The sequence below is a fragment of the Lactuca serriola genome, chromosome 3, assembly GCF_051521515.1.
Source record: "Lactuca serriola cultivar US96UC23 chromosome 3, Lser_US96UC23_V15, whole genome shotgun sequence".
NCBI classification, from domain to species: domain Eukaryota; kingdom Viridiplantae; phylum Streptophyta; class Magnoliopsida; order Asterales; family Asteraceae; genus Lactuca; species Lactuca serriola.
The window spans coordinates 58,212,841-58,357,019 of record NC_136410.1 but is presented as its reverse complement, the minus strand read 5'-3'; positions in this window follow the sequence as shown (position 1 = coordinate 58,357,019).

Sequence of the window (144,179 nt, the reverse complement as noted above, 5' to 3'; positions counted from 1 at the left end):
GCAGTCCGAGGTGAGTTTCCTCACCATGTATAGCGGGTTGAAGGCACCAATGCCGACCCATGATCTGTTATGTTAGAATACTCATTGTCTGTGTGATACTAGTATGTGTATGTGCTTGTATGTTTATTGGGCGGGGCCCGATGATTATTCTGTATGCTATTACTTGTTGTATAGTACGAATTATATGTGGGCGGGGCCCGTTATGTGAATTAGGGCAGGGCCCGTTATGCGAGTTAGGGTGGTGCCCATTATGCGAGTTAGGGCGGGGACCGTTATACTCTTTGGGTGGGGCCCGTTATGTGTTATATGTTTTTGTATGCGGTATCTTGGGGAACTCACTAAGCTTCATGTTTACGGTTTTCAATTTATGTTTTAGGTACTTCCAGTTCTAAGGGGAAGGGCTCAGGATGATTTCAGAGCACACACCAGCCCGTTCCACTTTTTGTGATTCACTCTGATTGATATGTTAGTTTACATATTCATTTTATTTGGTTTGTACCGATGATGTTTTGGCAATATTCATTTTGCTAAATTAAAATTGAAAATTTGGGTCTTATTTTTGGGACGTTTCAAGTTGGTATCAGCGCCTTAGTTTGAGGGATTCGGACATACTATCGGGTATGTCTGAACTCAAACTGAGGATTTGGTAAAGCTTTTCTAAAACAAAATATTGTTTTAAGAAAAGAGTTTTTCTAAGATAAGAAAGGGTGTAGTGCATGCAATCAGCCGAGCTCAAGTAAGATTTCCCAAAATACCCATACATGATATCTGATATGATTTGAGTTGTGAATATGTGAATCACATGATAGTTAGGGCTAAGGATCTGCTCAGTTTTTGCATGATAGAATGCTAGGAGATATGCCTTTGTATGCCTATTATATGAGCTTGTAGACTTGCATGCTAGTACTGTTCAGTCAGTGATAGGGTGACATGATTAGGTGATACTTAATTCTGGTTACTTGATGCCCGAATGCTGCTTGATTTGTGCGTTATAGGAGTTCTAACTAGCTTTAGCTAACTAGTAAGCAAATATGCTAAGTTACATATTATGCGAACTAAATAATTTTAGAAGGTTATGTTTTAACTCTATTGTGCAACTCTTGTATGAGTCCAATCGTTGTAGTGTGAGACATCTCATGCGAAGAATTATCTGGTTTTAGTAATATGTAATTGTATTTGTGAGCTAGTTAGAGGAAGTTAGCGGGAGTTCCTTCTGTAGCTGTTGGCGGAGAGCCGGGTAGAGTTGCCCTAGGAAAACCTAGGATGAGATCTAGTGTTGGGAGCCTTATCTATGAGGCGAAATTGTATGGATATAAAGTGACTTGGTGGAGTCAAGGCAATCCTTGAGGAAAGTACGGATAGATGTGGAAGGTAGTATGAGCCTGTACTACTAGAAGTAGAGGATCCGTAATCGATTCAGGGTGAGATGCGATGAAACTAGGAAGCTTGCGAGTTTGTGATCCCTCGATGTGTATATTTGATGCGTATTCTGATGGTTTATATGATCTATTTTCAGTGTGGTGACATTGAGAGACAAACCTATTGGCAGTTTTGGTGCTGCAGAGGGCTCGGGATCGGGATCTAGAGTCGGGCTGCTAGATGACCAGACAAAAGAGTGCATCTCGTCTGAGATTACGCGTAACATCCTTGACCAGACTCCTGTGATCTTTGGCACGGTCAAGGAGTGTATTCTAGAGATTCTGGATAAGTGCCTTTCGCGCACAGATGGTGCCCTTGGTTGGGGCACGTTCTTTAACCTTTAGGGAGTTCTGGGCATGTAGAGGTCTGAATTATCATGGGGCGAAGGACCTGATAGCAAGCATGAGGTGGTTAGCGTATGTTACTAATGCCTTCCGCATCTTCCGTTTCCCCGAGGGGGACAAGGTCAGACTAGCTTCTTGTCTTTTGAAAGACAGGGCAGGAGACTGGTGGGAGAAGGTAGGACGTGCAATGGGTGATGATGTTGTTGATGTGATGACATGGGATGATTTCTCGACCAGGTTTCGGGTTAAGTTTGCACCAGTAATTGAGGTGCAGCAGTTGGCACGAGAGTTTCAGGATCTCCGCCAGAATATGAAAACGGTGGTTGAGATCACCGCAATGTTCTGGGAGAGGGCACTTTTGGTTCCGCAGTATGTGGTGGACGAGGAGATGAAGAAGTCCAGGTATCATGAGATGTTGAGGAGTAACATACGACAATTTGTGAGCCGATCCATCTGCAAGATGTTGAAGGATATGATATCGAGCGGTAGAGAGCTAGAGATTGATATTGAGATAGAGAGGAAGAGGAAGTCGGATGAAGTTCATGTATCAGGGGGTTCGGGAAAGAGGCCCAAGTTTGTTGATACGAGAGAGAAGGGCCAGCAGGGACGAGGCCACTGTGGCAAGTGTGGCAGGTCGCACGAGGGGACATGTAGGGTGGATGGTTCTGGCTGCTTCAAGTGCTGTCAGACTGGTCAAATTAGCAGGGATTGAACTGCTACCACCATCACCACCCCGGTATCTGATCTGATTTGCTTTCCTTGCAATCAGAGGGGCCTTAAGAAGGCCCATTTTCCGAGTCTGGTTACAGCAGGACCGGTGTCAGCACCCACTCGTGTAAATCTTCGAATTACTGACGGTCGCCAGGGCTGAGCAGATGCACCTGTGGTGAAGATCAATGCTTTCCAATTGACGGCCGAGGAGGTGCGTGCAACTCCCGATGTGGTGATGGGTATGTATCTTCAGCTTATCTCTTTATTTATATTGAATGCTTATGCTCATGTGTTTTATTTTAGGATCGTTCCTTGAGAACAATATTTCTGCAATGACACTGTTTGATTCGAGGGCTACCCGATCCTTTGTATCGCTTGCGATGAGTAACAAATTTGCTGGAGCACCGGGGGAGATGGATTTTCCTCTAGATGTCGAGATTGTTGATGATAGGTCTATTCAAGTTGTGAGGGTTCATCGGGGTTGTACTCTCCAGTTATTTAGTGAGCAGTATCCGGTTGAGTTGGTTCCCATTCCTCTGCTTGGGAACAAGGTTATCGTGGGCTTGGATTGGTTGAGCCCTAATGGGGCAATGATCGATTGTGAGCAATAGGTGGTTTGAGTTCGGAACCCTAATGAGGGAGAGATAGTATTTAATGGGGAGATATCTTAGCGTGGACCAATTTTGTGCTCAACAGCGAGGGCCAGACGCTATCTTCAGCAGAGTTATTCCGATTATGTCGCCTATGTTATGGATACCTGGGATAAGGGTAATGCGACCGTGGATGATGTGCCGATTGTGCGGGATTACCCAGATGTATTCTTGGAGGATTTTCCTGGGGTGCCTTCGGAGAGGCAGGTTGAGTTTAGGATTGATCTGGTTCCAGGTGCAGCTTCGATAGCCAAAACACCGTATCGATTGGGTCCTCCCGAGATGCAGGAGTTGTCTACACAGCTGCAGGAGCTGTTAGATAAGGCATTTATTTGACAGAGCAGTTCTCCTTGGGCAACACTGATTCTGTTTGTGAAGAAGAAAGATGGGTCTCACCGTATGTGTATCGACTACCGGGAGCTGAATAAGGTAACAATGAAGAACCGTTATCTACTCCAGAGGTTTGATGATATTTTTGACCAGCTTCAGGGTGGATCTTGGTTCTCCAAGATTGATTTACGATCGGGTTATCATCAGATGTGGGTCAGGGATAAGGATGTACATAAGACCGATTTCTGGACTCGTTATGGTCGTTACGAGTTCGTGGCGATGCCTTTTGGGCTCACCGATGCTCCAGTCGCATTCATAGACCTCATGAACTGCATGTGCAAATCGATGTTGGATTGGTTTCTCATAGTATTCATTGATGATATCTTGGTTTATTCCAAGACTCAAGAGCAGCACGAGGAGCAGTTGAGGGAGGTGCTAGAGACGTTGAGGATAGAGAGACTTTTTACAAAGTTCTCCAAGTGTGAGTTTTGGTTGTCAGAGGTACAGTTTCTGGGGTACCTTGTCAACCAGAATGGTATCCTGGTCGATTCGGCCGAGGTTGAGGCCGTGATGTAATGGGAGGTTCCGAGGTCTCCATATGAGATTCGGAGTTTTCTTGGTTTGGCGGGTTACTATCGAAGATCCATCCAAGATTTCTCTAAGATAGTTGTTCTTTTGACCCGACTAACAAAGAAGCGGTTACGTGAGGCACCGATTTTGACCCTTCCAGAGGGTGTTGATGATTTTGTGGTATGTTGTGATGCTTCGATCACATGATTGGGGGGCAGTGCTGATGCAGAGGGGTCGTGTGATCGCTTACGCTTTGAGGCAGCTGAAGCCTCATGAGGCGAATTATTCGATGAATGATTTGGAGTTGGGGGCCATGGTTTTCATCCTCAAGATTTTGTGGCATTATCTCTATGGGGTTCGTTGTACTATTTACATGGATCACAAGAGCTTCAGGTATTCGATGGATAAGCCGAATCTAAATATGATGGAACGTCGATGGTTGGATGTGGTGAAGGATTATGATTGCAAAATCCTTTATCACCTGGGGAAGGCCAATGTGGTGGCCAATTCTCTTAGCCGCAAGGCGGTCGTGGCTCCAATCAGAGACATATGTTTGAGGATAACCGTGATTACTCCGTTGTTGGAGCGGATTCGTGGGCCACATGTTTAGGCAATGAATGAAGAGCACCGAAAGAGCGAGTGTATTGTGGGTCAGGTGGCTTCCTTTGATTATGATAGCCGTGGATTGTTGACTTTGCACCGGAGAGTTTGGGTTTCGTATTGGGGAGGTGTACGCCAGATTCTAATAGAGGAGGCCCACAAGTGTAGGTTCTCTATGCATCCTAGGTCGAAGAAGATGTATAGGGATCTTTGTCCTGATTATTGGTGGCCTTGCATTAAGCGGGATGTGGCTTGGTACGTGGAGCGTTGCTTGACATGTAGGAAAGTCAAGGCCGAACATCAGCATCCTCACAGAAAGATGCAACCGTTGGAGATTCCCATATGGAAATGGGAGGATATCACCATGAATTTTATCACAAAGCTTCCCATGGCTACGCGCAGAGTGGATTCGATTTGGGTCATCACGGATCGTTCGACCAAGAGCGTGCATTTCATTTCGATTGAGGAGAGGATTTCCATAGAGAAGTTGGCTGAGATTTATATCCGGGATAGAACGTCATGGGTGTCGGTATTAGTAATTTCTGACAGAAATGTCTGGTTCACTTCATGGTTTTGGAAGAGGTTCCATGACGAGTTGGGTACTCGTCTCCATTTCAACATGTCTTTTCATTCGTAGACCGATGGTCAGAGTGAGCGGACTATTCAGAACCTCAAGGATATGATGCGGGCGTGTGTTCTCGATTTCGGTGGGAGTTGGGATGCGTATCTCCCGTTAGCAGAATTTTCGTATAACAACAGTTATCACACGAGCATGAATTGACCTCCTTTCAATGTGCTCTATAGGAAGTGCAGGACCGCAATACTTGGCCATCCACATATGAACCTCTATCTCTCTCTCTCTCTCTCTATATATATATATATATATATATATATATATATATATATATATATATATATATATAGAGAGAGAGAGAGAGAGAGAGAGAGAAGGATTGGAATTTGCTATTCCTTGTAGGTAAATAGCAAAAAAAAAAAAAATTCAGATTACACCAAAATTCTAATGTTATAGTACGTTTTTTTGTCTTAAATTTGACACTGTGTTCTTCAATTTGTTATAATTCTGATCACTTGACCGGTTAACCAAGTTACATACTGACGTGACATGATAACGTGTTAGTTTTGATGACGTGACATGCTGACATAATATGCTGACATGTTAAATTGATTTTTTTCCCACAGAAAACACTAAGTTTTCACTTTATTTCGATTTTGACATTAAGTTTATTTTTTTTTTCAATTTTGACATTATGTATTTTTATTCCAAATCAAAAATCATTTTTTTCAATTTTGTTCAATGTTGACAATTTTCTATTTGAAACCGTATGAATATTTTATTAATACATTTAAACCGTATAAATAAGTTTTTTTTTCAATTAAAAACCATAGTTTTGTATAAATACAAGGTTTTTTTTACATTCAAACCATAATTTTATGTAAAAATATGTATTAGTATATAAAAATTGTATTTTATATTAAATACGTAACTTCAAAATGAGTTTGAAGGTTTGGAGGCGCGTAATCGATCAAAACCCGGATGTCAAGTTTGCAACCCGTGAAAGTTTTATATCTTATTAGAAGCTTATGGTTAGTTTGATTCTCATGATATAACTAATGTATATTTATACATTATGCTTAGAATGTAAAATAAATAAATAAAAACTTGTATATAAACAAAAATGTGGTTTTTAAATGAAAAAAATAAATACGTTTAAAATGTAATAAAAAATATATTTATATGGTTTTAAATGGAAAATAGTCCAAATTGAACAAAATTTGATAAATGATGTTCGATTTGGAACAAAAAAACATAATGTCAAAATTGAAAGAAAAATTAAATTTAGTGTCAAAATCGAAAAAAAAAGTGCAAACTTAGTGTTTTTTCTGGAAAAAAAATTCTATTTTGCAATATTGTAAAAATCCCGACTAGGTCCCGATTAATTTCCGATTAATCCCTAGGCGCTACTCGACCGATTAGAGAGCGTCTAACGATTAATCCTTGCTTACACAATGAGTGAAGCAGTAGAATTCGATGAAATTTTAACACTTTGAAGAAGTTATATCTCAATAGAAAAAATATTTATGGTATGATTAGTCTTTTATTAATCAAAATAACCTATTTTGTTATGATATTAGTGGTATTTATGAACTTTTATATGATATTAGTCATATTTATTTTTTTAAAATTCAACAAATTAGCAATTAATGGTCCCTAATTAATCTCCGCCTAGTCAATTAATCCTTTAACCCTAGTCCACCGACTAGCTAACGTCAAACGATTTTTACAACCTTGCTATTTTGACATGTCAGCATATTATGTCATCATGCCACGTTATCAAGCCTGGCACGTTATCATGCCATGTCAGCATGTAACCTGGTTGACCAGTCAACTGGTCAGAATTATAACAAATTCGAAAACACACTGTCAAATTTGAGAAAAAAAAAACGTAGTGTCAAATTAGAATTTTGGTGTAAGCAGAGTGTCTTTTGTGCTATTTACCGATTCGTTGTTTTCTGCGTTCGTTCCTTCTAGACTGAATTGGGGGAAGAAGATAACTGAATTTTCACAATTGGTTCATGCAGTTTCAGAAAAATGACACTATGTACCCATAAACCTAATTTTTTCCAAAATTTGGAGACTTTGTTGGGGGGATTTGGAAGAGTGTTATTTTTGCAAAACATTTTATAGAAACATGAAAATTTGTGTTCATTTTCAGGTAAAAAGTTGTCTGGGAAGTCAAGTTTCAAAATTTGACATATTTTTTCAATTTTTTTCGGATTCGATGTTTCATTTTTGTCTCATATCGAGGGAGAGGATTGAGTTGCCAAATCCATATTGAGCACTTTCTCATTCCCATTTGTAGTTTTACAATCATGTTTCGTTTATTAAAAGGAGGAGACATTATGATATGGATATTCGAAATCCCAAGTTTTTGGATATTCATATTTGGTGAATGATCATTTATGATTAAAGACGGATGTGACCTTGAGGGGGAGTTGATTATGAAGTGATTTGAATTCGATTGTCTAAAATGGTTCGGTTTTATGAAGGGTTTGCTCTTAATGAAGATTTTTGGGATGTGCTTTTAAGCTCAAGGATGGGTAGTTTGCCATGGGTTTTGGATACTTATGGACCTTAAATTGCCTGTTTATTTGTGTTCCTTTGGATTGTAATGTATTACGTTCTAGAAGCATAGTATATCATTAAAGAGTTGAATATTTGTAGGTTTCTTCTACATTTGTCATGCTTGACGTATTGTTTGTAAAGTTGCTCTTATTGGAAACTAAAGTCGGGTCATCCATTCCAAGATTTGAGGGAGGGGGGGGGGGGGAGAATGTTAGGGTGAAAAGCTCTTCATTGGATGGTGTCTCAGGCTTACCCTTTTTGACATGGTTTTTTGAATAGAGCTTACCTATATATACTTGTATAGTTTTCATGTATAGGGTTGAGAGAGTTCCCATTGTAGAGATTTCTAGTGTAGTTCTAGAGAGAGAGAGAGAGAGAGAGAGAGAGAAAGAGAGAGTAGTGTAGTAAGCAAGCACATTCTTTTACATTTTTTGTACTTTCTCCCATCATCTATACAAATTTGTTCTTAAACTTTTGATCCAGACTTATCGAATATGCATTGATTCTTCAATTCCACATTTGTCATCTTCATTAGGATCTTATAAGATCTTCGAGGTGGGCAAGAAAGTTATGTCGAAAGTCTCACCTTGGAATGTGATTATTTGCTTCTGAAAGCAAGGCAAGTTAGGACCTTGTTACACCGGTCCAATTGTTGTGTTGGAGCGTGTCAGCGATTAGGCATACATATTGGAGTTACCACCAGAGTTAGAGAAGAGCCATGATTTGTTCTGTATATGTTACTTGCAGAATTACTTAGCTGAGGAACCGAGCATTCTACCACTGGATGAGTTGTGAGATGACGAGTCAAAACAAATAGTAGAGGAAAGCAAATGTGGAGCATGAAACCAACCAGTTACAGAAGAAGTGGATAAACTTTGTTAAGGTCTTGTGGAAGAACAAGCATGGGGGTTATATGACTTGGGAGTTTGAGGATCACATGAGGGCTCGTTATCCCCACCTGTTCATTCCAATTCTTGATTCTAGTACGAAATCTTCTTAAGGGTGGGAGGATTGTAACGACCCAAACTTTTACATTTTGTTATCGATGTTAGTTTTTCATCATGTAATGTTGCTAAGTTAATTTTTCCATGCTTAAAGTTAACTTTGACAGGCTAGAATGGAAGAAAATGATACTTGATCATATACATGGGTCATGAGGTTATTTTGTCTCACTTAAGGGGCCTAAATTGAAAGTTATAAAGTATTTAAGCATCCCTAACCCTAGAATCCCGGATTAAACCCTACTTGGCACCCTCTTCTCTAATTTGAAGTATGTTATTGGATTCCTTTCCTTCTTTGAAGTGTTGGTGTGAAGAAAATGAAGAAGAAGTGGAGTTTTTGGTGTTTTGGTGGATTCTTCGTCGTCTTCATGAAGCTCCTCTCCTAGCAATTATCTTATTGATATCATTTCTGGATTTTCCGAAAGGTAAGAGTCTTTTCCTCTAGTTTATTTTTATGTCATTTAAACCTCACACAAGAGGAAGCTTTTGATGGTGCAAAACCCATGGTTTAAGTGTGTTGGTAGGTCTCATTCTTGTCTTAATCATTCTAGACATTTAGATATGGTCTTGAGGGGTTAAGATAATATTAATTGAGGTTTTGATCAGACCCAAATCAATCCGAAGAGGATAATCAATCGGTTTTCAATTTTTTAACTAAGCAGTCCCCACGGCTTGGGCATCCAGTTACCACGTCGTGGCGAAGAGAAGTTGATCGACCCAAATTGTGACTGATGCTTCACCCATGATGTGGACATCTAAGTGCCACGACGTGGTGATGAGATTTGACCAGGCCACGATCGTGACTGACCAGTCCCCACGGCGTGGACATCCAGTTGCCACGTCGTGGTGACGATAAGATGATCGACCCAAATCGTGATTGATGCTTGGTTCATGCCGTGGACATCTAAGTGTCACGATGTGGTAATGAGATTTGACCAGGCCACGATCGCGACGGACGCTCAGCGCACAACGTGGCATCCTCTTGGTCATAGGGTGGATCATTTTTGGACATATTATATGTTCTATTTTTGATCAGCTCTTTGTGTAATCTTTTAGGGGTGTTATATTTTTTTTTCTTGAAGGTGTGTTTCCTTTATTCATAGCTCATGATAACTTGGACTAGATGTGAGTCAATTTCTTGTTGTTTTTAAGCACTTGTTTCAGAAATTACAGGCTCTTGTACAAATGTTAGGTCTTTATGATTTTATGTGATGCAATAATCTGGAAGTATGAGATGTATGCAACACGAGTTTGTGAAGTATTATCAGTAACAGTTGATTTTAAAAAACCTTTGGTATGCTATAATCCTTAAATTTTTTATTTGATTCAAAAAGAGAGTTTAGGGTCTTGCTAGTTGTGAGGTTACTCATGTTGCTAAAATGTGATGATTGGCATGTTATTTTTCAATTTTGTTATACTTGAATGGAACTAGGGAATACATGCTATAAGTTGGTTGTTAAAAGGTGTACATTTTTATATGCTACAAATTTATGCTATGTGGTGATTTTGTGAATATACCTTTATTGGATGATGTAATATGTCTACGATTAATAATAATAACAATAATAATAACAATAACAACAACAACAACAACAACAACAACAACAATAATAATAATAATAATAATAATAATAATAATAATAAATAAATAAATAAATAAATAAATAAATAAATATATAAGCATGATTACATAATGATATTGACGAGGTGTGTGTGTGTCCCATGTGAGTGATGTAAGTAATTAAAATAAAAGGGGAATACATATAGTGAGGATAAAAGGATAGTAACCTTAAATAGGTACATGCCCTATGGGATATCGCAGTGGAAGGATATCTTTGGAGGAAAAGAGATTAAGTCAAGTCGATGTCGAATGGTTTTCTTGGTAACTATTTTGAAACATGGTTCTTGTGCACATGGTGTACAGGAACTGGAGTGATGTTGGCTACTCGGAGACGTCAGATCAAGCATCATGTTTGGGTGTAGGTATTCATTTGGAAGTAGTGTTTGACCACCCTCGAACAACAATGCATTGTGTGCGTACATGCAAAATCGGAGTAGTGAACATGGAGACCCAGGGACAGTGTTATGGGTAGAAGTCGCACCCCATTTGCTACATTGGGTTGCCAGGTCATGTTAGAAATATTTAAGACCCATATTGTAAGGGATATTAAAAGTAATTATATAAATGAACATAACAAATAATGACTACTACGATGAAAAGAATGTCTAGATTAATATATACATTATATATTAATAATAATCTATGCATATTGAATTGATTTTATGAATAAACATCTCGTATGAAGTATGTTTATTTTCCTACACATGTGCTTGGGATTGACTCACTGTGTTGATGCTAACACTTGTTTCTTGCTTGTTGTTGTGGGTTGCGTTGGTACATGTAGCTTGATATTGATGGCTTGGTGAGGTTGAGTCTTTTGGGGTAGTTTTGTTTATGTTTTTTTAAAGATGATATCGGCTAAGACTTTTCGTGATGTTTCATATACACTTGGTTTTGTGAACTAGTTATGGATTGGTTTTTGAACTTTAATTTTGATGCATGATGTTTTTGGTAATAAAAGTAACATTGGCGATGTTTTCATACCATTCCAAATAAGACTTACACTAAGATATTTTGTTAAATAAATGTTTTAACAATAAAAAAAGGTGGGTGAAAAATCAAGGGGTTACATCCAGATTTGGTGGTTTTCTATAGATACTAAATGTTTGGATGCTACAATGACGTTATTCGACTTTTTCGATGTGACCATGGGTCTACATAGAGTTCAGTTTGGGATGTCATGTTTATGCGATTGGATATTACGGATGATCTGATTAGGGTTCCAGAAGCATTTTGAGTGATTTTGGAAATTTTCTCCGAGATTGGATGTTTTATTGGGTTAGTTGTGCATCGGAGGGATCTTTTTAGTTTATTTAAGGTTGGGATTTTGTTTTAGTTGTCAGGAGAAGGTTTTTGTTAACGGTTAAGGTTCGCCAATTAGTTGGATTCAATTATAATTCACCTTTTGGTTAAGGTTGTGATGAAGAATGAGTATAGCCGACCTGAGGAGCGATGTGTGTTCACATAGGGAGTGTGAAATCTTGGAAGTCCAAAAAATGTTGTCATGAAGAATGTATGTGGACTGAGTAAGATAGTCTCAGAACACTTGGTCCAGCTATATGGCATGGTTTGCATTGGATTTATTCCTTTCGAGTTGGAACAAGCGATTGATTGTCCCTCTTATTTTCTGGTTGCATACGATCATGTTTTCATGTGATGTCGCGTCGGTGGCAACCTTGATGTGGAAGGGTTGTCTACTGTTAATGGTATGGCTCGTGTTGTGTTCGGTAAGTATTGAGAGGGATGTTGACTAGGTTCTTGCAGGTTGATGGGATGATGTTTGTGTGCTTATAGGCCCACTAATGTGTTGGTCGTGAGTCTCCAGGCCCATGGTTGGATAATGGCATGAACGGTGTGGAACCGTGAGATTATCATTCCAATAAGTGGATGGGATCACGGCGTATCTTGAACAAGTATGGATAAGGCTTAGGTGGATGAGACCTTTAGGTCCTGGTTCGTTGGTCTTTTGGCATAGTTGAGAGTTAGAGCAGTATGGTATTGTCTCTGGAGGCTCAATGGTCGGCAGGTATTGGTCGAGCATCTGTATGATGCACACTTGTTTGAAAAGTCATTGTTGTTGATCGAAAGTTCCTTGTTGAGCTTCTTCTTAGTGGATCCTTTTTCAAATTTTCAAGAATAGTTTAGTGTGAGTTAATTTACCTATGATAGAGTTCGTAGTTAGTCTCTTGGATGATTTGTTAGATGGTTGTGCACCTATGTTGTTATGGGATTTTGAATGCCACGTGAGATTTTGGATTGACCATTGTTACACTTGTTGGAGTGGTAGGTTAATGGTGGCTTGTCAGGAAGTCAAGTGTGTATTTGAGGTCTTTTGGGCATGATTTCTGGATTTGGGATTGGTTAAAGTTCACTAGTGGATTGGATTGGGTGTTCATTATGCGTGGTTTGGTGGTGTTCCTAGCCAGGGACTAAGGGTAGATGCGATGAATGGTTTCTAAAGTTTAGACTGATAGATTCCCGATCTTGTGAAGTATGTTGATAAAGTTGTCTTATAGTCACAGTCTCGAGAGTTTTCTCGGTTTGTGTGATTTTCTCTATATGTGGAGTTGTACCGTTTGGGAAAAAAGGGATTGGCAATGAATTGTTTTCATGGGAATGGTTTGTTTATTGGAAGTGGATGGGTTCCGAGTGGTTTCTAAATTTTTTTACTATGGATGTTTTCGTTTTTATGATGTGGTTGGAGGAAGCATATGGATTGTGTTGGTGCTATTACCAGAAATTCTAACCGAGTCGGATTTCGTGGATGAAATCTAGTTTAAGTGAGGGAGAATTGTAACATCCAGTTTCTGGATGTTTTTGATTTCAGGTTAATGAGCTGTAATGGAATCGAATAAAGGTCTTAGGCTTCAAGGGAATAGATTTTAGACCCTATTAGATGTTGATAATATTGGTTAACTGATTGAAGCCCTTGAATTGTGTTTTGGAGCTGAAGTGTAAATGGGAAAAGTGATATTTCAGATTTATTGCTTGAATTAATGAGTTTCATTCGGTATGTTTTAATTCAAAAGTAATTAAATAGAATTATGAGGTATGTCAATACCTTCGCGTTCATATAAATATCACTAAAAACGGTTTTCAAACGAAGAAGTTATGACTGTTTGAAGTTGAAGTTGAAAACTGAAAAATCATGAATTTATCTGAGACGCATAAAGTGCCCTTTAATGAGCCCCCTCCCCGACCCAGTGGGTTATGCGTTTTTTTAGGTTTTTTGGGGTATTTAAAGGCCATTAACCTTATGATTTTGTCATTTTCAGCCACCACCCTCTCTACAACACTTCTAGTGAAGCCCTAGCATCCATTAAAGTGTTTGGAGCTCATTCTCTCCCCCAAATCCGTTTTGGTACTCTCTTAATGACCATTTGGCTCTCTCTTTTGGTGGTATTTTTGTCTAGAAAGAAGAATGTAACGTCCGTGTTTCGGGGCTAAGCATTAATAGATGATGTGATAGTCTAGATCAACAATTGTAACTCTTTTTGAAGTAATAAAGATTAATTATTTCAATATTATGTGAATTTATGTGCTTTATACTTAATTATAAAGATATAATTAGTAAAGAATAAAAATAAGCATCAAAATTAAATTGTGAGATAATTCGGTTATATTAAAATAAAGTTGTAGTGGTCGAAACAAGGATTCCGGAGATATAAAGAACGCCGAAATTCGAGTTATAACGAAGAAGTTATGAGCCGTCGAAGTTTCTCGACGGAACCGGCATGACACCGGGAAGCGTAAATAGTGAATTTATGATAGAGTGGATTTTGTCCTTAGTGATCTAAACAAAGTTTTAGTAAACCGAGAACATACAAAAAAAGATCGCCAAAATCTGACTTCGTATGAGGAAGTTATGATTTTTCTAAGATTTGGCTTAATAGTGCACGACCCGAAACTCGAATTTTAGTTCGAGCAGTTTTTGGCTTATGTGACCTAAATGAGAGTTGAAGATCTCATTAATAGGAACTCAACGGTAAAAAGACAGATGAAAACGGAGTCTGTATGAAGGAGTTACGATTTTTTTGCGATCATTTAACAGTCTAATCTCCTCCTACTGTTAAATTTAAGATCGGCCAAGAATTAGCTGACGGAGTCTAAAAGAAAGTTGTACATTATGATCCTACCTACGCGTGGATATAAATAAAATCTAAAATGGAGCTCGTATACGAGAGTTATGATTTTTATAACTCGGGAGGGTGTTGTGCGAGTTTGGGTGACGTGGCGCAATCACAGTCGTTGCTTCCTCTCCAAGGCTAGCCACCAGATGGTGACACGTGCCACATTATGCCCAAATTAATTTTGAGTAGGCTCAGCGTAACCCTTAAAAATCCATTTCGCTCAACATAATTTTTGAGTACGCTCAGCGTAGTCGGTGCTGACAGCCTATAAATAGAGGCGCAAATCTCCCATTTTCTTCACAACTCTGCACTTCTTTCCTCCCAAATACCCCCAAACCTTCAATGTTTTTCCCTAGAACCTCCAAGGTGTTAGAATCAAGTCCCGAAGCACCGGGAAGCTCCAAGAAGAAGAGCTTTCGGCTCAGAACCGCTGTTCCAAGTGAAGCTCGGTAATCTATAAAACCAATTGTAAGTGAGCTACGCCTACGCTATTTTTAATATAGATTTTGTTTCAGTATAGTATAGTTATTAGGAACTTATAATAAGTAGTTGGTCTATTATTATGAGTTATATAAGTTTCGTTATAATATCTTTTTAACCACACGCAGTACGGGGAATCTGCTTTAAAGGGCCGCATAGGGTTGTTGGATTTCAGAAGTGCTATATGCCAAAATGGTCCTGCCCTCTGGTGTTTTATGTCTGGCCCCTGTCTGTACATAGTGGGTGAAGAGTATTGTTTAACGCTTATATAATAGTAATAATAGCTATACTATTAATTAGTGTCGGTGAATATTAGACTAAACCATAGTGGTAATGATACTCGGTTTTGTCGAAGGAAATTGTTTTAAGAGTAACGAAGCGTTGTCTGAGTTCGGAATCACCACCTTAACAGCTGAGTGCATAGTTACTTTAATCTTACACATAGATATGAAGTATTTTATATAAATTACGTGATATGTGTGCATATTGATTGAATACTTGTTGTTTATGCTGGATGAAAGATTTTATACATGTTTTAAATGATTTAAATTGTAGAGTAAATTACACGAATGGTCCCTATGGTTTGGGGTAAATTTCATGCTTGGTCCCTAACTTATTTTTTTAACTCGGAAGGTCCCTATTGTTTGTTTTTGTTACACGCTTGGTTCCTAATGTTTGTCTTTGTTACGCGTTTGGTCACTGTGTTACCTAAAAAGACTATTATTTAAATAGGGAAAAATGATGTGATAGGTCAGGTAAGGTGATAGAGATGGGGTTGGGGTTGTGTTTATTTAAATAAAGTAAAAAATCAATGGAAAATAGTCTTTTTAGGTAAGACAGAGACCAAACGCATAACAAAAACAAACAATAGGGACCTTCAGAGTTAAAAAAAATAAGTTAGGGATGAAACACGCAAATTACCATAAACCATAGGGACCATTCGTGTAATTTACTCTAAATTGTATATGTATTTTATATCAACAAAATGTGTTGGGTAAAACATGGATAGATATAATAGTTGGGTGTGATGAAATAAAATGATGATAGGCCTCGATGTTGACGATGTTTCCAGTCATCTAGCGGAGTATAAATGACGACCACGAACTCTTCTAGACAATCCAGTGGAACGTTAGCAGACTCGCAACCTGTACGTGTTTGTGAACGATGTGTTCACCGGTGTACTCCATCCCCCTCATGGTTGCCTTAAGGATATTTATTATTGAGGAATCCCCTTAGCAGTAGTCTCCATCCCGATGATGATCCTTAGGCTAGGTCCCTGATGATAAGTGTATTAGGGACGTAAAGTGAAGATAATGGGAACAGGTAATCGATTTATTGTTCGTTCATGAAATTAATAAACTTATTTATTATGGGTTGAAAACTCTATGTGCTCACCAGGATCCCAAGCCTGACCCACTCAGTTTCTTGTATTACAGGTAGTGGCACTCGAGCATAGATGTGATGTTTGGATGAGGGGTTACAGATTATAGGCCTGTAGATATGGATAAACGTTGTAAGGCTTATATTGTACTGTTTATGCTTTTGATCTGCATCGAACATGACATCCCGAGGTTTTAATGAAATACATCTCTTCGGAAATGCTTTGATAAATCTTTATCACGTTTTATTTTGGGAACAAATTCCGCAACTATTTAAAATGTTACTCTGATTTTCAAATAAAGCATAAACAAAATCGGTCTATCCTGGCCGTGAAAATGGGGATGTCACAAAGAAGAACAATAAATATTGGTCTTTAAAGCTATGCATTTGAAGTATTCAACCTCCATTCATCTTCAAAACCTTGGTAATCCCTAAAGATCCGAGGTTTATTGCAGTTTATCTATAGATCTAAGAGTTTGTTGGGTTTTTGGTCCATTTTAGCAAGTTTTTGTCTCCTTGTGGCTTATTCCGTTGAGTTGGAAGATCTCCCGAGCTTTTGGCTAATGTTTAGGATGTTGTTTGTGTTGGGTTTTAAGCACTATAACACTCCTATGGTGACCATGCAACCCTAGATGCTTTGGATCTATGTTTTCCTTAATTATACATGCATTTTCAATTTTCCAAAGCATACATCCTAACTAGCATACATCGAGGATATACAATATAAAACTCATAGTTAGATGAATACCTCTTTGATGTTAATGTAGTTCTTGGCCTTTGAAAGCTTTAGCACCTCAAGTGTGATGCCTCTAATGTGTCACAAACACCAAATACAAGTGGAGGCTTGAGAGAATAAGTTAATTAGCACAAAATCAATATCAAACTCTTAGAATGATAGGTGTAGCTGATTTTGGCTCTAGGGGTGACCTTTTAAAGTGTTGCAAATGCTAGGGTTACATATTTGCAAACCCTAATGCACCATGACCTTTCATATTACTTAGGCTTCATGGGTTAAACCTCCATGGACTATCACATTGGTTTAGCCCATCCTAATTAACCACGGATCATGGGCCCAGACTATAAAAATCATTGATTTACTTAATCAGTCCCCGTATATTTAATTAGCCACTTTTGATCACTAAATTAATTCCAAATTAATTCTTGATCAATACTAATTAAACAACATGATTTCTCAAATGAATATATTATACTTAAAATATATTAATAAATCACAAATAGCCTTATTCTCAAAAGTCCATCCTATCAAATTGCACTAGTGAAGGCAACCCAAAAGAACCATGCTACAATCGGGTCAAGTACATCTCAGTTATACTTATGGGCTATCCAACAATTTGGTCATTTGGTGGAGTAGAGAGTGCATGCAAGAGATCTCTACGCCATGCATAAAGAAATATAGGTTTTTTTTCTCATTTCTCAAAATAGGGTTTTAAATCTTAAAGGTTTGTGGCCTTATAATGGATAAATTTGGAAAGTTTATCCATGTAGACATGATGTTGATTCGGATCTGGAAAGTATGAGTCATGGACTTGTTGGATTAAGTAATTAATGGAATAAGTGGTTCATAAGCGGGACCACGGAACGACATAGGTTTGGCTGAGGTGCGGTAGCAAAGAAGCCATCACGTTCTAATGTTGAGACCACGACCTGGTGAAGGGCTTGGCCGCGACATGGTGGTCAATGTTGGTTGACCAATTGACTTTGTCTGTTGATTGTTGACAATTTGACAAGTGTGAGTTTTTGGTTAGACTTTGATAGAATTGAGTGTTTAGATAAGGAGTGGTTCTAGTTTAGCTCTATGTAGCTTTACTTAGATGTTTCCAATGCTGAGTGATGTGCTAAACTATATTTACTAGTTTTAAATTTATAAACATAACTAATTAATCGCACTTAGGCAGTGTACCTAGTCGTATTATAGAATAGTAAATTAAGTCGAGTGTCCATTACAGGGAACAATATTTCGTTTAATAAAATAACTAGTAAAGTTAAATTAAGAAAAACAACAAAAGTAGGGGGTTTATCTGATTTTGTAATTACAAATTAACTTAAATACTCAAACAAATAAAAACTAAAGCAAACAATTAACTAAAGACGATTGTAAATCGTGATAATTAAAAAACTTTCGTTTAGTTTTGAATCACCCTTTTTCTTATGGTTAGTTTTAAGACATGGTTTATCTTTGGTTGGTCACCAATATAAATATTATCAGAAGTCTTTTTCCAATCTCCTAATGTTTTCACCAGTTTTATGAGCTACTATGCAATGGTCTTACACTAGTGGACACAAAATTGATTATGAAGTTTATTGGGCTATATATGATAATTCTAAGATTAATTATCTATGATCTAGATCAAAAACCAAACCACAAATTATGATCTAATTATGTTCTCTAGCACAATTAAAGAAACTATCTTTATTACTTAATCTAGGATTTGACTAATCACTAACTCTAGCAATTTAAGATTCAAAACAACTAGGTAAACAACTTTATGAAATTAAAGTGATCATTCAACTACACAAAACTTGGAATCTAAGTAACAAAGATTGAAACTTTTAACATACTAGGCATTGATATATCAAACACAAGCTATACCAATTTAATAAAATCCATGAAAATAGAAACTAACACATAGTATTATGGTTCATCATTACTAAACAAAATTCTAAGGATTTAGCTCATGATTATAGCAGAAAAACACACAATCATATAGAAAACTACGCTAGACATGATTAAATCTAATTAAACTGAATGAATAATGTTAATTCTTGCTTCAATCTCTTAATCTCTTGATTTCCAATATTCTTCTACCTTTAAAGGGTTCTTAGAAGGTTACTTTTCACTTTTCAATTGCAACTTTCTTATCAAAGTCTGTTGATTTCGATATATATATATATATATATATATACACATACACACTTTCCAAAATTTGGTCACCACGACATGAAAAAAAGGTGTCACGTTGTGGGAATCATGTATATCCCGTATGCACTAATATACACTAGCTTTGTCGCAGAAGATTCTAGACTTGACATGTGGTCACGTCATGACAGGTATTGTGTCATGTCATGAGAATGGTTTTTGTAGGGACTAAGAAGATTATTTATGCCACACTATGGGAATCATATGTCCACATCGTGGGAAATTCCTTTTGCTTGATTTCTTCTTCCTTCTTCTCCTAAATTTAGCTCCAGTCCTCAAAGTGTCCAACTCTCGTCAATTTCAACTCCTTTTCCTTGAGAATGTCCTTTTTGGATGCAAAATACAACTCAAACATTATAAGTACCAAATATATTTGCATTTCACTATAATACAGCTTAAATGTATTAAAATAAAGCTTAAATAAGTATATAAATATGAGAATATCATTGAACGTCTGTTGTTTAGTTCATGTGAGTTTTCTCATTGTATTACCTATATCATATGATCTGTGTGAGCTGTTGATAAATCATGGTTGCTGGCAATCCAATTTAATTCATGTAAGTTGCTGATAGATCAGGGTTGTTGATAACTCATGGCTACTAATACCCTATAAGGTTGTTGATAACCCATAATTATTATATATGTTTTTTGTGTTGTGTTGTATGTGATACTTGTTGGAATAGTGTCTAAGGCTGCAACTATATTAGGCAAGTATTTGACCCGGTTGTGCATGGTCCTTTTGGGTTGCCTTCACCATAGCAACTTGATAGGATGATTTATGAAGAGAGAGTGAATATTATTAATATATTATGGGAATAATATAAAGAATAATATATTGTTATTTGATTAATATAAGTCATAAAATTAATTGGAATTAATTTGGTGACTTAAAGAGGTTAATGAAATAAAGGGGTATAAACTGTCAATTGTTTGATAGTTAAGCTTTAGACTATAAATCCTTATAGATATATAGTGGACGGATTCTAGAAGCTAGGATAGCTTCAAAATCGTCCAATGAGTTATCTAAGGAAAGGATTTGGATAGCCTTAAGAGAAGATTATCCAATTAGGGTTTAGGTTGTAACCCTTAAGGAATCTACAAGTGTAATAGACCTCATGGGCAAGGGAAATCGGAACCTCACTTAAAGTAAGAGAACCCTGGCCGATTTCCTTCCCGCTACTCTCTCCTAAATCATCTTCCTTGCTATTGGTGTTTGTAAGCCATTAGAGGAGTCACAATTGTGACTCTAGAAGCTCCAAGACAACAAGATCAACAAGGAATTCAAAGGTATGGTTCTAGATCTGTTTCAATGTTGTTATTTAACCTAATTAGCCATTAGAAGTCTTGGATTCAAAGCATGTTTAATTAGAAAGCCTAGATCCAAGCACTAGGGTTTTGCATGCACACATAGGAAAGTTCTTATGGCTAAAACCCATCAGTGGTATCAGAGCCTAGCTTGGTTTTCTTTAAATTGTTGCTTGATTAACTGACACAAACCTGCAAAATTCGATTTTTTTGGTTTCTGAGTCATGGACTCGGCGAGTTCCAAAGTGGACTCAGCGAGTAGGCCTGACTCGGCGAGTCACTTTGTGAACTCGGCGAGTCCAGGCGTCAGGAATGGCCAGATTCGGGATTTTTTCATAATTATCTTATGGAAACTTACCTTAATCATAATAGATCAACCTAAATCCGATTTTTTGATATATATATGACTATTATCTTGATCTAGTTAAAGGTATTTATCAACTAATAAAATATTTAATTTCCTTATATGATAATTAATTAATTAATTTAATTATTTTGGTAATTATCTTTCAAAAAAATCTTGAATAAAATCAAATACAGATAATTAGGATATTAATTGTTAATTGGAATTATTTGTTATTTGATCCTCTATGTTTTAAATGTTTAAAACTTTCCCTCAAGTTTTGAAATTTATAATTGGTGATCAAAAGTTTAATTTAGACAACTTAAATTTCAAAACCCTAGATTTTAAAAGGTTTAAAATACAACCCTATACTAATATGATATTACTAGAATAATATATATATATATATATATATATATATATATATATGTATAACTAAATGCTAGTCTTACCGTTAGTAGGCCTCATTCACGAAGCCGATCTATAAGGTGGGTATAAAGTTGCGGCCTATAAAATGGCGCTTAGTGGGTGTACATTTACACCCACCGCTTGCTTGATTGGTAGAGGGTCGTTAGCCGAACGGGTAGGATAGGGCAACCTCATCATCTCATTAAAAGTATAATAAGTAATAAAAAGTAACTACACATTTTTTTAAAAAATTTCCCAATCTTAGTTACTTTAGGAAAAGTGAATTGATGCAATCCAATGAAATTACACTTTGCACCCTTGCTAAGAAGTTAGTGGAGCGTGTGTGGTTTACCGGCACACTAATTGGTTCTAAGAAAAGGTGGAAAAGGGTGATTCATTGTTTATCATAGTTCGATGGAGCGTGTGTGGTTTACCGGCACATCGAATGGGTGATCGTTACAATGAACGCGCCATGTGAATTTGCATGGTAATTCACACCCGCTTTTTGATCCTCGGCATCCCAGTCACAAACAAGAGGGGCATATCGAGATTTAAACATGCCATTGAATAGTTTCAATGAATCTCATCCGAACCTAGGAATTCTCAATACACTTAGGACTAATAGTTTAAGTTTTTTGATGGAGAATTAGTGAATCGTCATTCACTTACCTTCAATTTATTTGCATGTTAGATTACGGCATCCCTTTTCTAGTATGTAAATGTTATTGTTGGATCCTAGCCCTAATTTTCTTATTGGGTGATAATTAGGGATTCTTATTCTAATCTATCTTTGTCCTTTTCTTTTGTAGATGTCGAACGCAAACAACGTTGCTGCTAGTTCTTTCACGTTGATGAGCCTTTGCCAAAAGGTCACCTTCGATGGAACGAACTTTAGCGAATGGATAAGGTACATTCGCACCATTGCTCGCTATGAGGATATGGAGTATGTCCTTGATGAGAAGCTCGAGAAAATCAACCCAGAAATCGCTACTCCGTCCGAAATCATCGCTTTTGAGACTCATGAGCGAGATGCAACGAAGGTACATTGCATCATGATTGCCACCATGAACTCCGAATTCCAAAAGTCCTACGAGGACATGTACCCGTACGAGATGCACCAAGACTTATTGGAGATATACCACCAGAACACGAGACAAGAGCGTTATGAGATTTTCACCAAGATGATTTCCGCTAAGATGGGTCATGGAGAATCTCTTACTGTGCACTTGCAAAAGATGCAAAGGTATGTCGACCGCCTTCGCAAGTTAAATGTTGACTTTGGAGAAGACTTGGTGATCAACATGGTGCTTCACTCTTTGCCTCCGATGTACAGCCAATTTATGATGACCTACCACATGAACAAAGAAGAGGTCACCCTAAGAAAACTCCAAGGTCTCTTGAGGGTTGCTGAGAGCAACTTCAAAGACAAGTCTGTTGCACCGACTCCCAATCCACCTGCTGCTCCTGTCTTGGCTATTGGTCAAGGAAAGGGAAAGAAGAGGAAGGCTTCGTCAAAGAACTATCGCAAGGTCAAAGCCCGAGATGGTGCCTCTTCTAGTGGGACCAAAGTTGATCCCGCTAAGCCATGTCCTAACCTGAAGGAGGCAGAGTGCCACCATTGCCACAAGATAGGACATTGGAAGAGAAGCTGCCCAGGGTACCTGCAAGCAATCAAAGAAGGAAAGATCAAGCCATCTTTTACAGGTATATACACAATTAAATCCAACGATTCTAATCATGCTATTTCGTGGGTTCTTAATACCGGTTGTGGTTACCACATTTGTTCTAATGTGCAGGGACTAAGAAGAAGTAGGGATGTGGAGCAAGGAAGGATCAATCTAATCATGGGGAACAGAAGATCGTCGCCTGTGACCAAGATTGGAGTGTATTCTTTAGTGCTTAGGAATAATTTGTGTTTAGATTTGAACAATTGTTGCTATTCGCAAGAAATGGCTAGATACATCATTTCATTTCATGGTTTATATAGACAAGGATTTAGATTTTCTTTTAATAATGAGAATGGTTCTATTTTGGCTTATCTAAATGGTGTCTTTTACTTTGAAGCTATACCATGTAATGGAATATATGAAACTGTTATGATTGTTGATAACTTAGAAAATGATGTTTTGAATATAGATTCTTCCACTAGTATGGATACAGCATCCTTGTGGCATTGTCGTCTTGGACATGTCAACAAGAAACGCATAGCCCAACTCCAAAAGGATGGAGTGTTGGAGTCATTCGACCTTAGGGAAGATGACACATGCGAGTCTTGTTTACTTGGAAAAATGACTAAGTCACCCTTCACAAGTACATGTGAAAGGGGTGAAGGTCTATTGGACCTAATACATACCGATGTTGGTGGAATGTTTAGATCAACCATGAAGGATGGAAACCGCTTCTACGTGACCTTTACCGATGATTATAGTAGATATGGGTATATCTATTTAATCAAGCAAAAGTCAGAAACCTTTGAAAGGTTCAAAGAGTTCAAGAATGAAGTGGAGAATCAATTAAGCAGGAAAATCAAGATGCTTCAATCCGATCAAGGAGGAGAGTACCTAAGTCTTGAATTCCACGAATATCTCAAGGAGTGTGGAATAGTTTCACAATTGACGCCTCCTAGGACACCGCAGTTGAATGGTGTGGCAGAAAGGCGTAATCGAACCTTATTGGATATGGTTCGCTCTATGATGAGTCGTGCTTCACTACCTATCTCTTTTTGGGGGTATGCCTTAGAGACTGCCACCCATATCCTTAACCGAGTCCCTACTAAGAAGGTTGCCAAAACACCTCATGAGATGTGGACAGGGAAAGCTCCCTCGTTGGCACATATCAAGGTTTGGGGTTGCGAGCTTTTCGTAAGACGAGATACTCATGACAAGCTCGAACCTCGAAGTGAGCGATGTATTTTCATCGGCTACCTGCAGACATCCTTTGGATATCTCTTCTATAGACCGAAGGACAATGTTGTCTTCGTTGCGAGGAGAGGAGTTTTCCGAGAGCGAGAACTCATAAGCCAAGGAGACAGTGGGAGGCAAATCGAACTTGAAGAGATTCAAGAGTCGATAGATGAAGGAACCTCTTCCGCTGGCACTCAACCCGAGGAGGAAACTCCGGTTGAACTGATTGACGAATCCTTACCTCTTAGACGTTCCGATAGAGTTAGAGTTCATCCCCAGTTTTATGGTTTTCATATTACTACCGAAGGGGACACGTATATTAGTGATGGTACACTAATAAATCTTGATAAACCTAATAGCTATAAGGAAGCCATGGCAGGCCCGGAGTCTGCGAAATGGAAAGAGGCAATGGATAGCGAGATCCAATCCATGTATGACAACCAAGTTTGGAATTTGGTTGATTATGTGCCCGGACGTAAGACCGTTGGGTGCAAATGGATCTTCAAAAATAAGACCGACGTGGATGGAAAGGTACACACATATAAAGCACGATTAGTTGTGAAGGGCTTTACTCAAACTCCCGGAGTTGACTATGATGAGACCTTCTCACTAGTTGCGAAGATTAAATCTATTAGAGTGATGCTAGCAATTGCCGCATTTCATGATTATGAGATTTGGCAAATGGATGTCAAAACCGCTTTCCTTAACGGAAAGTTGGCTGAGGATGTTTACATGGCTCAGCCAGAGGGGTTTGTGGATCCGAAGCATCCGAATAGAGTGTGTAAGCTTGAGAAGTCCATTTATGGACTTAAGCAAGCGTCTCGCAGATGGAATCTTTGCTTCGATGAGAAAGTCAAAGAGTTTGGATTTGTACGAAGCGAAGATGAATCTTGTGTATATGTCAAAGCCAGTGGGAGTATAATAAGCTTCCTCGTTCTATATGTCGATGACATATTACTCATAGGAAACGACATCCCGACTCTGCAGGAAGTTAAGTCCTGGCTCGGGAAGTGCTTCGCTATGAAGGACCTCGGAGAGGCTTCTTACATTTTGGGAATAAGGATAGTAAGAGAAAGAAGTAAGAGACTAATTGGACTTAGTCAGAATACTTAGTTGGATAAAGTACTAAAACGATTTAGTATGGAAAACTCGAAGAAGGGAGAATTACCGATACAAAGTAATGCCAAGTTGAGTAAGACTCAAAGTCCGAGTACCGAAGCTGAGATTGCAGAAATGAGCCGAGTACCATACGCTTCCGCAGTTGGCTCAATCATGTACGCTATGACTTGTACTCGCCCTGATGTAGCCTTCGCTTTGAGCATGGTTAGCAGATAACAGGGGAATCCTGGTAGAGCACATTGGATTACGGTGAAGAATATCCTTAAGTACCTTCGGAGGACGAAGTAATGGTTCTTAGTCCTCGGAGGGAGTGATGACTTGAAGGTGCGAGGGTATAGTGACGCCAGTTTTCAGACCGACAAGGATAACTACCGTTCGCAGTCGGGCTGGGTCTTTACCTTAAATGGAGGAGCAGTGACATGGAAGAGTTCCAAGCAGGAGACCGTAGCTGATTCAACGTGCGAATCAGAGTACATTGCAGCGAGCGATGGCTAAAGAACTTCATCGGTGATCTTGGAGTTGTACCTGCCATAAAGGAGCCCATGGAGATTTTCTGTGATAACGAAGGAGCGGTTGCCTTGACCAAGGAACCGAGGGATCATGGTAGATCAAGACATATCGACAGAAAATATCATTTCATTAGACATCGTGTAGAAGAAGGACAACTCGTAGTGAAGAGGATATCATCAGAAGATAACCCAGCAGATCCGCTTACGAAGGGACTGAGTAGGGTTAAGCACTTGCAGCATGCTAGGAGTATTGGGCTGAAGAATGATATTAGCATAGATTAGATAGTATTAGAAACGAGTAATAGATAAATGTAATTAACATTTGATGATTAAATAAAGGAGTTTTATTTATGAGTAATGTTACTATCTTATGTTAATTGTTTAACTATTGTTTCACTTTGCATGTTTTGACTTCCAGAATAATTGAGTTTATTAGGAATAATCGAATTGTTCAAATTGTCCACAATCGTTCATATGTTGGAACTAGATATGAATGAAGATTGTCATGAATTGGTGTGTAGATTGTCTAAATGGTTTTAGACATAGCAAAGGATTGTTGCATCGTTCATGAGTGCTTATGAACTAGTTTTGAGCATTGGAACAAACCCGCGCTTGCTGGAATCACCTTATAGAATATGATATAAAAAGGTGATCGCAAGACGATAATATCATATAGTCTTAAAACCTAGATATATGGTTTGTTATTTGTTAATTGATTGTACATTGATAATGCGAAAACGCATTAGTAACTCGGTGTTATAAAACGCATTGTTATGTATAGTTGATTAATGAATAAGTAAATGCATATAAGTCGAAGTTTATCTGTAACTTTTGTCTAAGAAGGTAAAAGTGATATCTCGGCCGCTCGATGATTTGATTTGACTTATGTGTCGGGCCTCGTCAGAACTGAATTGATGTGTTCGATTAAGTTCTATGTCGAATAAATCAGAGATCGAGAAACCTAAATGCTTGACTAAACATTCCATAGGATTGTCAGCATGATATCTAACAGAGGACTGTACGATCCCTTATCTAAAGGACAAGATTGATTAGATCAGAGTTTGACAGCGTCTTGGAGAGCTTCGATTGCAAACCGAATTGTACTAGTGCATATAGTTACTAGACTTATCCAAGTGGGAGACTGTTGGAATAGTGTCTAAGGCTGCAACTATATTAGGCAAGTATTTGACCCGGTTGTGCATGGTCCTTTTGGGTTGCCTTCACCATAGCAACTTGATAGGATGATTTATGAAGAGAGAGTGAATATTATTAATATATTATGGGAATAATATAAAGAATAATATATTGTTATTTGATTAATATAAGTCATAGAATTAATTGGAATTAATTTGGTGACTTAAAGAGGTTAATTAAATAAAGGGGTATAAACTGTCAATTGTTTGATAGTTAAGCTTTAGACTATAAATCCTTATAGATATATAGTGGACGGATTCTAGAAGCTAGGATAGCTTCAAAATCGTCCAATGAGTTATCTAAGGAAAGGATTTGGATAGCCTTAAGAGAAGATTATCCAATTAGGGTTTAGGTTGTAACCCTTAAGGAATCTACAAGTATAAATAGACCTCATGGGCAAGGGAAATCGGAACCTCACTCAAAGTAAGAGAACCCTGGCCGATTTCCTTCCCGCTACTCTCTCCTAAATCATCTTCCTTGCTATTGGTGTTTGTAAGCCATTAGAGGAGTCACAATTGTGACTCTAGAAGCTCCAAGACAACAAGATCAACAAGGAATTCAAAGGTATGGTTCTAGATCTGTTTCAATGTTGTTATTTAACTTAATTAGCCATTAGAAGTCTTGGATTCAAAGCATGTTTAATTAGAAAGCCTAGATCCAAGCATTAGGGTTTTGCATGCGCACATAGGAAAGTTCTTATGGCTAAAACCCATCAATACTTTGGGGAACTCACTAAACTGTGTATTTATAAATGCATATTAAATGTTTTTCGGGTACTTTATCAGTTTGTGGGGATGTGAATGCGTGACTGTTAATAGTTTTATGATAGGATATTCCCCAATACTTTCTTACAACTCTGATTTATGGATTTTAATTTATGAACAAATGGTTTTGTTTTGAATGTACCTTTATAAAAAAAGAGTGTACGCAAGTTTTAAAATGAAAATTTTATTCTGAAAATTGGGACGTTACAGTGACTTTCCTTGATTCAAATACAGATCCTATGATTCCGGTTGTACAAGCTCATATTATCTTCCATACCTTTCCGTACTTACCCTAAGAATTATCCCAAAGCTCCTAAGTTGCTTCTCTATGGTAGCTATCATACATCTTATCATAACAGTGTACTCACACAATAAGATACTTCCTAGCCATTTCTAGGATTTCCCACTCTACTCGTGTGCCGAAAAGGTTTCTGCTAACGTTGATAAATCATCTCATGAATGTAGGTTTGTACATAACTAAGATCTGAAAACCCTGAAGTCAATAATGATGCTTTGTAGATCCAAGGTTACCATGACATTGTGTTCCGAACTACAATCGCCTAGCGCTTTGTAGGGTTCCGACGATGTTCTCTCTCATTTCTTGTTGGAAAACCCTAACTAATTTTGGATTAGATATTTCCAGCAAAGGAGGTGGTTCGACCTAGTGGATTTGATCTACGATAGTGGTTGCCTCTCCAATGGTGGTTTTTCATAGAGAGGGGAGGGGGGGGAGGGAGAGAGAGATGGAGAAAATGGTGGAAAAGTTGGTCTTGGTTTGTGTGAGACATTTCGCTACTAATGAGATAGTGGGGTGGATGGGTAGGTGTGGTTTTTTTAAATAGTTTTAATAAAGTAAAATGTAAAAGAAAATAAAAAGGGTATAAAATTATTTTTATATATGTGAGAGCCAACCATGATAGAAATTAAAACCATATGAATTTTCTGTGAGACCAAAAAATACTAGGACTAAACTTAATACACTGAGAAACCACAAAGAACATTCATGAAGATTTTTTCTTTATTTATTTGAAACTTCATGAATGGTCTCTTTGTTTGTAAAAGATGATTTTTCCCTTACATGTCTTGCACTTGTTCTGGCTTAACGGGCCAACATAAAAGGTGTTAGGCATAAGGACTATCTATGAAAAAAATTTAAACCACGATGATCATCCTTGAAGACCAAAAAATTTAGGAACCAAACTTGATATTCTGAGATTGATATACCATAGGGACTATTTATGGTTGTCTTAAAATTATGATCTTTAGCGATGTACCCAACACCCTTATCCTAGAAACCAGAATAGTTTTTTTATTACCGTTTTAATCCCCGATCAACAGTTTGTTGAAACCATGGAGTTGGTCAACAGACATAGTCGTAGCCTAGACTCTTGAACTATATATATATATATATATATATATATATATATATATATATATATATATATAAAGAGAGAGAGAGAGGTTATAAACCTTTAAGTGGTTAAACTATTATTAAAATGACTTTTGAGTGATACTAGTTAAAAGATAGATTTTCAAATGAATATATATATATATATATATATATATATATATATATATATATATATATATATATATATATATATATATATTCATTTGAAAATCTATCTTTTAACTAGTATCACTCAAAAGTCATTTTAATAATAGTTTAACCACTTAAAGGTTTATAACCTATATATTATATTTAATAAATACTTAATGGAAAATTTATTGTAAAAAGTCAATATTTTGACTATACACATGCAATGACATACACACCTCACACAGAAAACAAGCTTAAATATTTTCTTGTTTGTTTGAGGTATTTTGACTACTTTTTGAGACATGTTATTATGTTAGAACTTTTAATTTGTAAGTTTGTTATATATATATATATATATATATATATATATATATATATATATATATATATATATATATATATATATATATATATATATATATAGGTTTTACTATTTTTTTAATACAATCGTTGTACGTTTGTACGTTTGTGATTGAATAACTAATGTAAAATTAGAATAGATATATAGTATCGATAATATGTTATATACGATTATATTGATAGTATTTAATTAAATAGTTTGTTTTGTGTTGTTTAATGAAACAATTATTTAAATTTTATGATTATGTCATATTTCTCATATAAGTCTTTTTTAAAAAGTAAATTGTCTATCTTATTAATTGTATTAATCATGTGCAACGCATGAATATACACTTAGTTATCACTTATAATGATGTATTCAATATTTTGATTCACCAATGAAGAAAACCACCGTCTTAAACATCCATAATATCATAAAAGAATTTTACTATATACAATTATAGTGGTGCAGTTCGGTTTCTATGGTAAAACTACGCTGCACTGACTTTCGTCGGTTTTTGTTAAATTAAAAACTACTCTGTCAGTTTTTGTATGAGTTTTAGTTTTTTAAGTTTTAATTTGTTGTGGTTTTTTCTAGATTGATTCGATTTTTGTCCACGCTTAGTTTAACCATATAAAGCTTAAGAAGATTTTCTGATTAAATCATACGTAATTACTATATGCTTCTTGTATATGGCCCCATTTGTTTTCTAAAAGATTTAAAGATAAAAGGAGTGTAATTTATATGAAGATGAATTGTATTGGTAAAGAAGGTCATGAATGTTTGGTACTACTCAACTACTACCCGTAGTACCCAAAAGTATGGGGTGAACCTGGTCAAGTGAAATAATGGGACTGCATCTTTTAAATTGGGATTAACGATGTGTTAATATAACTGTTATATACATTTTTGTTAAATTATATTAGGAAATGCATCTTTTTAGTAATTTATCTACTTATATAGTAATTCTTCGCCAAAACTAAACCAACTTATAAATGTACATTTTGGTACAGATGTTTAATTCTTTATAAATTGGCAGATAAATATTATTAAATAAAATGTTGATAAAATCATTTGATTATAACAACACATAAAAACAATATAACTTTGTTACAAAAGCAAGTCATTCAGTTTTCAAATTATTACAAAACATGGTGCACCATAATGGAGAGTGAAGTACATGATGTTAAAAGAATGAGCCTTTGTAAGTAAAATAGGAAACACAAAAAGCTGAAAACTTCACCTTTATTCTGTTTGTATTATTATACGTATTAATATCCACTCTAATAAGCTTTTTTTTTTTTTTTTTTTGCCATATCACATTCTTATTTAATTTTTTCAATATCATTTTCTAGTTATTTTTAATTAATTTTCTTCACATGTCATTTTAATGTCATTTTATAAGTTCTTCTATTTTAATAAATTTCGTTTAATACTTTAATATAATAATTATAATAAAGATAGTAATAAATGAATATTAATTTCATTAATGAACTTATCTTCTTATTTTAAAATTCTCAAATTAAAGTTTATTAATTTATTTTGTTTATTTATTTAAATTTAAAAGATAAAAAAAAATCAATTTTAATAATCATTATTTTTTTTATTTTCTTATAAGTCCAAAATTCATAAATATTTAGATATTTATATTCAATTTTTTTAATTAAACCATGTAATACATAAGTTTTACACCTAGTTAATTTATAAAGAGGCTCAGGAAAGTGAATAGTTTCTAGCCTGACTCCGAAGGGCTATTTTATGGGTTACCGTTTTTGTTTTCCTCCAATGGTTTTGTTGTTGGCTTTCTCTTTTGTTCCAGTCAATTTATTTTATTTTTTTATTTTTTTTATTTTTTAAGGGGTTTTGTTTTCCTTTGTAGATATGTGACGTTTCGATTTTCAGAATAAATTTTTTATTTTTAAAATAAAATAAACATTCATTTTCATAAAAATACATCCAAGGTAAAACCATTTATTTATAAATCATAATTCTAAATTAGAGTTATGAAGGAAGAAAAATGGAATCTTGAATCATTAAACTGCTGATGTGTGTATGTATGTACAATCACGTCTTCACTTTCTCACAAACTGATAAAATAGGTAAAAAAACATTTAATCTACAATTGTAAAACCAAAACTTAATGAGTTCACCAAAATACTTCACACAAAAATACACATACAATGCATTCACACAATGGCCTCCAACACAAGGCCCGTCCGCCCCTTTGGCCTTCACCATAAAGTTTGTCCAACCTTTTGGCCTTCAACATTAAGTTGTTCCACCCGAGTAACCTATTCTTCAGCACATAGCTGGTTCGCCCTCAACTCACCCATAATATGTCAACATATATATATATATATATATATATATATATATATATATATATATATATATATATATATATATATATATATATATATATATATATATATATAATAGACTACTACCAAACAAGCAGACACATGTAACTATTAACGAATTCTACTTACCTAACAGTTCACTACAATATACCAACATTCTATCATACATATGATCTATACTGTAGTACAAGGTATAGTGAGAAAACTTGTCTCAGCTAAACGACAGAAGCTCAAAAGCAACCTAGGAACGACAATAACTATCACAAGTTACTTCAAGCCAAACCAAAGACCATTCCTTAGCTAAATTCTCAATTTTACCCAATTATGAACAAAGGCCAAACTGGTCAACTTTTAACCATCACCGACCGGGACCAAACCTTTTGACCAAGTCATGGTTAGAAAATGATAAAACAGTCGGATAATATCACTAACAGGTGAATATCAGTAATCAGGAACCACACCGTGACACCTAAACAACTGCATCGCGACTTCCCTATTCCTTGTAACTTCCCAAAAAGCATGGTAATTTTTTTTTGATAAGGATTGAAAGTCATTTTCATAAAATCAAAAGTCATCAAAATATATGTTTTCTAACTATAGAATCAAAATCAGAGTAACGAAATGTAACATCTCCTAAAATCTTGAAATCTACTTGATAGTATGTACAATCACACCTTCACTTGGCCCCAATCATCTAAAGTACCTAAAACATTCAAATCCTCAATTGTAAGCCAAAGCTTAGTGAGTTCCCCAAAGTATCACATACATTAGAAATAGCCATTCGTTACAACAATGGGTCCGTAAAAACCCTGAGTCCATATCGAGTACGAGTCTACATCGACTCAATGGTATATATCAACCGGACGGTTCTGCATGAACCTCGAGTCCTTGTCGACACAACAGAACATACATACATACAAGTATTATCTAAGACTCAGCTAGTATATCATACTGTCATAGCACAACCACTATGACATACATAACATAGTAAGCAAGCTCACATCAAAGAAAAAGTAGAAACCTCCACAGCTCACATCACAGGAAGGCATACCCAACGTCTACAAAGTTCCAGAAGATTCACACGATGTTGGACATCTTCAATAATCACTTTGCAAGCTCCAAGGGATTATTTTTTTTCTTTCAAGAATGATACTAAACACACCAAAAAGGCTTACAGAAGAGAAATGAGGCTATGGTTTTGGAAGAACACTTTTAGAAGGATGGAGGTTGGGGTTGAAGGAAACCATAACCCCATTATTCCTTAAATAGGGATCAAAAACTGAGCCCTAAGGTTTTAGGATCTTGACGGAGTCACGTTGTGGCACAAATGAACACCATGATATGGTGACAAGGCAATCACCACGTCGTGGTTGGGGCTAAAGGACGAAATCCAACTCTTTGACTTAATACTCAATATATAAATTCATAACAGGATTCAAGAGTTACAATTCTCCCCAACTTGAATAAGATTTTATCGTTCAAAGCCACAGTCGTAAACAGCTCTTGGTAATGGTCTTGCATCTGCTCCGTGGGCTCCCAAGTCTACTTTGATCCCTTCCGGTGTTACCACTGCACCTTAACCAAAGCCACCACCTTGTTGGGCAAGGCCTTTGTCGTCCTATCTAAAATGGTTATCGGTCTCTCCATGTAATCCAGATGCTCGTCAACCTGTATGTTGTCTAAAGGCATGACCGCTGAATCTTCCACTAAATTTTTTTGAAGCTGAGAGACATGAAAAGCGTTGTGGATCTGACTGATCTCCTCTCATAAGTCTAATCATTAGGGCACCTTTCTTATCCTGACAATTACCCATAATGTTCTGATGAATCTGGGGCATAGCTTAACCCACTTTCTTAAACGAATAACACCTTTACATGGTGACACCTTCAAGAGAACTATATCCCTGACTAGGAACTCTAACTCAAAATGACATTTGCCAGCATAACTCTTCTAGTCCCTTTGTATTGTTTGTAACCCCTGCCTGACCTGTTGTATGTGCTCTGTCATCTTGAGCACCACCTCAGTTCCCCCATGACTCTTTGTCCCACCTCTCCCTAACAAACTGGGTTCCGAAACTTCCTTCCATAAAGAAGCTCATAAGAAGGAGCACCAATGATGGAATGATAATTGTTGTTATATGAAAACTCAGCCAAGGGAATGTGGGAATCTTAACTCCCACAAAAATTGATGATACAAGCTCTCAACATATCCTTGAGCATCTGAATGGTCCACTCACTCTAAATATCTATCTCCAGATGATATGAAGTGCTAAAATGCAGCCAAGTACCCAAATCCTCATGGAATCTCTTCCATAACCTAGAAGTAAACTGGGCATCTGATGGGTTTTAGTATATTACAACATCCTATGGTGCACATACAACCCCAAATACAGTGGATCTATGTTTTCACTAATTATACATGCAAATGGTTTCCAAGGTATTAAACCTATAACTAGCATACAATTGACATAAACAATACAAGATACTAGTTAGGATAACATACCTTTTGATGGAGCTTGAAGTCTTGAACCTTTAAGAACTTAGTGTCCCAAGTGTTGCACCTCAAATGGTTTACACAACACCAAAAACCCTTGGAATAACTTGAGAAGAAGAATACTTAAGTTCACTCGTAAGAAATCGGATTTGTCCACTTGTATACTATACACTAGTACCCATTTCATGAACTAGTGACCTCTTTATATAGTGTGGAGGATTAGGGTTATATTCATGTAAACCCTAATACCCATGGCCTTTCATTTCCATAGGATCCATGGTTTAAAAACTCCATGGACTATCCATGAAAGCTTAGCCCAACCTAGATGAACTTGGCCCATCCTATATATATATATATATATATATATATATATATATATATATATATATATATAAGAGTCCATATTTGATTAGTTCCTTTTTTATCACTAAATTAATTCTTGATCAATACTAATTAAATAATATGATTTCATATTAATATATTAAAACTTATAATATATTAATATAAATAATAAGTATCCTTTTTCTCATTTTGTATATCTAATTGTTCTGATGCCATGCAACCCAAATGGACCATGCTACTCTCGGGTTGAATACATACCAATAATAGTTATGGGCTTAGACATCTAATCCAACAACATCTTGGTCTAAAACTATAGAAATAGGCACAAGTGACAAGCAACAATCTCTCGAACATAGATATCAATCAATTTTGCACCCGGGGAACTCTCTTGAATGGCAAGGAAGCGGGCACTCTTGGTCAGACGGTCAACAATCACCCAAATAGCATCAAACCCTTTAGTCATTCTCGGTAACTTTGTGATAAAATCCATGATGAAATCTACCCATTTCCATACAGGAATCTCTAAAGGTTGCAACTTGTCGTGAGGACTCTGGTTTTTGGCCTAGACATTCTGACAAGTCAAATATGGACCTGACCTCAAATCAATCTTTGAAAACCAAGATGCATCCTGTAGTTGATAAAAAAAGGGGAACAATCCTTGGGAGTGAATAACGGTTCTTCACTATCAACTTATTAAGCTCCCGATAGTCGGTGAGAACTATCCTTATTCTTCACAAACAAAATTGGTGTTCCCTAGGGAAAACTACTCGTCCGAATAAACTCTTTCCCCAATAGCTCCTGAAGATGAGAGGATAACTCATGCATCTCACACGGTGCAGTACGATATGCAGACTTTGCAATAAGGGCTGCCCTAGCGATCAGATCGATCCGGAACTCGACATGCCTCTCCGGAGGTACACCATGTAAATCCTCGGGGAAAGCATCTGGGAAGTGTTGGACCATTGGCATGTTGGAGATCGATCACTCCTTCTCCTATTGAGTATCAACCACATAAGCAAGGTATCCAATACAACCCTTCTAAATATATTTTCTAGCCCTCATGATAGTAAAAATGTTCGAGTCAACTCTAGTTCCCTCGCCATGAATGACCAATTCTCCCATACTTCAGGTACGCATCACCACTAATTGTCACTCACAGTTTATTAGAGCCCCAAATGGGTAAGCAAATTCATGCCCATAATAGCACAAACATCCCCCATCGGGAAAGGAAAAGGCGCCCCGAATATCACCAGGACACAACTTCAGAATACACTAGTAGTGGAAACCTTGTGTTCATCTACAACGGAAACTTGAAACGAACACTTAGTTATTTTGAAAATAATTTGGAACTATTTGAGTTCCAAATTGGGGCTTCGAAAAGTCTCACAAAGTCTCTGTCGAAGGGTCTCAAATGTTGACTGCTGCTTAGGGCCCCACCGTAAATCCACGCCTTTCCTTGTCAAATGAGTGAGGAGTACTGTAATCTTGGAGAAATCCTAAATAAATCTCTGGTAGTACCCTTCCAAACCCAGAAAACTCCTAATATCCAAGGGAGATTTTGGAACCTCTCGCTGCATCACCGCCTCGATTATGGCTGGATCGACCAAAATCCCATATTGGTTAACAAGGTGTCCAAGGAATTGAACTTCTCGCAACCAAAACTCGCACTTCAAGAACTTCGCATAAAGTCGTTCTTGCCTCAAAACCCCTATAATCTCACGAAGATGCTCCTCATGTTGCTTCGTGGTCTTGGAATACACCAGGATATCATCAATGAACACAATAAATAAGCGATCGACCATCGGCATGCATACTCGATTCATCAAATCCATAAATACTGTTGGCACATTGGTGAGCCTAAACAGCATCACCATGAAATCGTAATCCTCATAACGAGTCCGTAACACGGTCTTCTCCACGTCCTCCTCCCCCACCCTGACCTAATGGTACCCATACCTGAGGTCTATCTTGGAGAACCAAGATGGTCCATGCAGTTGATCAAAGAGATCATCAATACGCGAAAGGGAATAACAGTTCTTCACCGCCAGCTTGTTCATATCCCTATAATCGATGCAAATCCGATGCAAACCATCCTTCTTCTTGACAAAAAGAATCGGTGCTCCCTACGAAGAACTTCCCAGATGGATGAACTGCTTGCCTAGCAGCTCTTGCAGCTGAGATGACAGCTTCTGCATCTCAGGCGGTGCCAATCGGTACGACGCCTTGGAAATAGGGGTCGCACCTGGAACAAGTTCGCTCCTAAACTCGACCTGCTTCTCAGGAGGTACACCGGGTAACTCCTATGGGAATACATCACCGAACTCCCAGACAATCAAAACATCAGCAACTGACACCTGATCCCCAACCCTCGTATCCACCACATAAGCCAAATAACTTGCACACGCGTGCTGAATATACAGCTGAGTCGTGGCTGCCAAAAAAACCCTGAACCCAACCTGGCGCCCTCTCCATAAATAACCAGTTATCCCCCACTTGGGGTTCGAACTACCACCTGCTGGCCCTCGCAGTCGATCATGGCACCGAAACGGCTAAGCCAGTCCATACCCACGATCACACAGACATCCCCCACTGGAATCAGAATCAAATCGATCGGAAAGGACACCCCGAAGATCTCTAAAACGCAGCCCTGTGTTCGTTGGCGATAGAAACTTGCAACAGACACTCTAACTCCCCCATGGGAAAAACAAACTCCCTACTGAAGGATCGAGAAAAAAAATGAACAAATCGTACATGAGTCAAACAACACTAAAGCAGGCAACGAGTTCACTAGGAACGTACCTAACAGAGGTACAAACATATGAGCATAAAACCCATATAATCAATAAGATAAGGGATAGAAACATACCAGTCACAACATCTGGTGGTATCCTGGCCTCCTCGACAGTGAGCTGGAAAGCGCGACCTCGAGCCCTCGGGGGCTCCGCCCTGCCCTGAATCTTAGCAGTGATCCTCAAAGTAGTTGGCACAGGCTTAGCGGTGAGAAACAGATAATTGAACTTCACATGGCCAACCTGATCACAATTATAGAAAATCCTCATACTTGGAATCGGGGCGGAATGGCAGAAGACCCTCGCATAATGCACCTCTTTGCCACATTTGTGGCACCCACTACTAGATAGACATGCTCCAACATGAACCTTCCCTCACTTCCCACAAGTGCGACCATGCTGACCTCCAGACCTAGAATTGGTGGCGTTGAATCGCTTTGGCGCTGGCTGCGACTGTGTCGGGGCATACCTCTGCTCTCTTAGCTAAAACTTTATCTCAAGCTCACGCCGCTTGGCGGCCTCTTGTAACTCCAACAAGGTATTACATCGCTGAGTAGAAACAAACTGTTTGATGTCAGTCTTAAGCATGCTCAGATAACAGGTCATCTAAGCCTGCTCTGAAGCAAACTCAGGGAAAAACATCACCCTCTTGTTAAATATCCGAGTGATCTCCATCACCGACTCCAATCCCTGCCTCAGGTCGAAAAACTCCCGAGCCAACCTCTCCCGCTCGACCCGAGGAATCTAGCGAGCATGAAACATATATCTGAACAGATCCCAAGATATCACAGCCCTCTGCTCATCAGAGTACGATCCCGTAACAAGTCTCCACCAATCCTTCGCTCCAGACCTTAGAAGGTTCAAAGTGAACATGACCTTCTAGTTAGCAGGGCATGAACGCGTGAAGAAACACCCCTCCACATCAGATAGCCACCTCATGGCCACAATCGGGTCGTAAACTCCATTTAAAGTCAGGGGCTTCGTATTACCAAAGTCCCGATACTGAAAGGCCCGCCCTGTCCCAACACATGCATTCGCCACGGCTATGGAGGCTGCAGTAGCAACAGTTTCGGCAATGGTTGTGTAGCGATCATCAAAGAAGGGGCACGTTCAACTTCAAAGACCGGTGTCGCATAATCAGACTGAATAAAAGTTAGAAACTCCATCATCGCGGTCTTGATAGACCCGAACATCTCTGGAATTTGATCCATGATGATGGCCACAACCTCCTCATGGAGGATCCTCCTGATCCTGACATCCAACTCATCTTATCTCATCTGACTGTTAGTCCCTAATCTCGACCCGGATCCAATCTCAACTCGCCTCGTAGTCACCATACTGAAAATACACCTGAAAGATATCAGATAATTCACATAAATAATAGGTAACCAACTCCCAACGAATCCCTAGGGGTTGTGACTTCCTTGCTGCATATACAGGTCCTGTGCTTTCAGTAGTACGAGCCCATACTACCTTCCACACCTACCCGCGATTGTCTCAAGGATCATCACAACGTCCTAACAATACTCATAAACATAGACGAACACTCAATTATCACTCCAAGAGGAAAGGCTAAACATCTCACTAGTGGCCTACTGACCCCTCACGACTCATCCATGAAACTTCCACCAACCCTGTAGCACTTGTGTATGCTAGCCATACATAACACTGGATCTTATAGACATTCGAATATCTGATCCTACCCTAAGTCTATCATCAAACAAGAATAGGAAATAATGCCAAACCAAACATTCTCAGGCTATAAGATCTTAGTTATATATATCCATGACGCATACACTAAGCAACTACAGTAATGATGTCAATTTCATAAAAGAAAAGGCCCTATGCTATAAGGCATCATAAAATCAGGCAATTCTATCGTGCAATTCCTGAAGATCTCTATCTTATCACTAGCATGTTGTTCTAACATATCACAATATCAAATAATAGCATGGTTTTCTAGGGTCTACTTACTGGCTCCGGTTGATCGTACACATCGCATCCTCTATTAGTATTTTGAAAACCGTTTGAAAACTATTTTGAAAATCTTTTCCTTAGTTTGAGATTGGATTCTCATGAGTATTCCTCCAATTCACTTAAATCAAGGCTCTGATACCAACTTGTAACACCCATGAAATTTTGAAAATTTTAAAACTTTCAGATAAATCCAAAAACCATCATTTATTACATATTGTTTTCAAAATAGGTTTCACATTAGATTTTTTCCTAGAAATCATAATACAAAATACGAGCAGGTGAACGATCAAGCCTTTTCCTTTCCGTGATCATCTGAGGTACCTAAAACATAACCAAAAACTGTAAGCCCAGAGCTTAGTGAATCTTCCCCCAAAATACCACCACGTAACATAACATACAAGATCAACCATAAATGAGCCTTCAGCTTAACTGGACCGCCTCGCAGGTCCTACAGCCTATCTCGACCGCCTCGCAGGGCCTACAGCCTATCCGGACTGCCCTGGGTTTGTTGGCCTACATCACAAAGCAGGACCACCTCAACCCAACCACACACACATGTCGACATATACATAACTCTTAACTACATAGTCAGTTAACAAGCAAGCACATATCATACAAATCAATAAGCATAACATCATCCTATCTACCAGGATACAGATCTAATAGATCATAACAGCATAGCAACATCATATCTACCAGGATAACCATCAAAAAAGGGCCGACATTGGTGCCTTCGAACCATAAGTACAGTTAGGAGAACTCACCTCACAAGTAGTGCTGAACCGGTAAAATCTAACTCCAAAACTCACATCCGGACTCAAAAGCCTACAACGACCATGTGACCATTTCTATCAAAACCCCCAAAATACCCAAAATTCCCTCAAAGTCAAACTTGGTCAACCATGGTCAAAGTCAAAGTTAACAGTCAAGGTCAATAGTCCATGTTGACCCAACTCGTCAAGTGCATATATCAACGCGTCGATTTACTACAGTACTCAAAGAAGCGGGAAAACTCGAGCCAACTCACCGAGTTGTAAGGAAAACTCCTTGAGTTTTCCCAACTTAACTCATTTAGCCCTTTTTCATCCATTCTAATGCCTCAAACTATAGATCTGTTTCCCAAGAGTTGAAATACCACGTAAAGTTGCTAACTTTACGTCCATGCATGCCACAAAGAGGCTCCAAGACTCAAGAAAGGCTTAATAAGGGACCTAAAGCATGAACGAGGCCTAGAACTTGATAAATCTTGCAACTTTAAGTCCAATGAGGCCATAGAACGTCCAGATCTGAAGTAATAACTTCATGAAATGCCCAAACCCAAGAATGATCCCAAAAAGAGCAAAAAATGACAATAAACTTTCAAGGAAGAGATCTAAGTAATGGATGAGCAAGTTTTTGACTTTTTACCTCAAAAGAGTAGCCAAACTCAAGGAGATTCTGGACCTAAAGCTTCCCCCTTCAAGCTAGGCACCACCAACTTCAAGCTCTTCAAAAGAACACCAAGAAAACACTCTTCAAGCTCTCACACACTAAAAAATAAGAGAAAAAGCATCAGACTAAGGTTTCTAGACAGGGGAGACGGGTAAGGAGGCCACCCAAAGGGTATAAGGCCTTTAAATAGGGTGAAACACCCTAAAAATTAGGGTTTTGTTAATCAACCACCTTCTCGTCGAGTTTTCCCTCACCAACTCGACGAGTTGGTCCAAAAATATACGCGGCCCAAAAGTCTTCAACACGTCAAGTTGAGATCATCAACTCGACAAGTTCCAAGGAGAATTTGACTTTTAAGGAATAAATTTCATACCTGGAATTTGGGATGTTACAGTCAGCACTACAACCACAAACCAATCTCGCCACTATACTTTCCAAAATTGGGAACCCATCATTCTGTTTCTCATAAACCTTACCTTAAGACTGATGATCATCCATTCATTGAACCTATCCCTAGTCCCTGACTAGGGACACCACCAAAACATACTAAAAAAGATACTCAAAACATTTCAATAGTGAATTCTGCCCAAAAACTTTAAATATACTCTTAACTTCCTGACATGTTATCACCAACCCGTTGCCCCTACAGGCATAAGAATGGTCAGTCTAAGAATTCTCACATTGCATCGAAATCCCTCATCAACTCAGGTGTACCTCCACCTGACAAATCACTCGAGATTTTAGAACCAACTCTCATACTGGGAACCAAACTCCTAATAGACAGCCCACAAGAAGAGGGGTACACCATAGCAACCTTCGTTAAGCGATTCCGGTGCACAAATAATATAACATTCTAAATAAATTTTACTGACCACATGATCCAAACCAGTTGGTCACTGAGTCTCCCGACTCCGAAGAACAACACACTACATCTAACCATGCCAGTAAGACAAACGACATGAGACCTAAGAGACTCAAACAAATGACTACCGAGTCTAAAGATACTCAACCATCAACCCACTGTCTTGATGTAAACCATTCAACATTCCTTTAGATGCTAACCAAACACAACCCAATTAGGAATCATACCAATGAATTTAGACCATGTGTTCTCATGCTATCTTACTCAGTTCATATACATTTCCTCATGACCAGATTTGATGAGCTACTATAATATACATCCCCTAAGGTACGCACATAACCATATCTAGATCTACTGCATTCCTTCTTCCTCACAACCCTTACCCAAAGGTTGAAGTGTCAGTAGATCTAATGAAATGATGATCCTCAACCATTATTAGAAGCATCATTATGAACGACTAAACAAAATCGCACACCTTGGTTGAAACTAAACTGATTCCACCAATACGTAACTAGATCAAGAAGGCTTCCAAGGTGACCTAGAAATTCTGCAAAAACTTTAGTCGGATCACCCCCCCCCCCTACGAATCCTACCACCATAACATGCTAAAAACTAGATTCTATGTAGGTCAAAGTCACACCAGGGAAACTAAACAATGTTGCCCCAACATCCGAACTTCCAATAACGAAGGTCAACTGCCAAACTTGAGCCTTCTATGAACCAAAATTCCACACCACAATGGAGGGTGAACATGATGGGAATTACGCAAAACATATAAATCCTATGTGTGCATGCAACCATAAAATTAATCTATGTTTTCTCTAATTGAACATCCAACTCTGAACAACAAAATAGAAACCCTAAAACACTAGTATATAATCAAAATTACACAATTAGGGTTATAAGAATCATACCTTGACTGTTATATAGTAATAAGAATAAAATCCTTGTGTTGTTGAAGCCTGAAGAGCAAGTATCATGAATGTCACGCCGCTAATGGTTCACACTCAACACTAGAAAACAAGGAGCTTGAAGAGAGAGAATGGAATGAAGGAAAATTTGGCATAATCCTATGATAAATGGCATGGCCGAAAATCCTTAGTATAAGGGTTCTTATATAGTGTTACAAGGAAACCCTAGATAACCATAAAAGGAATAAATTAATATTATTTCCTTTTGGTAATTATCCAACTTCCTAATTATCCTCCAAGGATAATTCTAGATCTTATAGAACCCTATCAAAACCGTCCAACATGTAGGATGGTTTTAGAATGCCTCTTGTTCAACTATTGAACAATTACACTTTAACCCTGTACTTTTATCTAATTCATTTAATCCAAAAATTAATTCCAATTAATTTCTTATTAAATATTAATTAAATATTACTATTTCTAGTTAATATATTAACAATTCATTCATTTGATTTCTAATTACTTTATTAAATAGGTAATAAATTAATAAAACAATCTCTCTCTAAATTTTATCTTATTTAATTGCTAGGTTTGAGGTCAACCCAAAAGGGTTGTGCTACTATCAATTTAAGTATATACCAGTTATAGTTATGGGCTTAGAAAGTAGAAACCTAATCCATTGGGCTGCCACTTGGATAAGTCTAATAACTATATTTGCCAGTATAAGTTCTAAAACTAATTAGCAAATTGCAGCTCTCAAAAGCCGATGTCGAACTCTGACCTAGTCAATTACGTGTCCTAAGATAAGTGATCAAATTTTCATCCGTTCTACAAGATATCGTATAGACATGAGACATGGATTATGATCAATCTCATTGTCCAGGATTTGTTTCCTGATTTCTGATTTATGACGACCAAAATCAGACTACCAATTGAACTCATCAATTCAGTCCAGGATTGACCAAGCACTTTAAATGTCATCATCAAATCATCGAGGACCCAAAGATATTTCTTTTCCCGTTAGGGAAAAAGGATCAGATAAACTTTGACTTATATGCTTGTACTATTTACTCATCAAATCATGCACAACAAGATGTTTTATAACATCAAGTTACGGATGCGTTTATGTATTATAAATGCGCAACAAACTTGTAAACAACAACTCATATATCTCCGTTTCAAGAATATAAGATATTATATTCTCAAAATTACTCGTGATAAAATCCATCAAGTAATTCTCTGAGCATGGGTTTATCCAATACTCAAAATCCCCATTTTCTAAGTACTCATGAACATTGCAGCAAAACTGTTGCTATGTCCAAAACTCTTCAGACAATCTACAATCCAGTTCATGACAGTCTTAATTCACTACTTACTTCCAAAAGTATGAGCGACTGTGGATGTTTGAATAATCTAATTATTCAGGAAGTAAAACATGCAAAGTGAAACACAATAATAACCTAATTAATTATGGTCCCAAAATTATTGAATATAAATAAAACTCTTATTATTTAATCACCATATTAATTACACCTTATTCATTGTATAATGTTTCGAGTAATCAACTAAACACTTGAATTAAACATCGGTCATTCCACGTTATAAACATCCATACTATGTCTCTCTATGGTCCTTCCTTTGTGAACCGATCGATTGGACACTATTCCAATGATGCTCATTTCATAGTTCTAAATTCTTCTCACTACTAAATGTGTCAGATTTCCAACCATACATGCCTCGATCTTTTGTAATGTCGAGACTTCAAAGTCATAGAGACTTATCCAACGATATTACAAAATGTTCCTTTGGAACTTTGTTACTAAAAACAATTCTAAAGTAATGAAGTTTCAAAATCAAGGCACACTTCTTGAACACCTTCCTTGCATTAAAGTTTTTGACTCACATGTAGATTTTCTTAATCAACTCTCAATATGGAAACTATGACAACTAGCAGTTATGGGCCAGTTAAAGTTAACAACTCAACAAAACTTAAACCAGTCAACGAAAGTCAACTGATCAGGACATGAATTTTGGGGTTTATACCTTGGTGTTAGAGTTTTTGGTTTAGGGCCGAAAACTCTATGATTTTTCTTTTAGAGTTTTCGGTTTGGGGCCAAAAACTCTATGATCACGGTGACACTAGACCGAAATCACCAGGTGATTTCAGTGGACTAGTGGAGTTTTCGGTGGGAAAGATAAGAAGAAAAGAGTTGCCTTAGTGACATAAGGGTTTCATCATCTCCAACACAAAATATTATCCAGCAGGTATCAAGGCTAATGTCCATCAAATAATAATGCAAACATCATTTCACCTGTCACAACTAGAAATTTTGGTGCCTTGTAACTACAACACTTATAACAACTATGAATCAATAACATGAAAGCATGCATGATGCTCATTCTATAACAACAAAACTTCATCAAATACTTCATTCTAGCCCTACAAATGGTCAACAAAGAATTGGAAACCTATGAAATCCCAATTTGAGTTCATTTTGGACTAGGATTTCCTTATTGGGCCTAATGGACTAATAAACTTTCAAATTATCCATCTTGAATCTAGAACTCTCTAATGGGCCCTAAATGGACCCATATACATGAAACATAATATTTTGGGCCTTAATGGGTCACAACCAAATTAATTTAGCCCTATTAGGTCTTAAAAATTATACTTTGATTTATTTGGGTCAAGCATCATCTAACTTAACTATAATATGGGCTTAAGGGAAAAAAGCCCAAAATCTTCTCTTTTCCTCTCCATTCTCGGCCCAAGCCCACAAAGAGGAAGAGTTGACTTTGTGTGTGTGCCACCTCATTTTTACATAAAGGTTTTCCATGAAACTCTCATATTTCCATGCAACCATCCTTTCACTCATCTCTCTTTCTTCCTCTCGGCCGAACCCAAACACACACATACTGTAACATCCCCCTCTGGAACGTATCACAATATTATCTGCTTTGGGCCACTCGGCACGAGGACTTCCCAGGGGGCCATCCATCCTGGTACTACTCCCGCCCGAGCACGCTTAACTGCAGAGTTCTTATGGGATCTGCTGCCCTCACGGCTTTAAAACGCGTTGTGATAGGGAAGGTTTCCACACCCCTTATAAGGAATGCTTAGTTCTCCTTCCCAGCTGATGTGGGATCAGATCTAACCCACTTTCACCCCCCATTATAGGGTTCGACGTCCCCGTCGAACACATCGACCTGTGCCCTGGCTCTGATACCATTTGTAACATCCCCTCTAGCACGTATCATAATATTGTCCGCTTTGGGTCACTCGCCACGAGGACTTCCCAGGGGTCACCCATCCTGGTACTACTCCCGCCCGAGCACGCTTAACTGCAGAGTTGTTATGGGATCTGCTGCCTTCATGACTTTAAAACGCGTTGTGATAGGAAAGGTTTCCACACCCCTTATAAGGAATGCTTAGTTCTCCTTCCCAGCCGATGTGGGAACAGATCTAACCCACTTTGACATCCCCAAAATCACGGCCAGAAAAGACCAATTTTTGTTTATGCATTATAAAAACCAGAGTACTTCATTTTATAAAAATGTTGCGAACCTTGTTCCCAAAAAAACATGGTAAATACGTTATTAAAACATTTTCGAAGAAACGTATTTATTTCATTTTAAAACGTTTGGGATGTCATCGTTAATACAGAAACATAAGTATAAACAGAACTTACATTTGTTTACACTAGTGATCTACATCTCTTTAAATCTCTCAGTGTAAAGTGACTTCATATCAACACCTGTGATATAAATAAACTGAGTGGGTCAGGTTGGGAAACCTGGTGAGTACATAGGGTTTTCAACCCACAATAATATAAATATTATGTTAAACAATCAAACAATCCACCCAATTACCCATCCCCATTATCTTCTTTACTCTTAAGGATTTAACCTAAGAGTCATCTATCCTGCATTCGTTTATTCCGAAGTCCCTTACTTCTAGGGTTATAGGACTGGCACTAAATCCATAGCTGCCGATGTTCGTTCGTAAAGCACTAAATCCATAGCTGCTATATCCTACTCATCGGGTACTAAATCCATAGCTACCAGTGTTTAATAGGTACTAAGTCCATAGCTACCAATTCCTAACAGGTACTAAATCCATAGCTACCAGCGTCTAACTAATAGGTACTAAGTCCATAGCTACCAATTCCTAACAGGTACTAAATCCATAGCTACCAGCGTCTAACAGGTACTAAGTCCATAGCTACCGGTGTTCGTCCCATAGGCACTAAGTCTATTGTTGCCAATGTATACTCACATCATCTTCTATCTCTCATCATTCATCTACCCATCTCATACCCAACATATTTGTATATATAAAATACGTATACAATTTAAATCCTTTAAAACATGTATAAAACGTTCATCCAGCATAGACAACAAGTATTCAGATAATATGCACACATAGCACGTAGCTTATATAAAATACTTCATATCTATGTGTAAGATGAAAGGGACTATGCACTCACTTGAAAGGTGGTGACTCAGCACTCAGACAGCGCTTTGATACTCTCACACTACTAGAAAAACAGCCTTATACGATGCTCATTGCGCGTCGTAAAGGGCTCAGACGACGCGCAAATGCACGTCAAGGAAGGTCCTGTCATAAAGAGAGACGACGCGCATTTACGACGCGCAATTACGTCGCCCGTTTACGACATGCAATGCGTATCAAGAAAGGCCTTGTCATAAAGGAATACGACATGCATTCGCGTTTCGTAACCTTACGATGCGCGTGTTAATGACACGCAATGCGTATCAAGAAAGCCCATGTCAAGAAAGGCCATGTCATAAATGAAGATGACACACATTTTTGCGTATCATAATTTTAAATGTTAAAAAAATATTATTTATAGATTTACTAATTTTCAAATTAAATTTGCATTTCATGTCTCATAATAGAAATTAAAATACCATATACAAAAAATATAATACATTGCACAAAAGTTAATGTCATACAAAAATACAATACATTGTAATACATTGGTATAAAGGGGACCTAATTATACATTGCTATTAAGAGGTTTTCCCTAACTATATAACCTATTTGTATAACCAAGTCCAAATGAAAGTATCCACAACCTTCTTCCAGCTGTGTTAGATTCCGAACGAATTAACCTATATATTAATAAAAAAAATAACATTAACATATAGCAATAAATAATAATAATAGCCATATTAATAAGTGCATTAAATCAAAAAGAAAACACCACTACGTATTTGTCTATTTTCTTGACTAGATGAACTATATGAATGTGAGTAAATGACCCTATTACCCTTATGTACATATGAAGTCAAAAAGAAACACCCCTACGTCCCATTCTTAGGCAAAATGAACTGTATGAATGTGCATAAATCAAATGACTATCTTACCCCTTTGTATGTACTATGTCAAAAAGCATCACCCCTAATGAACTATCTGAATGCAAGTAAATAACCATTCTACCCCTTTGTATGTGTTAGGTCCATAAGAAAAACACCTATATATCTGTCCCTTTTTTTTGACTAAATGAATGAACTGTTTGAATGCAAGTAAATGACCATTTTACCCTTCTATATCTATACCCATCAAACTAAAAGATGTTGAATGATAAATGATACATTAGTGGATGATATGTCACATAACACATACCTAAAAAAAGCAAGAAATGGTTTGATTAACTTTCTTTTTAGTAGAACCCCATGATGATTGAAGATGTGCTTGTGAAAGAAGACAACAAGTAAGAAGGTGAAGAAGTGTGCACCATTCGTTGTTTACACCCTGCATACCACTAGATGTTTTCTCCTTGAGTATATTTTGGTTCACCATAGTAAGAAGATGCTTAAAAAAAACAAATATACAAATGAAAGAGGTGGGATTTGGAAGGTGTTTTGAATCAACACAATTTTGATGTTTGAAAAAACTTTGATGATCAAGTAATAGAATAAAAGCCAATGTAAGGTCACATTTTCCAATCTTGTCATTCCATAATCTTCTATCAATGTTGTTATCTGATGGAGCACATGAAATGTGAAAACTAAAAAACACAGACTACAAATATGATTAGATGAAGACTGAAGAGATTATAAATTATGGTTACCAAATTTAAATAAGGAGAATTAAGAACTGAAATCTTCAATGGAAGATGATCTAGATGGTGTGGTTGAGAAGAAATGTATTATATGCCACTCAGTAATAATTTCTTGGATCAATGGAAATAATTTGAGTTGCACCATGGAAACATCATTAGGTGACATATTTATCAGCATATGTAATTTTAAAGAATAAGCTTCTAGCTTTGTTTTGACGTTTTTATTGTATGTATTTATGTATGTATGTATGTATGTATGTATATATGCATAAACATTTTTTTTCTAGAATAGAACATCAAGTGCTGACCTGGCCACCCAACTTCACCATGTAGCTCAGCAGCAATAATATTCCCACTACAAGAACATTATATTTATTACTTGTCCTAACAAAACAAATTGGATGCATGCATGTTAATTAGTGACCTTGTGAAACTGACCAAATTAGTTTGATTGTTTGTGCCATAACACACCTGTTGAAACAAGAATCACAAAATAAATGGCACTAACAGAGATTGTCAAACTTTGAGTAATGAAACAAGGGCTTCTTATAAGAGGTGTTCCATATAGGTTGGTATGATCTATAATTTTTTGCTCAGGTAGACTCTCTTCTTTGAGAGTTGCTGTATATGATCTATAAATTTTTGATAGATCTTTTGAACAAGAATATGATAGAAAGATTGTGTACCTTATCATAAAAATAACCATATAGTCGAAGGATATTAGGATGCCTAAGGTGACTTTGTATTTCAACTTCACCGCAAAGTTGGTGCTCCACCTAGGACTGTTTGAGTTGGCTTTGAACAACACCTTTAATGCAACAATATGGCTGCTCTATTTCATAAAACACAAATATGATCAACAACATAGAATTGCTCATTGTTCACACCAGACTGCTTAATTTCCTTCTCTGGCAAAACAGCACAGGTGGGCAAAATCATGATTTTTTTTTCATCTTCTCAAGTTCAATTCGATACATGTTATGACATTTTTGGAACTATACCTCCTCTATGTCCATGATTTTGGTAGCTACTTATAATCCCATCACCAGCAAGATCATTAAGTAACTGTGCAGAAAAAGGTCAATGAAACGATGACGTGCAAGCTGAGATGCATAGAATCCTACCAACTCTTCATGTTGTTTTGAAAAAAGAAACATAGCATACCTGAAAATTACATATTTTCCCCTATTAAGTTCAAACAAGTTAAAAGAAATAAAGTAAATGACGAAGAATAAGATCACCAAGATTTTTTGTCTTCTCCTTGAAAGCATCTTTCATTTCATCAGCAAGTAAATGACGAAGCACAAGAACTAAATGTGCCCCAAAACGGATCATCTGTGGGTCACCATGTGGCCTTCCAAAAAGAAAAAACAATTTCAAGAAAATCTAAAAATGAAAAAACTTTAAAAAAAATGAAATGGAAGAGTGATGATTTGTTTACCTGAAAATATCTTCATCGCCTCCTGATGGAGACATCCATGACCATATAAGGTCAAGTAAACGAGGAATATCCCCTAACATTAAACTCATCTGTTTACAAAATTAATAAAAAAATCATGTTATTTGACTTATTTCTATTCAAATAAAAAAATGTAATAAGGAAAAGAAAAAAGTGATAACCTCAATCTGGCGATGTTGCTCCTTACAACCTCGAGTTACAGCTTTATGTACAGACTCACTAAATCATAAAAAAAAAAAGAACCACAAATCTTTGTTGAACTAAAAATATAAATCCTAGATTTATACTTTTACCTTGAATGAAGCTTTTGAATAAGGGCAAAAAGGTCACGTGGTTGTTGGTTTAATACTTGAAGTGGCCAATTTTCAGGTCCAAGAAGTGATTCAGAATTAATATCTTCACTTCTTTCACTTTCACCAGATAACTCCAAATCAACTTGAACATCAAGCCATGACTTGGTCAACGCCCAACATGTAGACTGAAATTGGTGAAACCTCAATACAAAGTCATTAATATCTTTCACTTCTTTCACTTCCACCAGATAACTCCAGATCTTCTTCTTAGCTATGTAGATATGACCAAACTTTCCTCTCCCTAGTGGCCTCCCAATGTCAAAGTCATTAAGCGTTCACCTACTGTTTTCTGTTGTTGCATCTTTATGCACATGTAATCCGGCACAACCAATTAATGTCCATAAAATCAACATTAGAACCAATATGCCTTTTACCAGGTTTCTAGCAATTTTAGTTTAACTTCAGATAAACCATATTCAATTCCACATTAAAAAAAAAGCAACATTGTATTGATGGGTTCACCTCCCGAACAACAACAGTAGATGGGTTCACAATTGGGATTCCTGCCACATGTAAAGCTCCTGAATCTGTCACGATTGCATGAGCTGTCAAAATCCCACTAGGCCCAACTCCCAAGAGGCCTTTGCTTGTGCAATATCATTCAGATGTGCCACTTTGATTTAGTGGCCATTCAGACAAGTGGAGCTGAATTAATCCATATGAGAAAACAGAACATACACACAGAAAATTTGGCCATCCAGTTGGAGCTTGAGGTTGTTGTGAGATAAATTTTTCTTCAAATAGTGACTTTGTAGAGCTACCTGATCTTGAGGAAAGCCACGTATACTAGTTTTCACAAAAAGAAAGGAAGGTCAAGGATGATTCACAGTTTGAATATAGATAACCAGAGGGTACAAGCATAATACACGAGACACCTTCTTTTTTGAACGAGACTAAATTACCATTTTACCCTTACGTTTCAAAAAACAAAATTTCATAATGTTCATATCATTTTTAACAAAATTTCACAATGTTCATATCATTTTTAACAAATCATACAAAAAAATATTGTTTTTCGATGAAACCAAGCGATACAACCAAATACTGTTTTTTTTTTTTTTTTTTTTTCTTCAGGTTAATTAGGTGTTAGATCGAGTATAGCAGCAGATTATTTTTTTTTTCAAAATCAAGTACCACAAAAATGTAATCTGTTACCTTTGATTTTCCTGCTCTTGCTGCAGCAACTAGGAATGAGAGCCAAACGGGGGAAAATACAAGTTTATATTGGCTGATCTCTGCTGCTGGAAGATCTGTATTGTCAAGGCAATAATGTTATTATTCCAAAAGAGCACAAGATCCACCCCTCAATAAGTGTTTCTAATACTTCATATCATTGTTATGTGACTATCTACATGCACTTTCAAATTGATAGCTCATCTATTCTTCCCCTCGATTAACTCTTCCAACCCCTAACAATATGCACAACTCCTACCTAGTCTAATCTACACAATGAATTTTAAAGTAAGATTACTAAAATCAAATCCACCATCAAAGAAATATCTATCACTATCCAGTTGAAAAGGCTATAGAAATATTAATTGAAGTTGTCTGTTTGTTCATAAACATCTTTTTATAGCCATTATTAACAAATCAATACACATAGATACACACAGATAAATAGATAAATGTACACACATGTAATCCTATGAAAGCTCATGAAATCCAGTGAAATATGATAAATCTAGTTAAAAAAAGCTTATAACACAATAAAAATATAGTGAATGTTCCTCTAAAACAGAAAAATGGGGAAATTAAACCCAAAATATTGAATTTCATGTACTAAAACCTAAAAGTAGTCAAAACCCAGGTACCAATTAACATACTTTGTGTAAAAAAAAACTTAAGACAGAAGGTGAATGCTCTTATGGAAACAATATAATGAGGAAACGAAACCTGATCAGAGGTGGGAGGCACGTTTAGGTTGAGGTTGGTTGGAGATGAGAGAGTTGATAGTGGAAGAGGAAACATCGACAATATCCACAACAACCAAAGCTCTTAAATCTGTAAAGTGACAACTGATTGCGACTTTTTAGGGTTTGTTGAAAGACCTGTGGTGGTGTAGTGGTGGTTTTGGGATGTTGCGAAGGCAGTGTGGTGGTGGCTCAAGGCTGGTGTTGTGGTGCGATGTTGGAACGGTGGAGTTCGAGAGAAAACACAAATTGTGATGGGTAGCTATCGTTATTGGTGATGTTTGATTCTTCAAAAGCCCTAGTTCTTCGGCCAATCGTCTATTTTGTGAAACAAGATGAAAGATGGAAACCTAGGAGAAATTGATAAATTGTTTGATGTTTTGAGAGAGAGAGAGAGAGAGAGAGAGAGAGAGCAATGGAGAAATTGATCTCGAACCAGATGTGTGCTTGGCTCCACAAACGATTTTAGAGAGACGTATATGAAATTGAGAGAAAAAAGTGAATTTGTGTCTAATCTGAACCCCTCCTTTTGCCTTCTCGATTTCATCTTCAGCTACTGATCCCTTTCCTTCTATATTTGTCACTTTATCTCTTTTCTTTATCTTCCAACTCTCTCTCCTCTTCTCTTTCTCTCTTCTAGAACTCCTTTCGGTGCTCCAACGGTATCGATGCCTCCAGTTGCTTTTGTGACGCCTCGTGGTAGATTCATCGTCGCTGCTTTTAAGAAGAAATCAATGCTGAAGACGATGGAGATAAAGAGGCAGAATCTTAGGCATGCCTTATTTCACAAGGTGAATCATGACCTAGAGGAGAGAGCAGAGAAGTAGAGGAAGGAGGGTACTTCAAAATTTTGGGAAATTTGGTTTTCCCCCTTACCTATATCAAAGAGGAGGGACGCGCGTATTAAAAATTATAAAATGGCATTTCTACACGACGCCCATTTAATTTAGGTGCCTTCCGTGTTTTTAATTTTCTTTTTTTCGGGCACTAATTTTAGGGCACGTAAAAATGCGCGACCTAAATTCTTCAAATTTCTAAAGATCTGACATTATTTTTAGGGCATGCTCTTTTGCGTATCATTAATCATTGCGTGTCGTAAAAAGCATATCATTAAAGGTCTGTTTTCTAGTAGTGTCAAAACAATTATCCCTTGACGACACCTAGTATCAATACCACTAGGGTGTAGTCTAACGATAATCGCGACAAATTAATAGTCTAGCTATTATTATTATTATATAAGCGTTAAATAACACTCAATATAACTCATAATAATAGCCCAAAAACTCATGATAAGTTCCTAATAACGTTACTATATTAAAACATAAGCTATACTAAAGATAGGGTAGGTACAGCTCACTTACAACGGGTTTTTCGCAAAACTGGGCTTCGCTGGAGCAGCGTTCCAGAGCCGAAAGGCTCTTTTCTCGAGGCTTGGGAGCCTCGGGGCTTCCTTCGGGTGCTAGGGGGTTTACCCTAGGCTTTAGGGGGTTAGGGAGGCTTAGAGAGAGAGAGTTTAGAGAGAGAAAGAAGAGGGTTGAGGGGTGAGGAAGTTGGAATGCCCGACACCTCTATTAATAGGGGTGCTGACTGAACTACTCGCCGAGTAGGAGAACCTACTCGCCGAGTTGGTACATGTGGTGGCCTTCTGGTGGTGCCACGTGTCCAATTCTGGTGGTGCCACGTCACCCCCTATCGCGTATCAGCCTTCAAACTTAGAAAAATCATAACTTTCGCGTACGAGCTCCGTTTTCGACGTTCTTTATATCCACGCGTAGGTAAAATCAAGATCTACAACTTTTGTTTAGACTCCGTCAGCTAATTCTCGACCGATCTCAAATTTAACAGTAGGAGGCGTTTAGACTGTTAAATGACCGCAAAGAATTCGTAACTCCTTTATACGAACTCCGTTTTCGTCCATCTTTTTACCGTTGAGTTCCTATTAATGAGATCTTAAACTTTCATTTAGGTCGCATAAGCCAAAAACCGCTCGAACTAAAATTCGAGTTTCGGGCTGTACACTGTTAAATCGAATCTTAGAAAAATCATAACTTCTTCATACGAAGTCAGATTTGGGCGTTCTTTTTATGGATTTTATCGGTTTAACATATTCTATGACTTTCGTTTAGATCACTAAGGCTAAAAAGTCCTCCATCGTAAATTCACTATTTACGTCTCCCGGTGCCGCGCCGGTTTTGCCGTAAAACATCGGCGGGTCATAACTTCTTCGTTATAACTCGGAATTCGGCGTTCTTTATATGTACGGAAACCTTGTAACATATACTACAACTTGGTTAAGATTATTTATTCTAAATAATCATTTGTCGAAAAGTTGTTTTCGACACTTATTGCCTTTAAATTGACTAGCCCAGATCTGCGAGCATTACAATTATCTCCCCTTTAGGATGATTACGTCCCGGAATCATCAACGAAACAGGGCTCATATAATGACTCCATACGTCATCTCCTCATCCTAGGTAATCATTATAACTTCTATATTCCTTCAAGTCTATCTCTTAGACTCATTGACTGTAAGCAGTACTCGATCGTGCACCTGCTCTCTACCTCAGGCTAGACTCCAAATTATGACCTTCAAGTCACAACCTCGATCCTCACTGGATACGAACTTGAGATAATTTCTTTTATTACTACTATGGATCGATGTGTCATATTCTAATGACCTATCATCGTATGTTGCAACACTTAGACTTAGGTCTCTTAGAGTTAAATTCTAAAACAGATTATGCCTACCTTCATGTTCTAATGTGATATAATCACACTTTAACATTAGGCATTTCTAGCTACCAACTTTTTTAACAACGAGCGCGATATTTCTATTGATCGCTTTGATTTCAATCGTTTAGTTTAAGTTGGACGCTACATCGATCTTGATTTTCTAAACCACATATCATACTTAGCGTAGTCGGACTCAATTCGATATGATCACTAGGGTCGGAATATCAACAATCTTCTTAATCATTACCGAAACAATGGTAACGACATACTTGAATAAAACAAAATTAATTACTAGCTTCTCGGTGACCTTGTGACTTTCCCTGATCCAAGTGTGAGTCTTGTGCTTCCGGTAGTATAGGCCTCTAGTACCATTCACACCTACTCATACTCGTCCCAAGTATTGTCTCACAGTTTCTCAAGTCACCATGCAGCAAACCACACAATCATTCAACACATCAGATAACAAAACGAGGGTTTTATATTAATTCTTGAAACGATTACATAGGTGTTCAAGTTCACCCTAGACTATGCCTCTACTAAGCTACATCATACGAAACTATGACTACTGCATAATCCGATCTTCGAGTAAGAAGCCCTCATTCTTGATTCATCGCATGGTTCTCTGCTTCGTCGAGGATCATGTGAAATGCCCTTGGCCTTAGTGGCGTTTCTGGTCTTGCTGCTTTATTTTTCCTTGGGCAGTCTCTGGACATGTGCCCTTTGCCTCCACATCCGTAGCATACTTTATCATTATGTGTGCAGTCCTTGGAATAGTGACCAGTCCTCCCACACTTGTAAGAAGTCACTTCTTCGTTGCACTTCCCACCATGCTTCTTCTTGCATTTATCACACCATCTCGCTTCACCTCCATCTCCTCCTCCAAGCTTTGAGAATTTGCTTTCCTTGTTAGACCTTGAAGATCCTTCAAACTTCCACTTCTCTCCTGCCTTATCTTTTTCTAGACCGTTTTCTCTTATCTGGGCCTCTACGTTCTTAGCTGCCCTAACAACTGTTTTCAAGGTAGTTGCCAATTTGACCATTGGGCCAAAGTCAGTGGGCAGTCCGTTAGCAAACCTATCAATCTGGGAGAGTTTAGTAGGCACCAAGTAGGGGAATAGCTTCATCCTCTCGGTGAATGCGGTGGCATACTCATCAACACTCATCTTCCCTTTCTTTAGGTTCTGAAACTCGTTGTTTAGGTCTATCATATCTATCTCCGAGCAGTACTGCATTTTCAACTGTTCCAAGAACTCCTCCCATGACATCCTTATGGCTTCTCCTCGTGGCATCGTATCTGCCAATAGCTTCCACCAGATCAAGACTCCAGTTTTCAGTTGACTTACGGCGAAGACAGTCTTCTGTTTCTCACTACAGTCGCAGCTCTCAAACACCATTTCCATCTCAGAGATCCAATCCATAATCTCAACAGGCTTTGGGCTTCCTGAGAGACTTGGTGGTTTCGCACCCAAGAAATTCTTGTACATCCGCCCATCCTTGTTGTTTCTCCCTTCTGGGCCATCCCTTTGTTCACCTTGAGTCCCTACTTGACTCACTTGGCGGCTGTAGTTCCCTTCCTTAGATTGCTCAGGAACTAGCTCTGTCGGTTCAACACGTACGGTAGGTTCATCCCTATTTTCGTGGAGCATCTGTCTCATTTCTTCCCTTTGTTTAGCTAGCATAGCCCGAATCATGGCTTGAACTCCAGCCATGGTGACTGGCTCAGGCGCAACTTCTTCTACAACAGTTATTTGTTGAACCATTGGGGGTTGGTTTCTGTTCCCATTTGCGTTTACGTTTCCGCTACGGGTTCTTGCCATCTTGATCTATACACCGAATAAGGTGAATCTAGATCTTAATTTAGGATTGACGTCTTAAATCATCCTTATCACCCCGAAACGTTTATATGCTAGTTCTAATATCGTAGTTAAACGCTTAGAATCCTAAACACATAAGGTTTCCAGATCCGGTCGGCAACAGACCATAGATCCGAACAAATAACAACATATCATGCACAAAGCATTTACCACATAAAAGCAATTTAGGCATCATTCCTAAAATATGCTAGTTCTCACACCTCACAATCATCGCTTAGCATTCTAAGTTTAAGTCTAGAAATAAATCCATATTCCTAGTTCGCTTAAACTAATGCTCTGATACCAACCGTGACATCCCCAAAATCACGGCCAGAAAAGACCGATTTTTGTTTATGCTTTATAAAAATCAGAGTACTTCATTTTATAAAAATGTTGCGGAATTTGTTCCCAGAAAAACATGGTAAATACGTTATTAAAACATTTTCGAAGAAACGTATTTATTTCATTTTAAAACGTTTGGGATGTCATCGTTAATACAGAAACATAAGTATAAACAGAACTTACATTTGTTTACACTAGTGATCTACATCTCTTTAAATCTCTCAGTGTAAAGTGACTTCATATCAACACCTGTGATATAAATAAACTGAGTGGGTCAGGTTGGGAAACCTGGTGAGTACATAGGGTTTTCAACCCACAATAATATAAATATTATGTTAAACAATCAAACAATCCACCCAATTACCCATCCCCATTATCTTCTTTACTCTTAAGGATTTAACCTAAGAGTCATCTATCCTGCATTCGTTTATTCCGAAGTCCCTTACTTCTAGGGTTATAGGACTGGCACTAAATCCATAGCTGCCGATGTTCGTTCGTAAAGCACTAAATCCATAGCTGCTATATCCTACTCATCGGGTACTAAATCCATAGCTACCAATGTTTAATAGGTACTAAGTCCATAGCTACCAATTCCTAACAGGTACTAAATCCATAGCTACCAGCGTCTAACCAATAGGTACTAATTCCATAGCTACCAATTCCTAACAGGTACTAAATCCATAGCTACCAGCGTCTAACAGGTACTAAGTCCATAGCTACCGGTGTTCGTCCCATAGGCACTAAGTCTATAGCTGCCAATGTGTACTCACATCATCTTCTATCTCTCATCATTCATCTACCCATCTCATACCCAACATATTTGTATGTATAAAATACGTATACAGTTTAAATCCTTTAAAACATGTATAAAACGTTCATCCAGCATAGACAGCAAGTATTTAGATAATATGCACACATAGCACGTAGTTTATGTAAAATACTTAATATCTATGTGTAAGATGAAAGGGACTATGCACTCATTTGAAAGGTGGTGACTCAGCACTCGGACAGCGCTACGATACTCTCAAAACAATTATCCCTTGACGACACCTAGTATCAATACCACTAGGGTTTAGTCTAACGATAATCGCGACAAATTAATAGTCTAGTTATTATTATTATTATTATTATTATTATTATTATTATATAAGCGTTAAATAACACTCAATGTAACTCATAATAATAGCCCAAAAACTCATTATAAGTTCCTACTAACGTTACTATATTAAAACATAAGCTATACTAAAGATAGGGTAGGTACAGCTCACTTACAGCGGGTTTTTCGCAAAACCGGGCTTCGCTGGAGCAGCGTTCCAGAGCTGAAAGGCTCTTTTCTCAAGGCTCCAGGAGCCTCGGGGCTTCCTTCGGGTGCTAGGGGGTTTACCCTAGGCTTTAGGGGGTTAGGGAGGCTTAGAGAGAGAGTTTAGAGAGAGAAAGAAGAGGGTTGAAGGTGAGGAAGTTGGAATGCCCGGCACCTCTATTTATAGGGGTGCTGACTGACCTACTCACCGAGTAGGAGGACCTACTCGCCGATTTGGTACATGTGGTGGCCTTCTGGTGGTGCCACGTGTCCAATTCTGGTGGTGCCACGTCACCCCATATCGCGTATTAGCCTTCAAACTTTGAAAAATCATAACTCTCGCATACGAGCTCCGTTTTCGAGGTTCTTTATATCCACGCGTAGGTAAAATCAAGATCTACAACTTTCGTTTAGACTCCGTCAGTTAATTCTCGACCGATCTCAAATTTAACAGTAGGAGGCGTTTAGACTGTTAAATGACCGCAAAGAATTTGTAACTCCTTCATACGAACTCCGTTTTCGTCCATCTTTTTACCGTTGAGTTCCTATTAATGAGATCTTCAACTTACATTTAGGTCGCGTAAGCCAAAAACCGCTCAAACTAAAATTCGAGTTTTGAGCTGTATACTGCTAAGCCGAATCTTAGAAAAATCATAACTTCTTCATACGAAGTCAGATTTGGGCGTTCTTTTTATGGATTTTCTTGGGTTAACATATTCTATTAGTTTCTTTTAGATAACTACGGCTAAAAAGTCCTCCATCGTAAATTCACTATTTACGTCTCCCGGTGCCGTGCCGGTTTTGCCGTAAAACATCGGCGGGTCATAACTTCTTCGTTATAACTCGGATTTCGGCGTTCTTTATATGTACAGAAACCTTGTAACATATACTACAACTTGGTTAAGATTATTTATTCTAAATAATCATTTGTTGAAAAGTCATTTTCGACACTTATTGCCTTTAAATTGACTAGCCTGGATCTGCGAGCGTTACACATACACACTTCACTCAAACTCTCTCAAAGAAACACTCTCCACTCCTCTCCAAATTTTCGAGATCTAGGAAGCTTTCAAGGAGATTTTTTCCATAAACACGTCATCTAAGGTAAGTTGATGTTAAATCCATGATCTAGCTGCTTCATTTCATCCAAAAATCTCTTCTTAATCCATTCAACCTTGTGATCTTGCACCTTAGAAGCATCTAAGTTCGAGATCCTCTAAGAAGACTTGCTAGGATCGAAGTTTCTTCATCTTTTCCTTCAAAAACTGAAACTACAACTCAAGGCGAGCTTCATATCCCTCCAATAAAATGTGTAGATCTATGTGTATGTGTATGTTATGTGTGATTTTATGCATGTACGTGTGTGATTTTATGTGTTTTGTGGTAAATATGTAACAAAAAGGGGTGTTAATTCGAGATCTATGACTTGAGAAAGGAAACAAACATAATCTAAGTTATTTTACACTAAACAACTCAAGAAAAATAGCTTATAAGGTTATGAGGATAATATTCTAACATAAAACCCATTTTAGTGCTTAAATTGTCAAAAATTACAAAACTTGGGTAAAAACTATCAAGTCACGGTTTCTTGAGGGTCAAAGGAGTCAAAACAGTTTCTATAATCATTTTTCTGAATATTGGAATTTTCAAAGGACTTAAAATGCAAAAATTTAACTTAATGGGCTAAATTTGGGCTTTTCGGTCCAATAAGCCCAAAAATTGCGAAATTTGAAGTCTTAAGGGGGTGAATTGTGAGATTCTGCAAAAACAGTGGATAAGGAGTGAAATAAAACTATTTCAAAGGTCAAAAATGCTTTTCAATTCCAAAAAGGATAAAAAAATGTAAACTTTTTATATTTTGGGCCAAAACTGTAAAAGTTGCGAAATTTGGGGTTCTAACCGAGAAACTCCATTCTGGAAGGGCTAAAGTTGTTTACAAAATATATTTGGGGTTAAAAATGTCTTTTCAACAAGTTTATGATACAAAAGTGTCAAGAAAATGTTTTAAGGACTAAAAATGAAATTCTTTTATATAAAGGACTAAAAGTGTTATTTTTATAAAAGAAAGGTAGTGAAAAGGTCAAAGTCATACTTTTTAACAAATTAATTCATTAAAACAAAATACAAGATACCCGACTAGCGACAAAAGGGAAAACGAATACAACTTCAATACCAAATATCGTTATAAACGAATTGATTCGGTCTCGAATCAATACAAAACAACAGTCGTTAAATCAAAACTCTCCAATAGTTATGTGACGACTAAAATGAATAAACCTACAAACTTTGGGCTTGTGAGTTTCAAATCATGCTTTTTGGGCCTTGCAAGCCCACAAACATGATCTTTGGGTCCAAATGGATAACGCTTATATGTTATTGGGCCTTCAATGACCCAATATTTTATAAAAGGACTTTCAATAGCTTTTATGTGCTTGTGGGCCAAAGTGTCTCGTTAGAAAAGCTAGTAAGGTCACAGTAATCAAGTGTGAGTTGGACCATTATGTCTTTCGCAACCGCGACAGCCTAAGGTACTTACGATAGTGGTGGGACATAATGCTCCCCTTCTCTTCGTACGCTAAGGCTTACGAGAAATCAAAGTAGAGAAAATTAGGACGATATACAATGTGGATTAATCAATATTCATTCGTTAAGACAATACAAAAATCAGTAATCACGAATACATTTCAACATCGGAAAATGTCGGGTTTTCCTGGGAATTTAATACTACTCGTTCGAAATTTTATAACTATAATACAAAATACCCTTCATATATATATGCTTTTAAAATCATTCATGCATCAACTTATTGATCTAGTGTTTCTACACACTTTCTGTTGGAATAGTGTCTAAGGCTGGAACTATATTTGGCAAGTATTTGACCCGGTTGTGAATGGTCCTTTTGGGTTGCCTTCACCATAGCAACTTGACATGATAATTTATAATGAGAGAAGAAATATTATTTATATATTATGAGTATAATATAAGGAATAATAATATTGTTATTTGATTAATATAAGTCATAAATTAATTAGGAATTAATTTGGTGACTTAAAGAGATTAATTGAATAAAGGGGCATAAACTGTCAATTGTATGATAGATTGTATTTTGAGCAGTGATTCCTTATAGATAAGGGGTGGACGATTTTAGGGTTTGGAAGAGCCTAGAAATCGTCCAAGGCTTATCAATAAGGAGATTGGATTGCTTAGGGCCTAAGTTATCTAATTAGGGTTTAAGGGTGAAACCCTAGGAGGCTCACTAGTATAAATAGACCCTTAGGGTTAAGAAAATCGGCACCCCTTGGTATTGGAGAAACCCTGGCCGACTTTTCTCACCCTCCTCTCTCTCTCTCTGTAATCATCCTCTTGCTAAGTTGGTGTTTGTAAGCCATTAGAGGAGTGACATTTGTGACTCTAAGCTCCAAGGACAAGAAGATTCAAGCAAGCAATTCAAGGTAATCTTTCAGATCTGATTTCATGTGTTATGATATGAATGTTTTCATTAGATCTATCAATCAAAGTCTTGGATACATTGCATGTTCAATTAGAGAAACCTAGATCCAAGCATTAGGGTTTGTATGTGCACATAGGAATGTTCTTATGGCTCAAACCCATCACTTTCATGTTAGTTTCATCTCATTTACACACATTATCATGTGTTCAAATTCATAGGATAATACCATCTTCAAAGAGTTCTTCAACCACCTTCAAGGGTTCTAGGCTTAAAGATATTCCCCATCACCTCCTTATCGAACCACAAACACACTCATGGTGAGTTCATATCTCCCATATTTTTGAGTTTTCCATGTTTTTTTTTTTGGGGGGGGGGGGGAGGGGAATACAAGAAATATATGGATTATTTACATAAATGTGTGCATGTTTCATTCCTATATCGAATATAAATCATTATTTGCATGAAATATGGCTATCACTAGTTTTTAGAACATTTATTTGTGGTAAGTTAGTTTTGAGATGTAAAACTAAGAAAAACAAAACATAAACTATGTTATATATTCATAAGGAAAAATGATAATTACAAAACTACAAAGACTAAGATTTTCTTTGGACAAAATATGACATTTCTAGCAAAAATGGTTGTAACCTAGTTATTATAACATTTTGTGGGATAAAACCCAAAAATATGATGTTTTGGTCATGCATTTTGAAACTAGACAAAATATCAAGGAGTTAGTTTTACAAAAAGAAAACTCAAGAATATATCATTTTATGTAAAGATGGATTTTTAAACAAAAATGGACTTTTTTATATCAATTTCTCATACACGTGTTAGATGTAAGTTTTTATGATATAATCTTTTAAAAACATCTAGACAAGATAACTATTACGTATTTATATAAATGATTATATAAATGGATTTAACAAAACATGCATAATAAACTATAATTGGTTTAGTTTGGGAATCATAGATACTACACTATCATTTTGGACAAATTATATACTTACTAAAAGGTATCAATATTTTTACACTATACGGCTCCTTTGGAAGAGTAATACTTTCATTGAGGGTTTCATTACACTCGATGTAAACCAGTTAATACAAATTTGTGAGACAAGCCTTCACCGTACCTATCAGAGTACACACTATGGCTCCTATGGGTATAAGGTTACTGCCTATAAAATGGCGCTTAATGGGTGTACACTCACACCCACCGCTTGCTTGATCGGTGGAGGGTCGTTAGCCGAACGGGTAGGATAGGGCAACTCTATCTCCTCATTAAAAGTATAATATTAAATACAAAGTAACTACATTTTTTTTTTCAAATTCCCAATCCTAGTTACCTTAGGAAAAGTGAATTGATGCAATCCCATGAAATTGCACTTTGCACCCTTGCTAAGAAGTTAGTGGAGCGTGTGTGGTTTACCGGCACACTAATTGGTTCTAAGCATAGGTGGCAAAGGGTGATTCATTTTTTATCATAGTTCGGTGGAGCGTGTGTGGTTTACTGGCACATCGAATAGGTGATTGTTACAATGAAGGCACTGTGTAGATTTGCATGGTTATTCACACCCACTTTGTGATCCTCGGCATCCCAGTCACAAACAAGAGGGGCATATCGAGATTTAAACATGCCATTGAAAAGTTCAATGAATCTCATCAAAACCTAGGAATTCTCAATACATTTAGATCTTAAAGTTAGGTTTTCATGTGGAGAATTAGTGAATCGTCATTCACTTACCTTCAAATTGTTTGCATGTTGGATTACGGCATCCCTTTTCTAATATGTAAATAATGTTGTTGGATCCTAGCCCTAATTTTTCATATTGGGTGATAATTGGGGATTTTAAATTCTAATCAATCTTTTTCCTTTCTATTTGTAGATGTCGAATGCAAACAACGCTGCTACTAGCTTATTCACGTTGATGAGCCTTTGCCAAAAAGTGACGTTCGATGGAACAAACTTTAGCGAATGGATAAGATACATTCGCACGATGAGCCTTTGCCAGAAATCGCTACTCCGGCTGAAATGACTGCTTTTGAGACTCATGAATGTGATGCGACGAAGGTTCATTGCATCATGATAGCCACAATGAACGCCGAATTCCAAAAGTCCTATGAGGACATGTATCCGTACGAGATGCATCCAGACGTATTGGAGAGATACCATCAAAACACGAGGCAGGAACATTACGAGATCTTCACTAACATGATCTCTGCTAAAATGGGACATGGAGAATATAACCGTACACTTGCAAAAGATGAAAAGGTATGTCGATCGTCTTCGCAAGTTGAATGTCGACTTTGGGGAAGACTTGGCTATCGACATGGTACTTCATTCCTTGCCTCCGTGTTACAACCAATTTAGGATGACCTACCACATGAACAAGGAGGAGGCTACCCTAAGCAAGCTCCAAGGTCTCCTAAGGGTTGCTGAGAGCAACCTCAAGGACAAGTTTGTTGCACCAACTCCCAATCCACCCGATGCTTCTGTTTTGGCTATTGGGCAGGGAAGGGGAAAGAAGAGGAAGGCTCCATCTAAGAGCTACCGCAAGGGAAAGTCCCGAGATGGCTCCTCTTCTAGTGGGACCAAAGTTGATCTTGCTAAGCCTAATCCTAACCCAAAGGAGGCAGAGTGCCACCATTGCCACAAAATAGGGCATTGGAAGAGAAGCTGCCCACAATACCTGCAAGCCATCAGGGAAGGAAAGATCAAGCCGTCTTTCGTAGGTATTTACACAATTAAATCTAATGATTCATCTCATGCTATTTCTTGGGTCCTCGATACCGGGTGTGGTTACCACATTTGTTCTGAATTGCAGGGACTAAGAATAAATAGGGATGTGGAGCGTGGAAGAATAAATCTATTCATGGGGAATAGAAGATCGTCGCATGTGACCAAGATTGGAGTGTATTCTTTGGTGCTTAGTAATGGATTAAGTTTAGATTTAAATAATTGTTGCTACTCGCCAGATATGGTAAGAAACATCATTTCGTTTCATGGTTTGTTTAGACAAGGATTTAGATTTTCTTTTAATAATGAGAATGGTTCAATTTATGCTTATCAAATGGTGTCTCGTATTTTGAAGCAATGCCATGTAATGGAATTTATGAAACTGTTATGATTGTAGATAACCTAGGAAATGATGTTTTATGCATGGATTCTTCCAATAGTATGGATAGAGCATCCTTGTGGCATTGTCGTCTTGGACATGTCAACAAGAAGCGCATAGCCCAACTCCAAAAGGATGGAGTGTTGGAGTCATTCGACCTTAGGGAAGATGACACATGCGAATCTTGTTTACTTGGAAAGATGACCAAGTCACCCTTCACTAGCACATGTCAAAGGGGTGAGGGTTTATTGGACCTCATACATACCGATGTATGTGGACCCTTTAGATCAACCACAAAGGATGGAACCGCTTCTATGTGACTTTTACCGATGACTATAGTAGATATGGGTATATTTACTTAATCAACAAAAAGTCAGAAACGTTTGAAAAGTTCAAAGAATTCAAAAATGAAGTGGAGAATCAATTGGGCAGGAAAATCAAGATGCTTCGATCCGATCAAGGAGGAGAGTACCTAAGTCTTGAATTCCACGATTATCTCAAAGAATGTGGAATAGTTTCGCAATTGACGCCACCTAGGACACCGCAGTTGAATGGTGTGGTAGAAATGCGTAATCGAACCTTGTTAGACATGGTTCGTTCTATGATAAGTCGTGCTTCACTACCTATCTCATTCTGGGGGTATGCCTTAGAGACTGCCGCCCACATCCTTAACCGAGTCCCTACTAAGAAGGTTGCCAAAACCCCTCACGAGATGTGGATAAGGAAAGCTCTCTCGTTAGCACATATCAAGGTTTGGGGTTGCGAGGCTTTCGTAAGACGAGATACTCACGACAAGCTCGAACCTCATAGTGAGCGATGTATTTTCATCGGCTACCCGTAGAAATCCTTTGGATATCTCTTCTATAGACCGAATGACAATGTTGTCTTCGTTGCGAGGAGAGGGGTTTTCCGAGAGCGAGAACTCATAAGCCAAGGGGATAGTGGGAGGCAAATCGAGCTTGAAGAGATTCAAGAATCGATTGATGAAGGAACCTCTACCGCTGGCGCTCAACTCGAGGAGGAAACTCCGGTTGAACCAATTGACGAGTCCTTACCTCTGAGACGTTCCGAAAGAGTTAGAGTTCAACCATAGTTTTATGGTTTTCATATTACTACCGAAGGGGACACGTATATTAGTGATGGTACACTAATAAATCTAGATGAACCTAATAGCTATAAGGAAGCCATGGCAGGCCCGGAGTCTGCAAAATGGAAAGAGGCAATGGACAGCGAGATCCAATCCATGTATGACAACCAATTTTGGAATTTGGTTGATAATGTGCCCGGACGTAAGACTGTTGGGTGCAAATGGATCTTCAAAAAGAAGACCGACATGGATGGAAATGTACACACATATAAGGTGCGATTGGTTGCGACGGGCTTTACTTAAACTCCCGGAGTTGACTATGATGAGACCTTCTCACCAGTTGCGAAGATAAAGTCTATTAGAGTGATGCTAGCTATTGCCGCATTTCATGATTATGAGATTTGGCAAATGGATGTCAAGACTGCTTTCCTTAATGGGAAGTTGGCTGAGGATGTTTACATGGCTCAGCCAGAGGGTTTTGTTAATCCGAAGCATCCAAATAGAGTGTGTAAGCTTGAGAATTCCATTTATGGCCTTAAGCAAGCGTCTCGCAGATGGAATCTTTGCTTTGATGAGAAATTCAAAGAGTTTGGATTTGTATGAAGCGAAGATGAATCATGCATATATGTCAAAGCCAGTGGGAGTATAGTCAGCTTCCTCGTTCTGTATGTCGATGACATACTACTCATAGGAAACGACGTCCCGACATTACAGGAGGTTAAGTCCTGGCTCGGGAAGTGCTTCGCTATGAAGGACCTCGGAGAGGCTTCCTATATCTTGGGTATAAGGATAGTGAGAGAACGAAGTAAGAGACTAATAGGACTTAATCAGAACACTTACTTAGATAAAGTACTAAAACGTTTTAGTATGGAAAATTCGAAGAAGGGAGAATTACCGATACAAAGTAATGCCAAGTTGAGTAAGACTCAAAGTCCGAGTACCGAAGCCAAAATAGCAGAAATGAGCCGAGTACCATACGCTTCCGCAGTTGGCTCAATCATGTATGCTATGACTTGTACTCGCCCTGATGTAGCCTTTGCTTTGAGCATGGTTAGTAGATATCAAGGGAACCCTGGCAGAGCCCATTGGATTGCGGTCAAGAATATCCTTAAGTACCTTCGGAGGACCAAGTAATTTAGTCCTCGGGGGAGTGATGACTTGAAGGTGCGAGGGTATAGTGACGCCAGCTTTCAGACCGACAGGGAAAACTATCGTTCGCAGTCGGGCTAGGTATTTACCCTTAATGGAGGAGCAGTAACTTGGAAGAGTTCCAAGCAGGAAACCGTAGCTGATTCAACATGCGAATCAGAGTACATTGCAGCGAGCGAAGCGTCGAAGGAGGCAATATAGTTGAAGAACTTCATTGGTGATCTTGGAGTTGTGCCTACCATAAAGGAGCCTATGGAAATTTTCTGTGATAATGAAGGAGCAGTTGCCTTGACCAAGGAACCAAGGGATCATGGTAGATCTCGTCATATCGACAGAAAATATCATTTTATTAGACATCGAGTAGAAGAAGGACACCTCGTGGTTAGGAGGATATCATCAGAAGATAACCCAGCAGATCCGCTTACGAAGGGACTGAGTAGGGTTAAGCATTTGCAGCATGCTAGGAGTATTGGACTGAGAGATGATATTAGATTAGATTAAATAATTTTAGAAACTTGTAATAGATAAATGTAATTAACATTTGATGATTAAATAAAGGAGTATTATTTATAAGTAAAGCTACTGACTTATGTTAATTGTTTAACTATTGTCATGTTTTGACTTCCAGAATAATTGAGTTTATTTAGAATAATCGAATTATTCAAACAATACACAATCGTTCATATGTTGGAAGTAGGTATGAATGAAGATTGTCATGAATTGGTGTGTAGATTGTCTAAATGGTATTAGACACAGCAAAAGTTTGTTGCAACGTTCATGAGTGCTTATGAACTAGTTTTGAGCATTGGAACAAACCCGCACTTGCTGGAATCACCTTATGGAATGTGATAAAAAGGTTGATCACAAGACGATAATATCATATGGTCTTAAAACCTAGATATATGGTTTGTTATTTGTTAATTGGTTGTACATTGATAATGCGAAACCGCATCAGTAAATTGATGTTATAAAACGCATTGTTGTGTATAATTGATTAATGAATAAGTAAATGCATATAAGTCGAAGTTTATCTGTTACTTTTATCCTAAGAGGGTAAAAGCGATATCTCGGCCGCTCGATGATTTGATTTGACTTATGTGCCAGGCCCGGTCAGAACTAAATTGATGTGTTCGATTAAGTTCTATGTCAAATAAATCTGAGATCGAGAAACCAACTGTTGGACAATTAATTCCATAGAATTGTCCGCATGATATCTAAACAGAGGACTGTACTATCCCTTATCTAAAGGACAGGACTGATAACATCAGAGTTTGACAGCGTCTTTGAGAGCTACGATTGCTAATCGGATTATGCTTGTATATATAGTTACTAGACTTATCCAAGTGGGAGACTGTTGGAATAGTGTCTAAGGCTGGAACTATATTTGGCAAGTATTTGACCCGGTTGTGAATGGTCCTTTTGGGTTGCCTTCACCATAGCAACTTGACAGGATGATTTATAATGAGAGAAGAAATATTATTTATATATTATGAGTATAATATAAGGAATAATAATATTGTTATTTGATTAATATAAGTCATAAATTAATTAGGAATTAATTTGGTGACTTAAAGAGATTAATTGAATAAAGGGGCGTAAACTGTCAATTGTATGATAGATTGTATTTTGAGCAGTGATTCCTTATAGATAAGGGGTGGACGATTTTAGGGTTTGGAAGAGCCTAGAAATCGTCCAAGGCTTATCAATAAGGAGATTGGATTGCTTAGGGCCTAAGTTATCTAATTAGGGTTTAAGGGTGAAACCCTAGGAGGCTCACTAGTATAAATAGACCCTTAGGGTTAAGAAAATCAGCACCCCTTGGTATTGGAGAAACCCTGGCCGACTTTTCTCACCCTCCTCTCTCTCTCTCTGTAATCATCCTCTTGCTAAGTTGGTGTTTGTAAGCCATTAGAGGAGTGACATTTGTGACTCTAAGCTCCAAGGACAAGAAGATTCAAGCAAGCAATTCAAGGTAATCTTTCAGATCTGATTTCATGTGTTATGATATGAATGTTTTCATTAGATCTATCAATCAAAGTCTTGGATACATTGCATGTTCAATTAGAGAAACCTAGATCCAAGCATTAGGGTTTGTATGTGCACATAGGAATGTTCTTATGGCTCAAACCCATCACTTTCATGTTAGTTTCATCTCATTTACACACATTATCATGTGTTCAAATTCATAGGATAATACCATCTTCAAAGAGTTCTTCAACCACCTTCAAGGGTTCTAGGCTTAAAGATATTCCCCATCACCTCCTTATCGAACCACAAACACACTCATGGTGAGTTCATATCTCCCATATTCTTGAGTTTTCCATGTTTTTTTTGGGGGAGGGGGAATACAAGAAATATTTGGATTATTTACATAAATGTGTGCATGTTTCATTCCTATGTCAAATATAAATCATTATTTGCATGAAATATGGTTATCACTAGTTTTTAGAACATTTATTTGTGGTAAGTTAGTTTTGAGATGTAAAACTAAGAAAAACAAAACATAAACTATGTTATGTATTCATAAGGAAAAATTATAATTACAAAACTACAAAGACTAAGATTTTCTTTGGACAAAATATGACATTTCTAGCAAAAATGGTTGTAACCTAGTTATTATAACGTTTTGTGGGATAAAACCCAAAAATATGTTGTTTTGGTCATGCATTTTGAAACTAGACAAAATATCAAGGAGTTAGTTTTACAAAAAGAAAACTCAAGAATCTATCATTTTATGTAAAGATGGATTTTTAAACAAAAATGGACTTTTTTATATTAATTTCTCATACACGTGTTAGATGTAAGTTTTTATGATATAATCTTTTAAAAACATCTAGACAAGATAACTATTACGTATTTATATAAATGATTATATAAATGGATTTAACAAAACATGCATAATAAACTTTAATTGGTTTAGTTTGGGAATCATAGATACTACACTATCATTTTGGACGAATTATATACTTACTAAAAGGTATCAATATTTTCACATTATATGGCTCCTATGGAAAAGTAATACTTTCATTGAGGGTTTCATTACACTCGATGTAAACCAGTTAATACAAATTTGTGAGACAAGCCTTCACCGTACCTACCAGAGTACACACTACAGTCCTAAATTATAAGCAGAGTCTCGGTGAGAGAGTGTGACACTTGTGTGTAGATCTATACGAGACTGACAATCCCATACCCAAATCGTTAGCTACTGTTAGACCGGTAGGTGTAGGGTGACAAATATCTAACATTTCGACGCCTGAAGAACGTCGTAGTAGACCACTAGTCGCTAGCATGGTTTTGATAACTCACATGGGATGTTAACAATACATTTGATTTATGGGGTTAACATACATTCAAGTAGTTTTATATAATGATAAGACTTCATAATACTATTTTCTAGTACAACACTACTTACATTTTGGGTCTTTGGGTTTAAGACTTACAGCTCATTTTAAAGAAAATATTGGATTTTCTGAAAACACACTCCATCATTCATACAAGGAAAAATTATTGATTTTTTGCATACAAAACTCTTATGAACTCACCAACTTAATTGTTAACACTTTTTCAAAACCGCTTATATTCTCAGGAAATCAGTAAACAGGTAACCAAAAGGGTTTTGAGGATGGGGCGTCGCTACGCCACGTTATTTACTTTTGAACATATGTATTTAACATCACGTAAACAATGTTTTGTGTAAAATGTAAACTTTTTAATTATCAATGCAATATATGGTTGTATAGCTTTGATCACTATCATTCATCTGTTATGATACTGTACATGAAGTCATCCACCCAGACGTTTCCGCTGTTCTGGTTTTGGGAGTGACAGATTGGTATCAGAGAATTGTTTATAGTGAACTAAGTATATCAAACTATGTAAGATATACAACTATAAATACAATGGGCTTAAAAAACTCTGACTAAGAAGTATACTTTTAAAATATAATAATTTTTTTATAAAAGTATACGTACATGCATACATACTAGAATATTGTCATAATAATAACCATATAAAAAGTATTAAGATAAGTTGGACGCTACGATTAAGCCTATATACTTATGTAATCCTATCTGGGATAAATATAGCTTGATCAACTATATATAGGCGAGATATGACTAACATGTGTTTGGGAATGGTTGTGGTGAACAACAAATTTAAAACTTACCAACCCTATATACCTAGAAACTCTAAGAACCAAACATAAAGTTTAACATACTATATGAGTATTTTAGAATACTACAGAGTCATACACTTAAACCTTCTTATATTTCTCATATCTCTATTCTTGCATAGACATCATGGCAGGATTCCATATGCATGGAGACCCCTATTTCCCTAACCAGGGAAATGGCGGTTGGGTCAAAGAGGATCCTGAGGAGATAATGGAGGAAGACCCCGAAGAGGATCTAGAGGATGAAGAAGAAGAGGAGGAGTTAGGGGAGGACTCAGACATAGAGTCCGAGGTCACTAATCCTCCCTATGTCGCTCGACTTCCCGCACACCGTCAGGGTTACCAGGGGCCCATGCCCCGTTGGGGAGAGGACCTGGAAAGGTGGAGCAGACAGCAACGCCAACTTTCCCCATACGACATGGGGTGAGGTTTCTATAACCTCAGTCACGGAGGTCCGGCAGACAGGGCCCTCCCTGTCATGGTTCAGCGGATTGCACATCTCGGGGATCAAAATAGGGCATCGGCGAGTTAGATCTTGGAGCTGAGGGCTGCCGCGGAGGCCACTGACGCACGAGCTCGACGATTAGAGAAGGACTACCCCCGAACATGTAGTATCATTAACCGCCTCCAAGAGGACCTCACCACCGCTCGAGCAGAAACAAGGGAGTACCAAGAGAGACACTTAGCCCTCGAAGAGAGGGTGATCACGGTTGAGTGCCATATAACAGAGATGCAGGCTTCCACGACTCAATCCCATGAACCATAGGAAAACACACGCCGCGAGTAGGGCTTATAATGCTCACATTTTTTTCTCGAGTAAGCATTGGTGCTACTCTTTCCTGTGTGTAGGTTCGAACCTACGAATAAGTGATTACACTATTCGAGGGGTCGTTATGCTGCCGAAATGTTTTTTTTCTTATCTATTGATGTATTGTAGACCTTCTTAAAAGTCAATTTTCACAAAATTATGTACTAACGCTATATTATCAATGAAATGGGCAAGCAATTTATTTCATTGGGTGTTCCTGTTTGATATGCAATTGTTTACTTATTATAGTAAATTCCATTTATGAATTGCTTGCGAATTACAATAACAACGAGATTTAATACATATAAAATCGATACATTTCATTACGGTAATGTCCGAATCATAACCCTCATCAAATACTTATCATCATTCCACCTTTAAACTTTATGGCAGAAAGATGCCACCATGAATAGTCATCAGGCGCGTCGTCAACACCTCAGCAACTCCACCATCGCTACTACCACAGATGGACTCTACCATGTTCCTGTTGGATTAATGTCTAAGTCCATAACTATATTTGGTAAGACTTGACCCGACCCGGCATGGTCCATTTGGGTTGCATACCATCATGCACTTGGATGAGAGAAATAGGACACTTATGGTTATTAATATATTATAAGTTCTAGTATATTAATAATAAGAATAATAAGATTATTTAATTAGTATTGATCAAGAATTAATCTAGGATTAATTAAGTGATCAAAAGAAGACTAATTAAATATATGGGTTGATTGTGTAAATCATCCATACTTGTATAGTGGGCTAATGCTCCATGGATAATCAAGTTGGGCTAAAACCCATAGGATGGTCCATGGATGCTCCATGGTGTATTTGTACTCATGGATCATGGAAATGAAAGGCCATGTCAATTAGGGTTTACATGGTGTAACCCTAACTATATAAGCATCTTATTCTTGACCAAATTGGCAACTAGTAGCATTCTAGAGAGGGCTAGCCAATTTCATGAAGTGTAGAATTCTCTCAAGTTATTCTAAGTGTTTTGATGATTGTGATTCCATTTGAGGTGTCACACTTGGGGCACTAGGCACTCAAGCTTCATGAAAACTTTTCTACATAAGAGGTATGTATTCTATCTTGTTATATTCATTGTTTTATATGCTAGATTAGGATAATACCTTGGAAGTTCTTATTTGCATGTATAATAGAGAAAACATAGATCCAAGGTATTTAGGGTTGCATGTACACTTAGGAGTGTTAGAATGCTCAGAACCCAACAGTGGTATCAAAGCCTAGGCTTGTTTTCTTGTTATACCTGCAATAGAAGCTGAAAAAACGAATCTGGTGCTGTCTGGCCATCAGACTCGGCGAGTCCATCAGGAGACTCGGCGAGTCCATGCCTAAAAAGTGATGAATTCGATCCAACTCGCCGAGTTGGTTCATGCACTCGACGAGTTGGACCCCCAGACAACAATTTTCGAGTTTTTTGGCTATAAATGGACTAGGAACATTACCCTAAGTTGTTTTTGATCTTATAAACTTGTTTTTGATGTGGTAATGTTCATGCTAATCCATTTTCAAAGATAATTGTCAATAGATTCATGTTTTGTATTAGTTTAAGGTTTAGACTAATTACATGAAAAAGTTTGATTTGAATTATCTTGTTCTTATGAGTTGCTTAGATTAATAGAAATGTTGAGTGAAATAGTTGTTTTCAATCCATTTTAATCTAAGAGTTGAGTATAAAATGTGTTTGTGTAACTTGTCCTCAAGTTACATGAAGGGTCACATTAAAGACTCATAAAACTCATAATAGTTGGCAATGGTTACAAAATGAAGAGTCTTGTGTCATTGAATAACTTTTTATGACTCCATAACTTGTCCTCAAGTTATGGAAGTTCAAGAGTCACTTCATTAAAGAAAAATATGTAACCATAATTAAATCCATAAGTTATAAAATACAGAAAAAGTTAGTTCTTTTATTAGTTTAAAGTCTTCCATAACTTGTCCTCAAGTTATGGAACTTGAAGAGTTTTTGGATTAAAACTACTTTAAACACATAAGTTATGGAATTAATTAGTTTTGAATAGTTTCAAAACTTGCCCTCAAGTTTTGGAATTTGAAAAGTTTTCAGGTATGAATACTTTAATTCCAAGTTAGCCCTTAGAATTTTAAAAGTTAAAATTCAACCCTTATACTTTATAATATTATAAGTTAATAATATATATATGTATAAGAGTAAAGTCAGTCTTACTACTAGTACGCCTCATTCACGAAGCCGGTCTATAAGGTGGGTATAAGGTTGTTGCCTATAAAATGGCAACTTAATGGGTGTCCACTCTCACCCACCGCTTGCTTGACTGGTGGAGGGTCGTTAGCCGAACGGGTTTGACAGGACTAGAATTCTCCCTTCATTAAAAGTATTAATGATAATATTAAGTAACTAAACTCTTAATAATACCCAATCTTAGTTACTTAGGAAAAATGTGAATAAGGTGCTAATCCATGAAATTACACTTTGCACTTTGTTTAAGTCGTTAGTGGAGCGTGTGTGGTTAACCGGCACACTAACTTGGACTTAACAAGGTAGGTAAAGGGTGACTTAATATTTATCATAGTATCGATGGAGCGTGTGTGGTTAACCGGCACATCGATTGAGGGGTAATTTATTAAGGGTACCAAGTGATTTGCATGGTTACTTCACACCTTGTTTTGTGATCCTCGGCATCCCAGTCACAAAACCTGAAGGGCACACTCGAGATTGAAACATGCCATTGAACAGTTCAATGAATCTCAAAGATCTAGGAGTTTCAAAACCAATTAAAACCTAATAATACATTTCGTTTATCTTGGTGGAAATTGGTGAATCGTCATTCACCTACCTTCAAATATTTTATAGCTTGGATTACGGCATACCTCTTCTAAGTTATAAAATAGTTTGTTGGGTCCTAGCCTTAATATTTCATATTGGGTGTCATATTAAGGACTTTAAATCAACTATCTTGAATATCTCCCAAAAGATGTCTAGTTTAGACACCTATGATCTTCCCAAATCTCTTGAAACAAGCTTTCCTAATGAAGATGATGTCCCATGGATATCATGCTTCTTCACCTCTTCAAATTATTCTCCTAAACCCACAAGTTCTTGAAAAGTTTAAGGTCACTCAAGCCCTATTGGCAAGGCAAGGTCTAGGTGTGATCACATCTTGGAGATGTAGTCACATATTGACAAGTCGGGAGAGTTGGGTGTCAAAGTCTTGAGAAAGTTGGTGGTTCAATCACTTTCTAAGTCACATAGTGAGTTCCTTTGGGACACCTATGAAACCGACTATGACAAGACCCTTAATGATCTTATCTATTTGCTAAGATCAACTTCCTAAAACTTTATGGACATTGACAATGATGACATTGGATATCTAGAAAAGCATTCTCTTCCCAATGGAAAGGGATCGGCCATAGTCAACTCGGTTGACCAAATGGTAAAGAGAAAAGCTAAGTCTGTGATAGTCTCGTGTACCATTATCAAAGGGTCCATATGTTTGTATTGCCAAAGAAAGGGGCATTGGTTGCGAAGCTGCCAAATTTACCTAAGGATGTTAAAGTCAATAAGTTTGACTCTACTTTAGGTAAAGTCCACTATCTAACTCTGTTAAGTTTCTATTCTGAGATTCTTGATACATGATGTGACTGGGTCACATGGTAATGTTTTAAGAATCAAAGAAAAGTGAAGAAACTTAAAGAAAGAATATGCTGAATCTGATGGCGTAGATGGATTTCTATCGCATAGTTTGAAAAATCGGATTCTTGAGCTACTTCCTAGGAGTTATGATATATTGCTTAGGAATAGATAACAACAAGTTTTCATATGGATTGTAAGGATAAGTTTTTTTTTCGCAAAGTTTTAAAATAAAAGAAAATTTTTGATTTTATTTATTTTAAAATATCCTTACAATGGCATTTGAAGAAAAATTGTTGCTTATATGATTCCATTAAAAGCAAGAGTGGAAATATGAAATTGATTCTTTCATTTGTGGTAATGTCTAAATTTACCAAATAAGGAAAGATTCTCATCACCCAAGTTTTAAGTGGACCGGAACTTGGAATCATGCAAGTTGTATAGCATGATGAATGAGAACTTTCAAGCATTGGAAAATTAAGACTAATTACTTGTTCACATGGATGTGTGAGTCAAGTAAAGGACTAAGGGATCGAGTACATATTCTTGTGCACTGATTAAGTCCACCACAAAAGATTGATAAGACTATTCATCATGATTTACTTAAGTTCAGTAAATATGATTATACTTACAAGCTTAAGTGTAACTCTGAGACATTGGAAAAGGTTTCAATGTATGGCAGAGCGAATAAGAAGAATCAAATTAGGCAGAAGGATAAAAGTTTCTCAAATCTGAAAAGATGGGAGAGTACTTTAGTATCATTTTTGTGATCATCTTAATGATTAAGAAACCATATCACAATTAGTTCTCTAAGGAAAATCTTAGTGCATCCTTATGACTAAGAAGAGGAACTTGAATTGTTGAAGTGGTTAAATCAAGAAGATGAGTCATACTTCGTTCCAATACAAGTCTTAGAGTCATACTCCAAGATTGTAACTTGAGTGACATGTCTTAAAGAAGGTTTAAAACACTTGTCAAATGTAAGAGTAAAAGTTTTCTACTCTTGTACATTTGAAATTGGTAAGTTGGGATGTTTTGGATAAAACAAAGATCAACTTAGGCCAATTGTGTGAAGTGTTTGTCTTGATTAGAATCCGCACTATCTCTTGGATGTTTGACAAGGGAGTCTTATATGTCAAGAGGACAGTGGGAGTCTGAAAGGTCTTGAAAGTCTCAAGAACTAATCAAGAACAAAACCTGAAGGTCTTCACTAGCACACGACTTGCGGTTTACAACCTATCGTGTTGACATATTCTGTGCCCATTCCAGTTAAAGTTGGCTTTGCATATGAGTTCTTAGAGTTCTCAATTGGTTGCACAACAACTTGGAAGCAATGGCAGACCCTTGAGCTGCCAGGTGGCAAGAAATTAAGATTGAGTTCAGTCCATATGAGTTTGGGTTTGTCATTATCCTTGTCTTGTGACTATGATTTTGACCATTCACATGGATAAGAACACATACACCATTAAATCTAAGTGTCATAAGGTTTCTCTCCGATTCATGAAAATGATGGTGAGGAAACACTTTCACTAAGTAGATTTTATCTAGATAGCAATTGTGATATTTGCATTCTCAAAGTCGTTAGTGGAGCGCGTGTGGTTAACCGGCACACTAATATGGACTTGTGAGAAGTGGCAAAAAGGTCCAACCATTATGATTACGGCATACCTCTTCATAATTGTTTAGACACACAAGTGTGCTATCTAAGGGAAGGTGTATGATTTTGATAAAGTCTTATCAAAACAATCTAGTATCAGAAATCTGAACTTTGGTAAGAAAGTCAATGAAGTATTGAATTCTAGAAGTCCAGCTGATTTCTGGGTACATGTCAAAGCTAGTGGGAGCATAAGTGTTATGCTAATAATCATCATGTTAGTGGGAGCATGATAATTATGATAAGTATTGCAAGTTAGCAATGTTAATTATAGAAAACAAAAGTTTCAATTGGGAAAAAGTTGTTTTGCTATAATTAAGGGAGAGGAAATTATGCTTCATCTCAAATCTATAAGCTTAGATCGTGAGGTTTTAATCATTTAGTCAAGGATATATATGAATTTCATGTTGGAATGGCTCAACATAAGGAAATTCTGTATATGGGTCCATTATTTGCGTTCTAAAATTCGATTATGATTACGGCATCCCTTTTCATCATCTGAATTATGAGAACTTGGCAAATTGAAATGGAAATATTATAGCAAAAGACTGGTTTAGTCTTTATGTAAGACATCATAAATCGTGTCCCATATGCTTCGGATATAGGATCGATTACATGTGCTATATTCATCCGTTCTAAAATTTTCCAAAATGCCTGGGGCATTAAGAAGGGAAAAGGTTTAGAACTGGATATGACTAAAAGGATTAAACAATTGTCGAGGACAATCTAAGGTTTACCAAAGATTGGTTACTCAAGGACAATTGGAAGTATAGTGATAATTCTGGAAGGACCATATTGACATAATCTGTAAGGAGGCAACTCTTGTTCAGAAGTGATAGTCAAAATGGAATCTGGAAATGTTTCAAAGTTAGAATTTTCAATCTGTGTAAGATTAAGGAAACTTAATGCAAGAAGGATGTTTCCAAGGAGTTGATATCCTTTGGAATACTCTGTAATGATTGTTGTCAAGTCTTTATGACTTTGTGCATAATCATTACAAGAGGATCAATGCATATAAGTTTAGAATCTAACAGATTTCAGTAAATGGCATGAATTTGGAATTCTTGCATTTGCGGTAAGGATTTAGGAGTGTGAAAAGAGAATCATTGAAGTTATGTTCAATGGATCTAGTCCACAAAGTAAAGATCACAGACAAACATAGTATTCATACTTGGTGTATGGCATGACTAGTGTTTAGAAAACATAGTGTACATGCTTGGAGCATGGGACAACTATTGTGTTAAATTCAAGAATAAAGTTGATAGCTGAAACAGTATACAATGAATAATGTGTAATCATATGGTGACAAATAAAAGGTGTTTTATTTATATTCATAAGTTCTGAGACCATATTGGATTCAATTATTATTGTGTTTCACTTTGCATGTTTTGACTTCCCGAATAAACTGGGTTATTCTTCCGGAATGACTAAGTTATTCAAACCATCCACAATCGGTCATATGTTGGAAGTAGATATGAATTAAGACTGTCATGATGGGTTGTAGAGGTCTAAGGTGTTGGACAAGGCTACAGCAATCATGAGTGCTCATAAGTTCTGAGTATTGGATTCAACCCGCGCTCATTGGAATCACTTCATGGATTTTATCACGAGTGATCATGAGACGATAATATCTTATATTCTTCAAACCTAGAGATATGAGTTGTTACTATGAGTTGATAGTACATTGATAGCACGAAAACGCATTTGGTAACTCGGTGCTATAAAACGTGCCTTTGTGTATGATTCAACAAGTAGTAGAACAAGCCATATGAGTCAAAGTTTATCCATTCCTTTTACCTTCGGGATAAAAGCGATATCTGTGGGCCCCTCGATGATTTGATGATGACAAATGGAAGTGCTCGGCCGGGCCAGGACTGATTTGATTTGTTCAATTAGTCAGTCGTCATAAATCGGAAATCGGTAAACAACAAATGGACAGAGAGAATGATTATAATCCATGTCTCAGTCCATATGATATCTAGAATGGAGGAATATATGATCCCTTATCTAATGGACAAGTCACTGACAAAGGTCAGAGTTCATCGACAAGGTCAGAGTTCGACGGAAGCTTTTGAGAGCTACGATTGCCGGTTGGTTCCTGAAGTCATACGCAATAATAGTTTTAGACTTATCCAAGTGGGAGACTGTTGGATTAATGTCTAAGTCCATAACTATATTTGGTAAGACTTGACCCGACCCGGCATGGTCCATTTGGGTTGCATACCATCATGCACTTGGATGAGAGAAATAGGACACTTATGGTTATTAATATATTATAAGTTCTAGTATATTAATAATAAGAATAATAAGATTATTTAATTAGTATTGATCAAGAATTAATCTAGGATTAATTAAGTGATCAAAAGAAGACTAATTAAATATATGGGTTGATTGTGTAAATCATCCATACTTGTATAGTGGGCTAATGCTCCATGGATAATCAAGTTGGGCTAAAACCCATAGGATGGTCCATGGATGCTCCATGGTGTATTTGTACTCATGGATCATGGAAATGAAAGGCCATGTCAATTAGGGTTTACATGGTGTAACCCTAACTATATAAGCATCTTATTCTTGACCAAATTGGCAACTAGTATCATTCTAGAGAGGGCTAGCCAATTTCATGAAGTGTAGAATTCTCTCAAGTTATTCTAAGTGTTTTGATGATTGTGATTCCATTTGAGGTGTCACACTTGGGGCACTAGGCACTCAAGCTTCATGAAGACTTTTCTACATAAGAGGTATGTATTCTATCTTGTTATATTCATTGTTTTATATGCTAGATTAGGATAATACCTTGGAAGTTCTTATTTGCATGTATAATAGAGAAAACATAGATCCAAGGTATTTAGGGTTGCATGTATACTTAGGAGTGTTAGAATGCTCATAACCCAACAGTTCCAGGTTGCTGTAACAGCCATTGTGGCTGCTGGCATGGCCCAAATCAGCAATAACGACAATGGAAGCGGAAACGGGACTAACAGTTCTAATCTGAGTGAAAGCCAAGGGAACCAACGAATGTGCACATACAAGGAATTCATGAATTGCAAGCCCAGGACCTATCATGGCGACGACAGTGTCGTTACTTTGACAAGTTGGTTTGAGAAAACCAAGTCCATATTCGAAATCTGTGCATGCCCAGAAGAATTCAAAGTCAAATAGGCAGTGTGTACATTCGCGGAATCGGCCTTTTCGTGGTGGAACGACCACGTTAAAACTCATACTTTAGCTGTGGCCAACGCCATAAGTTGGAAGGACTTGAAAGTTATGATGCTAGAGGAATACTGCCCAAGGAGAAGGATGCAAAAACTGGAACAAGAACTATGGGGTCACACCATGAAAGGCTCAGATATTGCCACATACATCGCCCGATTTAACGATCTGGCAACTCTATGCCCTGGAATGGTCACCCTAGAGGCCAAGAAAGTGGAACGTTACATTTGGGGACTATCCCCTCGGATCTAGGGAATGGTCATATCCGCCAACCCAAGCACCTTTGACAACGCCAAGCGTTTGGCACATATTCTTGTCAACCAGGGAGTTCGTCAAGGCATTATAACCCCCACACCCGAACAACCAAAAAGGGGAGACAACAACTGGAAGTTTGGAAATAAGAAAAAGGGCCAACCCGCTCATGACCCCGTCAAGAAACAACAAAATGTGGCCATCGATGCCATCACCACCCCTACTGCCCCTGCACCAGCCAAGAAATATGATGAGACTCTCCCGAAATGCAACAAGTGCAACTACCATCACCATGGAGCCTGCCGAGAGATGCAATGTAACAATTGCAACAAGAAAGGGCATACTGCCCATTTTTGTAAAGCTCCAGCACAACAAACCAACCAAGACGCTAATGTTGTGGTGAGTCAGGCATGCACCAGATGCGGTTCAAGAAGGAGTGCCCGAAGGAAAAGAACAGAAATAACGAAGGCGTTGGAAGATTTTTAGCAATAGGGCATGAGGACGCCATGAGGGATTCCACCGTGGTTACCGGTACGTTTCTCCTCAATAACTCATACACATGCATACTTTTCGATAATGATGCGCATAAAAACTTTGTGAGCCACCAATTTAAACACTTACTCAAACAATAACCCCAATCGCTAAATGAAACATTCACCGTAGAAATGGAAAATGGTAAAACAGAAAGCACTACAGATATATACATAGGACGCACTCTAACTCTAAACAACCATTCTTTCTGAATCGACTTGATGTCGGTCACCATAAGGAGTTTTGATGTTATCATAGGCATTGATTGGTTAAGTCCTCACCATGACGATATCATGTGTTACGAAAAGGTTGTTCGCCTTAACCTACCAAGTAGTGAAACCCTCGTCATTTATGGAGACAAACCCAACATGAATCTACAAATCATCTCTTGCATCAAGGCTCAAAAGTACCTACACAAGGAATACCATGCCTTCTTAGCCCATGTTGTTGATGGGAAATAGGAGGTGAAAGACATCAATGATATTCCCAAAGTCTGTAACTTTCTCGATGTATTCCCAGAAGACCTTCTGGAATACCACCCGTACGCCAATTCGAATTCAGAATCGACTTGATCCTTTGAGCCACCCCCATAGCCAAATCCCCATACCGTTTAGCGCTGGCTGAAATGCAGGAATTGTCCAGTCAACTGAACGAACTGATGAGCAAAGGATTCATCAGACCGAGCTTCTCACCTTAGGGAGCACCGATCTTGTTCATGAAAAAGAAGTACAGATCTTTCCGCATGTGCATAGGCTATCAAGAACTGAACAAACTCACTATCAAGAACCGTTATCCCCTGCCTCGAATCGACGACCTATTTGATCAACTACAAGGATTGAGCTACTTCTCAAAGATCGATCTAAGGTCGGGGTAGCATAAACTGTGAATCTAGGAGGGAGATGTTCCTAAAACGGCATTTAGAACATGCTACGGTCACTACGAGTTTGTAGTGATGACCTTTGGTTTGACTAATGTGCCAACAGTGTTCATGGACCTAATGAACTATGTATGCAGACCTTACTTGGATAAATTCTTGATAGTATTCATCGATAACATATTGATCTATTCACGAAGTAAGGAAGAACATAGTCAACACCTGCAACAAGTCTTGGAAACGTAAGAGGCGAGAAACTGTATGCAAAATTTTCAAAATGCGAATTTTGGATTCAAAGAGTGGATTTCTTAGGACACGTGTTCAGCAAGGGAGGGATACACGTGGACTCTTCCAAAGTCAACGCGATTGAAAATTGGGCAACATCAAGAACACCGACGGAGATACGCCAATATTTGGGCCTTGTTGGTTACTATCGAAGCTTTATAAAAAAAATTCCAAAATCACAAAGCTGCTCACTACTTTGACTCAGAAGGGGCTGACTTTCAGCTAGGAGGATAAACAAGAAAGTGCCTTCCAAACACTTAAACAAGCCCTATGTAGTGCTCCGATCATGTCCCTCCCAGAAGGGACCAAAGACTTTGTGGTCTACTGCAATGCGTCCAAGTAGGACCTAGAATGTGTGTTTATGCAAAGAGGGAAGGTCATTGCCTATGCCTCAAGACAACTCAAGACTCATGAGGTCAACTAAACTACTCACGACCTCGAATTAGGAGCAGTGGTATTTGTCGTAAAGATTTAGAGACACTACCTTTAAGGCACAAAATGTACCATATTCACATATCATAAGAGTCTTCAACACATTCTCAATCAAAAGGAGCTCAACATGAGACAACGATGATGGGTAGAACTGCTAAATGACTGCGAATGCGAAACTCGTTATCATCCATGGAAGGCCAACATAGTAGCAGATGCCCTAAGTCGAAAAGAATACCCGGACCATCGAGTAATATCATTGACCATGACCATCCATTCACACCTGTCCACACAGATCAAGGAGGCGCAGCTTGAAGCCTAGAAACCGGAGAACATCGCAGGAGAAGCCTTGCGGGAAATGGATAAAACCCTTGAAGCCAAGGAGGACGGGGCTTATTATCTCATGAACAGAATCTGGACACCGAAATTTGGAGGGTGTAGAGATGTGGTCATGAACGAGGCTCAATAAACCAAATACTTCGTTCATCCCGGTTCAGAGAATATGTATCTGGACCTCAAGAAACTTTATTGGTGGCCAAACAGAAAGGCAGAAATCGCTACCTATGTGGGTAAGTGTCTGACTTGTGCCAAGGTCATTGTAGAATACCAAAAGCCCTCGGGTTTGCTTCAACAACCGGACATACCCGAGTGGAAGTGGGAGCAGATAACCATGGATTTCATAACCAAGTTTCCCAAGACGATGGATGGACTTGACACCATCTAGGTGATCGTTGACAGGTTAACCAAATCCGCACACTTCCTACCAATAAAAGAGACCGACAAGATGGTGAAGCTAACAAGGACATAAACTAAAGAAATTGTAGGACTACATGGGGGTTCTAATATCTATCATCTCCGATAGGGATAGTATATTTACCTCACGGTTTTGGCAATCACTACAAAAGTCCTTGGGAACCAAACTCAGCATGAGTACAACTTATCACCCTCAAACCGACATACAAATTGAGACAGCCATACAGACGTTGGAAGACATGTTGAGAGCTTGTGTCATAGACTTTGGTAAAAGCATAGGATACCCACTTACCTCTCATCGAGTTCTCATTCAATAACAGTTATCACACTAGTATTAAGGTTGCCCCATTCGAAGCCCTCTACGGACACAAGTGCAGATCACCTCTATGCTAGGTTGAGGTGGGTGACACGTAGCTAGCAAGAGGAAAAAGTGTCTAATAGTACAATCACTGGCCCCAAGATCATACGGGAAACTACGGAGAAGATTGTTTAGATTCGTGAACGATTAAAGGCATCTCGAGATCGGCAGAAGTGCTATGCAGATAAGCGACGCAAACCCTTGGAGTGCCAGGGGGTGACCGCGTCTGTTGAAGGTCTCACCCTGGAAGGGAACGATATATTTTGGAAAACATGGAAAACTGAATCCAAGGTACATCGGGTCATTCGAGATCCTTTCTAGAATCGGCTCGGTGGCTTACAAACTTCGACTACCACAAGAACTCAGTTACGTACACCCCACCTTCCATGTGTCCAACCTGAAGAAGTGTCTGTCCGACGAGACTCTTGTAATCCCACTCGATGAAATAGCGGTAAACGAGAGTGTACACTTCGTAGAGGAACCCATGGAAATCATGGAAAGGGAGGTCATAAGGACGAAACAAAGCCGCATACCTATAGTGAAGGTCCGTTGGAACGCCAAGCGAGGGCCTGAATTCACCTAGGAACGAGAAGATCAAATGAAACAGAAGTACCAGCATCTTTGCCCCAAATTATGAGTACCCACTCTAGAATTAATTTTGGGACGAAATTCCCTCTCACGGGGGGATAATGTGACAACTGGCAGTTCTAGGTCATTTAAAGTCAACAAGTCAGCAAAACTCAAACCAGTCAACGAAAGTCAATTGATTAGGACATGAATTTTGGGGTTTATACCTTGTTTTTAGAGTTTTTGGTTTAGGGCTGAAAAATTTATGATTTCACGTTTAGAGTTTTCGGTTTGGGGCCGAAAACTCTATGATCTCGGTGACACTGGACTGAAATCACCAGGTGATTTCGGTAGACTAGTGGAGTTTTCGGTGGGAAAGAAAAGAATAAAAGAGTTGACTTAGTAACATGAGGGTTTCATCCTTTCCAACAAAAAATATTATCCAGCAGGTATCAAGTCTATTATCCATCAAATAACAATGCAAACATCACTTCACCCCTCCATCTTTAACTTCGTCCAAGAACCCCCAAGCCCCTACCATTTTCAAACTCCTTCACTTTCCTCTCAAGAAACAAGACCAAATATTTCAAGGATTAATTCTCCAAGTTGGTTCTTAGAATTTTTGGTAAGTAGTTCTTGTTGATCTAGTGTTTCTACACACTTTCATGTTAGTTTCATCTCATTTACACACATTATCATGTGCTAAAACTCATAGGATAATACCATCTTCAAAGAGTTCTTCAACCACCTTCAAGTGTTCTAGGCATAAAGATCTTCACTATCACCTCTTTATCCAAACACAAACACACTCATGGTGAGTTCATACCCCCCATATTTTCAAGTTTTTCATTTTTTAAGGGGGGGGGGGGGGATACAAGAAATATTTGGATTATTTACATAAATGTGTGCATGTTTCATTCCCGTGTCGACTATAAAGCATTATTTGCATGAAATATGGTTATCACTAGTTTTTAGAACATTTATTTGTGGTAAGTTATTTTTGAGATGTAAAACTAAGAAAGAAAAACATAAACTATGTTATATATTCATAAGGAAAAGTTATAGTTACAAAACTACAAAGACTAAGATTTGCTTTGGACAAAATATGGCATTTCTAGCAAAAATAGTTATAACCTAGTTATTATACCATTTTGGGAGATAAAGCCCAAAAATATGTTGTTTTGGTCATGCATTTTGAAACTAGACAAAATATCAAGGAGTTAGTGTTACAAAAAGAAAACTCAAGAATCTATCATTGTATGTTTTTATGATATAATCTTTTAAAAACATCTAGACAAGATAACTATTACGTATTTAAATGGATTTAACAAAACATTCATAATAAACTATAATTGGTATAGTTTGGGAATCATAGATACTACATTATCATTTTGGACGAATTATATACTTACTTAAAGGTATCAATATTTTTACACTATATGGCTCCTATGGAAGCGTAATACTTTCATTGAGGGTTTCATTACAGTCGAGGTAAACCAGTTAATACAAATTTGTGAGACAAGCCTTCGTCGTACCTACCAGAGTACACACTAAAGTCATGAATTATAAGCAGAGTCTCGGTAAGAGAGCGTGACACTTGTGTATAGTTATATACCAGACTGACATCCATGCACCCAAACTGTTAGCTTCAGTTAGACTGGCAGGTCTAGGGTGACAAATTTCTAACATTCTGACTCCTGAAGAGCGTCGTAGCAGGCCACTAGTCGCTAGCATGGTTATGATAACTCACATTGGGTGTTAACAATACATTTGGTTTACGGGGTTAACATACATTCAACTTGTTTTATATAAATATAAAACTTCATAATACTATTTTCTAGTACAACATTAGTTACATTTTGGGTCTTTAGGTTTAAGAATTACAGCTCATTTAAAGAAAATATTGGATTTTCTGAAAGCACGCTCCATCATTCATAGAAGGAAAATTTACCGATTTTTCGCATACAAAACTCTTATGAACTCATCAACTTAATTGTTGACACTTTTTCAAAACCGCTTGTATTCTCAGGAAATCAGTAAACAAGTAACCAAAAGGGTTTTGAGGATGGGGCGTCACCGCGTCACGTTATTTACTTTTGAACATATGTATTTAAAATCAAGTAAGCAATGTTTTGTGTACAATGTAAACTTTAATGGTTATATGGCTTTGATCACTATTATTCATTTGTTAGGATACTGTACATGAAGTGATCCACCCCAGACGTTTATGGCGTTCTGGTTTGGGGGTGTGACAGAAACATTTCCATATTCCCATATGACCATCAATTTTTATGAAGAATTATTCCAGTCTAAAACATGTCACTATGGTCCTTCCAACCAATAGTGATAACAACCAATCCTTTGGTAAAACCTTAGAATGTTCATGACATTCATCTAACAACTTTAGTCACACAAAGTTCTAGTCAATTTTCCCTCTCAATACCCAAGGCATTTGGAAAAATCATAACACGTAAATATTATAGCTTATGAAATCGATCATATATCATAAGCATATGGGACTCGATTCATACTATCTTACATAAAGACCTGCTATCTGATCAGTCTCTTGTTATAATACATCCATATATCGAATTTCCTATGTTGAGCCATTCAACGCGATATTCATAAATGTCTAAGACTAAGTTCTTTTAAACTATGCAATCTAAACTTTTAGATTCAAAACGAAGTATAAGTGCCCTCTCCCTTAAGTCTTTAATATAGCGAAAGAATTTCCAAACTTTTCAACTTGCAAATTTGTAAATTTTGTTTCCTACAAATATTATTTCCAACTTGCAACACTTAGCATAACAATTATGCTCCTACTAGCTTAACAATTATGCTCACACTAGCTTTGACAAGTATCCAAAAATCATATGGATTTCTAGAAATCAATACTCTTGACTTTCTTAGTAAAGTGCATATTTATGATATGTGATGCTTCGATAGGTCTCTATCTAGACTTCTCAAGCTTATACACCTCTCATTAGATAGCATATGTGTATGTGTTCAAACCCTTTCAGAACTAATAACCATATGTCCCGAAGGCTCAAACAATTGCTTGCCATTTCTCACAATTCAAACTATGAAAAGGAATGTCGTAATCATATTGCAAATTTAAGAATGCAATTAACACAACTACTAACCACAATGATACTTATCAGATCTTTAAAAACTACTAGCAAAAGCGTTTCCTCATAATCATTCTCATGAATTAGAGCGAAACCTTTTTCCACCTATATTTAATGGTGTATGTGTTCCCATCCATGTGAATTCATCATTTTCAACCTACAATCATAAGACAAGGTTTATGACAAACCAAATTCAAATTTAGATTTCATGGGCTGAACTTTGCTTATTCTAAATTTTTTGCCATCTGGTTGCACAAGGGCCTACCAGTGCTTCCATGTTGTTAAGCAGCTCACCCATATTGATCAATGTTCTTTCACTGACCAATTATGCTCTACCTTTTGCATCCAAATGAGAACCATATAACTCATAAGAACCGCTAACCCAACTGGAAGGTGCACAGAAACAAGAATGTGTCAACTTAACACGATAGGTTATCAACCTCAGGTCGTATGCTAGTGATAACTAAAAGGTTTTATTCTCGATTGAATCCTAAAACTTTTCAAGATCAATAAGACTCCCATTGACTTCTTGACATATAAGTTTCTTTCTCGAGCAAAACAAATATTCAAAAGTTAGTGTGGATTCTCGACAAGAAACACTTCATGGTATTGGCCTTAGTTCATCCTTTGTTTTAACTAAAACATCACAACTACCAATTCCAAATGTGCTAAAGTAAGAACACATTATTACTCCATATTTCACAAGGTGTTATAAAACTTCTTAGTATGAAATAAGTTTCAAGAGACTATGTGTAGTAACTAAAGCATGGCTCAAAAACTTGATTAGAAATGAAGTGTGACTCATCTTTTGATTTGAACCATTTCAACAATATCCAATTCCTCTTCTTAGTCAAACAATTGCACTAAGATGTTATTCGAGGATCAATTGAGATATAGTTCCACAATCATTAAGATGATCACAAAACACAATACTAAAGTACTCTCCTTTCCTTTCATATTGGAGAAACCTTTATCTTTCTGCCTAACAGATTCTTCTTATTTGTTCTGTCACACTTTGAAAAAACCCTTTTCAAAATGTTAGAATTATGTTTAATCTTATAAACACAAACATATTTACTAAATCATCAATAAATCATGACAAATAGAATTTTCATCCTTTGTGGTAGATTTGAATCGTCCATATTAATGGACTAGATTCATTAGTCCTTCACTTTGATTCACATAAACATGTGATCAATGAATTAGTCATAATCTTCCAACAATCAATATTCTCAGAAATCACACAATTCAAATTGCATGACTCTAAGTTTCTACCCAATTGAAACTTGGGTGATGAGAAATCTTTATCAGTTAGTCAGTTATGACATTTACCACAAGTGAAATAATAATACAAATTAAATCCACAATTAATATTACTAATTATAGAAATGTAACCAACCCTTTCATAGACGCCATTGCAGGGAAATATAAAGTAAACCAACTATATAAACCAAAATTTCACTTTTATTGATAATAAAAGGAAAATTAGAACCTGTCCTTACAATGCATAAAACGAAACTATGTTTGTAGACATTTCTTAAGCAATCTATTAAATTATCATAACTCCTAAGTAGTAGCTTCAAAAGTCTGATCATCAAACCATGCGACCGAAATCCATATCTCACGATCAGATTTAACTCACTCTTCTTAAGCTTCCTTCTTCCTCTTAGATCTTGCAATACCATCAAAATGTGATCATCACATCATGCATTAAGAGTCTATGAATAGAAACTTGTTAAGATAATGGAGTTAGATAATGGATGTACCTGAAGCAGAGTCACATAACTTGACTTTTCCATCTCTAAGATCTTTCAGGTAGTCTGGGCAGCTTCGTAACCAATGTAGCTTCAATTTGCAATAGAAACATACAGACTCTTTAGGGTTAGGACATGGAATTATCTCAGAATAAGCCTTTCTCTTTACCATACGATCAAAAAAATTGACCTTGACCGATCCCTTTCCATTAGGAAGAGAAATTTTTTCTGGATCACCATTCTCCATTTTCATGGAAATTTTGGAATTAGATCCTTCAAACACTTTTGCTTCACCTGTGCTCTTAAACATTTATGCTTCAACAATAATCAACATATGTGCCTGATCAATTAAGGTCACGTCGAGGTTCCTCATGTAAAAGTTCTTAATGAACCTACTATATGACTCTGGAAGCGAAAGGAGAACCAAATAAATGGCTTGCTTGGGAAAACGACTCCCATTCTATCGAATTTTTCAATGTTCGATTTCATTTCCAGAACATGTGCACGCACAAATTTTCCATCTTGATGTCTACATTCCAATAAGGCTTGAGTAGTTATGTATCTTTTCAACTTGAGATGTAGGGAGAGTTACTGGAGTGGATGAAGAGTTGGAGAAGCATGATATCCGTTTCCACCATTGCTCGAAGAAGGGAACATACTTTCACCTTGATCAGAATATGGAAGAGCATTTTCAGAAGAAGTAGGAAAACCATTTCCAAAAGAGTGAGGAGGACCATTGTTGTCTTGAAATGACATCTATAATAGGAGAAAAGAGAATTCAAGTTCGTTGATATTTAATCCTTAATTATTAACCCATAATTTAAATTAATTTTAGGATCCATATTTTCGATTCGAACTTTGAAGAGGGATGTTGTAATCAAATTCGAATCTAGTTTAGGTAGGTAAGGATTTTACCAATTTCAGTCTTATGAAACTCCTAGACCTTTTGAGATACATTGAATCTAATCAATGGCATGTTTAATCTCGAGTATGCTCTCACTTTTGTAACTGAGATGTCGAGGATCACAAACGAGATGTGAATAACCATGCAAATTAGGTTGGTACTCTCGATGTCATTTATCATCTCGTTTTAATGTGCCGGTTAACGACACGCGTTCCATTAATCAACAAGAATTTTCAAGACACCCATTAACACTCTTCATTAGTCCCTCATTAGTGTTCTGGTTAACCACACACGCTCCACTAACGACTTATAAAGTGTAATGTGCAATTTCATGGATTAGCATACAAATTCACATTTTTCTTAAAGTAACTAAGAGTAAGATTTTAAAAATAGTTAATTACTTTTTAATCACATTATATTTATTAATGAGAATTAATTGTCCTATCAAACCCGTTCGGCTAACAACCCTCCATCATATAAGAGAGCGGTGGGTAAGAATCGATACCCAATGGCGGTCATTTTATAGGCCACTTCCTGCAACTCCCCATATAGCATGTCTTTGTGAATGAGGCGTACTAGCGGTTTGACTGACTATTCTTATACATATAATATATATTAAACTTTTAATTATATACAAAGTAAAAGGTGTATTTTAAAACATTTTAAAACAGTAAGGGTTTAACCTTTTAATAAATTAAACTTTTAATTTAATTAAATTTAAACAATTTATGGATTTATTAATTATCTTTCAGTTAATCACTTAATTAAATTAATAATAAGATCCATAAGGATGTATTTTAAACTTTTCAAAATACTAGGGTTTATATTATAAAATTAATATTCAATTAATTAGATTAAAAAATAAACCAATCATGAATTCAAGATAAGGATATCAAATTACTTAGATAACTAATTAGTTTTACTTATTTAAAACATTATTTAAGGTAATTATCCTAATTAATTCATGAAATATCCAAAAAAATCCAAATTTGGTGGATTTGACTGTCCAACACGCCGTGGTAAAAGTCACCACGCCATGTTAGGATGAATTCACAGGCCACACACCGTGGTGGAAGAACGTCACATCGTATTTGTGGAACAAAATGACGATTCTATTTGCTTCTCCTTGTTCTAGTTCAACCATTATATCAATTCAATAGAAAACTAAACCTAGGCTCTGATACCACTAATGAGAATTATGCAAAACATATAAATCATATGTGTGCATGCAACCTTAAAATTGATCTATGTTTTCTCTAATTGAATATACAACTTTGAACAACAAAATAGAAACCCTAGAACACTGGTATATAATCAAAATTATACAATTAGGGTTATAATAATCATACCTTGATTGTTATATAGTAATAACAATAAAATCCTTGTGTTGTTGAAGCCTTGAAAGAAAGCGTCACACATGTCATGCCTCTAATGGTTCACACCCAACACTAGCAAACAAGGAGCTTGAAGAGAGAGGATGGAGAGAAGGAAATTTCGGCCTAACCCTATGATAAATGGCATGGCCGAAAATCGTTAGTATAATGGTCCTTATATATTGTAACAAGGAAACCCTAGATAATCGTAAAAGGAATAAAATAATATTATTTCCTTTTGGTAATTATTCATCTTCCTAATTATCCTCTAAGGATAATTCTAGATCTTCTAGAACCCTATCAAAACCGTACATGGTGTAGGATGGTTCTAGAATATCTCTTGTTCAACTATTGAACAATTACACTTTAACCCATGTACTTTTAATTAATTCATTTAATTCCAATTAATTTATGATTGAATATTAATTAAAAATTAATGTTTTTAATTAATATATTATTCTCATAATATATTAACAAATCATTCAGTTGATTTCTAATTAATTTATTAACCAAGTAATAAATTAATAAACCAGCCCCTCTCTCTAAATGTTATCCTATTAAATTACTAGGTTTGAGGGCCACCCAAAAGGACTGTGTTACTATCAATTTAATTATATACCAATTATAATTATGGGCTTCGACCCCTAATCCAACAGAACATACCCAGAAACCAAATAAATTATTAAACATATGGAACTTAACGGTAGGTTGACGTATTCATTGAACTTCAACTGACACAACGCTAAACTTTCGAAGAACCTCTACTTGATAGCGAACGAAACGACCAATGATAGAGGATACGCTGACACTTAACCAAAATTTGTGCGGAGCTGAACATACCCATCCCTGAAACTGATTTTCTGATCAACAACTGTGCAATCTAGGCTGTAAATAGCAATCCATACAACAAGATGACAAGTCCCTCAAAAAGCGATACTTAACCTGAGCGATCCTAGCGCCTTCTCATCTATTCATTGGTATCCCAAGAAGGAACCAATGGCTATAATGAGCTCTCTGACCAACTACTTCCTGCTGCGAGAGAACTCGTGTATTTCTTAGACACACATGTCTGATAGCCACTTGCTCTACGCCCCTTACTTGACCAAGTATTAACCTGAAATCCCGCACGGTAGATCCATATGAACCATTCTTCCAACACCACCAACTCGAAAAGATCGATGATCCTCCAGGCAGAATACCTAGTTCTCCCCGACTTAGGGTTCGAACTACCACCCACTAGTGTTGCTACCAAACCATATCTCAAAGCGGCTCAACCATGTTTAAACCATACTTGACTCTTGGAATGTATAACACACGTAGGATAATCTTTTAGATAAGGACCAAGCAAACCCTAAGGGATTCTGAATTTTAGGTGAATACCTCAGAAAATTTTCCAATCATAACTACCTTTAACATTAAGGATTTCATGCAAAAGGTATAAGCAAACACTGACTTACGATCCAAAACATACACTCCTTTCCTGCAACCCCAATTGTCAATCTTGTACCAAACTTGCCCATATCCAAGGAAAATAGACCTTTGATTGCATCACTAAGCATCCATACTACGCATTGCCACATTGTCATATTTCTTCCAAACACTGCAACCAACTTTCCCCGATGTTGGGCTTACATCCCAAATCTGACGTCACAAGCCGGATCACTCCCCCTCGAAAAGCTATCAGGATAGAATCCTCGCTATAGATAGCGACATTCCAGTTGTAATCCTCAAGTTGATCATAACAATCGTTTCTTCCTTGGGTCCCGTGAATCAAATACACGGCATCGAGCAAGTCCCTCGAGACCTCAGAACCAACAAACTCATATAGGTCTGCACCATTCAAACCCAAAATAACATTGCCACTGAGTCCCAAAACAATTACCAGACCCATCCTCATGCCCGAACAACCGTAACCAAAAGATCAACAGATACGAAACCACCACTACGAATCATGGTATCAAATCATGCTACATTCCCCTACCATCCCTTAGAATCCCTGAAATTTTCCTTGATTCGAGTATGGATCATGTGCTTCTAGTAGTATGGGCCCAATACTACCTTCCACACATCTCCATACTTTCCTCAAGAGTCATCTCAGGTCATCTAAGTCACTTACTCACAATAATACTCCCAATACCTGCTCAACAGCATAGCAACCACACTAAATACTTCCTAGGCTCCCCTAGGATTCCCCCACCTTCCCCGCCATCAGCTGCTGAAGAACCCCTACTAATGTCAGCTAACCACTTCATGAATACGATTACATGTAGCAAAGCTTAAATAATCTTTCAACTAAAGGAATCAACCCTGCAACGGTTAGATTCAAACGAGAGCTACGCAATAGGACTAAATCTCTCACTCTAATATTATTTAACCTTCATAGCATGTAATTTAATATATTCATGGATAGTTAACTCACATCAATAGGAGTCCCACAAAGCACAAATCAAGCAACATTCAAAATTTGGATTCGACTGGCACTAAGACACACTAAAATCAAGCAGATCCTTATACGAAATCCCCGACCTCTAGGCCCAAGAATCTAGGATACACGTTCATCCTGTCCTCGCTCTATCAAGAGTGGATGATCATTTTCACACTGACCTGATATGAACTGAACCCACTCATGAAACTTCCACCAACCCTACAACCACTCTTGCATGCTAATCATACATAACGTTGGATCCTATAGACAATAGAATACTTGACTCTACCCTAAGCCCTTAATCAGACAAAAATAGGAAATAAAGCTAAATCAAACATTCTCAGGCTATAGAATCTTTTTTATATATAACCATGATGCACACACTAAACAACTACAGTAATGATGTCAATTTCATCCAAGAAGTAACCTTAGGCTATCATGCATCATACATCAGACAAGTCTATCATGAAATTCCTGAAGATCCCTAGCCTATCACTAGCATGTAGTTCTATCATATCATAACAAATAACAACATCGTAACTTGGGGTAAACTTTCTTGCTCCAGTTGATCGTGCACATCGCATCCTTCCTTGGTTATTTCGAAAATAATTTGGAACTATTTGAAAATAATTTGAAAACTTTCATAGATCCTTAGTTTGAGTTTGGATTCACACGAATGTTCATCTAATTCACTCAAACCAAGGCTCTGAAACCAACTTATAACATTCCGAAAATATCAAGAAAGTTAAAATTTTCAAAATCAACCATTTAACATTATTGTCTACAAAGGAGTCATTGTTTCCAAAACATTGTTTCAAAATCAGAGTTTTCCCAAGACCCAAAGCCATGAAATAGGAAGTTAGGCATTATCATGCCTTTGCTTTCCTACGATCCTCTAAAGTACCTAAAACCATAAACTAAAACTGTAAGCACAAAGCTTAGTGAGTTTTCCCCAAAGTACCACCACACAAACTGATAACATAAACAAACAATCATGTCGGGTCTAATCAATCATCGGGTTGGAATACACTAGGCCCAGTCAACCTCCGAGTCCAGTCATCCTCGGGATGGAATACCCCAAGTTGGAATGCCAATATACAACGGGTCCAATCATCCTCGGGATGGAATACCCTCAGGTCCAATCAACCGTCGGTTTAAAATGCCAATATACAACGGATCCAGTCATCCTCAGGATGGAATACCCTCGGGCCCAATCAACCATTGGGTTGGAATGCCCCCAGTTTGTTTGCTCACGCACAAAGCAGTAAATTATCAACCACAACTCCAAAATATGTCGACATATATATAACAGATAAACATATAATCAGCCAACAGACCAACAGGCAGATCTACATATCACTACTGCATAGCAACATCCTATAAACTAGGATACATATCTAACAGATCACTATAGCATAGCAACATACAACAAACTAGGATATCCATCCAATGGGCCGACCTTGGAGCCTTTGACCTGAAAGTATAGTGCGGAAAAACTCACTTTGTAGTCTGATGAATAGCTGAACAATACACTGCTCTGAATACCGGCTCTACAGGTCACTTATTTAATAGATAGAGACCAAGGCTTAACTATAGCTCAAAATACCCAAAATACCCTTAATTCAAAGTGGGTCAACCCTAGTTAAAGTCAAAGTTAACGGTCAAGGTCCCAAAATTCAATATTTCTTCCTAGCGGAGTACGCCCTGCTTACCAAGAGAGTACGCCTAACGTACTCTAATGTTGACCCAAAAGCAGGGCATTGACTGCGTATGCGCAGCATACCACCAGGTACACCTAGTGTACGCATCCTAGTCCTAAAACTCCATTAAGAGCTTATTCCATTAAGCCCTTATGGGCAAAACTTATATCTAATCCCAAAATGATATCCTACGTCATAAAGTTTCCAACTTTTTGACTTTGCACGACTGTAAAGTGCTTAATGACCAAAACCCTAAGTTCTTAACCCAATAAGACCTCACAACTCTTGTATAAAGGGGATGGAAAGGCCAAGATCACATTTTTATGGTTCATAATAGTCCACAATGGATAAAGTTTCCAACTTTATCCACTATAATGGTCCCAAAAAACAAGATCTAGTCTTTAAGTCTCAAAGGGACCCAAAAGTGCATCTTTTTCAACTTAATCCATGAAGTCCAAGTCTCTAACCTTCATATCTATATCAATATGATGTTTAGATGGATAAAATTTCCAAATTTATCCATAACAAGGCACAAACCTTCAAGACTTAAACTTTATGTACTTAAAGTGACTAAAAGCTCTTAACACTAAAACCTAGCTAGATCTAACAATTCATCATCAAGATTCAAACTTTATACCTCTAGGAGAAAGATCAACGTAAACAAAATTCGGATCTATAAGCTCTAATGCAATCAACACGTCTTAAATGAGTTCCTTCTTCTCCAATGTGAGCCAAGAACACTCCAAAGCACTTAAAAACACATTATTTTTGCTCACATGGCTCAACCTAGGGTTAGGGTTTCAAGAGAGGGTGTTGGAGAGGTGGAGGCTAAGATTGGAATGGGTTTGGGGAAGTTAAGGGGCTTAAATAGGGCTTAAACCAAGAAAATAGGATTTGCGCACTAATCGTGTATGTCCAGCGTACTCGGTTTATGCCCAGCATAGTCAGGCATACTCAGTACGCCCAACGTACTCAATTTACGCCCAGTGTACGCGGTTGACCCAAAAATCGTCCTAACTTCAAACGATCATAACTTCTTCGTTCCAACTCCGTTTTCGACGTTCTTTACATCCACAGAAAGGTATTGAAGAGCTATATAATATTATCTAAATATCTCGTACTAAAAACCTCGAACAAAAATCTATATTTCATTCAAGAATATGGCCTATAACTTTTCCATTTCTACCCTTTGGCCCAAAACACAATTCAAGGGTTAAATCTCTTAACCAACATTACCTCCTTCCATAAGGACTAAACTTGCCTCCTTAGGGCTGAAAACCTTACACGATCAACTACTGGTCTATGGCTTAGAAATGGCAGGAAACATGATGTTAGATAGTGATTGCGACAGCAACAACATAAATAACGATGACATAGCGCTCATCGAACATGTCAATCAACATGGTCTTAATAGACCCGAAAAGTTATGGAATTACCTCCTAAATAATATGGTCACCTGCATAGAGATCAAATCCCATATCTCATCCTCATGCATCCCTGGCCTTTCACGACCTCCCGTGCCTGAACTAGATCCTTTGGTCATCACCATGTTGAAAATATATCGAAAACATGTCAAAATTAAATTGCGGCACTAACATGCTATTCAGTTAGCTACCCACTCCCTTGAATCCTTTGACTTTCCTTGACACTTATATAGATCCTATGCTTCGGGTAGTATGGTACCATACTACCTTTCATATGTATCCGTTTTTGTCTGAAGGATCATCCGAATTCAAAATCACTAAACTCAACCACCGTTAGGTGTACTGACATAAACTTATACACTCCCAAGTGCCATCAATTGAATCCTAGTTTCTTATTCTATAGCTCTCTCAGCCACTCTCCTATGCCACAAGGAACCTCCACTATTAGTGTTGGTCTCCTTGTGCATACTAGTCATACATAATACATGATCCCATAGTTAGATGAATAAATGATTCTACCCTAAGCCCACAACCAAACAAGGAACACAAAGTAAGGCTAAATCAAGCATTCTAAGGCTATACATCCATATTATTTACAACTATGAGGTATATACATGACTACTAACAACAATAATGTCAGTCCCAAATAACACAACTAAAAAGTTCCCTAGGCTACCAGACATCACAATAATTAGACAATTTTATCATTCAATTCCTGAGGTTCCTTAACCTATTCACTAGCTAGCAGTTCTAGCAATTCACATATCCATAATTAACAAGTATGGATATTTTGGGGGATCACTTTCCTTTGAGCTCAGACTGATTGTACACATCATATCCTCTTCAATGTTTCCACGTTGCATCCTCTTCCTTCTTCTTAAGGTTATTTAAAGAAAATAGTTGTAAATTTTTTTGCAGATCCTTAGTTTACGTTTGGAATCACACAGGTGTCGTTTTCACTAGCTTGCAGTTCTAGCAATTCACATATCAACAACCAGGTTTCTGATACCAACTTGTGACGTCCTAAAAAACACGGTAAACTTTTTATTTTTAAATAAGGATTAAAAGTCATTTTCATAAAATAAACTATATGTTTTCCAAGTACATAACCAAAATCATAGTATCAAAATGTAACATCTCTGAAAATCATAAAATCTATTGGATAGTGTGTATAGTCATACCTTCGCTTTTCCCCAATACTCTGAAGTAATTGAAACATTCAAATCCACCAATGTAAGCCAACGCTTAGTGAATTCCTCAAATTATCGCATACAACACATATAACCATATTGTTGCGACATGCTCTACAGCTTGTTCGGATGCCAGATGATGGATCTGTCCTGGAAGCTTTCCTGAGAACACAACATAGAAGAATCATTATAGGACATCCGGGTGTTCTCCCGGGATTTCACTCCGACGATCAAGTTAGTTTTCTGAGAGAGAGAATTTCAGGGTAGAATTTGTGAGGGAGAAGATGGATCTCTTCCTTGAGGTGGAAGAGATCCTTTTGTACCTGTTACTAATGGTTTGTGGGGACCTCGTCCAATGAGTGTAAGACGTGGCCTCCTCTGACTGGGAGAATCAACCCTACGTTAACTAACTGCCTGGTGACGCCAGTTCTGGGCGTCACGTAAGCTTCGTGTAACGTCCTGATTGGTCATGAGTGAATGAGAAGATCACAGGGAATATTTGTTCCTCGTGAAAGGAAACAAACTGCCACTCCGATGATGGATCATTTAGGCCAAGGCCAAGCCTTAGCCAAGGTTCTGGCAAGATAACGTCTCGTTTGTACTTTCCGTTAGATTTAACATGGCCGTTCATGGTAACGTTAACAAGTCCCTTAGACCAGTAGGCTTCTGCATTCATGACGTAGCAGAGTTGTTCTAGTCTATTCACAAACACGTGGCGGGCTGCTACTGATAGCTTATGCAGTTGGCAGGGCGAAATCAGCGTTCTTTGGCGGTTTCATCATGAAAACAGTTTGCTGCCCTTTAGTGGCATTTAAACCTCTGTTCCTCTTGACATTTCTTCCTTACTTTCTACTTTTCTCTCTTTACCTTCTTGCCCCAAAGAAACCCTTTCGACCCTTTCTTCATATTATTCCATGGCTACCGCTCGTTCCTTGGGAAGAGATCTTACCATCGAAGAGTGGGAATCTTTTGAGTTCCAATTCAGATTTGTCCCCAAACACGGAGTGAAAATCCCCCTTCCTAATGCATCGCTTTATAGTCCTCCCGAGGGAAAAGTCGGCATTCCAATCGCCCTATTCGAAGCAGGTCTGTGTTTGCCTACTACAGACTTCTTCAACCTAATTATCTAGGAATATGGGTTTTCCATGAGAGAGCTGACCCCTATTGGTATAAAAAAGATAGTGGGTATTGAACTCCTCTGCCATGCCCTAGGCCGCCTGCCAACGGTTTCAACATTCAAGTACTTCTTCAATGCCTCTACTCAGTCGGGGACTCAAATCCTTTCTCTTTGGTGGGGAGTCCCTACTCATATCCACAAAAAAAATCCAAGAAGAACTGGCAGGAGATGTTTTTATGGGTGAGCAGGGACCTCGTGGTGCTCAGTTACCCAAGGGCTAAGGTGTATGTCGACCACGCTACAACACTTTTTGGTGATGACAAGGAACCGGCTGATGTCCTACAGACGATCAACATCAATGGTGAAGATTGGCTTGACTTCTTCTTGGCCACTGGCAGAATGAGCGCTGTTTAGAGGGCTCGCGGGAAGATGCCCGAGTTTTCTTCGAGAAAGAGGGTATTGTGCTTCTCAGACTGTTTTCTCTTGCCCCTTTCCCCCTTTTTAATCGGCAAAGCACGTTTAAATCAACATTTTGGTTAACCGTCGTTGTTTTTTGTTTTGTTTCTAGGTGTGGAGGAGGTTGTTTCTTTAGAGAAAGCTCTTTAGGGTCTATTTGACGGTGGACTTTAGTGTCGCGATGTTGATCTTGTGGAGGCTCTTCCACCCCCTGCGTCTGGTCGAGGGATCGAAGCTACCGTCGGTGCTAACAGTGCTACCAACACTGGTAAGGATCCAAATTTGCAGGATAGTTTTGTCACTGGTGCTTCTCAGAAGGATCCTACACCTTCCAGGTCCCCAAGGAGTCTTCGTCATGTCAAGAGGCATTTTGCTTTCTTAGAAGCCTCCTCCGATAGTCGAATTGAGATGGCTAGCACTGGGTCCCTCTTCGTAAGAAACGTAATCAGAGTTTCTTACTATGGGGTACCAAGAGTTCCAACCATGCTCCCGATGAAACTCCTCCGAAACTGCTGGAGGGGGCACAAATCAGGGCGACTGAACCGCCTAATGATACAAAGGAAGAAAGCATCGACAAGACTAGCCCTGTTCCCACTGATGGACGAGCCAGGGCGAAGATTTGGTCTTCGCCTTCCCAAGGTCTCGCATCAACTTCTTTTGGTAAAACCGTAACCATCCCTCTTTTTCCAGGTTCTCATCCAGATGCCTAGAAGCCAGCTTGGAGGCTAACTGCCCAAGACCTTGTCTCTGATCACGACACCGCTCTTGAGTGGTGTCGGCACGCTTTTCCTCCTGCTACAACTGAGGCCTTAACTGTCATATCGGATGTGCACAAGGCCAACGACTTGCGCTACGCCGCCGCCCAAATGTCATCTTACTTGGTTGCAGCTGTTGAACGCATCTCCTATATGGTGACCATCCAGTCTGATTCTGACAGGAAGAGCCTTGAATGTGGAGAGCTGAAAGCCCAGGTGGAAAAGAAAGAAGCCGGAAAGCGTAGCTAGGAGGCCAAGCAGGAGGAGGCGCTACTCGAGAAGGAAAGCTTAAAAGAACAAGTGGAAAAGCTGGAGGAAGAGGTAAGGTGATGGAATGATCGTGTGGGAGCCTTGAGTTTGGAGAATGCTAGTCTAAGTGAGCGGACGGCGGAACTAGAGGTTGATCTGGTTGCTGAGAACACTTTAAAAGGGGCCTAGAAAAGGATATTTTGTGTATCCTTAGTGACGGGCGCAACTGGTGGTGGACAGGGTGATCGAGAGCCCTCAATTTCATCAAGGCTTGGTTCATGTGCGGGTGGCTTGTGTGGCAGCGGGAGTGGAGCAAGGAAAAAGAGCTGCGAAAGAGCTGGTGATTACTAGGGATTTTAATCCAGACGTTGAGGTGGACGTGGCTACTAAGACCCAAGAGATGGAAAATGCCATTGCAACTTTTACTGAAACAGATTTTGCTGGCTATCTCCGCCTGGACAGTTTGGACATGGCTGGGCTCCGCAATCTTTGTCAAGACACTCAGAGTGATGGGTCTGGACCTAGCGTAAGCTCTTCACCTAGTGATGGTAACACCCTTGCCCATAAGTAGCACTGTTTATTTGTTTTGTTTTGATGTAACTCCTGTGAACAATATTTTCTATTTCTTTCTTTGTTTTTTGTATCTGCTGCCCTCAGTGGCAGTCTGAAAGTCCGGGAGTCTAGCACCTTTGACAATATTCACTTTTAACTTGTGGGTATGAATTTTTCTTGTTACCACACATGTTTGTTTGTTTGGTTTCTTCATGTGTGGTTATGTTGGCCATCACATGGTATTTACGTAGGGTTTGCTTATAACCCTGGTTTGAGTTCTTTTATTGGTGAACTCCTTATGATTTACTAATGCTGGTCTTTGAGAAATTTGTTCTAATTTGCTTCTTAAAGACCCTAGGTGTAGCCAAGATAGTCACCTTGAGGCTCACCTGGTTTTGTTTTTCTTATTAGTGGAAGGTTATGACTCTTCTACACTTAAGTCACATGTTCTTTCGCATGTTTGCTATAATGTAATTGATGAGCATGTTTTGGGAGAAATGTTATGAGCCTTTTTTATACAAACTCCCTGGTTGCCTCCTTGTAATGATTTCGCTCGTGTGACCTTGGATGATCAGTCCCTTTTGTCACAGGGTAAATGTACATAGCCTCTTTGTTTTACTTTTCAAGGTTGAAAATAAGAAGCATCGGAATTGCTTTCTCTTTTTTTTCTAGTTTTAATGTTGGAGCGTTATAAGACTGAAGATGGTAAAATAGTTTTTGTTGGTTACATTTATATGTCAAAACTAATACAAAATGCCTTTGCTAGCATTAAATCTATCTTTAATGCTCGCTTTAAGAATAAAAATGACATAGGCTCTGCGCATTCCAAGTTCTTGAAATGGCACGCCCATCCTGAGCTTCTAGGACATGAGCACCATTCTTATGGGCTTCCACAATTTTGTACGATCCTTCCCAAGTGACATTGAGCTTCCCCAATGATTCATCATGACTGGACTTGCTTTTTGTTAGCACCCATTCTCCAACCTTGAAGTTCTTGATCCAGACTTGGCGGTTGTATTAGTTCGCAGTTCGTGATTTGTATAGTGCTTGGTGCATCTGTGTTGCCTTACATTTTTCATCGAGTATATCCAGGTCCTAGGGTTTCCCTTCTTTGTTGGTTGCTTCCTCGAAAATCTTTGTTTGCACGGAGCCAGCCGCTATTTCCAATGGGAGGATTACTTCCGTCCCATAGGTTAGACTAAATGACGTTTCTCCCGTGCTTGACCTTGTTGTGGTACGATACGACCATAGTACTGTCGGGAGCTCATCCACCCAGGTGGACTTTGATATGAGTAACCTTTTCTTCAAACCGTTGACTATGGTTTTGTTTGATATACCGATTTATCCATTAGCCTTAGTGTGTGCCACTGACATGAATCGGCGGTGGATTATCTTGTCTTCGCACCATTATTTGAAGGGACTTCCTTCAAATTGCATGTTGTTATCACTTATGAGGATTCTGGGGATGCCAAATCGGGCCAAGATATTCTTGGTCATGAAATTTATCATTTTCTTGCTAGTGACGATGGCCAGCAGTTTTGCTTCTATCCATTTAGTGAAATAATCCACAGCTACTAACAAAATTTTCACACCCCCTGGCGTTGGTGGTAAAGGTCCCACTATGTCAATCCCCCATTGGTGGAAAAGCCAGGGGATGGTGATGCTGGTCAACAGCGTGGCCGGTTGATTTTGGAAAGGAGCGAATGCTTGGTATTCATTGCATTTCTTGGTTAGGGTTGCGATGACGTTGTAGACGTCTGGCCAAAATACTCCTAGGCGGAGTATTTTTTTCATGTGAGTGCTCGAGCGCCTTCATGCGCCGCCACGTCTCTAGAATGACTTTCTTCTAGGAACGTCCGACCCTCTGTTTTATAGATACACTTTAGCATGGGCTTAAATACCCTTGTCGGTACAATTGTTTTTCTCTGATTGCAAAATGTGACGCCCTGATCTTGACTTTTCTCACCTCCTATGAGTCATCCGGGAGCACACCATAGTGTAAGTAATCGATTATTGTTTAGTCCATTCTGGTGTATTTGATACTGTGTTAACCCGTTGGTTATCGATACTTCTCTCCGGTAGCACTTCAATTAGCACTTTCTTTGTTAAGTGATCATAAGAAGTTGAGGCTAGCTTACTGAGAGCATCCACCCTTCCATTCTTTCCCCGTGAGATTTGTTTACTGAGAAACTTTTGAAAGTGCTGGTCAGGTTGCGAATTACATCTAGGTATTTTTTTCATCCTTGAATCTCTTTCCTTAAACTTTCCATTTATCTGGTTTGTGATAAGTAATGAATCACTGAGGGCTGCTAGTTGCTTTGCACCAACCTCTTGGCCAACCTCAGACCCGCCAGGAGTGCTTCGTACTCTGCCTCATTGTTAGATATTTGGAAGTCGAATCGCTATGCGTAAGTGATCTCTTCGCAGTTGGGGATTTGGAGGATCAGGCCTGCGCCTGAGCCTTCCTTACTTGTTGTGTCATCGGTGTATAACTTCCAGAGTTCTTTGTTGACTTCAGGCTCGAGTGGGTAAACGGAGATTCTCATCGGCACTCCCTAAATGGTATCTGGAATTTCAACCAGGAAGTCTGTGAGGGCCCGGGCCTTGATGCAAGTCCAGGGGCGGTAATGGATATGATGTTCGCTTAATTCTATGACCCACTTGGGCAGGCGCCTGGACTTTTCCAACCTTAGTAGCACTTGTTTTATCGGGTAACTAGTCAGAACATCCACCTTATGGGCTTGAAAATACCTCCATAGTCGTCTGACAGCGTATACCAGGGCGAGGACCAGATTCTCTAAGGCTGGGTAATTAATCTTTGGTCCTTGTAGGGCCCTACTAACAAAATGGATGGGAGCTGCTTGCCTTCCCTCTCCACCGCTAACACAGAGGATATACCTTCTTCGGAAGCTGCTCAATACATCTGTAGTGTTTCCCCTGGTAGCAGGCATGTGAGAGCCCGTAGTTGGTGTAAGGCATCTTTCAGTTGCTGCAATGTTGCATTTGCTTTTTCTGTCCACTTGAACTGCTTTTTGCCTAGGCACCCTTTAAGTATTTGGTACAAAGGAAGCGCTTTTTCTGCAGATTTGGCGATGAATCTTCCCAATGCCGTCAACCTACCGTTGATCTCGTATACACCCTTGAGGTTGTGAGGAGTCTTCGACTCGAGGAACTCATAGATTTTGGTGGGGATTGGGCAGAATCTCTTCCTTGGATATCTGATATCCAAAGAGTTGCCCTTCCTCTACCCTGAAAGTACACTTAGTTGGGTTTAACTTCATCTTCGCTTTAGCTAGCGTTTGGAAAGTTTCTTCCACATCGTGGAGCAATGTTTCTTTGTTGCGGCTCTTAACTACCATGTCATCGACATAGACTTCGATACTCCTGCCAATTTTGATTGGCGAATACTTTGTCCATGAGCCTTTGATAGGTAGCACCCACATTTTCGAGACCAAACGGCATTTTCTGGTAGCAGAAAGTGCCCTTTTCAATGTGGAAGGCAGTTTTCGCCTTTTCCTTTTGTTTCATATGTACCTGATGGTAGCCCTTATACGCATCAAGGAAATATTTGAGCTGAAAACCTTCAAGCGATTGGACTTTCTGATCAATCTCCGGGAGAGGATAACAATCCTTTGGACAGGCTTTGTTAAGTTATGACAAATCAATTCACATTCTCCATGACCTATTGGCTTTCTTTACCATGATAGGATTTGCTATCCATGATGGGAACATTAGCTCCCTGAGTATGCCAATGTTCACCAGATCGGCCACTTCTGCGATTATGGCCCTGTTTCATTATGCTGCCTGGCCCCTATTCTTTTGTTTAACAGGATTGCTTCCAGGCGTGATATTAAGGTTGTGTTCTATAACCTGTCAATAAACACCTATCAGATCTGTTGGTTTCCAGGTAAAAACAGTGGAATATTGCTTCAGGAGTGTTACACGTCGTGCCCTGGTCTCGTCTGATTAGTGAGAGTCGATTCGCACAAGCTGTTTTGGATATTCCATGTTTATTTGGTGTTGCTCGGTGGAACATCCCTCCTTGGACTTCTTTGGTGCTCGCACAAGCTCGGGAGAGGCTATGATCTGGTAACAATGTTGTGCCCTAGCGTTTGTAGCGGGGATCGTCGTTGAACCCTAGCGTGTGCTAAATTTAACTATGTCATGGATCGTCGATGGTACGAGGTGTGGTAAGGAGATTGTTGACCATCTGAGAAGAATATTGTGTTCTTCTAGATGCTAGATCACAGAGAATTCGATTTCTCGTGTGATTCGGTCCCTCTCGTCATGACTGACCAACGTTAAGGGCAGTCGAATAGTGCCCAATGGCCAACTATGTCCGGTGAATCCTACCAATGGCCCACCGGTTGGGGGTCGTAGCCCCTCCTTCCATGCATCTGATAATTGCCTAAAACAACGCTCATAGAGTATATTAGAGAAACTACCATTGTCAATATATATTCGATGGATTTTCGTGTTACGAATAAATCCATATATTAGGAGTGGGTCTCGTGGATCCTAGTTCGATGGTTTGGGATCGCTGCTCGAGAGACTAATATTGAGTAGGTTTCTCGTAAGTACCTCTATCTCATCCTCCGCATGGTGAGGTGTGTTCCTCTTACGAGAGTTAGAGATAGTGAGTACCTCCGTGCCGTCATACGACGACCCCTGCAATAGATTGTGATGCGATATCACCGTCTGAGGCAGTGAACCATCCAACGACCGTTTCCAAAAACTGCTATGGAGTACTGGCTCGGTAATCGGCGGGATGTATGTCATTAGCACCTGGGTTGGGGCCTGTGTTCTATACTCGCAGTGATGGTTTTTCGTTATTGTCACCGGTGTTTGAAACAGGTCATCTGCTACAGTCGTAGATGTTGGGTTTAGATTGCATGTTTGTTGAGAGCCAACGTCATTTATTGGCTGCATCACTCTGAGGATACGTCCGGATGGCGCCAAATGTTGCGACATGCTCTACAGGGCTTTGGACGCCGGATGATGGATCTGTCCTGGAAGCTTTCCGGAGAACACAAAACAGAAGAATCATTAAAGGACGTTCGGGTGTTCTCCAGGGACGTCACTCTGACGATCAAGTTAGTTTTCTGAGAGAGAGAATTCTAGGGTAAAATTCGTGAGGGAGAAGATGGATCTCTTCCTTGAGGCGGAAGAGATCCTTTTATACCTGTTACTAACGGATTGTGGGGACCTCTTCCAATGAGTGTGACATGTGGCCTCCTCTGACTGGGAGAATCATGCCCACGTTAACTAACTATCTGGTGATGTCAGTTCTGGGCATCACCTAAGCATCTTGTCACATCCTGATTGGTCATGAGGGAATGAGAAGATCACGGGAAATATTCGTTCCTCATGAAGGGAAATGAACTGCCACCCCGGTGCTGGATCACTTAGGCCAAGGTCGGGCCTTGGCCAAGGTTCTGGCGAGATAACATTTCGTTTGTACTTTCCGTTACATTTAACGTGGACGTTCATGGTAACATTAAGGCATACGTAAAAACAATGGGTCCGTAACAACCCTGGGTCCATGTCAACTCCAAGTCCATATCGACTCCAAGGCCACATCAACTTAACGATATCTTTTAACTGAACTGGTCTGCATCAACCATAGGTTCGCATTAACCCTAAGTCTTTATCGACTAAATAGAACATGCATACATACAAGTATCGGCTAAGACTCAACTAGTCTATCATAATATCGTAGCACAACCACTATGACATACATAACACAGTCACAAAACTCACCTCAAAGACAAAGAAGAAAACTCCACAACTCACATCACAGTCATAGGAAGGCAGGAAGGCAGGCATAACATCCACAACTTTCTAGAAGATGCACAAAATGTTGGACCTCTTCAATAATCACTTCACAAGCTCTAAGGGATGATATTCTTCTTCCAAGAATGCTACCAAACACACCAAAATGGCTTAGAGAAGACAAAGGAGGCTAGGGTTTTGGAAGAACACTTCTGGAGGTATGATGCTTGGGGTTGAAGGAAACCCTAGCTCCATCATTCTATAAATAAAGTTAAAACATCGATCCTTGGGGTTTTGGGCTCATGATGGTGCCATGTCATGGCAAAAATGAACACCGCGCCATGGTGACAAGGCAATCACCACATCGTGGTAAGCCTATCACTAGGCTGTGGTTGGGGCTTAAGGATGAAATCCAACTCTATGACTTAATACTCAATATATAAGTTCATACCAGGATTCAGGTGTTACATTCTAATAGCTCCAAGAAGACTTAATCCATTAAGTCTAAGCTTCTAACTTTCAGATTTGATTCCTTATAAAGTCTAAATGGATAAAGTTTCCAACTTTATCCATTAAGAAGTTCCAAACAAGCAAGATCTAAACCCCTAGATCAATAAGTGGAAAAAAAATTCACTTGTCTTCATTTATGGAGTAAAGAGAGACCTTGCATGGACTCTCCACTCCATCAACGCAAAATATCAGAAGTGGAACACCACCGAAAGATCATGAAGTTGTCCAAACTCCAAAGATCAAACCATCCAAGGGAACAAAACATTAAATAAAGTACTACAACTCCAAATATTTTTAGATCCAAAGGTGAAACACAATAAAGCTTGGAACTTTAATACTTACAAGGGTCCAGAAATAGTGTGAAGGCTGATTTCTTTGGTTGCCAAGCTTCAAGGATCAATCTTGCATGGATGCATCACTCAAAAACCACAAAAACACACCAAAATGGACGAGAGGAGAGTAGAGAGGCTCAAATTTGTGAAAAGGAGGCTAGGGTTTGCTACCAAGGAGCTCTTGATGTGATGGGAGCTGAAAAATGACCTAAATCACATAACATGACCTTCAAATATGGAGGAAAACCTATTTTTTTCACAGGTTTGGGTTGCACAGCCCACCACACCATGGTGAAACTCTCACCACGTTGTGGTGACGGGTGTTTACTTATTCCATCCAACTTTAAACAATCATAACTCCTTCGTTTCAAATATGTTTTCAGTGATCTTTATATACACGCGAATGTATTAACAAGCCCCACAATTTTATCTAATCACATTTGACTTAATGAATACTGGACTTAATTCATTAATACATGCAAATAATCCAAAATATCACTTTTTTCATTTTACCCTTTGGCTCTAAAATATAATTCAAATGCTAAATCATTTAACCAACAATATCAACATCTAATAAGGTCCAAAGTTTATTCCCTTGAAGACTAAGACTTTTACTTGATCAAATTACGGTCTGTTATCCCGAAATCAGAAATATCCTGAAATTGGATGTTACAAGATACATGGCGTTTCTCCTGAATTTGATTGTTCACATGTTCTGAGGTTTTTTTCTACATTCCTATTGTTAATCGGTTCCTCGAATATCATATTACTGACTTTGTGTTTCTATTATTGGATCTTTGGATTGCGATGTAGGGGTTTCCACACAGATGAGTGTTGTTCAAACCCAAGGTTTTTGGAATGGGTCCAAAATTTCATACATTTTCTAAGTTTTAGAGAAGAAGGTTTCATTATAGTTGCACTTTTGGGCTTATCTATCTCGTCTTTGATTACCTACATCGATATAATGGTATCACATTATAGTATTTTGTTTATAGGTGAGAGAGCTAGCTGGAAAAGAATATGAAAATGGCGTCTTCAAGCTCCTTTGTAAAAGCACTTAAATTCATATTTTCTTTTCAATCCGCACCTGGGTCTCTAGTTCTTTTTGATATATTTGATATGGGTTTCATTTTTTGTCTAATTTTATATGATGGTAATATCAAAAAACAAATGTCAATGGTGAACAATCAAGTCATTTAACCACTGCTTCACATCAGAGGTAACCAATTGAGTAGATAATGGAATTCCTCCCACCCATTAGAATTATGAAATCCATCTAACCTGGAATCTATGAGGGATTCTATACAATTGGAGTTTGTCCATTTGGAAATGAAACATATCATAGTGAAATCTTAAACCTCAGCTCCTTCTGAATTTGTGAAATTTCCAAATGCAAAGCATTTATAGTGGCAAGTGGGGGATTCTATTAATTGTGGATGTTGAGAAGAAAATCATACAGTTCCAAAATTACATCGATCAGGGGCTAGTAAAAACTTTTCTTTTTTACTACTATTTTACTAAATAATAAGTCCAAATTTAAGAGCTTATTGGGTGGGTGTTTTTTAGTTTTATTATTTATTTATTTATTTATTTTTGCAGGAGAAAGATGGCCAATGTATGTGTATGGATTTATTTTGTATATCTTAGATCGACTTTATAGAGATGTGGAAAGGCATTTAAAGCCAACCGTTGAGTGGCGGATGTTAGTTTGTTTTTTTATATTAGTTTATTCTTTAACTAATTAAAGTTTTATTGGAATAGAAAAAGAATTTAGGTAGTGTTTCATATCAATGGAATAATTTATTCCATTGAAATAAAAAAGCTCTTTGTTTTATGTAATGGATAGAATATTCTTAAAGAAACATAATTTCTTCCATTTTGTTAATTTTTGTATAAACAACAGACATTTTTTTGCATCACGGAATAAAATAAAAAATCGTATAACCTAATTTTATCTATGTAATTTTTAGTGACCCAAAATCTTTGATTCTAACCAAATTACAAATTTATTTTCTAAAAAATAACTAGAACGTATATTTCTTTATTTTACTTCTATTTGTTCTTAATGAACTATTATTGTTTTTGAATTATAATTTTGTAAGTAAAAATTTTATTGACTAGAATTTTTTTTTTTCATTAATTTAGTTATCATCCTACAACGAGTAAGATGGCAAACGGACAACAAGCTATGCCGCTAAACTTTTTTGAAAATTTACTTAATAAAGGAAGTAGCAGTTTCCATTAAATCCAGTCATTTTATAAATTTTATCTTTATTTATTCTTTCCTCTCATTTCCCTAAGTATACACTCATTTTCCCAAACATTTATTAAAGGAAAATACACATAAAAGTTATTATATTTTTATACGTTTTTTTTTTCGTTTAATCACTATATCATATTTCAATCAATGAAAGCCAATAATTTTTAAAAGAAATTTCCACTAAGACCACTCCGACCCTTATTTTCGGTTTAGCATGCCTTAATAGTAACTAACGTGGCTTCTCATTTAGTAGGTTGTATAACATTTGTTATGGTTCTTACTAACATTTGTTCCAGGAGAAGAAATACTATTTTGACGCTTTTGGATCCAAAGTATGGAATTAATTGGAAACTCAATTACATATATACCCAAGAGCCATATGTATAGATTTGTAAGTTCAGAAGGTGTATTCTCTTGGATAAATGAATTGTCTAGTATATGTACTGATTTCCGTTTCATTACATGTATAGTTTTTGACTATAAGGTTTACTTAACTATTTTCATTTGTTTGTATTATGTTGGTAGTGTTTAAATAGGATAAGAATAGAGGAAGGAATGTAATTATCTACTCCATTGGTAGGATGGATTTGAGGGAGTAGATAATGGAATGGAATGATTCTTGAAGGTGTACATTTTAAGTACGATCATGTTGCCATTAGATACTGAATCACCCGATGCGCCTAATTCTTCCTCAGGAATGGAGGGAGGATTTGAGCTTGTTGTCAGCAACCTTCAACCCACTTTTTCTACAAATAACTTTTTAAATAGAGTTTTGGAATTTTGTTGTTTTTGAGAATTATACATTTATGTTTATTTAATGTTCTCAAATGGAGTTTGTCAAAATAATTGGAATCCAAACAAGTTGTAATATAAAGGAACCATGTCAAATTATTAACAAGATCTTCTGTCCCATGTAACGCATGGGGTTCCTTCTAGTTACTAATAATTTTAGCGTTGCATATTTATATTTCATTTTCAATGTTCACTTTTGACTAAATTACATAAATGGTCCTTATCATTTGCTAAATTTGCATGTATCATCTTTAACTTTTTTTTGCAATGATGGTTCTTATGGTTTCAATAATGGGTAAAAGAAGTTTGGGCGTTATTTGAATGTTGGTGTGAAATTAAGATGTCTGAGATTGTTTCGATGGAACAGCTCCTATCCATTTCACACGGTTTCCTACAAACTCCATTACAAAAGAAAATCATGCAAAATCATGCACGTTGTCATTCTAACCACTATTTGGTTTATATGGAAGGCAAGGAATGATCTTGTTTTTAATTCGACTATAACATAAACGAGTAAGGCTGTTGCTGAAATAAAAGCAACTTCTTTCCTCTGGTTAAAAAATAGAGGAAGAGGATTTTCTTTGGTTTGGGAAAAATGGTGTTTATTCCCTTTCTTGGTTCACTAAGTGAATGGGTGGGTTGGGGGGGGGGGGGGGGATTGGGTAATCTTGGTGTTCTTTGGTTATATGTTTACTGCAGACGGTGTGGGTTTGGTGTGTGTTTCAATTCTTGGGGTAGATCTAATGATAGGCTTGAGCTGCAGGTAAACATTTGTAATGACGTGAAAATTTAAAACAATTTTTCATTTTTAAAATGTATACTATTCATAACATATCGTGTAAAAATCTCTTTTATTCAATTACAAAGCACAACTCCATTATTAATCCAGGATCCTCCTAACTCTTTCTCTGGTGTGTACAATCAAGCCGGTGCCGTCCTACGATCCTGAGAAGAAAACCTGAAACACATAACACATAACACGGTAAGCACGAAGCTTAGCGAGTTCCCTAAAATACCACATATAACACATATTAGCCACTCGAGGCTATAACTATGTTTGACCCTCTGGTCAATGTGTCTTAGTGGGACCCTCCAGTCCCATAACTATGTGGACCCTCTGGTCCTAACTCTATGGACCTTCCGGTCCTAACTCTGTAAGCTCTATAACATACATAGCATAAATCACATAGAAATAATGCAGTGTATCACATCATATAAATGGCATACAAAATACTCTGTCACATAACTCTAATTACCACTCTAGGTAAAGTATAGTGAGAAGACTCACCTCGAATGAAGAACAGCTCCTATAGACACTGTTGATACACACCGGCCTCTAACTCTGTGCCAAATCTACAATGATCTCAAATTAGGATCTAAGTCCCAACCCACATTCTCTAGGTCTAAAAGTAGTCCACTAACTAGCCCATAAATAAACCCAAAACTCATTGGGCCCACTAAGGCCCAATAATAAATGGACTCTCCCGAGTCCCAACTCTCAAATCCAAGAGGCAAGCCCAACTCAAGAGCCCAAGGCACATATAAATATTCCTCTGGTCCAAATCTCTAGCACAACAAGCCCACAATCTAGGCCCAACACTTAAGGCCCAAAAAGTCCACAATGGGGTTATACGGGGCGTACCTCCCTTGGTACGCTCAGCGTACTCCATCGTACACGAATCCTGATCGGGGACACCAACCTAGTACGCGGGGCGTACTAGATTTATGCTCAACGTATGCCCAAATTTACTTTTTCAACTCTTTTGGTCTTAATCAGTTAAGACCATAGCTATACTCTTAGATCTGGATTCCATAAAGGCTCATACTCAATAAAGCTCATGACTTTAAGCCTTTACATGGATGATCAAGTCCCAAACACAAAAACTCTCACTCTTTACTACCCAAAATTCTCATATCTCATGCATGGTGTGATTCTAACATGCAAGGACTCATTTTTATGAATTCTTTCCACTAGAAACACTTAAAGGGACATATATTAGGCTGTGGAGCTTAACCACTCATAAAGCTTCAAGCTTTAGGACCAGAAACCCTAAAATGGACCCAAAACAAAAACTAGCACAATAATAAGCAAGTTCAAAACTTGATACCTCTGGAAGATGCACCAACAAGAAAAGAACATAGATCCAAAAGCTAGGTGCTCAAGCCATTCTCTTTCAAAGCTCCTTCTTCTTCAAAAGCCAAACACAACAAGTGATCACCCCACTAGATCCACATGAGAAAGCCACCAAGATTCAAACTTTATGTTTTCTGGAGCTAGATCAACATGATTAGGGCTTGGATCCACAAGCTCTAAGCCAAGCAATGCTTCCTCGAGGAACTCCTTCTTCCACAATATGCACCAAAAACTCACCAAATCACCAAAATGATCAAGAATCACTGGCTTAGGGTCGATTTCTAGGGTTTAGAGGGATGGAGGATGAAGATATTAGGGTTAGGTTATGAGATAAGGAGCTTAAATAGGGTCCAGGACCCTAAAATAGCGTTCAGGTCTGTTTGGCGTACGCCCAGCGTTCATATGGTATACCCAACGTACTCTGAAGAACATTCGTGACCATCCCTGGTCAGTACGCCCAGCGTGTGACATCCCATTTTTCACGGCCAGAAAAGACCGATTTGTTTATGCTTTGTTTTATAAAATCAGAGTAATCTTTTAAAGAAAACGGTTGTGGAATTTGTTCCCAAAACAAGATATGATAATAACTTATCAAAACATTTCTCAAAGAGAATGTATTTTCATTTAATAATAAAACCTCGAGATGTCATGTTCCGATACAGATATATAAGCATAAAAAGAACTTACATTCAATTAAACTAATGATTTACATCTCCTTTAATCTCTTAGTGCAAAGCAGCTTCGTATCGATACCTGTGATACAATTAAATTGAGTGGGTCAGGCTTGGGAGCCTGGTGAGCATATAGGATTTTCAACCCACAATAATATAATTATTATATTCAATCATCAAACAATCAACCCAATTACCCATCCCCATTATCTTCTTTTAATCTTCCCTAAATATATTATCCTAAGGGTCATCTCCTATATCATATTTACCGCTCATCTCCTTACATCTTATATCCTTATATGCTTGTTCCTAAGAACTTTTCCTAAGGATCATCGCCTGTATCATATAGACAATTCTAATTCGGGGATCACTCCCTCAATATATGTCTAGTAAGGGTTAGGGTATCATCGCATGATTACACAGCCACAACATCGCCTGGACTCGTAAATCATAATAAGGGTTAGACTATCATCGCATGAATACGCAGCCACAACATCACCTGGACTCGTAATTCATAATAAGGGATAGACTATCATTACATGAATACGTAGCCACAACATCGCCTGGACTCGTAATTCATCACCTCTCTATCATCACCTAATTTTCATCAACATTATATCCTCACCTTTCTCTTATCACATTCTTTCAACACACATCAACTATTTCATCTACCCATGTTCCACCCAACATATTTGTAGATATAAATTACATATATAGTTAAAATCATTTAACACCCATATAAAAACATCAATTCCAAACCCATCTCATATAGACAATTAATATATAACACATAACACGTATTTCATAGCTAATACTTCATATTTATGTGTTTAGAAGAGAGTAACCACACACTCATACATATAAACAACAATATATATATATATATATATATATATATACATAGCACGTATTTTATAAAATACTTCATATCTATGTGTAAGATGAAAGTGACTATACACTCACATATATAAACAACAATATATATATATATATATATATATATATATATATATATATATATACATAACACGTATTTCGTATAAAATACTTCATAATTATGCGTTAGAAGAAAGTAACTACACACTCACTTGATCAAAAGATGATCGGACAGCACTACGGCTTGTAGAAGTAGTATTCTTCGGTAGATCTGGAAGATCTTCACAAAAACCGGACTTCTCGCGGACAGAGCTTCGGCTCGGGAATTGCACTTCTCGGGATCTTCGGGGCCTCGGGACTTGCTTCAGGGCTCGGGAATGATACCGGGGCTTTGGGATATTTCTTGCACGAAAAACGATGCAAAAACGCGAGAGAAAGGGAAGAAATGAGCAAAGAAGCCGGTTGCCCTCGACACCCTTTTATAGGGGGCTGGAAACCCATTTACGTTGGGCGTAAATCTACATTACGCTGGGCGTAATGTGGATCAGATCGCTGACTCCCCCCATGGATAATATCGGTTAATTTATAATTAAATTAAATATCGAAAATATTTAATAAAATTCAAAAATTCATATCTTCCTCATAGGAACTCCGTTTTCGACGTTCTTTATATCTCCGCGTAGGTGAGACTATGATCTACAACTTTCGTTTAGACTCCGTCGGCTAATTTTGACTTTATTTTTATTATTTATTTTTAGTAGGCCGGGACAAGAAAACTCCGTTATAAAATCATAACTTCTTCATCCGACGTCCGTTTTCGCCTATCTTTTTATTGTTTTACTACAATTAATGAGATCTTCGATTCTCATTTAGATTGTTTCGACTAAAAACCGCTCGGTCTCAAATCGAGTATTCGGGTTGCATACCGCTAAGTCGAAACTTCGAAAAATCATAACCTCCTCATACGAAGTCAGATTTGGGGGTTCTTTTTATGCACGCTCACGGTTTAATGTATTCTACAACTTTCATTTAGATTGCTAAGGCTAAATATCTCTCTAACATAAATTCACTTTTTACGTCGCGCTGTGTCGTGCCGGTTCTGTCGCGAAACTTCGACAGGTCATAACTTCTTCGTTATAACTCGGATTCCGGAGTTCTTTATATGTACAGAATCCTTGTAACATATACTACAACTTAGTTAAGATTATTCATTCTAAATAATCTTTCATCAAAAATTCATTTTTGACGCCTATCGTCTCTAAATTAACCTGCCCTGATCTACGGGCGTTGCAATTATCCCCCCCTTAGGATGATTACGTCCCAGAATCATCAACAAAAATAGAACTTGTATAATGATTCCATACGCTATCTCTTCATCCTAGGTAATAACCGTAAATTCTATGTTTCCTCGAAAGAGTATTTAACTCTATGGCTTTCTTGACCGCAGACGATGCCCAATCTTGCATCTGCTTATCGTACTATGTTGTACTTTCAATCGTAACCCTCGAGTTACCAAATAAGTCGTTATTATGGACTCCTTCTTCTTCTCAGGATAAATACTTTCCTTTATCTATTGTAACAAACCGATGGGTCGTGCTCTACTAACCTCTCATCGAATGATGCAATGCTTAGACTCAGGTCTCTTAGAGTTAAATTCCAAAATGGAATATACCTTCCTTCATATTCTAATGTCATATAATCACATTTCAGCATGTAGCATTTCTACCTACAAACTTCTTTTAACAACGAGCGTGACACTATCAATCGCATTAACTTCAACCTTCTGACTTAAGTCAGATGTTACATCTAACTTGGTCCTCTAGACCACGTAACATACTCCTCGTAGTCGAACTCAAATTTAAACATGGCCACTAGGGATGGAACAAGAACCATCTTACTAGTCATTACCGAAACAATGGTAATGACATACCAGAATAAAATGGAATCAATCACTAGCTTCTTGGTAACCTTGCGACTTTCCCTGATCTAAGTGCGAGTCCTGTGCTTCCGGTAGTATAGATCTCTACTACCATTCACACCTACTCATACTCGTCCCAAGTATTGTCTCGCAGTTAACCAAGTCACCATACATAAATCATATAATCATTCAACACATCAGATAACAAAACTAGGGTTTATATTAATTCTTGAAACTATTACACAAAAGTTCAAGTTCACCCTATACTATGCCTCTAATAGGCTACATCATAAGTTACTATTCGAACTGTTACTTCATAACTTGATCGTTGGATATAAAATCCTCATCCTTGATTCGCTTCGTCGAGGATCATGTGGAATGCCCTTGGCTGTGGCGGTACGTTTTTCTTTGCAGCTTTGTCCTTTTTTGGGCAGTTCTTCGAAATATGACCACCATCTCCACATTCGTAACACTTCCTATTGTCGAACGTACAATCTCTGGAACAGTGACCGGTCCTACCACACTTATAGCAGGTCACTTCTCCATCGCATCTTCCGAAGTGCTTCTTCTTGCACTTTTCACACCACTTGGTTTCATCTTTTCCTCCGGATTTCGAGAGTTTGGTTTCTTTGTCGATCATTGAAGATCCCTCGTGTTTCCTTTTCCCTCCAACTTCAACTCTCTCTAGACCCTTTTCCCTTATTTGGGTCTCAACATTCTTGGCTGCCCAGATGGCGGCTTTCAGAGTGGTTGCTTGCTTGACTATCAGACCAAAGTCCGCTGGTAATCCATTGGAAAACTTGTTGACCTTGGAAAGTTCAGTTGGAATTAGGTATGGAATAAGCTTCATCTTCTCCGTAAAGCTTGTAGCGTATTCAGTGACGCTCAATTTTCCCTTCTTTAAATTCTGGAACTCATTGTTGATTTCCAGAAGATCCTGCTCAGAGCAGTATTGCATTTTCATTTGCTCCACGAACTCTTCCCAAGACATCTTGCTAGCTTCCCCCTTGGGCATTGAACCGGCCAGTAACTTCCACCAGCTCAGTACTCCAGATTTTAACAGTGGGATTGCAAGAGCGGTCTTCTGTCTGTTGCTACACTCGCAACTTTCAAACATTGTCTCCATCTCGGAGATCCAGTCCATGACTTGCACTGGTGTCGGGCTCCCAAAAAGACATGGTGGTTTGGATGCCATGAAATCCTTGTACTTGCATCCACGTCCATCATTGTCTCCATCCTGATTGTTTCGGCAAACTATTGGTGGGTTGGTTTGACCAATGGTCCCACTATAGTTCCCTTCTTCTGACTGCCCCTCATTCAGCTCAGGCTGTTCAACTGGTATTGAGGGTTCACTCCTTTTGTTCAGCAACAATTGTCTCGTTTCCTCCTTTTGTTCAGCCATCATGGCTTGAATCATGGTTCGCACTCCAGCCATTGTAATTTGTTCAGGTGTTTCTGCTACAACAGCCACTCGCTCAACCACAGGTGGTTGATTCCTATTTTCGTTCACGTTTCCAGCTCCACTCCTGGTTCTTGTCATTTTTGATCTATACACTGAATAAGGTGAAATTAGATCCTTATTCATGATAGATATTCAAGTCATCCTTATCACTCTGAAACGTTTACATGCTAGTTCTAATATCGTAGACGTACGCTTAGAATCCTACACACATAAGGTTTCCAGATCCGGTCGGCAACAGACCATAGATCCGAACAAATAATATCATATATGGCAACATATAACATTTAGCACATAAAAGCATTTTAGGCATCACTCCTAAAATAAACTAGTGCTTGTGTCAATTTAGGTGTACTACCTAACATATTTTAGACACACTCCTCCCAATCATTACTTAGCATTCTAAGTTTAAGTCTAGAAATTTCCTACAAATTTCTAGTTCGCTTAAACTAATGCTCTGATACCAACTGTGACATCCCCATTTTCACGGCCAAAAAAGACCGATTTGTTTATGCTTTGTTTTATAAAATCAGAGTAATCTTTTAAAGAAAACGGTTGTGGAATTTGTTCCCAAAACAAGATATGATAATAACTTATCAAAACATTTCTCAAAGAGAATGTATTTTCATTTAATAATAAAACCTCGGGATGTCATGTTCCGATACAGACATATAAGCATAAACAGAACTTACATTCAATTAAACTAATGATTTACATCTCCTTTAATCTCTCAGTGCAAAGCAGTCTCGTATCGATACTTGTGATACAATTAAACTGAGTGGGTCAGGCTTGGGAGCCTGGTGAGCATATAGGGTTTTCAACCCACAATAATATAATTATTATATTCAATCATCAAACAATCAACCCAATTACCCATCCCCATTATCTTCTTTTAATCTTCCCTAAAGATATTATCCTAAGGGTCATCTCCTATATCATATTTACCGCTCATCTCCTTACATGTTATATCCTTATATGCTTGTTCCTAAGAACTTTTCCTAAGGATCATCGCATGTATCATATAGACAATACTAATTCGGGGATCACTCCCTCAATATATGTCTAGTAAGGGTTAGGGTATCATCGCATGATTACACAGCCACAACATCGCCTGGACTCGTAAATCATAATAAGGGTTAGACTATCATCACATGAATACGCAGCCACAACATCGCCTGGACTCGTAATTCATAATAAAGGATAGACTATCATTGCATGAATACGTAGCCACAACATCACCTGGACTTGTAATTCATCACCTATCTATCGTCACCTAATTATCATCACCATTATATCCTCACATTTCTCTTATCACATTCTTTCAACACACATCAACTATTTCATCTACCCATGTTTCACCCAACATATTTGTAGATCAGATCGCTGACTCCCTCGACACCCTTTTATAGGGGGCTGGAAACCCATTTACGTTGGGCGTAATGTGGATCAGATCGCTGACTCCCCCCATGGATAATATCGGTTAATTTATAATTAAATTAAATATCGAAAATATTTAATAAACTTCAAAAATTCATATCTTCCTCATACGAACTCCATTTTCGACGTTCTTTATATCCCCGCGTAGGTGAGACTATGCTCTACAACTTTTGTTTAGACTCCGTCGGCTAATTTTGACTTTATTTTTATTATTTATTTTTAGTAGGCCGGGACAGGAAAACTCCGTTATAAAATCATAACTTCTTCATCCGACGTCCGTTTTCGCCTATCTTTTTATCGTTTTACTACAATTAATGAGATCTTCGATTCTCATTTAGATTGTTTCGACTAAAAACCGCTCGGTCTCAAATCGAGTATTCGGGTTGCATACCGCTAAGTCGAAACTTCGAAAAATCATAAATTTCTCATACGAAGTCCGATTTGGGCGTTCTTTTTATGCACGCTCACGGTTTAACGTTGTTGGGTCAAAAATATGGTTTATACTTTGCTTTTCTAGGAAAATATATTTTTATGTAATGTTGTATGTGTTTGCGGTTTGTGTGTACGGTCGTACACAGGGTGTGCGGGTGTACACATGTGTGTGGCTGGAGGTCCATATAAATACATGTAATGGGTAGAGGAGTGTACGGTTGGAAAAGAGGAAAGAAAGAGAGAAGAGAAAGAAAGTTAGAGAGAAGAAGTGTTTGTGAAAGAGAATCTATTGTAAAGAGCATTACTCAATTTCATCAATACATCATTAGATTCATCTTAATTCTTCTTCTCATTCTCTTCTATATTGATCTGACATCATCCAATTGATTGGGATTCCGCACCATCAATTGGATCTGATTGATACACAAGAAATTTTGGGGACTTACAATTGGTATCAGAGCTTGGTTGTATCAATCAATTTTTCCAGATCTGGAGCTTATTTGATCTTATTTTGAAAAGAGAATAGCGTTTTTTGATAGATCTCACAAAAATAATGGGGGTTACTTCTTTGTATTTTTCATAAAAACGAGTTTTTGATCGAGTTTTAGAGCAAAAAAGGGTGAAAAACGTCGTTTTTTTCGTGAATGTGTTGAAGGTGTGCGGCCCGGTTGAAGGAGTGTTGCTGGTTGAAGGTGTGCGGCTCAGTAGCCTCGGTGTGCGGCTCAGGAGTATATGGCTCGGTGTGTGCGGCCTCGGTGTGTGCGGCTCATTAGCCTCGGTGTGCGGCTCAGTGTGTGCGACTCAGACGTGTGCGGTCCAGCTCCTTCGCCTCGGTCTCGCATCTGGTTCACGGCTCAGCAGCATCGGTCTCGGCTTCGTAGCTTCGTCCTCGCTTCGCAGCTCTAGTCCTCGCTTCGCAGCCTTCCTCGCTTAGCAGCCTTCGCATTAAAAAGGAAACGTGTTTGAAGTGTCGGGGATCGAACCCGGGACCTCTAGTTGAGCAACCCACCGCCTTACCAACTCGTCTAGGAGGCTTCTTGTTTCCTAAATCCGATATTTAGAATATAACTCATCGTTTTCGCATATAATTTCACAAATTCACATTTTCAACCCCAAAAGTTCAAAATTTTATTTTTAAAATCCTTTTTCAACCCAAAAATTTTAGTTTTTAAATTTTAACTTTTATTTTTCATTTTTTACTTAAAATTTTGACTTTAACTTTTAAAAGTTGATCTTTGACTTTAAATTTTGACTTTCTCATTTGACTTTTAATTTTTCAAATTTGGCTTTTCGGTTTGACTTTTAAGTTTGACTTTTCAAGTCTGACTTTTGAGTTTGATTTTTCTTTTTAAATTTGACTTTCTCTTTTAAGTCAAAGGGCAATTAAAAAAAATAAAAAAATAAAAAATATATATATAAAAAAAATTTAAAAATAAAAAAAATGAGTTCCACATCAATTCCGGTAAATGAAGTTTCATGTACTCCATCTTGTAAAGCTACGATTAAATTTCTCCGAGATCAAATCGATTTATTAAAAAGAGAAAATGAGGATTTCAAATACGAAGGCTATACTCTTAGGAAAGGCCAGAAACCTTTAAAAGCACAATTAGAGGCCAAGACTTAGGACTTTAGGAAACTGCAAGAAGATTACAGCAATAAGTGTGAGAATTATGATCACATCAAAGAAACTTGTTGCTATAACTGAGGAACTTGACACTTTGAAAATTAAGTGTGGAAAAACAGATGTTAGTTTCAAAAATTACACTGCGTCAAGTAAGACAGTCGAGTCCTTATTTGAAAACCAATTAAAATTCAAAGATAATCAAAACAAGGGTCTATGGTATGATAGTGTTCCTCCCCCTTTCAATCATAACTACACATCCATCCCTATGACAAAAAAAGAAATTGACAATGAGGCACATCTCCAATATGGGAAACCTATTGCGGTTGTGCCAGAAAAGGATGAAGTGAACGTTTCTAATGATTCTGTTAAATGTGCAGGTGAAGTAGCAGAAGATAAGAACAAGGAGAACACCATTGAACAAACCAACATCTCCTTGAACTCTGAATCTGTTGCTTCGAACTCAGTTGCTTCTGATCAACCTGCTGTTGAGAAGTACAGGCCACCAAGTCAAGTGAAACAGCCGACCTGTTGCAGCTGTGCGTGTGGGAAAAACAAGAGACAACGAAAAGATACGCCACCAGGGGCAGGAAGAAACAACTTCACAGTGAAGAAAAAGACATGTTTTCACTGTGGAACACCTGGACACATTGCCCGAAACTGTCCAAATCGCGCATACATTCCCTACTACGCACCAGGGTGGCAGAACGCGCCAAGAGGGAGATATTTCAAAAGAAACCCCTCAAGGTCGCGTTCAGACCATGATGACTGGAACGCGCAGAAGGCTAAGAATCAATCCCACAAGGCCAAGAATCAAAATCCCAAGGGCAAGAAGGGAATGTCGGCCAAGAAGCCAAATCCAAGAGATGCTCCCATGAAGTCAAAATCAAAGTCATCTCAACGGCCGACATCAACTTCAAAATCAAGTGCTGAGCCTCCCATCAGATCGAAAAAGAAATGGGTTAAACCCAACTACAAATGGGTTCCAAAGGCTCACTCTCCCAAATCTTCTAACGCTTCTAATATTTTTACATCTTCTGTTTGTGATAAGCAGGACATGTCATGGGAGAGAGTATCGTGCAAAGATGACAAAGGTCGACCCAGTTTCAAAATGGACTGGGTTCCAAAGACCAACTGATCCCGCTCTGTGTCGGAGCAGCTATGGAGGCATATCATCAGACTTCGGTTTGTTGGTAGTGGCTGTTCCTGGCACTTGATAAGGGACATCTCTCAACTGTACAACATTCAGACATTTGTTTGAGAGTATGTGTCCTTTGCGGGAAGGGAAGAAAGGAAGGGATCACATGGGGTTTGTGCTTAATGACATGAAGAATTTTCGGATCTGTTTTGAGATTACATGTGCTGTTCTCAGACCTTATGGATGCAAATTCAATCGGTGACTTACGGTTTGAGTTTTCTTCTCTATACTCCTGAGTTTATCTTAAGCTGATTCACTTTAAAGACTAATTTTTGTTTTAGGATAGTTTAGATTTGCGCATTTACTTTCGTTTCTCTACTATGCACAAATTTAGGGGTAGAAATAAAAACAAAACAAAAATTAGAAAATTTTAAAAAATAAAAAAAAACATTAGAAAATCAGAAAAACAAAATAATAATATGTTGGTTATGGAATGTGCTTGAGGGAGATGTTTTAGGAAGTGATATGATAATGTGATAACAGGCAACCTGAGTCTGCGTAACGTACCCAAAGTTGAAGGGTCTATGCTCTGGTTTGATGTGTCGGTAGGCACGAAAGATTCTAAATGGACATGACTAGGCAGAATTGAACTTAGGAAATCAAATGACTTGACAAATCTTGACCTAGATAGTTCCGTTTAGACTGACAATACGACGCTTGGATAGGTTGAGCAGGGAGATATATATGGGAATCTACTCGTCACATTAATTAAACCCGTACTTGGAACTGTGGTTTAACTTTTCCTCGATGTGCGGATTCTATCCTTAATTCCGGTTGGATGGAGCGACTGGTAAATTCCGATAAATTAGGTCTGTAGAATATCATTTTCTTTCTTTCCGTCTGTTAGTCATATGTTGTCTCCTTTGCATGACTTCCAATCCGACCTGGTACACAACATATGCAACTCTATTTCTCTGCAGGTTATATATGTGAAAGACTTCTTATCTGTTAGCCATATGCTGTCTCCTCTGCGCGACTTCTAATCCGACCTGGTACACAGCATATGCAACCTTCTACTTCTCAACCCCTCTGAAGAAATAAATAATAAGTAATAGAATTCTGAATCTATCCTCTCTCTGAATGGTTGTTTGCTCACCCGGTGTAAGGAGTACTCTGGAAGTTCTTGATGGCTGGGGCATATCAGGAAGCAGGAAACACGTTCTAGTACACTTAAAATTGAACACATACAAATTGTCTATAGATCTCGCTCCTTAATTTAGGTGGACAACAATATCCCTGGTCGTCGTCAGCTGAATGGTCCTTAAGATATAGTATCTAGAAACTTAGGATCACATTGTCTTGTCACTTATAGTATGTCCTAATTTTGTCACAATTTTTCGTGTTTAAGTGGACAACAATACCGACGATTGACCAGACAAAGATGTGAATATGAAAGGTACCGACAAGCGGATAAAGGTTGTCTAAAAACTTTGATCCCAAATCATTCTTAAAGTTAGATATCATTTTATTTTTGTTAAATTTGTTCATAGTTTTCCTTTATGCACAAATTTTAGGAGGAGAATTAAAAATAATTCAAAAATCAAACAAAAATCAGAAAATAAAAAAAATCCAAAAATAGTGTTATTTATGTTTTATTTCTTGTTCAGAAAAATCAGAAAATCCACAAAAATATTTTGTTTCTGTTTTTATTTTTCCAGAAAATATTAAAAATCCAAAAATATATATCTTTTTTTGTGCTAATTTTTCTTTTAGTTTTGTTTTGTCTTGAAAAGTGATTTCAGACGTAGATGAGACTCGTGGAGACTGTATTGAAGATCTTCTGAGCCAAGGCTTCATTCGTGAGCATCGAAGAATTCGCATTCGAAGGAGCAAGAAATGAAGATTATTCTTTCGACATTCAATCTGTCAACCCCAGAAGCATGGTGAAGTTGTACTTGAAGATTATGTGACGGATTACATTGAAGCCTCCTCAATCAGTCTGTTGCTATCTTAAAACTGCTGAAGTGATTCAGTAGATTATTTCTCTCCGTTGTTCTCTCTGAAGATTCTCAAGCTGAAAGCGCTATCTTTCAAGAATCTCTACAAGAAGCCTCCTCACCCAATGTGCGTTCAATGTCAAATTCTGCAGAAATCCCAACTGCTCAAGATGAAGTCATTTATTGAAGATTCATATGTTCATCTTGATGCTATGAAGCAATTTGAAGATTAGTGTTGAAGCCAAGCTCCCAATGAAGATTAACAAGAAAAAGCCAGCTACTTTTTAGGGGGAGTTTGTTGGGCCAATTAGAAAAGAAAGCTATAAACCAAGGGGGAGATTGTTGGGTCAAAAATATGGTTTATACTTTGCTTTTCTAGGAAAATATATTTTTATGTAATGTTGTATGTGTTTGCGGTTTGTGTGTACGGTCGTACACGTGTGTATGGCCGCACACCCTGTGTACGGCCGTACACAGGGTGTGCGGCTGTACACATGTGTGTGGCTGGAGGTCCATATAAATACATGTAATGGGTAGAGGAGTGTACGGTTGGAAAAGAGGAAAGAAAGAGAGAAGAGAGAGAAAGTTAGAGAGAAGAAGTGTTTGTGAAAGAGAATCTATTGTAAGGAGCATCACTCAATTTCATCAATACATCATTAGATTCATCTTAATTCTTCTTCTCATTCTCTTCTATATTGATCTGACATCATCCAATTGATTGGGATTCCGCACCATGAATTGGATCTGATTGATACACAAGAAATTTTGGGGACTTACAAATGTATTCTACGACTTTCATTTAGATTGCTAAGGCTAAATATCGCTCTAACATAAATTCACCTTTTACGTTGCGTTGTGTCGTGTCGGTTCTATCGCGAAACTTCGACAGATCATAACTTCTTCGTTATAACTCGGATTCTGGCGTTCTTTATATGTACGGAATCCTTGTAACATATACTACAACTTAGTTAAGATTATTCATTCTAAATAATCTTTCATCAAAAATTCATTTTTGACGCCTGTCGTCTCTAAATTGACTAGCCCTGATCTATGGGCGTTACACAGCGTACTCCAAATTACGCCCAGCGTACTCTAAATTACGCCCAACGTACTCGGCTAAGCCTGAAACCACAAAACTTCTGAAGGCCATAACTTCTTCGTTATAAGTCTGTTTCCGACGATCCTTATATCCACATAAAGCTAACGAGAATCCCTACACTTCTATCAACTTTATTCCTCCGGAATCCCACTCGAACTCAGATCCGAAATTCATGAAAAGCCCGAACCAGTCCCTTTAACAATACATTTGGGCTCTAAAGCACAAATCGAACTCTTTTATCACACAACCTACCTCACCCATATCCCAAAAGGGCCTAACCTTTCTCTTTCAACGCCTCAAAACCTTCTCATACTCGGATTAAGGCCCACGGGCCTTAAGTCACAAAACAATCTAGAACAGGATGTTACAACATTTTTTTGGTTGTGTTCTTTCGTGTACATTGGGGTAAGGGAAAGGGGTGTATTCTTGGTGTGGGTGTGTGTTCTCTTGTGCTATCATGCTTGATTATGCTGGTGTATTCTTGTTTTAATTCCTTGCAGATATTGATATATGGCTTACTGGTGCTCTTTCGTGCAAACTTGGGCACAATGGTGCATTGAATCCTATGTCAGGCGTTATATGACATATACTTACATGTACCCGTTGCTGCATGATTGGTTACCGCTCTATCCAAAAATTCAAGGATTAGACAATTTTAACCCCTTGCTGGAAAACATCCTGGGTTGTATATTGGATGGGACAAACTTGTTGGAGGCTCTCAGATGATTATCTTCCCTTAAATGTCATATATGTTTGATGATCCTCAAGTACATATCACAATTGTTCTGTTGGAGATCACAAAGTATCCTTTGGCTCTATCTGTATCCCCATGGTGTTGGGATTTTGGGAATACATTTGAAGACCGGAAATTCTTTCTCATATCTTTTCTTTCTCAAGCTATGTTTGTATTTCGAACTTAGTTGTTTCTCTAATTTCTTTTTTGGTTTGTATGTACTCTTTTGCGTTTCCAGCTTCCCGTTGGTCACTTTTTAATTTAATTTCGCCGTTCAAAAAAATTATAATTATTAATTTAATTATTATCATTATCGGCTTCACTCTAATTGTTTTATATTTTCAAACTACTCTAAAGATAGTTGTAGATTTATTTATTTGTTCGATGCTTCATTTTCCTAAATAAATTTAACGCCACGAAATTATATATATATATATATATATATATATATATATATATATATATATATATATATATATTATAAATGAAACATTTTTCTTTTCATCACATTCATTTGAAACTCTCATTCATTTTTTTTTCATCATAGTAATTTGAAACTCCCATAACTTTTCAGTTTATTTTTAATAATAATTATAAGTTGGTTAATAAGGTTAAATAAATATCAAACCTACAGTGTAATCATATATAAACTAAATTTCAATATTAAAATAATATATTTACTTCTACTTATAAAGTTATGTTTTTTAACTTTTAACATATTATACTTAATTTATTAGTTTTAATATATTGTTCGATGTAAACCATTATCATTTTAAAGATACAATTTTGGAACAATATGTATAAAATACTAAAATTATTAATTTTAATATAACATTACAGGGTCAACTTAAATATAAATTTTAGTTTAACTTAAACAACACAAAGAATATTTTGTAAATAGTTAAAAGTGATTAATTGTAGTGTCTTTCTAATAATGATTATAAGTTGGTTAATAAGGTAAACAAATATCATACCTAAGATATAATCATAAATATACTAAATTTCAATTTTAAAATAATATTTTTACTTCTACTTATAAAGTTATGTCTTTAACTTTTAAAATATTATACTTGATTTATTAGCTTTAATATGTTGTTGTATATAACCCATTATCAGTTTAAAGCTACAACCTTTGAATAGTTTAGACAAAATATTTAAATTGTTAATTTAAATATAACATTACAATGTCAACTTAAATATAAATTTCAGTTTCACTTAAAAAACCAAAGAATATTTTGTAAGTAGTTAAAAGTGATAAATTATAGTGATAAATGTAAAAACTAAATTGTAATCTAAATTTAACTAAAATATTTCCTAAAGATACTTTTATAATCGTTAAAAGTTTCAAATAAGTAGATTAAAATAATTTACAATAACAATAGTTAAAAATAACTCTATATAAATGATTATATTGTAACCTTTAAAATCAAAAAACAATGTTTGATATTTTAAATAATTATAATGATAGAAATTAAAATATTAAGCAAATAAATTTTAAATAATTAATTAACAATAACAACTATAAATAACATTAAACCATATATTATATTTAATTTTATTCATGTGTAACTCACGGGTAGAAGTCGTTCAAACCAATGACGGAGCTTGAAGTGTTGATTTGGGGGGCCGAAAATAAAACATGTATAAAATTTGAAGAACAGGGGGGCCAAAGTCAAATTTTATAGTTTTAGTCCTAATATGTAGAAATTTTAATAGTTAAGGGCTAGTTATGAAAAAAAAATCGGGGGGGGGCACAATCCCCCATGGGCCCTATATAAGCTTCGTCCCTTATTCAAACGATTGAGATTATACAATTATAATAAATGTATATATTATAATATAATTCAAAATAATCAATATATTATATATTTAGTATACGAATTGTTATATCAAATTTAACAACAACGTTATTGCTATATTTAAGAAAAAAACATATATTTTTAAAGAATTCAATTATATATGTGTTTCTGCGCAACGCGATTCGCGTAGTGTGTGTGTATATATATATATATATATATATATATATATATATATATATATATATATATATATATATATATGAGAACTGATCCGTACACAACAATTTTTCTCCATACATAACAATTGGTGTTTTAAAATGTTGTATTGTACAACTATATAATGTATGAATTGTTGTGGATGACAAAAAAACTGTTGTGTACGAATCACTTTCATATATATATATATATATATATATATATATATATATATATATATATATATATATATATTCAACGGCGGATGCATTAGAAACTTCTAAGAAGCTAGAAGAATGTACGAATCACTTTCATATATATATATATATATATATATATATATATATATATATATATATATATATATATATATATATATATATATATATATATATATATTCAACGGCGGATGCATTAGAAACTTCTAAGAAGCTAGAAGAAATTAAAGAATTCAAGCATTAAAAAGGGAAATACTGTAATCATGCAAACTAATAAAATTTAAAAACGATCTATGTTTGACCCAATTGAAAACAATCAATTGAATATCATCTGCCATCTTAGAGGATGAGATTTCTTTCCGTTGAAAATCGAAGAGTTACGGGCCTTCTAAATCAAGCATACCATTGAACACAAGGACAACATGAGTTTGTTCTTTTTTTCCCTTGAACAACAGTCTTTAAGATTTCAAACGACTCTTCTTTACTACTCGGTAAAATCATGTTTATTATATTTTTTTAACAAATTTATCTTAATTTTTTTGAAAAGACAAATAAACTTATGTCTAAACACCATCTATATTTCGTGGTAAAACTTAAACATATGTCTCAAATCTTAAAAAATTATTTGTATATTATGCATTATATTTTTATTCTAGTCCTTAGGATGAATTGAACATTTCAAAAGTGGTTAAAATAGGCGCTTGTAGTAAACATATATTAAACTCATCATAAGTACAAAAAAAATAATAAAAAAATTATAGCAATATGGTGAATCCAAGCCTCGTCAATGTTTTGAAAACCGGACCGGACATCGAACCGGCTGTCTTATTGGGTCGATGGTTCAACTGGTCAGACTGGTTGGACCGGTCTTAAAAAACCGGTAAAACCGGATATATATATATATATATATATATATATATATATATATATATATATATCATTATATTATATTATATACTTATACAACTAACATTTTTCCTTTCACCACATTCATTTGAAACTCTCATATATTTTTCCTTTCACTACATTTATTTGAAACTCCCATGACTTTTAAATTTCTTTCTAATAATGATTATAAGTTGGTTAATAAGATTAAATAAATAACAAACCTAAAGTGTAATCATATATAAACTAAATTTCAATATTAAAAGAATATATATATATATATATATATATATATATATATATATATATATATATATATATATTACTTCTACTTATAAAGTTATATTTTTTTAACTTTTAACATATTATAATTAATTTATTAGTTTTGATATATTATTGGGTGTAAACCATTATCATTTTAAAGCTATAACTTTTGAACAATTTGTATAAAATACTTAAATTATAAATTTAAATATAACATTACATGATCAACTTAAATATAAATTTTAGTTTAGCTTAAACAAACCAAATAATATAACAAACCTAAAGTGTAATCATATATAAACTAAATTTCAATATTAAAAGAATATATATTTACTTCTACTTATAAAGTTATATTTTTTTTAACTTTTAACATATTATAATTAATTTATTAGTTTTAATATATTGTTGGGTATATACCATTATCATTTTGAAGCTATAACTTTTGAACAATTTGTATAAAATGCTTAAATTATAAATTTAAATATAACATTACAGGATCAACTTAAATATAAATTTTAGTTTAGCTTAAACAAACCAAATAATATTTTGTAAATAGATAAAAGTGATAAATTGTAGTATCTTAAATTGTTAATTTAAAAATAACGTTACAGTGTCAAGTTAAATATAAACTTCAGTTCCACTTAAAAAACTCAATGAAAATATTTTGTGAATAGTTAAAAGTGATATATTGTAGTGCTAAATTCAAAAACTAAATTATAATTTCAATTTAACTAAAATATTTCCTAAAAATATTTGTATAATCGTTAAAAGTTTTAAAATAAGTAGTTTAAAATAACTTACAATAACAATAGTTAAAAATAACTCTATATAAATGATTATATTATTACCTTTAAAATCAAAAAACAGTGTTTGATGTTCTAAATAATTATAATGATAGAAATTAAAACGTTAAACAAATAAATTTTAAAAAATTAATTAACAATAACAATAACTATAAATAACATTAAACCATATAATATATTTAATTTTATTCATTATTTAACTCGCGGGTAAAAATCATTCAAACGGTTGAGATTATACAGTTATAATAGATGTATATATATTTTCATATAATTCAAAATAATCAATATACTATATCAGTTTAGTATACAAATTATTTTATCAAAATTAATAACAACGTTATTGTTATATTTAACACAAAAAAACATATATTTGTAAAATTTCAACTATATAAGCGTTTATGCGCAACGCACGGACATTCATCTAGTATATATATATATATATATATATATATATATATATATATATATATATATATATATATATATATATATATATATATATATATATATGATTTTGCCCACATGAAATAGAGTTGAAGTTAAATGGTGATATTTCATTTTAATTTCGTCTGAGAATGTTTGACTCAAAATTTGAAAAGAGAAAGAAAAATTGTATAACGATAGAAGTAATATATATTTTAGGAAGAATGAAAAGCATTCTAATCCCACATCGACCAAATGAAGAAAATATGGATTTATACCTTTATTATTTAAACGGCTTGCACCGTTAGATTGGAAATGGGCTCATTGCCAAATAAATGTGGCCCATAGTAACTTAAGTTGGCGTTTCTACATGAGATGGCCGAAGATGTTTAGCAAAGTTAAACTTTTAAATCTGGTTTTGACCGGTTGAACCACAACAGTTTTGATTGGTTTTTGACTAAACAGGTGGTTTTTTCCGGTTCTTAAAACAGCTGTTTTTTTGTGCTAATTAAACCGGATTCCTGACCGGTTTCCGGTTGAACCGGTAGGTTTGATCCGGTTTTCAAAACAGCGAGCCTTGTTAGTAACATATATATTTTTTGAACAATCGTAATAATATTAGAAGAAGCTAAAAAAAACTAACGGGACATTAATTTAAAAAATACTCATATGTCAATTTGTTACCTGTCTTGTTCATATTACTTATATAGTTTTATTCAGTGGCGGACCTTAGTGGAACATTGGGGGTCCCGGGCCACTGCTCAATTTCCGGCACGTAGTGTAAATTTGTTTTGTTTTGTTTTTTCTATTAGGTGCACCGAGTATGATGAACACCCTTATTAAAACAGTCTGCATCTGCCACTAGTTTTATTATCATTTTTTCTTATTTTAATAGAACTTCCGAAATGTTTTCAGCACTTGCTTATACGCATCATTTTAATAGAACTTCCGAAATGTTTCCTGCAAATAAGGTTATGCCTCATGTCCTGAAGTTATTATAGACTATCCTCTACAACGTTGAGTAATAGGTTTAATCAAAAGTCAATAGGTATACTCAATGATTTGAATATTTATCTAAAGTCAATAAGTTTAATCAAATGGCAAAAACAATTGATGTATTTTCTGTTTATTTTACTCGGATTTTACCTTTCCACATCATATTTGGTTGAGAAATAGTCAAAAAGGACCAGCTTTTGATTCTTATGAAATTTACCTTTTAAATTTACAAAATAGATGAAAAATTCTTTTAATGATTGTATTATAGTTTGATCTTATTATTGTTTTTATATTGAATAAAATACAGAAAAAAAAAAGATTGATATGCAAAGTAAGCATTTATGTATGTAATAACAAAATAGCTTTTCGAATATTATTTTTATTAAAAGCTTTAAGCTTATATCACAAATACAGTTTTTTTAATTCAAATTAAAAATAAAATAAAAACAAAAGGCTCATTCCCAAAAATGACCCAACATAATTATCATAAGATCCTGTTCCCTATGATATGAATATATCAAATGAAAATATTAAATAAATGTTAGCGCGATTGACATCATTTTAATTAGTTCCTATCTAATAGTACATACAATATACTTTGAAAGTAAATAATTTAAAGTATAAATTAACTAAAATATATAGATTATAGTACCAATTTTACATATCATTTTATACTAGTCTAATTTTGCATATACAAGATTAAAACGTATTACTTTTAGGCTGTTGGCTATATCCGTTAATGTTTGTCATTCAGCCCAGTTCTACTCTTTTGTGGATGTGGGCTTCTAGAGTAAGCCTAAGGCCATGCTTGTATTTGTAATATGCTTATATTTGTACAGTTTTTATTTGATAAATACTGTCTTTTTGTTACTTAGTTAATCTTTTGTTGATATATCACTTTTGAATTGGATCGTGTAAAAAACTAATTCGAACCCAACTTATATTTTAAGTTAATTCGAACCTTAACTTAAATATTGATGGGTTTTCTTAAGTTACATTAAAACGTATTTACATAGTGGAATTTCACTTAAACAATTTATGGTCACGCGCAACCTATGGATCTATGATATTTTCTCATTATAGCAACATATTATGAAAAACTATTCTAATCTAGGTATAATAAAAAAAAACTAGATTAAAATACATACATTTTAGTATATACAAATATACTAACTCTTGAGTTCTTCAAATGCTCCATGGGAAGCTAACATCCAATAGTGTGAATGTCTCTAATGGTTTACATCCAAAACCCTAAAACACTGGATATTGAAAGAGAGGGGAGAACTAAGGCCCCATTTGATAGTTGCTGATCGAGAAAGTGCTGACTGAAAAAGGTCTGTCTCAGTAAGAAATTCTGACTGAGTAAGAAATCATGTTGTTTGAGTGAAAATCTGACTGAATGTGTTGACTGGTGCAAAATGACCATTTTACCCCGATACTCTACACATTTCTATGCAATATGAAGATGATAATAATAATAATAATAATAATAATAATAATAATAATAATAATAATAATAATAATAGACATTGATAATAATAATAATAATAATAATAATAATAATAATAATAATAATAATAATATATAAAAAACTTCCAGCATAATAGACATTAAATATATTATTTTAGAAATAAAACACAAAAACCCATTCAGTTTGCTGGTAAACACCATCCCTTTTACAAAGGAGACCTAAGTTCTAATCCCGTAACCTTCATTAGCTATGAATTTTTATCCAAGCCAAGGATACTATTGGAAACCTTCACTTTCTTTCTGGGTCAGCCATCTCTCAACTTCTTTCTCGGTCAGACCTTGCTTTCCGAGTCAGACGTCAAGATTTTGTCTATCAAACACCTTTCGTCTGACCGAGTCAGCCAAAAATGCCTGACCTGACTCGGTCAGATGCATATCAAACAGGGCCTAAGTGAATTTCGTATTTCACCTTTTAGGTATGATAAGCCATGGAATTTTGATGCCTAACAGTCCTATTTATACTTTATGTAACTTGGAGATAAATTCACATTTGAACAATTAAATATTAGATTTAATCCTCAGTTCAAATCTTTCCTTATCAACTACCAAGATGCTTCTAGAAACTCTCCTCAAGCCCGTCTATGCTTTGATGGTTTTAGAATTGCTTCTTTTGTTCAACTATTAAACAATTACAATTCAACCCTAACACCTTTAATTAATTACAATTAATCCTAAATTAATTTCAAATTAATTCCGATTAATAATTAATCAATTCCAACTATTTCTAATTAATTCAAAATTATTAACTATTTTTTATTAATATATTAATCATATAATATATTAACAAATCATTTTATCTCTATCTTAATGTCAATTCTAGTTATTTCTGGTTATGAGGAAAACTCAAAAAGGACTTCAATTTTATTCACCAAGATTATATCAATTTAGTTAAAACCTCAGACACCTTAATCCAATAGTCTCCCACTTAGATAAGCTGTCAACTATAATTGCAAGGATAGACTTTGAAGAACCAGTAAAGAGTGTTTTCCACAGCCAGTAGCGAACTCTGATAAAATCAAACATTGGCCCTTAGATAAGTGATCAACTATTCATTCTTTTTACAAGATATCATATGGACATGAGACATAGATACAAGCCAATCTTATAGTTCAAGATTCTATTTCTTAAATAACGATTTATGATGACTAAATTTAGACTACTGATTGAACACATAATTTTAGTTTGGGCTAGGCCTAGCACATGAATGTCAACATCAAATCACCAAGGGACCTAAAGATATCGCTTTTCCTATTAAGAAAAAAGGAACGAATAAACTTTGAATATATAATCATACTCTTTACTTACCATGCCATACATGGAATTGCATTTTATAACATCCAGTTACGGATGCGTTAATGTAAAACCAATGCATAACAAATTTGCAAACAATAACCTATATATCCCTGTTTCAAGAATAAGAGATATTATTGTCTTAAAACCTACTCATAATTGAATCCATGAAGTAATCTCTATGCGTAGATTTAACGAATACTTAAAATTTCTATTTCCAAGTACTCATGAATACTTCAACAATACCTATGCAATGTCCAATCCCTTGCACTAGGTGTCTAAGCCAATAACTAAATTGGTATGTACTATAATTAAAAGCAAAGACATTTTTGGGTTGCTCTCAAAACTAGTAATTGACATCATGACTTTTTGAGAGAGGTTGATTTATTGGTTTATTATAGATTAATAAACATAATAATTAAATTTATTAATATATTATGAGATTAATATATTAATTTGGAATAGTATTATTTAATTAATAATTAAGCAAAAATTATTGGAATTAATTTGGGATTAATTGGATTAATTAAAAATGCAAGGACTAAAGTTGTAATTATTTAATAGTTGGACAAAAAAGGAATTCTAGAAAGATCCTAGGGTTAAACGAAATTTTGAGGCTCTGTAGGGTTTCTAGATTATTCCATATGGATAATATGGATAATTAAGAAACTAGATAATTTCAAATTTGAAATAATACTGTTTTATTTCAGATTAGGGTTTCTAGGATTTTCCTATCAGATATAAATAGGGTCCTTTGGCATAATATTTTCGGCCACTCATAATCCTAGAAGGATAAAATAATTTCTCTTCCTCCGTCTCTCTCCTCCCAAGTCTTCTATTGCTAGGGTTTGGGCAGAAACTATTAGAGGTACAAGATTTCTGGTGTTTGCTTTCTGAAGCTTGTTGAAGAAGGAATTGTTTGATTATTTACTATAATAATCAAAAGGTATGTAAACCCTAAAACCCTTTGTATTTTTTTTATTATACTAAGGCCTCACTAGGGTTCTTGATGTTCAATTGTTTGTTGCTATCAATAGAGAAAACTTAGATTCAATAGGTTGCATGTGAACTTAAGGTTTAAGTTTTTCCGCCACATATTTTTTGGAACCTATCAAACCTTTCAGTGATATTAGAGATCATATTTTTCAATTAATCTTGCACAATGTTGAATAGATTAAAATTAGGGTTTATAAAATTTAAACCCTAAGGGAAGAATTTTCTAAAATGGATAGGGTTCTTGAAATCCTAGCCTCTGCCCTTAGATTTCGAAATTTGCTAGTGTTAGATAGGGTTTATCTACTTTCCTTAATTATTACTTTAAAAGCCAAAAATTTGAATACTTAAAACCTGGTAAACACAACCCTAATTTCGAAAATATGAAGGGTTTGGATTAGGATTAAATTTGAATTATTTTATTAATTGTTTACTTTAAATAATTATTTAATCCCTAAATGATTTAAATAATTTAATTTATTGTTTAATTAAAAGATAAAGATAAATCATAATTAGTTATTTAGTTTAATATTAATTAATTAAATGATTTAATTTAAATCATTAATATTTAAACCTTGTATTTTGAAAAGCTTTAAAATAAACCTTGTGTGTGTGTGTGTGTGTATATATATATATATATATATATATATATATACACTTAAAAGTTTAATATATTGTATGTATAAAACAAGTCAGTCAAATCGCCAGTACGTCTCATTCACAAAACCACACTATAAAGAGGGTATAAGGAAGTGGTCTATAGAATGGACGTTGAATGGGTGTCCACTCTCACCCACAGCTCTCATGTATGGTAGAGGGCCGTTAACCAAACAGATTTAATAGGACATAATCTCATTAAAAGTATAATAATATAAAAGTATTAGAACCTTCTTTATAAAATCTCACTCTAGTTACTTTAGGAAAAATGTGAAAAGTATGATAATCCATAAAAACACACATCATACTTTAATATTTCGTTAGTGGAGCATGTGTGGTTAACTAGCACACTAATAGGGACTTTAAAGAGAAATGATGGGCATCTCTAAAACTATCATTGTTAATAGAGCACGTGTGGTTAACCGGAACATTAATTAGAGATGATAAATGATATGTAGGTTGTCAAGCGTGTTTGCATGGTTATTCACATCTTGTTTGTGATCTTCGACATCCCAATCACAAATAGAAGAGTGTAATTTGAGATTAAACATGTTATTGATAAGATTCGATGAATCTCAAAAGATTTAGGAATTGTATAGATTGAACTTGGTAACTTGTTTTACCTAACTTCATAAATTCACAGTAAGATTATGAGATCCTTTTTCTTAGTTGTGAATTGATATATTGGATCCTAGTCTTTAATATTTATTTTGGGTTAAAATATTAAGGATTTTATATCAAATAACTAAAATTACTTCTTTCATATACATGTATACTCCAAGAGATGCTACTGCTGCTCAATCATCCACCAAAAACTTTACTCTACTATCGATCCTCTCTAAATAGTAACTAGTTGGTATCTTTTATCGTTTATCTTTCCTATAATTATCCTAATATAAAAACCTTTAATCTTAGGCATAATATTATAGCTTACAACTAGGCATAGTATCTATAACTATGTTATCCTAAGGCTTTAAGCTTTATAAAATGACTGATATTTATAGATATAAATATATTTTGATAAAACCATTTAATAAGCATGTATCCCCCCCCCCCCCCCCGGTAAAACATTTATAATACTAAAATTTTGGCCGTGAACTCGCCCTAGTCACGTGAGGCCTTTGATGTAGGGTTGAATCGGGCTCGGGACTCCGGGGACCCTCCAAAGGTAGCAGCTTCAAGATAGAGAGAGTGAGTGATGATTAAAGGTGTGAGAAATGAGTTCTGTATAACCTCTATTTATAGTCATAGATTTGGGGTGCGAACGGCGCAAATATCTATGTGCGTCGTGCGTGATCATCATGGCTTCATCCAGAGAATGCCATGTGTCACTTCCAAAATTAGCCATGTCACTCACAATCTACTCAAATCCGGTGTCAGGTGCGCGACAAGCATAGACACGCACCTCGCACGCACAAAAAGATTTTCAAAAATCATAACTTCTTCATGCGATCTCCAATCTTAGCCCTCTTTATATCTATGTGATGATATCAATGAGTAGTACAACTCTCCTTTAAGTTATTTTAGCTAGTTTTGACTTCTATGTTCGTGTCTAATGGGGGTAAAAATAAATGATTTACAAAAATCATATCTCTCTCATATGAATCCCGTTTCGGCACTTTTTGTCCTAAAGTTTCTATCTTAAGGAGTACTACAAAATTCCTTTTTGCATTGCTACTCAGAACTCAACCAATCTCTAAGTACCGTTTTGATGTAATTAACATTAATTACGCAATTCATTTCTATTTTTATAAAATCCGTGACTCTTTCCTTTGGAATCAGATTTTTACGATTCTTATATCTTTGAGATCACATTAACGAGTACTTTCCAAGCATGTTAACCAGCTTAGCAAATGATACAACTTTTTGGACGCAAACGTTTTAGCCTAATAGTTGTTTTAACAAATAAATGTAATTGCATATTTTATTTTTATTATCTCAAAATCAAATATTACAATACTAAGCTATTACATCTATTTTCCTACGCTTTCCTAATGGGGATCAGTGACAAAAACCTCTCAGTTGTCACATTCTCCCCCTATTTAGGTAATTTCGTCCTGAAATTTTATCTTGTTGTCGGGATTCCTTCGAAAAAGTGAGGGTACTTGTCCTTCATTTGTTCCTTTCATTCCCATGTGTATTCTGGTCCTCGCATAGAGTTCCATCGTACCTTGACAATAGGAATCTGACTCTTCTTGAGTCGTTTGACCTCTCTATCCATTATTTCGACGGACTCTTCGATGAAGTTTAGTTCAGGGTTAATCTGAATTTCATCAAGTAGGATGACAAGCGTATCGTCGGAAAGACACTTTTTAAGATTAGACTGATGGAAGACATCATGCATGTTATTAAGATCTTGGGGTAACCTAAGTTAATCGGCAATTGGACCAATCATGTCAAGGATTTCGAATGGTCCTATGTACCTCAAATTTAGTTTACTCAGCTTTTTGAACCTTATAACTCGTTTCAAGGAGATACTTTGATCATCACCTTATCTATGACTTGGAACTCTAAGGAATTATGCCTTACGTTAGCATAGCTCTTCTGATGGTCACGATCTGCCTTCATGCGCTCTCTTATCTGCACTATCTTTTCATTCGTCTCATGGATAATCTAGGGGCCTATTCGTAGGGTATCCCCTGCAAATTTCATGGCCAGTTGGGTATCGCCAACTTTTGTCCAACAAATTGGAGATCGACATCATCGGCCGTATAGTGCTTTGAATGGTGTTGCTTTGATGCTCGTGTGATAACTATTGTTGTATGAGAACTCAACTAGTGAAAGGTGAGTATCCCATGCACTTTCAAAATCTATAACACACGTTGTGAGCATGTCTTCCATCGTTTGGATGTACCTTTCACTTTGACCATTTGTTTGCGGATGATAGGTTGTACTCATATCCAGGCACGTAGCAAGGGACTTTTGCAAACTCTGCCAGAAGCGAGAAGTAAACCTAATATCTCTATCAGAGATAATAGATAAGGGTACCCCATACAATCTGAAGATCTCTCTAAGGTAGGTCCTTGTCGGCTTCTCCATATTACCGTCTCTTTTGTTGGTATGAAGTGGGTAGACTTTGTTAATCTATCAACAACTACCCAAATAGTGTCATAACCAACAATTGTCTTTGGTAATTTGGTAACAAAGTCCATTGCGATCTTCTCCCTCTTCAACTCGGGAATTTCTGGTTGTTGCAACAATCACGAGGGTCGTTTATGTTCTGTCTTGACCTTGGAACATGTTAGGCATTTACTTACTTAGGTTGCAATTTCAGCCTTCATGTTTGGCCACCAATAGAGGGAATTTTGGTCCAGATACATCTTTTCTGCTCCAGGATGGATGGATTATCTAGTCCTATGAGCCTGATTTAGAACTAGTTCTTTGACATCTCTAAATTTTAGAACCCATACTCGGTTCATGAAATATCTCGCTTCATCATACTTAATTTCAAGTTGTTTTTCCATTCCGCTGATGCCTTCTTCTTTAACGTGATCTTCCGTTAAAGCCTCAAGTTGAGCACTTTTAATCTGCGAGATTATATTAGATTGGATAGTCATAGCAATTTCTTTGACTCTATGAGGTTTAACTCGTTCTTTATGGCTCAAGGTGTTGTAGACTCTTGTGATCCATGTATATTACAAACTTTGTTCCATAAAGTTAATGACACCAAATCTTTAGGGTAAAAACTACCGCTCCCAACTCTAAATTATGGGTGGTGTAGTTGTTCTAGTGCACCTTAAGTTGTCTTGAGGCGTAGGCTATGATCGTCTCCCTTTGCATTAATACACATCCCAACCCTTGATGTCAAGCATCGCAATATACTACGAAGTCATCAATACCTTTTAGAAGGGATAGTATCGGTGCACTACACAACATTTCCTTTGGATTTTGGAAAGTTGTTTCATGTTGGTCTTCCCAATAGAACTTTATTTCTTTTTGGGTTAATGTTGTGAGAGGGTTGGCTATGCGAGATAAATTTTCTATAAATCTCCGATAATAACTAGCTAATCCTAAAAATTGATGAACCTTAGTTGGGGTCTTGGGCGCTTCCCAGTTCTTTACCGCTTCGATCTTGGATGGATCGACATGAATTCCTTTGTTGCTTACCACATGCCCAAGAAAGTGTACTTCTCTTATCCAAAATTCGCACTTAGATAATTTAGTGTACAAATTTTCTTTCCTTAAGAGCTCTAGGATCATTCAAAGATGTTGCCCATGCTCTTCCTTGGTTCGTAAGTATACCAGAATATCATCGATGAATACAATCACGAATTTGTCCAAGTAGGTCTTGCACACTCAATTCATGGGATCTATAAAAACAGATGGGGCATTGGTCAATCCAAAGGGCATGACCAAGAACTCATAATGACCATAGCGCGTTCTGAAAGCAGTCTTTGGAATGTCCTCTTCCATGAATTGAAGTTGATGATATCTCGATCTCAGGTTGATCTTATAGAAGTAATGGGATCCTTGTAGTTGATTGAAGATATCATCTATTTGGGGTAGTAGAGATATATTCTTAATGGTCAACTTATTTAGCTCTCTATAGTCTATGCACATTCGAAAAGATCTATCCTTTTTCTTGACAAATAGAACGGGTGCTCCCCAAGGCGAGAAATTTGGTCTAATAAAACCCTTTTCAAGAAGTTCTTGTAGTTTGTTGGAGAGTTATTGCATCTCCGAGGGTGCCAATCTAAAAGGAGACTTTGCTACTGGGGCAACTCCTGCAAGTAGATCGATCTAAAGCTCTAGTTGTCGAGCTGGTGGCAGACCTGGTAGATCTTTATGGAATACATTAGGGTAATCGTACACCTGAGATACTTCCTCGATCTTTTTCTTCTAATTGTCTTTCCTATCGAAAATATGGACTAAGAAGGTGAAATACTTTTTCTGCAGCATTTTCTGGCCGTCATGTAGGAGATGGTCCTAAGATTTCTACCAGGTTTATCACTATAGACAGTTAAGTGTTCTACGTTTGGTAGGGGAAGATGTAAGGCTTTCTCAAAGCATAGCACTGCGATGTGGTTAGAGGTTAAACAATTTGTACTTATGGTGACATCGAAACTTCCAATGACCATTGGCATAAGGTCGACGAGAAAAGTATGATTATCTAACGTTAAGGTACAATTCCTAAATATCTCTTGAGTACTACCGACTTGTCCATTGGCTATTTCTACTCTATAGGCTTCCCTAAGTTTACTAGATGGGTGATCAAAAAATCTCCAAAATTTGGGAGTAACATAGCTTCTATCGGCGCCTGTATCAAAAAGTATATTTGCATATAATTTATTGATTAGGAACATACCCATAACTACCGTCGGACCTTGGAAGGATTCTCTGGCTCCTATTGTTGGAATAGTGTCTAAGGCTGTAACTATATCCGGTTGTGCATGGTCCTTTTGGGTTGCCTTCACCATAGCAACTTGATAGGATGATTTATTAAGAGAGAATAAATATTATTAATATATTATGTGAATAATATAATGAATAATATATTTGTTATTTGATTAATATAAGTCATAGAATTAATTAGAATTAATTTGGTGACTTAAAGAAATTAATTAAATAAAGGGGTATAAACTGTCAATTGTTTGATAGTTAAGCTTTAGACTGTAAATCCATTAGGATATGGTTTGGACGGATTCTGAGAGCTTTAGGAAAGCTAAAATCGTCCATATGCTTATCTAGGAATGGATTTGGATAGCCTTAAGAGAAGATTATCCAATTAGGGTTTAGGTTGTAACCCTTAAGGAGTCTACAAGTATAAATAGACCCCATGGCATAGGGAATTCGACACTTGACCTAAAGTAAGGAACCTCTGGTCGAAATTCCTCCCCTCTCCTCTCTCCCAAATCATCCTCCTTGCTTTGGTGTTTGTAAGCCATTAGAGGAGTGACATTTGTGACTCTATAGCTCCAAGACCTCAAGATCAACAAGGAACTCAAAGGTATGATTCTAGATCTGTTTCAATGTTGTTGTTTAACCTAATTAGTAATTATAAGTCTTGGATTCAAAGCATGTTTATTAGAAAGCCTAGATCCAAGCATTAGGGTTTTGCATGCGCACATAGGAAAGTTCTTATGGCTAAAACCCATCAGTGGTATCAGAGCCTAGCTTGGTTTTCTGTAAATTGTTGCTTAATTAACTGAAACAAACCTGCAAAATTCGATTTTTTGGTTTCTGAGTCATGGACTCGGCGAGTCTCAAAGTGGACTCGGCGAGTAGGCCTGACTCGGCGAGTCCCTTTGTGCACTCGGCGAGTCCAGGCGTCAGGAATGGCCAGATTCGGGATTTCTTTGTGTTTATCTTATCTTAACTTACCATAAACTAATTAGATCAATATTAATTCGTTTTTCTGATAAATATAACTATTATCTTGATCTAGTTAAAGGTAATTATCAACTAATTAAATATTTAATTTCCTTATATGATAATTAATTGATTATTTTGATTATTTTGGTAATTATCTTAAAAAGAAATCTTGAATAAATCAAATATAGATAATTAGGATATTAATTGTTAATTGGAATTATTTGTTATTTGATCCTCCATGTTTTAAATGTTTAAAACCTACCCTTTTGTTTTGAAATTTACTTTTGTGATTAAAAGCTTTAATTTAGACAACTTAAATTTCA